This window comes from Triturus cristatus, chromosome 8 (genome assembly GCF_964204655.1).
Source record: "Triturus cristatus chromosome 8, aTriCri1.1, whole genome shotgun sequence".
Classification (NCBI taxonomy): Eukaryota; Metazoa; Chordata; class Amphibia; order Caudata; family Salamandridae; genus Triturus; species Triturus cristatus.
Genome location: NC_140591.1, coordinates 15,490,372 through 15,634,550, shown reverse-complemented (window position 1 = coordinate 15,634,550; position 144,179 = coordinate 15,490,372). Strand labels below are relative to the sequence as shown.

At 47.7% G+C, this 144,179-nt stretch overlaps 1 protein-coding gene across 1 annotated transcript; it reads left to right on the top strand.

The window, feature by feature from the left end:
* Positions 1–35,625: 35,625 nt before the first annotated feature.
* On the top strand, positions 35,626–116,486 carry NHLH2 (nescient helix-loop-helix 2). Its single transcript, XM_085620739.1, has 2 exons — positions 35,626–37,036; positions 109,468–116,486. The coding sequence occupies exon 2, from the start codon at positions 109,472–109,474 to the stop codon at positions 109,841–109,843; it is 372 nt and encodes a 123-aa protein (XP_085476865.1). The 5' UTR covers positions 35,626–37,036; positions 109,468–109,471; the 3' UTR covers positions 109,844–116,486.
* Positions 116,487–144,179: the final 27,693 nt, after the last annotated feature.

The window sequence follows — 144,179 nt, the reverse complement described above, 5'->3', positions numbered from 1 at the left end:
AGGATGCCAGAGTGTTGCCTAAGATATCAGGAATGGACAAAGCTGTCAGACATGAGGTATGGCCACTGTGAATAACTGACCATTACAGATAGATTAGGAGGCCCAGTGCCTGCTTCAGAGACCTGCAGCACACTGCACGTAGATAGTGTATCTGCTGCACTCATGGGTTCCTGATGAAAAGACAGTTGTTATTTTATGTTAGAAATTGACATGATGTGAGCCTAACCTTGAGGAGCAGCAGAGCACTTTAAAACATCTCAGATGCTGCATCTAGAACATCAGTAACTGGACCATCTCAGGTGTAAGACGCTGCAAGTAGAACATCACTAACTGGACCATCTCAGGTGTAAGACGCTGCAAGTAGAACATCACTAACTGGACCATCTCAGGTGTAAGACGCTGCAAATAGAACATCACTAACTGGACCAACTCAGGTGTGAGACGCTGCAAGTAGAACATCACTAACTGGAACGTCTTTGGTGTGAGACGCTGCACCGAGAACAACAGGACTGAACCATCTCAGGTTTGAGGCGCTGCAGGTAGAACATCAGTAACTGTGTACATTCTACATTCCAATGACATAGCACCATGTCATTGGAATGCATGCCAGATCACCACAAACTGGTCATCTGATATGTGAGATACTGCATATGGAACATCAGTAACTTTATCATCTCAGGTGTGAAACGCTGCACGTAGAACATCAGGACTAGACCATCTCAGGTGTGAGATGCTGCAAATAGAACAGCAGTAACTGGATCACCTCAGGTGTGAGACGCTGCACGTAGAACATCAGGACTAGACCATCTCAGGTGTGAGAGCACATAGAACAGCAGTAACTGGACCATCTCAGGTGTGAGGCGCTGCAGGTAGAACATCAGTAACTGGAACCTCGCAGGTGTAGATGCAACATCTACATGGCCCCCCTCACCGCCATCGTCAGACAGCATGGACTCAGCACGGTATCCCACGCTGATGACAGCCAGGTCATCCTCTCCCTCACTAAGGACCCCCTCACCACCGGACTCGGCTTCCAGGAAGGAATGAAGGATGTCGCATCCTGGATGAGCAGCAGCTGTCTAAACCTCAATTCGGAAAAGACAGAAGTCATTGTCCTCTGACCCTCCCCCTCTGCATGGGACAACACCTGTTGGCTCACCTCCCTCGGAAGCCCCCCCAACCTCGCGGACCACGCCCGGAACCTCAGCATCATACGCGACTCCTCCCTCTCCATAACCTGACAGATCAACGCCGTCACCCCCACCTGCTTCAATACCCTCCGCATCCTTCACAAAACCTACAAATGGATTCCCCCCGAATCAAGAAAGACCGTCACCCGCGCACTCTTCACCATCAGATTGGACTACAGAAACGCGCTCTATGCAGGATCAACAATTCTCTGCTCTGCAAGCTCCAGACCATACAGAACACCACAGACAGACTCATCCTCGGCATCCATCGACACAAACACATCACCCAACACCTGCGAGACCTACAATGGCTCAGCCAAGAAGAGAGTAACCTACAAGATACTCACCCACGCATTCAAATGCCTCCACAACACCGGATTCCAATATCTCAACGAAAGAATCGCCTTCCACGTGCATAAGAGAAACCTTCGATCCACCAACCTCGCCCTTGCCGAAACCTCGCACATTCGCAGAGCCAGAACAGGTGGAAGAGGCTTCTCCTACGTCGTGGCAAAGACCTTGAACGAGCTCCGGATCAATATCAGAGGAGCCCCTACACTGCACATCTTCAGGAAGACCCTCAAGACCTGGCTCTTTGAATGACCGGAGCTGCTCCCCCCGTGCCTTGAGACCCTTACAGGTGAGAAAGGCGTTTCACAATTCCGTCATTGAGTGATAGATTGATTGATTGATTGATTGGGATACTACATGTAGAACATCAGGAACTGGCCATATCAGGTGTGAGACGCTGCCCTTAAAACATTAGTAGCGGGACCATCTCAGGTGTGAGATTCTGCATGTAGAACAGTAACTGGAACATCTCAGGTGTGAGACGCTGTACGTAGAACATCAGTAACTGGACCATCTCAGGTTTGAGACACTGCACGTAGAACATCAGTAACGGACCACCACAGGTGTGAGATGCTGCATCCAGAACATCAGTAACTGCACCATCGCCGGTGTGAGACGCTGCACGTAGAACATCAATACCTGGACCATCTGAGGTGTGAGACACTGCATGTAGAACATTAGTAACTGGACCATCTGAGGTGTGAGATGCTGCATGTAAAACATCAGGAACTGAACCATCTCAGGTGTGAGATGCTGCATGTAGAATATCAATAACTGGACTTTCTCAGGTGTGATATGCTGTACCTGGAACATCAGTAACTGGAATATCTCAGGTGTGAGATGCTGCACCTGGAACATCAGTAACTGGAGCATGTCAAGTGTGAGATACTGCATGTAGAATATCAGTAACTGCCCATCTGAGGTGGGAGATGCTGCACGTTCAACATCAATAACTGGACTATCTCAGGTGTGAGATGATGCACATAGAACAGGAGTAATTGGACCATCTCAGGTGTGAGACGCTGCACATAGAAAAGGAGTAATTGGACCATCTCAGGTGTGAGATGCTGCACGTTCAACATCAATAACTGTACTATCTAAGCTGTGCGATGCTGAACCTAGAACATCAGTAACTGGACTATCTCAGGTGTGAGACGATGCACGTAGAACATCAATAACTGGACCATCTCAGGCGTGAGACGCTGCAATTAGAACATCAATAACTGTATTATCTAAGGTGTGAGATGCTGCACGTATAGCATCAGTAACAGGTCATCTCCGGTGTGAGATACTGCATGTAGAATATCAGTAACTGCCCATCTGATTAATTATTAATTAACAATAAATTAATTAACAATGACAATAAATCAAAATTAATATTAAAGTAATTATAACTAATATAAAGAGACTAGAGGGGTGTGTTTTATCTTAAATACATATATTTTAAATATATACCTGGTGTGGTTGTCCTTTCATTTGGTCATTCAAGAGATTGTAGACTGGTAAAACAAGCTGCTTTACATTCCTTCAAGACTTAGCCTGAAGGCTGCTCTCCATAGCTACCACTAGGATAGCTTTCAATAAAGGTTGTCTTTAACCTATCACCATAAGGGGGTGTTTGGGCTGATACAGGGTGCCCACTATAACTAGTGGTCAGCATATATCAAGCCAACTTCTGACTCTCCTTGACCCCAAGGGAGATTTCTTCCGTCTTCTAGTTGAAATAGAATGTCGAAGGTCCAGGATATATGTTGCAGAGTTTCGTCCAGGGTAATCTAAAGTCTCAAGGACTGGGTTCCCATACTTATACTAAGTTTGGGGGTTGGACATACTCTAGGGGCCCACCTATGGGGGGGTTTGGAAAAAGGGGTGGTTACACCCATTTCCTTTGTCCAGTTTCGCACCAGAGCAGGGGCACGTAGGCCCTGCAACCGGTTAGAACTGGACTATGCACAGGGACACCAAGTGTGCCCCCAGTGCAGGACTTCAAAGCACCAGAGAGTGCTCCCGCCCAGCCCCAATACACATCTGCGTGTCTGGGGAGGTGCTTACACCTCCCTGGGACAGGAAACCTATTGTCCAGGCCTCCCCTGCCGGAGTTTCGGTCAGCAGCAGAAGGCCAGACCCATGTCTGTGGCAGTGGCATCCATTTTGTGATGCCAGGGCTTTAGAAAGTCCAGTCCAGTTTTGCACCAGAGCAGGGGCAGGTAGGCCCTGCAACCGGTTAGAACTGGGCTATGCACAGGGACACCAAGTGTGCCCCCAGTGCAGGACTTCAAAGCACCAGAGAGTGCTCCCGCCCAGCCCCAATACACATCTGCCTGTCTGGGGAGGTGCTTACACCTCCCTGGGACAGGAAACCTATTGTCCAGGCCTCCCCTGCCGGAGTTTCGGTCAGCAGCAGGAGGCCAGACCCATGTCTGTGGCAGTGGCATCCATTTTGTGATGCCAGGGCTTTAGAAAGTCTTAACCGGGTAGACCAGTGTGATCATGTCTCTCCCTCTAGAAGGATGGAATGCTACCCCCGCTGCCAGAACTGGCGGGGGGTAGTATTCCAAAGCGCTTGACAGCAAACACGACATGTTTCCGTGCAGTCAGTCCAAAATTAGCATTTACCGCTAGGTTATAATGCACTTAAGAGTATATGGTCAGGCTGCACCACAAACAGCATCAGAAGAGGTACTCCGAATGCTGCAGAGGGGCTCTGCTCATGCAGGGGCACCCTCTCACATCAAAACCAAGCACTCTTCCTTCAGGATTGTTAAGGCCTGCCATAGGAGTGACTTATAGGTTTTATATGTGTGTGCAATGGTAGTGATATAGGTAGCCTATACCACTGTAAGGGGTGCATGCACCACCTTACCCAGGCTGCAGTTGCAGACCTGTGGTGTCATTTTGGAGTGCTTCCCAGGGGTGGCATAAGACATGCTTCAGCCCCTGGTAGGCCTCTGAGGTACCTATGCCCTAGGTACATAGTATACCATATACTAGGGGCTTATAAGGCACTCCAGAATCCAATTAGAAATGTACCTAATGTACATAGAAACCATTTTAGAGAGGAAGCAGCTAGGCTGGGGTCCTAATTAGCAGGGCCAGAGCCAGACTAATGTCGAAAAACAGTGAAACACAAGCAAAAAGTGGGGGTACCCATGTGAAGCAGATCCTACTCTCCTACACTGGCCATCTGAGTTGTGAAATGCTGCACGGAGAACATCAGTATCTGGCCATCTGAGGTGTAAGATGTTGCATGTAGAACTGGAGTAACTGGTCCATCTCAGGAGTGAGACGCTGCACGTAGAAGATCAATAACTGTACTATCTCAGGTGTGAGATGCTGTCCGTAGAACATTAGTAACTAAACCATCTCAGGTGTGAGACGCTGCACATAGAATATCAATAAGTGGACCATCTTATGTGTGAGATACTGTACCTAGAACATCAGTAATTGGACTATCTCAGGTGTGAGACGCTGCACATAGAATATCAATAACTGGACTATCTCAGGTGTGAGACGCTGCACGTAGAACATCAGTAACTGGGCCACCTTAGATGTGAGACGCTGCAAGTAGAACATGAGTAATTGGCCATCTGAGGTGTGAGATGCTGCAACTAGAACAGCAGTAATTGGACCATCTCAGGTGTGAGACGCTGCACATAAAACATCACTAACTGGACCGTCTCATGTGTGAGATGCTGCACGTAGAACTTCAGTAACTGGGCTATCTCAGGTGTGAGATTCTGTGTGTAGAACATTAGTAACTGGACAATCTCAGGGGTGAGACGCTGCACCTATAACATCACTAACTGGACCACCTCAGATGTGATACGCTGCACGTAGAACATGAGTAACTGGACCATCTCTGGTGTGAGACGCTGCATGTAGAATATCAGTATATAGACCATCTCAGGTGTGGACTCTGCACCTTGAGCATCAATAACTGGACTATCTCAGGAGTGACATGCAGCACCTAGAACATCAGCAACTTTCCTATCTCAGTGGTGAGATATTGCACCTAGAGCATCATTAATGGACCATCTCAAGTGTGAGATCCTGCACGTAGAACATTAATACCTGGACCATCCAGGTGTGAGATGCTGCACGTAGAACATCAGTAACTGGCCATCTGAGGTGTGAGAAACTGCACCTAGACCATCAGTAACTGGACCATCTGAGTTTTGAGATGCTGCACGTTGAACATCAGTAACTGGCCATCTGTGGTGTGACACGCTGCACGTAGAATATCAATAACTGGACCATCTCAGGTGTGAGATGCTGCACCTAGATTATCAGTTACTGGATCATCTCAGGTGTGAGATGCTGTATGTAGAACATCAGTAACTGGACCCTCTCAGGTGTGAGATCCTGCACGTACAACATGAGTAACTGAACCATCTCAGGTGTGAGATGTTGCACATAGAATACCAGTAACTGGACCATCTCAAGTGTGAGACGCTGCACGTAGAACATCAATAACTGGACTAACTCAAATGTGAGATGCGGCTTGTAGAATATCAGTAACTGGACCATCTCAGGTGTGAGACGCTGCACGTAGACTATCAGTAACTGGCCATCTGAGGTGTGAGATGCTGCTCCTACAACATCAGTTAATGGAACATCTGAGGTGTGAGATGCTGCATGTAGAACATCAGTAACTGGACTATCTCAGGTGTGAGACGCTGCACGTAGAACATCAGTAAATGGACCGTCTCAGGTGTGAGACGCTGCACATAGAACATCAGTAACTGCCTATCTGAGGTGTGAGATGCTGCAGGTTCAACATCAATAACTGGACTATCTGAGGTGTGAGATGATGCACATAGAACATCAGTAAAAGGACCCTCTCAGGTGTGAGATGCTGCACCTGGAGCATCAGTAACTGCCCTAACTCAAGTGTGAGATGCTGCATGTAGAACATTAGTAAATGGACCATCACAGGTGTGAGATGCTGCATGCAGAATATCAGTAACTGAACCACCTGAGGTGTGAGAAACTACACCTAGAACATCAGTAATTGGACCATCTCAGGTGTGAGATGCTGCATGCAGAACATCGGTAAATGGCCATCTGAGGTGTGAGATGCTGCACCTAGAAAATCAGTGACTGGGCATCTCAGGTGTGAGAAGCTGCTCCTAGAACATCAGTAACTGAACCATCTCAGGTGTGAGACGCTGCACGTGGAACATCAGTAACTGGACCATCTCAATTGTGAGACGCTGCACGTAGAATTTTAGTAATTGGACCATCTCAGGTGTAAGACACTGCACATAGAACATCATTAACTGGCCATCCGAGGTGTGAGATGCTGCACCTAGAACATCAGTAACTGGACCATCTCAGGTGTGAGACACTGCATGTAGACCATCAGTAACTGGACCATCTCAGGTATGTGACGCTGTACGTAGCAAATCAGTAATTTGACTATCTCAGGTGTGAGATGCTGCACGTAGAACATCAGTAACTGGACCATCTCAGGTGTGAGACACTGCACTTAAAACATCAATAACTGGACTATCTCAGGTGTGAGACCTTGCACGTAAAACATCAGTAACTGGACTACCTCAGGTGTAAGTTGCTGCACGTAGAACATTAGTAACTGGACCATCTCAGATGTGAGACATTGCATGTAGAACTGGAGTAACTGGACCATCTCAGGTGTGAGACACTGCACATAGAATATCTCAGGTGTGAGATGCTGCACCTGGAACATCAGTAACTTGACCATCTCAAGGGTGAGACGCTGCCCGTAGAACATCAGCAACTGGACCGTCTCAGGTGTGAGATGCTACACGTAGAACATCAATGACTGGACTTTCTCAGGTGTGAGACGCTGCACCTAGAACATCAATAATTGGACTAACTCAAGTGTGAGATGCTGCATGTAGAATATCAGTAACTGGCTATCTGAGTAGTGAGATGCTGCACCTAGAACATCAGTAACTGGACCATCTCAGGTGTGAGAAGCTGCACATAGACCATCAGTAACTGGCCATCTGAGGTGTGAGATGCTGCACCTAGAACATCAGTTAATGGACCATCTGAGGTGTGAGATGCTGCATGTAGAACATCAATAGCAGGACTCTCTCAGGTGAGAGATGCTGCACATAGAACATCATTAAGTGGACCATCTCAGGAGTGAGATGCTGCAAATGGAGCATCAGTAACTGGACTAACTCAAGTGTGAGATGCTGCACGTAGCACATCAGTAACTGGACCATCTCAGGTGTGAGATGCTGCACATAGAAAATTAGTAACTGGGCATCTGAGATGTGAGAAGCTGCACCTAGAACATCAGTAACTGGACCATCTGAGTTGTGAGATGCTGCACGTAGAACATCAGTAACTGGACTATCTCAGGTGTGAGATGCTTCACGTAGAACAACAGTAACTAGACCCTCTCAGGTGTGAGATTCTGCATGTACAACATCAGTAACTGGACCATCTCAGTTGTGAGACGCTGCACATAGAATATCAGTAACTGGACCATCTCAGGTGTGAGACGCTGCACGTAGAACATCAGTAACTGGACAATCTCAGGTGTGAGATGTTGCGCATAGAATATCAGTAACTGGACCATCTCAGGTGTGAGACGCTGCACATAGAATTTTAGTAATTGGACCATCTCAGGTGTGAGACACTGCACATAGAACATCATTAACTGGCCATCCGAGGTGTGAGATGATGCATGTAGAACTTCAGTAAATGGACCATCTCAGGTGTGAGATGCTGCACCTAGAACATCAGTAACTGGACCATCTCAGGTGTGAGACACTGCATGTAGACCATCAGTAACTGGCCATTTGAGGTGTGAGATGCTGTTCGTAGAACATCAGTAAATGGACCATCTCAGGTATGAGACGCTGTACGTAGCAAATGAGTAATTTGACTATCTCAGGTGTGAGATGCTGTATGAAGAATATCAGTAACTGAACCATCTCAGGTGTGAAACATTGCACGTAGAACATCAGTAACTGGACCATCTCAGGTGTGAGACACTGCACTTAGAACATCAATAACTGGACTATCTCAGGTGTGAGACGCTGCACGTAAAACATCAGTAACTGGACTACCTCAGGTGTAAGACGCTGCACGTAGAACATTAGTAACTGGACCATCTCAGATGTGAGACATTGCATGTAGAACTGGAGTAACTGGACGATCTCAGGTGTGAGACGCTGCATGTAGAATATCAATAAGTGGACCATCTCATGTGTGAGATGCTGCACCTGGAACATCAGTAACTGGACAATCTCAGGTGTGACACGCTGCCCGTAGAACATCAGCAACTGGACCGTCTCAGGTGTGAGGTGCTACATGTAGAGCATCAATGACTGGACTTTCTCAGGAGTGACATACTGCACCTGGAACATCAGTAACTGGACTATCCCAGGTTTGAGACGCTGCACCTAGAACATCAATAATTGGACTAACGCAAGTGTGAGATGCTGCATGTAGAATATCAGTAACTGGCTATCTGAGTAGTGAGATGCTGCACCTAGAACATCAGTAACTGGATCATCTCAGGTGTGAGACAGTGCACATAGACCATCAGTAACTGGCCATCTCAGGTGTGAGATGTTGCACCTAGAACATAAGTTAATGGACCATCTGAGGTGTGAGATTCTGCATACAGAACATCAATAACTGGACCATCTCAGGTGTGAGACGCTGCACATAGAACATCATTAAATGGACCATCTCAGGAGTGAGATGCTGCACGTAGAACATCAGTAAATGGAACATCTCAGGTGTGAGACGCTGCACCTAGAGCATCAGTAAGTTGACCATCTCAGGTGTGAGGTGCTGCATGTAGAAAATCAGTAACAGGACCATCTCAGGTGTCAGACGCTGCACATAGAACATCAGTAACTGCCCATCTGAGGTGTGAGATGCTGCAGGTTCAACATCAGTAACTGGACTATCTCAGGTGTGAGAAGATGCACGTAGAACATCAGTACCTGGACCATCTCAGGTGTGAGATGCTGCACATAGACCATGAGTATTTGGCCATCTGAGGTGTGAGACACTGCATGTAGAACATCATTAACTGGATTATCTCAGGTGTGAGACGGTGCACTTAGAACAGGAGTAACTGGACCATCTCAGGTGTGAGATGCAGGACGTAGAACACCAGTAACTGGCCATCTGAGGTGCGAGATGCTGCACTGAGAATATCAGTAACTGGACAACCTCAGGTGTCAGATGCTGTATGTCGAATATCAGTAGCTGGACCATCTCAGGTGTGAGATGCTACACGTAGAACATCAATGACTGGACTTTCTCAGGAGTGAGATACTGCACCTGGAACATCAGTAACTGGACTATCTCAGGTGTGAGACGCTGCACCTAGAACATTAATAATTGGACTAACTCAAGTGTGAGATGCTGCATGTAGAAAATCAGTAACTGGCTATCTGAGTAGTGAAATGCTGCACATAGACCATCAGTAACTGGCCATCTGAGGTGTGAGATGCTGCACCTAGAACATCAGTTAATGGACCATCTGAGGTGTGAGATGCTGCATGTAGAACATCAATAACTGGGCTATCTCAGGTGAGAGATGCTGCACATAGAACATCATTAAATGGACCATCTCAGGAGTGAGATTCTGCAAATGGAGCATCAGTAACTGGACTAAATCAAGTGTGAGGTGCTGCATGCAAACCATCAGTAACTGGCCATCTGAGGTGTGAGATGTTGCACCTAGAACATCAGTAAATAGACCATCTCAGGTATAAGACGCAGTACGTAGCACATCAGTAACTTGAATATCTCAGGTGTGAGATGCTGCATGTAGAATATCAGTACCTGGACCATCTGAGGTGTGTGACGCTGCATGTTGAACATTACTAACTGAACCATCTCAGGTGTGAGATGCAGCATGTAGAACATCAGTAACTTGACCATATCAGGTGTGAGATGCTGCACGTAGCACATCAGTAACTGGACCATCTCAGGTGTGAGATGCTGCACATAGAAAATTTGTAACTGGGCATCTGAGATGTGAGAAGCTGCACCTAGAACATCAGTAGCTGGACCATCTGAGTTGTGAGATGCTGCACGTAGAACATCAGTAACTGGACTATCTCAGGTGTGAGATGCTTCACGAAGAACAACAGTAACTAGACCCTCCCAGGTGTGAGATTCTGCATGTACAACATCAGTAACTGGACCATCTCAGGTGTGAGATGCTGCACGTAGAATATCATTAACTGGACCATCTCAGGTGTGAGACGCTGCACGTAGAACATCAGTAACTGGACAATCTCAGGTGTGAGATGTTGCGCATAGAATATCAGTAACTGGACCATCTCAGGTGTGAGACGCTGCACATAGAATTTTAGTAATTGGACCATCTCAGGTGTGAGACACTGCACATAGAACATCATTAACTGGCCATCCGAGGTGTGAGATGATGCATGTAGAACTTCAGTAAATGGACCATCTCAGGTGTGAGATGCTGCACCTAGAACATCAGTAACTGGACCATCTCAGGTGTGAGACACTGCACATAGAACATCATTAACTGGCCATCCGAGGTGTGAGATGCTGCTCCTAGAACATCAGTAAACGGGCCATTTCAGGTATGTGACGCTGTACGTAGCAAATCAGTAATTTGACTATCTCAGGTGTGAGATGCTGCACGTAGAACATCAGTAACTGGACCATCTCAGGCGTGAAACATTGCACGTAGAACATCAGTAACTGGACCATCTCAAATGTGAGACACTGCAATTAAAACATCAATAACTGGACTATCTCAGGTGCGAGACGCTGCACGTAAAACATCAGTAACTGGACTACCTCAGGTGTAAGATGCTGCACGTAGAACATTAGTAACTGGACCATCTCAGATGTGAGACATTGCATGTAGAACTGGAGTAACTGGACCATCTCAGGTGTGAGACGCTGCACGTAGAATATCAACAAGTGGACCATCTCAGGTGTGAGATGCTGCACCTGGAACTTCAGTAACTGGACCATCTCAAGGGTGAGACGCTGCCCGTAGAACATCAGCAACTGGACCGTCTCAGGTGTGAGATGCTACACGTAGAACATCAATGACTGGACTTTCTCAGGAGTAAGATACTGCACCTGGAACATCAGTAACTGGACTTTCTCAGGTGTGAGACGCTGCACCTAGAACATCAATAATTGGACTAACTCAAGTGTGAGATGCTGCATGTAGAATATCAGTAACTGGCTATCTGAGGAGTGAAATGCTGCACCTAGAACATCAGTAACTGGACCATCTCAGGTGTGAGATGCTGCACATAGACCATCAGTAACTGGCCATCTGAGGTGTGAGATGCTGCACCTAGAACATCAGTTAATGGACCATCTGAGGTGTGAGATGCTGCATGTAGAACATCAATAACTGGGCTATCTCAGGTGAGAGATGCTGCACATAGAACATCATTAAATGGACCATCTCAGGAGTGAGATTCTGCAAATGGAGCATCAGTAACTGGACTAACTCAAGTGTGAGGTGCTGCATGCAGACCATCAGTAACTGGCCATCTGAGGTGTGAGATGTTGCACCTAGAACATCAGTAAATGGACCATCTCAGGTATAAGACGCAGTACGTAGCACATCAGTAACTTGAATATCTCAGGTGTGAGATGCTGCATGTAGAATATCAGTACCTGGACCATCTGAGGTGTGTGACGCTGCATGTTGAACATCACTAACTGAACCATCACAGGTGTGAGATGCAGCATGTAGAACATCAGTAACTTGACCATATCAGGTGTGAGATGCTGCACGTAGCACATCAGTAACTGGACCATCTCAGGTGTGAGATGCTGCACATAGAAAATTAGTAACTGGGCATCTGAGATGTGAGAAGCTGCACCTAGAACATCAGTAACTGGACCATCTGAGTTGTGAGATGCTGCATGTACAACATCAGTAACTGGACCATCTCAGGTGTGAGATGCTGCACGTAGAATATCAGTAACTGGACCATCTCAGGTGTGAGATGCTGCACGTAGAACATCAGTAACTGGACAATCTCAGGTGTGAGATGTTGCGCATAGAATATCAGTAACTCGACCATCTCAGGTGTGAGACGCTGCACATAGAATTTTAGTAATTGGACCATCTCAGGTGTGAGACACTGCACATAGAACATCATTAACTGGCCATCCGAGGTGTGAGATGATGTATGTAGAACTTCAGTAAATGGACCATCTCCGGTGTGAGATGCTGCACCTAGAACATCAGTAACTGGACCATCTCAGGTGTGAGACACTGCATCTAGACCATCAGAAACTGGACCGTCTCAGGTGTGAGGTGCTACATGTAGAGCATCAATGACTGGACTTTCTCAGGAGTGAGATACTGCACCTGGAACATCAGTAACTGGACTATCCCAGGTGTGAGACGCTGAATGAAGAATATCAGTAACTGAACCATCTCAGGTGTGAAACATTGCACGTAGAACATCAGTAACTGGACCATCTCAGGTGTGAGACACTGCACTTAGAACATCAATAACTGGACTATCTCAGGTGTGAGACGCTGCACGTAAAACATCAGTATCAGTAACTGGACTACCTCAGGTGTAAGACGCTGCACGTAGAACATTAGTAACTGGACCATCTCAGATGTGAGACATTGCATGTAGAACTGGAGTAACTGGACGATCTCAGGTGTGAGACGCTGCACGTAGAATATCAATAAGTGGACCATCTCATGTGTGAGATGCTGCACCTGGAACATCAGTAACTGGACCATCTCAGGTGTGACACGCTGCCCGTAGAACATCAGCAACTGGGCCGTCTCAGGTGTGAGGTGCTACATGTAGAGCATCAATGACTGGACTTTCTCAGGAGTGAGATACTGCACCTGGAACATCAGTAACTGGACTATCCCAGGTGTGAGACGCTGCACCTAGAACATCAATAATTGGACTAACGCAAGTGTGAGATGCTGCATGTAGAATATCAGTAACTGGCTATCTGAGTAGTGAGATGCTGCACCTAGAACATCAGTAACTGGACCATCTCAGGTGTGAGACAGTGCACATAGACCATCAGTAACTGGCCATCTCAGGTGTGAGATGTTGCACCTAGAACATAAGTTAATGGACCATCTGAGGTGTGAGATTCTGCATACAGAACATCAATAACTGGACCATCTCAGGTGTGAGACGCTGCACAGAGATTATCATTAAATGGACCATCTCAGGAGTGAGATGCTGCACGTAGAACATCAGTAAATGGAACGTCTCAGGTGTGAGACACTGCACCTAGAGCATCAGTAAGTTGACCATCCCTGGTGTGAGATGCTGCACGAAGAAAATCAGTAACAGGACCATCTCAGGTGTCAGACGCTGCACATAGAACATCAGTAACTGCCCATCTGAGGTGTGAGATGCTGCAGGTTCAACATCAGTAACTGGACTATCTCAGGTGTGAGATGATGCACATAGACCATCAGTACCTGGACCATCTCAGGTGTGAGATGCTGCACATAGACCATGAGTATTTGGCCATCTGAGGTGTGAGACACTGCATGTAGAACATCATTAACTGGATTATCTCAGGTGTGAGACGGTGCACTTAGAACAGGAGTAACTGGACCATCTCAGGTGTGAGATGCAGGACGTAGAACATCAGTAACTGGACAACCTCAGGTGTCAGATGCTGTATGTCGAATATCAGTAGCTGGACCATCTCAGGTGTGAGACGCTGCACGTAGAACATCAGTAACTGGACCATCTGAGTTGTGAGATGCTGCACGTTTAACATCAGTAACTGGACTATCAAAGGTGTGAGACGCTGCACGTAGAATATCAATAACTGGAATATATCAGGTGTGAGATGCTGCACGTAGAACTTCAGTAACTGGACCATCTCAGGTGTGAGATGCTGCACGTGGAATATCAGTGACTGGACCATCTCAGGTGTGAGACGCTGCACGTAGAACATCAGTAACTGGACCATCTCAGGTGTGAGATGCTGCACGTAGAACATCAGTAACCGGACCATCTCAGGTGTGAGACGCTATATGTCAATAACTGAACTTTCTCAGGAGTGAGATGCTGCACCTGAAACATCAGTAACTGGACTATCTCAGGTGTGAAACGCTGCACGGAGAACATTAGTAACTGGACCATCTCAGATGTGAGACATTGCATGTTGAACTGGAGTAACTGGACCATCTCAGGTGTGAGATGCTGCAGGGAGAATATCAATAAGTGGACCATCTCAGGTGTGAGATGCTGCACCTGGAACATCAGAAACTGGACTATCTTAGGTCTGAGACGCTGCACGTAGAATATCAATAACTGGATGATTTCAGGTGTGAGACATTGCATGTAGAAAATCAGTAACTGGACCATCTCAGGTGTGAAATGCTGCACGTAGAACATTAGTAACTGGACAATATCAGGACGCTGGACCATTTTAGGTGCAGCGTCTTGCTGTACCTAACACATCAGTAACTAGACCATCTCTGGTGTGAGACGCTGCACGTAGAACATCAATACCTGGACCCTCTCAGGTGTAACATGCTGCATGTGGAACATTTATAACTGGACCATATCAGGTGTGAGACGCTGCACCTAAAACATCAGTATCTGGACCATTTCAGGTGTGAGATGCTGCACCTAAAACATCAGTAACTGGGCCATCTCAGTTGTGAGACTCTGCACGTAGAACATCAATAACTCGATATCTCAGGTGTGAGATGCTGCACGTATAACATTAGTAACTGGCCATCTCCGATGTGTGACGCTGCACGTAGAACATCAGTAATTGGCCATCTGAGGTGTGAGACGCTGCACGTAGAACATCAGTAACTAGACCATCTCAGGTGTGAGACGCTGCACATAGAACATCATTAACTGAACCCTCTCAGGTGTGAGACGTTGCACATAGAACATCAGTAACTTGAACGTCTCTGGTGTGAGATGCTGCACGTAGAACATTATTACCTGGACCATCACAGGTGTGAGATGCTGCATGTAGTATATCAGTAACTGGACCATCTCAGGTGTGAGACGCTGCAAGTAGAACATCATTAAGTGGACCATCTCAGGTGTGTAACGCTGCACGTAGAACATCAGTCACTGCACCATCTGATATGTGAGATGCTGCACGTTGAACATCAGTAACTGGACCATCTCAGGTGTGAGACGCTGCACGTAGAACATCAGTATATGGACCATCTCAGGTATGAGATGGTTTATGTGGCACATCAGTAACTGAACCATCTCAGGTGTGAGAAGCTGCATGTAGAACTGTAACTGGACCATCTCAGGTGTGAGACGCTGCACATAGAACATTAGGAACTGGACTATCTCAGGTGTGAGATACTGCACGTAGAACATTAGTAACTAGACCATCTCAGATGTGAGACATTGCATGTTGAACTGGAGTAACTGGACCATCTCAGGTGTGAGACGCTGCACGTAGAATATCAACAAGTGGACCATCTCAGGTGTGAGATGCTGCACCTGGAACATCAGAAACTGGACTATCTCAGGTCTGATACGCTGCATGTAGAATATCAATAACTGGACTATCTCAGATGTGAGACATTGCATGTAGAACATCAGTAACTGGACCATCTCAGGTGTGAGATGCTGCATGTGGAACATCAGTAACTGGACCATCTCAGGTGTGAGATGCTGCATGTGGAACATTTATAACTGGACCACATCAGGTGTGAGACGCTGCACCTCAAACATCAGTATCTGGACCATTTCAGGTGTGAGTTGCTGCACCTAAACCTTAAGTAACTGGGCCATCTCAGTTGTGAGACTCTGCACGTAGAACATCAATAACTCGATATCTCAGGTATGAGATGCTGCACGTATAACATTAGTAACTGGCCATCTCCGGTGTGTGACGCTGCACGTAGAATATCAGTAATTGGACCATCTCAGGTGTGAGATGCTGCATGTAGTATATCAGTAACTGGACCATCTCAGGTGTGTAACGCTGCACGTAGAACATCAGTCACTGCACCATCTGATATGTGAGATGCTGCACGTTGAACATCAGTAACTGGACCATCTCAGGTGTGAGACGCTGCACGTAGAACATCAGTATATGGACCATCTCAGGTATGAGATGGTTTATGTGGCACATCAGTAACTGAACCATCTCAGGTGTGAGAAGCTGCATGTAGAACTGTAACTGGACCATCTCAGGTGTGAGACGCTGCATGTAGAAAATCATTAACTGGACCATCTCATGTGTGAGATGCTGCACATAGAACATTAGGAACTGGACTATCTCAGGTGTGAGATACTGCACGTAGAACATCAGTAACTGGACCATCTCAGGTGTGAGATGCTGCATGTGGAACATTTATAACTGGACCACATCAGGTGTGAGACGCTGCACCTCAAACATCAGTATCTGGACCATTTCAGGTGTGAGTTGCTGCACCTAAACCTTAAGTAACTGGGCCATCTCAGTTGTGAGACTCTGCACGTAGAACATCAATAACTCGATATCTCAGGTATGAGATGCTGCACGTATAACATTAGTAACTGGCCATCTCCGGTGTGTGACGCTGCACGTAGAATATCAGTAATTGGACCATCTCAGGTGTGAGACGCTGCACAGAGAACATCATTAACTGAACCCTCTCAGGTGTGAGACGTTGCACATAGAACATCAGTAACTTGAACGTCTCAGGTGTGAGATGCTGCACGTAGAACATTATTAACTGGACCATCACAGGTGTGTGACGCTGCACGTAGAACATCAGTCACTGCACCATCTGAGATGTGAGATGCTGCATGTTGAACATCAGTAACTGGGCCATCTTAGGTGTGAGACGCTGCGCGTAGAACATCAGTATATGGACCATCTAAGGTATGAGATGGTGTATGTGGCACATCAGTAACTGAACCATCTCACGTGTGAGAAGCTGCATGTAGAACTGCAACTGAACCATCTCAGGTGTGAGACGCTGCACGTAGAACATCATTAACTGGACCATCTCATGTGTGAGATGCTGCACATAGAACATTAGGAACTGGACTATCTCAGGTGTGAGATACTGCACGTAGAACATTAGTAACTAGACCATCTCAGATGTGAGACATTGCATGTTGAACTGGAGTAACTGGACCATCTCAGGTGTGAGATGCTGCACGTAGAATATCAACAAGTGGACCATCTCAGGTGTGAGATGCTGCACCTGGAACTTCAGTAACTGGACCATCTCAAGGGTGACACGCTGCCCGTAGAACATCAGCAACTGGACCGTCTCAGGTGTGAGATGCTACACGTAGAACATCAGTCACTGGACCATCTGAGGTGTGAGATGCTGCACGTTGAATATCAGTACCTGGACCATCTCAGGTGTGAGATGCTGCACTTAGAAAATCATTGACTGGACCATCTCAGGTGTGAGGTGCTGCACATAGAACATCAGTAAATGGACCATCTCAGGTATGAGAAGGTGTATGTGGCACATCAGTAACTTGACTATCTCAGGTGTGAGATGCTGCATGTAGAATATCAGTAACTGGACCATCTCAGGTGTGAGACATTGCACCTAGAACATCAGTAACTGGACCATCTGAGGTGTGAGATGCTGCACGTAGAACATCATTAGCTGAACCATCTCAGGTGTGAGACGCTGCATGTAGAACTGTAACTGGACCACCTCAGGTGTGAGACACTGCATGTAGAACATCATTAACTGGACCATCTCATGTGTGAGATGCTGCACGTAGAACATCAGGAAGTGTAACATCTCAAGTGTGAGTCGCTGCATGTAGAACATTAGTAACTGGACCATCTCAGATGTTAGATGCTGAGAACATCAGTAAGTGTACAATCTCACGTGTGAGATGCTGCACATAGAACATTAGTAACTGGACCATATCAGGTGTGAGACGCTGCACCTAAAACATCAGTAACTGGGCCATCTCAGGAGTGAGATGCTTCACGTTGAACATTAGTAACTGGACCATATCAGGTGTGAGGTGCTGCACCTAAAACATCAGTAAGTGGCCCAGACGGGATTCCCTTATCATTTTTCAGAATGTTCCGGCAAGCGCTTGGTCCTGAGCTGCTATCTCTATTTCACCTTGCTCAACTGGGTCCGACCCCTAAGTCATGGCAGAAGCCTACTATTGTTGTGTTTAAAAAAAAAGGCATACCTGAACTCCATCCGGATCATACAGACCAATCTCACTCATCACTGCAGATAGCAAGATTTACTCGAAAATATTCGCTTCTAGGCTGGGCGCAGTCATAATTCCACTGGTATCGATCCGCCAACACGGGTTTATCCCTGGTCGGGGTACAATGGATCATGTCAAGCGAGCTATTGCTCTTTTTGACTGGGCACAGGCCACTAAGTCACCACTCGGGATGATCCTGTTAGACGCTGAGAAAGCGTTTGGCCGGGTCTCCTGGCGGTTTCTGTGGTCTGTTTTACAGTGGAAGGGATTTGCCACAGAATTCGTCCAAGCAGCGCAAGCACGATATATAACAGCAACAGCTCATATCCGTGAATCTGGACAAGTATCGCAAGAATCCAGTATCAGTAGAGGGACGAGGCAGGGCTGCCACCGCTCCCCACTGCTATTCTCATCATATAGTGACCCCTTTCTAAATAAATTGGAAGCGGATTCGAACATTGTACCAATCAAGGTCAACGATATCAGCTGTAAATCACTGGCTTATGCCGACGACATTGCGATTCTCACAAGCAATCGAAGGATAGCTCTCCCAGCCGTGGAAGATCTGGCGAGACAGTTTGGGGGCAGTCTCAGGCTATAAATGAGATGAGGACAAGACTCAATGCTTGCACTCAGATACCCTCCCTCCGGCAGACATCCCAATAGTATCAGAAACCACTTATCTGGGGGTCAGGATTACAGCAGCAGCGGAACGTATACTGGAACTTAATATTTCTCCAGTGATTCATACAGTTAATAAGACCTTAGAGAGACTGGATCATTTATCATTACATGGTCACTGCAATGTTATTAAAATGTCAATTTTCCCCAAATTTCTATATTTCTTCCGGACAATCCCTCTGGCATTTCCGACATTTTGTATCACTAAAGCTGAAAGGGTCTGTTTTAGATTTGTATGGGGATATCGCCGGCCCAGGAGGGCAATTAAGTGGAGGACCCTTCCGAGGCTCAGGGGCGGATGGGGGGGTGCCCAGTCTTGTCCTATACCATTGGGCAGCATTATTGCAACATATGGGAATACTTGTGGTTGGAGATAGGGCTGAAATACTGGTGGCCACTAGCCCTACTATATTTGAGCTGCTGCTAGGGGACGAAGCCAGGCAGAGGCTGGTTAAAACTCTGGAACCTAGTTACTATAAGAAGACTACATTCAAAATAGTTCAATCCGCTTGTTATGTCTGGAGGAAGATTCGCCGAAGACTTGTGATTTCCAACATCAATGCATATACACCCTTTCCGGCGTGTGGTCTTTTACCAACTATATTTCAGGATAAAATTTCATTCAGGTGGGGTAAGGCTGGGGTTACGGTTTGAGGAGATTTATGGACTGACGGCCAACTAGCCCCTTTTTTGGCTCTGCAAGAAAAGTTTGGCCTCTCTAGGAGAGATTTTTTTAACGTTTTTACAGATTGTGATCTTTTTAGGTACAAACTCACAAGGGGCGAATAGTAATTTGGGAATAATTGGCCCGATAGAACTGATGCGGAAACGATCAGGGATTGGGAACATCTATCAGTCATTACTGCAGGCGTCCCATGATGACTTAACTGCTCAAAAGGCTAGTTGGGAGAGAAAGCTAGGAAAAGTAGGGATACATTTGGAAGCATCGTTGGAATTAGCTGATCAGGTGCTAATCTGGTAGCTTAAAGTCTCAGCATTTTATGTCAGCTTTTGACCTATATTTTACCCCAGCAAAGACCTCCACATGGGCCAGCTCACGGGGCAGCTCATGCGGAACATGCGGGCTTTGGGCCGCAGACACAGCACGTATGTTTTTTGCCTACACTTTTAGAGGGATGTGAATTTTTTTCTGAATTTGATCCTTGTCACTCCCGTAACTCTCACTTCAGATTTGATCATTTTGGGGGTAAAACAGAATGAGGAGGGAGACTCCCGTAGTAGGTCTGAGCCTGGCTTTCTCTTTGTTGCTATGGCCGTCTTGAGGTTATGCGTCACATCTCAGTGGATTCGCTCGGAAGCTCCAAAATGTATCACCTGGCGGTCTCGGATACTAGCATTATACAATAGCGAATCCTCTGTCTATAAATTGAAGGAGCGAAGGGGGCGAGGTTGGGGTCTAAACATCTGGTCTCCTATCACCAGGTGGTTAGAATAGACTGTTTAGTATCTTAAGGCTTCTCTTGTCACCCATTCCTTTATTTCCTCTATTATTTCTTCCTCCTAGATTTATTCTCTGGGGCGACTGCGGGCACTTTCAATTCTGTTCTTAATTTTAACCCATTTGAATCTGTGATCTCCTTTTTCCTTTTAAAGTGTTATGATTGAACTGTCATTCTTTTTATTTAATAATGAAGTGTCAAGACAATACGATATGTTAAAGCTTGAAATATATGTCAGTTCTGTGTATGAAGATGTCCTTACTGTGACCAACTAATTTTGATGAAAAAATTAATAAAAACAAAAAAAGAAAAAAGTGGACCATTTCAGATGTGAGACGCTACACCTAAAACATCAGTAACTGGACCATCTCAGGTGTAAGATGCTGCACGTAGAACATTAGTAACTGGACCATCCCTGGTGTGAGACGCTGCACGTAGAACATTAGTAACTGGACCATCTCAGATGTGAGACGCTACACCTAAAACATCAGTAACTGGACCATCCCTGGTGTGAGACGCTGCACGTAGAACATTAGTAACTGGACCATCTCAGATGTGAGACGCTACACCTAAAACATCAGTAACTGGACCATCTCAGGTGTGAGACGCTGCACGTAGAACATTAGTAACTGGACCATCTCAGGTGTGAGACGCTGCACGTAGAACATTAGTAACTGGACCATCCCTGGTGTGAGATGCTGCACGTAGAACATTAGTAACTGGACCATCCCTGGTGTGAGACGCTGCACGTAGAACATTAGTAACTGGACCATCTCAGATGTGAGACGCTACACCTAAAACATCAGTAACTGGACCATCTCAGGTGTGAGACGCTGCACGTAGAATGTTAGTAACTGGACCATCCCTAGTATGAGATGCTGCACGTAGAACATTAGTAACTGGACCATCCCTGGTGTGAGATGCTGCACGTAGAACATTAGTAACTGGACCATCCCTGGTGTGAGACGCTGCACGTAGAACATTAGTAACTGGACCATCTCAGATGTGAGACGCTACACCTAAAACATCAGTAACTGGACCATCTCAGGTGTGAGACGCTGCACGTAGAATGTTAGTAACTGGACCATCCCTGGTGTGAGATGCTGCACGTAGAACATTAGTAACTGGACCATCCCTGGTGTGAGATGCTGCATGTAGAACATTAGTAACTGGACCATCTCAGATGTGAGACGCTACACCTAAAACATCAGTAACTGGACCATCTCAGGTGTGAGACGCTGCACGTAGAACATTAGTAACTGGACCATCTCAGGTGTGAGACGCTGCACGTAGAACGTTAGTAACTGGACCATCCCTGGTGTGAGATGCTGCACATAGAAAATTAGTAACTGGACCATCCCCGGTGTGAGACGCTGCACGTAGAACATTAGTAACTGGACCATCTCAGATGTGAGACGCTACACCTAAAACATCAGTAACTGGACGCTCTCAGGTGTGAGACGCTGCACGTAGAACATTAGTAACTGGACCATCTCAGATGTGAAACGCTACACCTAAAACATCAGTAACTGGACCATCTCAGGTGCGAGACGCTGCACGTAGAACATTAGTAACTGGACCACATCAGGTGTGTGATGCTGCACACAGAACATTAGTATCTGGACTACATCAGGTGTGAGACGCTGCACGTAGAACATTAGTAACTGGACCATATCAGGTGCGAGACGCTGCACGTAGAACATTAGTAACTGGACCATATCAGGTGCGAGATGCTGCACGTAGAACATTAGTAACTGGACCATCTCAGGTGTGAGACGCTGCACGTAGAACATTAGTAACTGGACCATCCCTGGAGTGAGATGCTGCACGTAGAACATTAGTAACTGGACCATCCCTGGTGTGAGACGCTGCACGTAGAACATTAGTAACTGGACCATCTCAGATGTGAGAAGCTGCACCTAAAACATCAGTAACTGGACCATCTCAGGTGTGAGACGCTGCCTGTAGAACATTAGTAACTGGACCACATCAGGTGTGAAATGCTGCACATAGAACATTAGTATCTGGACCACATCAGGTGTGAGACACTGCACATAGAATATTAGTAACTGGACCATATGAGGTGTGAGATGCTGCACATAGAACATTAGTAACTGGACCACATCAGGTGTGAGACGCTGCCCGTAGAACATTAGTAACTGGACCATATCAGGAGTGAGACGCTGCACGTAGAACATTAGTAACTGGACCATATCAGGAGTGAGACGCTGCACGTAGAACATTAGTAACTGGACAATATCAGGTGTGAGATGCTGCACGTAGAACATTAGTAACTGGACCATATCAGGAGTGAGACGCTGCACGTAGAACATTAGTAACTGGACCATATCAGGAGTGAGACGCTGCACGTAGAACATTAGTAACTGGACCATATCAGGTGTGAGACGCTGCACGTAGAACATTAGTAACTAGACCATATCAGGAGTGAGACGCTGCACATAGAACATTAGTAACTGGACCATATCAGGTGTGAGACGCTGCATGTAGAACATTAGTAACTGGACCATATCAGGAGTGAGACGCTGCACGTAGAACATTAGTAACTGGACCATATCAGGAGTGAGACGCTGCACGTAGAACATTAGTAACTGGACCATCCCTGGTGTGAGATGGTGCACGTAGAACATTAGTAACTGGACCATATCAGGAGTGAGACGCAGCACGTAGAAAATTAGTAACAGGACCATATCAGGAGTGAGACGCTGCACGTAGAACATTAGTAACTGGACCATCTCAGATGTGAGATGCTACACCTAAAACATCAGTAACTGGACCATCTCAGGTGTGAGACACTGCACGTAGAACATTAGTAACTGGACCACATCAGGTGTGAGATGCTGCACATAGAACATTAGTAACTGGACCATATCAGGAGTGAGACGCTGCATGTAGAACATTAGTATCTGGACCACATCAGGTGTGAGACGCTGCACATAGAACATTAGTAACTGGACCGCATCAGGTGTGAGATGCTGCACATAGAACATTAGTATCTGGACCACATCAGGTGTGAAACGCTACACCTAAAACATCAGTAACTGGACCATCTCAGGTGCGAGACGCTGCACGTAGAACATTAGTAACTGGACCACATCAGGTGTGTGATGCTGCACATAGAACATTAGTATCTGGATTACAGCAGGTGTGAGACGCTGCACGTAGAACATTAGTAACTGGACCATATCAGGTGCGAGATGCTGCACGTAGAACATTAGTAACTGGACCATATCAGGAGTGAGACGCTGCACGTAGAATATTAGTAACTGGACCATATCAGGAGTGAGACGCTGCACGTAGAACATTAGTAACTGGACAATATCAGGTGTGAGACGCTGCACGTAGAACATTAGTAACTGGACCATATCAGGAGTGAGATGCTGCATGTAGAACATTAGTAACTGGACCATATCAGGAGTGAGACGCTGCACGTAGAACATTAGTAACTGGACCATATCAGGTGTGAGACGCTGCACGTAGAAAATTAGTAACTGGACCATTTCAGGAGTGAGACGCTGCACGTAGAACATTAGTAACTGGACCATATCAGGAGTGAGACGCTGCACGTAGAACATTAGTATCTGGACCATTTCAGGAGTGAGATGCTGCACGTAGAACATTAGTAACAGGACCATATCAGGAGTGAGACGCTGTACGTAGAACATTAGTAACTGGACCATCCCTGGTGTGAGACGCTGCACCTAGAACATTAGTAACTGGACCATCCCTGGTGTGAGACGCTACACCTAAAACATCGGTAACTGGACCATGTCAGGTGTGAGACGCTGCACGTAGAACATTAGTAACTGGACCATATCAGGAGTGAGATGCTGCATGTAGAACATTAGTAACTGGACCATATCAGGAGTGAGACGCTGCACGTAGAACATTAGTAACTGGACCATATCAGGTGTGAGACGCTGCACGTAGAACATTAGTAACTGGACCATATCAGGAGTGAGACGCTGCACGTAGAACATTAGTATCTGGACCATTTCAGGAGTGAGATGCTGCACGTAGAACATTAGTAACAGGACCATATCAGGAGTGAGACGCTGTACGTAGAACATTAGTAACTGGACCATCCCTGGTGTGAGACGCTGCACCTAGAACATTAGTAACTGGACCATCCCTGGTGTGAGACGCTACACCTAAAACATCGGTAACTGGACCATGTCAGGTGTGAGACGCTGCACGTAGAACATTAGTAACTGGACCATATCAGGAGTGAGACGCTGCACGTAGAACATTAGTAACTGGACCATATCAGGATTGAGACGCTGCACGTAGAACCTTAGTAACTGGACCATATCAGGTGTGAGACGCTGCACGTAGAACATCAGTAACTGGACCATATCAGGAGTGAGACGCTGCAGTAGAACGCCAGTAACTGAAACTTCTGCCTTCTTCCTCTGTCTAGTAATGGAACTACTTGATGGCTTGCAGTATCCTCATAATGTAGAGCAAAGGGGTACTTATCTCATATATATCATGCCTAACTCTAACTTCAGTTTAACCTTTGCTTTTTTGCAACGAATTTCTAGTATTTTTTTTTTTTAAGTTAGATATTATTACCATACCTGACTATAAAGTTGCTTTAACTTTTGCTTTTTTCAGTGTAATTATAAGGGATTCATAATGTAAAAAAGGTTCTATTACCATAGCTAGCTATAGCGTCACCTTTAGGGGTGGGTGTAACTAACGGAATTTGCTGTATCTTAATTACACAAACCTACAGCACCTGGTCGTGCACCCAACCCACCATTGGCTGCCAGCCGCATGCGGGCGGCCACCACCCACATAGCCTCACCCCACATTTTTTTCTCTTTTTTCCTTTTTGTTTTTCTCTGGGTCCCGCTGTACTCCCACTGGCCCACCGTGGGGTCCTCACTTTATCCCGGCCGACCACGCAGGAGGTGTCACTGAGTCCCGCTTGATTACTGCAGGACCTGAGTCATTCATTTTTCGTTTTTTGGTTTGTGTCCCTGGAGGCGCCCAATCCTTCCACAAGGGCCAGGGTGCCAGAGTACATCTACCTGCCCCTTTCTATGCTTTTTTTATTTTAAGTCCAGGACTCCGTCTCTGTATCCTGTAGTGACAACCACAACATTCCGCCTCATGTTGCAGCCATCCCATCAGATTGCAGGTGATGTCCTGCTGGACTGAAGGGGCTGATGGGAAAAAAAGACCTCCCTGCCAATCAGATTGTCCTGTTTTTAATTTTTGGGACCAACTGTCAATATATCATTAACTTTTTGAACTTAATTTCTCCAAAACGACTGATCGGATTTACACCAAATTACAAAAAAAGCACGCATTCTGAATAAAGATGTAGGGGGGATATGTGCAAGAAAACGTTTGAGCGTGGTGTTACGCCAAAATTGGTAACGCTGCACTCCAACAGTTTTTAAAAGCAGGGATGTGCTCTACTTACAAAAATACAGTGCAGTCCTGCGTTTCCCCTTGCGCTGGCCCTAATAAAACTGCGTAGGACCAGCGAGGGTACTCTTACGCCATGTTGCATGGGTGCTGCGCTGCAGGGGTGATTGTTTATATGCAGGAAGGGACACCTTCCTGCTCATAAGCAATCTTGAAAGGCAGTTTACTCTTTCTATGTCAGCACACATGGAAAGAGCAAAAATAAGGAGAAAATAATAATTTCTCCTCATATCACCATCCTAAAACTAGGTTTTACCTGGCCTTAGTTTTTGGCGCTGTCCTGTTCTTGTAAATATGGGGAAGCGTCAAAAATCATTGGGTGTTGAAGCGGAACGCCCACTGCAACAACCATTGCACGCCCCTTTCACACTATGTGAAGCGTGAAAAGGAGCCTCATTTACAAGGCAGTGTTAAGGCATGTTAAGTAATTTAATGCCACTTTGTAAATAAGGAGGAGGGGATATCGACACAGCAACGTCGCTAAAAGTGACATTCCTGTGGTGATAGGGGCTTGTAAATATGGCTCTAGGTTTCTACCAAATTTAGTGTATTTCTGTGCAGTAGTTTCTTCTAAACACTTCCGAAAAGTCCTATGGGAAGTTGACCAGGAAAAACATGCCCCCCTCCCCCCACCACCTTTTTCCACACATCTGCATCATGGATCACCCCGAAACTTTCCAGGAAGGCACAGAGGGGAGTGAATTTTATTTTAAGCTTCATGAAGATTTGTCAAACGGGGCTAAGTTATTAGGAAAAAAGAAACTTCCTTGGAACAGCTGACCTAAATATATTTACAAGGTACGTGTACATCTCCCCTGTATCACTTGGCCCTCCCCGACCCAGTACTGCACAGCTCATGTGCCCTGTATCACAAAACTATTGCGCCCCATATCACTTGGCCCTCACTAACCCGGTACCCTGCACAGCTTATGTGCCCCGTATCACAGGAATATTGAGCCCTGTATCACTTAGCCCTCCCTGACCCAGTACCCAGTACTGCACAGCTCATGCGCCCTGTATCACAAAACTATTGCGCCCTCTATCACTTGGCCCTCGCTGACCCGGTACCCTGCACAGCTTATGCGCCCTGTATCACAGTACCATTGCACCCTGTATCACTTGGCCCTCGTTGACCCAGTACCCTGCACAGCTAATGCGCCCTGTATCACAGTACCATTGCGCCCTGTATCACTTGTCCCTCACTGACCCGGTACCATGCACAGCTTATACGCCCCCGTATCACAGGAACATTGAGCCCTGTATCACTTAGCCCTCCCTGACCCAGTACCCAGTACTGCACAGCACATGTGCCCTGTATAACAAAACTATTGCGCCCTCTATCACTTGGCCCTCGCTGACCCGGTACCCTGCACAGCTTATGCGCATCGTATCACAGTGCCATTGCGCCCTGTATCACTTGGTCCTCCCTGACCCAGTACCCAGTACTGCACAGCTCATGCGCCCTGTATCACAGTACCATTGCACCCTGTATCACTTGGCCCTCGCTGACCCGGTACCCTGAACTGCTTATGTGCCCCGTATCACAGGAATATTGAGCCCTGTATCACTTTGCCCTCCCTGACCCTGTACCCAGTACTGCACAGCTCATGTGCCCTGTATCACAAACCTATTGCACCCTCTATCACAGTACCATTACGCCCTGTATCACTTGGCCCTCCCTGACCCAGTACCCTGCACAGCTCATGCACCCTGTATCACAGTAGCATTGAGCCCTGTCTCACTTGGTCCTCCTTGACCCAGTACCCAGTACTGCACAGCTCATGTGCCCTGTATCACAGTACCATTGCACCCTGTATCACTTGACCCTCGTTGACCCAGTGCCCTGCACAGCTCATGCGCCCTGTATCACAGTACCATTGCGCCCTGTATCACTTGTCCCTCACTGACCCGGTACCATGCACAGCTCATGTGCCCTGTATCACAGTACCATTTCGCCCTGTGTCACTTGGCCCTCCCTGACCTAGTACCCTGCACAGCTCATGCACCCTGTATCACAGTACCAATGCACTCTGTATCACTTAGCACTCGCTGACCCAGTACCCTGCACAGCTCATGTGCCCTGTATCACAGTACCATTGCGCACTGTATCACTTGGCCCTCGCTGACCCGGTACACTGCACAGCTCATGTGCCCTGTATCACAGTACCATTGTGCTCTGTATCACATGGCCCTCGCTAACCAGGTACCCTGCACAGCTCAAACGCCCTGTATCACAGTGTGTTTGAGCCCTGAATCACTTGGCACTCGCTGACCAGCTACCTTGCACAGCTAATGTGCCCTGTATCACAATACCATAGCACACTGGATCACTTGGCCCTCGCTGACCCAGTACCCTGCACAGCTCATGCGCTCTGTATCACAGTGCCTTTGCGCCCTGTATCACTTGGCCCCCTCTGCCCAGTACCCTGCACAGCTCAGGCACCCTGTATCACAGTGCCTTTGCGCCCTGTATCACTTGACCCTCGCTGACCCAGTGCCCTGCACAGCTCAGGCACCCTGTATCACAGTACCATTGCACCCTGTATCACTAGGCCCTCGCAGACCCAGTACCCTTGCACAGCTCATGTGCCCTGTATCACAATACCACAGCACCCCGTATCACTTGACCCTCACTGACCCAGTACCCTGCACAGCTCATGCGCCCTGTACCATTGCGCCGTGTATCACTTGGCCCGCGCTTAACCGGTACCTTGCACAGCTCATGCGCCCTGTATTACAGTACCATTGCGCCCTGTATCACTTGGCCCTCGCCAACCCGGTACCCTGTACAGCTCATGCGCCCTGTATCACAGTACCATTGTGCCTTGTATGACTTGGCCCTCGCTGACCTGGTACCCTGCACAGCTCATGCGCCCTGTATCACAGTACCATTGCGCCCTGTAACACTTGGCCCTTGCTTACCCAGTACCCTGCACAGCTCTTGCACCCTTTATCACAATACCATCATGCCTTGTATCACTTGGCCCTCCCTGGCCCCTCTGCCAGTCTCTAGTGCCCTGTATCACTTGGCCCTTCCGGACACCTCTGCGAGTCTCTCGTGTCCTGTATCCCTTGGCCCTCCCTAGCCCCTCCGCCAGTCTCTTGTGCCCTGTATAATGAGGCTCTCCCTGGCCTCTCTGCCAGTCTCTCGTGCCTTGTATCCCTTCCCTCTCCCGGGGCCCTCTGTGAATCTCTTGTGCCCTGTATCCCTTGGCCCTCCCAGGACCCTCTGCCAGTCTCTCGTGCCCTGTATCACTTGGTCCTCCCTGGACCCTCTGCCAGTCTCTCATGCCCTGTATCACTTGGCCATCCCTGGACCCTCTGCCAGTCTCTCGTGCCCTGTATCACCTCGCCATCCCTGATCTCTCTTGAAGAAAAGTGGAGGCGGCAACAGGAATGAAGTTACATATCCAGACAAAATCTTTTATTCTTTGTTCATCTTCGTATAGTCGTAGATATATACAGGACAACAGCCAACGCGTTTCGTTCCAATGAATGGAACTTCATCATGGCTGGAAATGACATAGGACAATATATAAAAATTTACAAAAAAGACATATAAATAAAACAAAGACCATACAAAATAACATCACAGAACCAACATGGTAATCGGTCAATGGCTATACATCAAAAAAGAAGAAAGACATAAGGCTTACATAGCAATTAATAACTTAAAATCTCACCATGAGTTTGTAGAGATGTAACACACAAAACGTGTGAGTAAAATTTCAGTAATGATTATCTAAAAGTAATGATAAAATGAAATTAATTTCAACTTCGTCATCGTGATCTCATGGGTAACATAATAATAAGTTATCATAGTGCCCATTTGTAATACTATGATATCGTATATTTATATCGCATATACGTACACAAATAATTTAGGGAAGAATAGTAGACCCAAAAAACATGCCAAAAGTATATGCACCATAAGAATCATATCTCAAAGTGAGCAAACTTTCCACTCATTGCAAATCTATTTCTCAGCTTGGTGTAAATACCTACAATGTATAGCTTTAAATAGCCACGCCTCACTCACAGTGTCGGCTAAAATACGTCATGGACAAATGGGGCAAGATGCAAAGATTGATCACAATATCATGTGATGTGGGTACATTCCAGTATAAGAATGAGGCATCAACAAACCCAAGTAAGAACATGCAGAACGTGGTTGGCTCATAGAGAAGTACAAATATAAATCCTTCTATACTTCAGAGTGCGTGTCTCTAATAACAAATAAACATTAGGGGCCCGATTCACAGAACTAACTTAAGACAAAATCCTAAACTTACTACTTTTGGTATTCACAGAAGTTAGGATTTTGTCTTAAGTTTGTCTTAAGACAAACTTAAGACAGACTTAAGACTGTCTTAAGACAGACTTAAGACAGACTTAAGACAAACTTAAGACAGACTTAAGACAGACTTAAGACAGGATTAAGACAGACTTAAGTTAGGATTTTGTCTTAAATTTGTCTTAAGTCTGTCTTAAGTCTGTCTTAAGTCTGTCTTAAGTTTGTCTTAAGTCTGTCTTGAGACTGTCTTAAGTCTGTCTTAAGACTGTCTTAAGTCTGTCTTAAGTTTGTCTTAAGACAAACTTAAGACAAAATCCTAACTTCTGTGAATACCAAAAGTAGTAAGTTTAGGATTTTGTCTTCAACTAGTTCTGTGAATCGGCCCCACCCATTTTAAAGGTGTTATCCATAACTGATCAAAAACACTGGTTCAGGGGACTAACATATCAATAGTTGAATATAATATTGGCCTGTTCCTGCCTTAGATACGGTATGCTGCCTCCCCAACTAGAACATTGTGGTTCTATACCGAGGGAGATTTTTATCAAAATAAATATAAAACCTACAAACAAACCACCCAACGGTGGAGACGTGGTGAAGAGATAATATAGTCATATATCACCACCTTGACTATGTGAATTCTTGTTCCTATTACCGCAAAAATTATTTTATACAATGTGACTAATACCAATAATTAGAGCCATCAAAAATACCAAAATAACATTAAACTGAATCACGCAAATTGACAACAATTTACAAAAGTGCAACGCAAATTGTCAATAGTCACATTAAATATATTCCATATTTTATGCACCTAGGTTCATTAAACACGATGTAAAAGCTGTATACGCATAATACATACTCACTAAACATAGCGTTTCGATTGACGCTTCAGTCCCAAGGCGCCATACCCGTCGTCTGAGAGGAAAGGCAACCGTTTTCCATCAAGTTTGCTGTTTATAACACAAAAAAGCAAAACGGCGTCTAACGTCATCGGGACGTCGAAAACGTCTTGACAAGTATCACAAACGTCAACGCCATCTTAGAATATGAGGGAACTACACAGAATCCACAAATTATAAAATAAATAACCAAAACAAATGATCGAAACAAATAATAGAAAGAAAATAATCAAAAACACGAACAGGGCAGCGTCCCGCACTACAGAGATGTTAAAATAATCTCGACTAGAATCGTAAACGTCAGCGCCATCTAGTATAGATCAGAAGACAGAGCCCACAATATTATACTAAATATGAAAGCAAACAAGGACCTAAATAGAATTTGTAGGAAAATAGCAGCAAGAACTTATGCAAATGCCATCTTGCAGGAACAAATATGGGTTACGAAACCATATAATCAAACGAAGACACAGCAAAAAATGTACACCGGGCTCGGAACATGTTATGATAACATACATGTATGAATATCCAAAATCCTTAATGTTTCAAAGAGACAAATGGTATTCCAAACATAGAATGTGCATCAATCTAATAACACACAGCTTGTAGAAAGTGTGATCCAATCCAAAAAAGAGAAACACTGTAGCCGTCTCTAACCTCAGAAGGATAATAAACCATGCCGCATGCATATTACTCCCCAGAGTACAGATAAACAGTAAAACCCAAAACGGGCCAGGGAAATCAATGAGGGCAAAGACCGAAGACCTGAAATTTAATAGAACATCTCGGCCCATAGGTGTTAATATTAAAATGATTAGAATAGTCACAGTTGATCGTAAGCATATAGAGAGTGGGACCTCCTATAGGAAGTAATGCATTTCACTATCAGTGTTATGTCCAAACCGTATGGACTGCAAGCGACATATCCATTTCGCCTCTGCCCTCCTAAGAGTGAGTTCCCTATTTCCACCACTCCTGTTAATCGGGATGTGTTCAATAGCATGAAATCAAAATGTATCATCCCCTGGATGCATGCGATCGTAATGTTCAGTAATAGGGTATCTCGAATCTCTACCCCGAATAGCCCTCCGATGTTCCTGTATTCGGATTTTTAAAGGGTGAATAGAACTCCCCACATAGATTAAATCACATGGGCAACCCAAAGCATACACAATATGTGTAGTATTGCAATTAAAAAAAAGATTAACAGAGTAGCTATGGCTGGTGTTGTAAGAAAAGTTAGTTATCTTATTCTTACCCATGGGGCAGATGTTACACATCCCACATGTAAAAAAGGCTTTAGGTTTAGGAGGTAACCACGTTCCACTTTTGGATGTCGACGTTATGTAGCTAGGGCATAGATGATTGCGTATTGACATGCCCTTTCTATATGTGATAGAGGGCCGATTGCCCAAATGTTCCTTCAAACCAGGGATGGTCGTAAGTAAGTACCAATATTTTCTGAAAACATTGAAAATCCTGTCACTATGCATCGTATATTGTGTAATAAATCTTACACCAGAGCTATGTTTGCTTTTTCTAGGTTTAGCACACAGGGTGGCCTTTCTATCAGTTTTGATAATGTCATAACCTCGCTTGAGGAACCTTTGTTTAGTCTCGATAACATTAGTATGGAAGATCTCAGTATCACTGCAGTTTCTTCTCACGCGAGTCAGTTCCCCAAAGGGTATATTATTGATAACTGACCTCGCGTGAGCACTCGTTGCATGCAACAAAGAATTGCAGGATGTAGTTTTGCGGTACAGTTTACTGTGAATAGTCCCATCTTGGATATAAAATGTAATATCCAAAAAATCAATGGTTTCCCTATGATAAGACATAGTGATCTTGATGTTAAACATGTTCTCATTCAGGTAAAGACGGTATTGCTCAAGTTGCTCAACTGATCCTGACCATAAACAAATTACATCATCGATGTACCTCCCCCAGTACACAATGTACTGTGTCCAAGGGGAGGCACATCTGGCCCAGGCATGCTCCCTCTCGTACCACCCCATAAAAAGGCAGGCATAAGAAGGAGCAAGCCTGGACCCCATCGCGGTTCCGTTGATCTGCTGGAACCAATGGTCGTTGAAAAAAAAAAAATTGTTCAACACTATCAGTTCAATCATCTGTACAATCATCTCATTCTGTGCAAAGAATTCTGCCCCTTCTCTATCCAAAAAGGACTGTACTGCCAATGTGCCATATTTCCTGTCAATGCATGTATATAAACTTTCCACATCAAATGTGGCAAAGATAAGATCTTCCGACCATTCAAAATCATGAAGCTTGGCCAAGATATCCTTGCTATCCCTAATGTAAGAAGGCAAACCAAGGACATGTTTTTGAAGCTTCAGATCAACAAACTCAGCCAATTTCTCAGTGGGTGAACCGACCCCCGATATAATGGGTCTACCAGGTGGAAACTGCCCCCCTGATCTCTTTGCCAGTTTAGCATTCCCTGTATCACTAGACCCTCACTGACCCAGTACCTTGCTCAGCTCATGCGCCATGTATCACAGTACCATTGCGCCCTGGATCACTTGGCCCTCGCCGACCCGGTACCCTGCACAGCTCATGTGCCCTGTATCACAGTACCATTGCGCCCTGGATCACTTGGCCCTCGCCGACCCGGTACCCTGCACAGCTCATGCGCCCTGTATCACAGTACCAATTTGCCCTGTATCACTTGGCCCTCGCCGACCCAGTACCCTGCACAGCTCATGCGCCCTGTATCACAGTACCATTGTGCCCTGGATCACTTGTCTCTCGCTGAACCGGTACCTTGCACAGCTCATGCGCCCTGTATCACAGTACCATTGCGCCCTGTATCACTTGGCCCTCGCTGACCCGGTACCCTGCACATCTCATGCGCCCTGTATCACAGTACCATTGCGCCCTGTATCACTTGGCCCTCTTTGACCCGGTACCCTGCACAGCTCATGCGCCCTGTATGACAGTACCATTGCGCCCTGTATCACTTGGCCCTCTTTGACCCGGTACCCTGCACAGCTCATGCGCCCTGTATGACAGTACCATTGCGCCCTGTATCACTCGGCCCTGGATTACCCAGTACCCTGCACAGCTCTTACACCCTGTATCACAGTACCTTTGTGACATGTATCCCTTGGCCCTCCCTATCCTCTATGCCAGTCTCTCGTGCCCTGTATCCCTTGGCCCTCCCTGGCTCCTCTGCCAGTCTCTCGTGCCCTGTATCCCTTGGCCCTCCCAGGCCCCTCTGCCAGTCTCTCGTGCCCTGTATCTCTTTGACCTCCTGGGCCTATTTGCCAGTCTCTCGTGCCCTGTATCACTTGGTCCTTCCAGGCCCCTTTGCCAGTCTCTCTTGCCCTGTATCCCTTGGCCCTCCCTGGCCGCTCTGCCAGTCTCTCGTGCCCTGTATCCCTTGGCCCTCCCAGGCCCCTCTGCCAGTCTCTCGTGCCCTGTATCTCTTTGACCTCCTGGGCCTATTTGCCAGTCTGTCGTGCCCTGTATCACTTTGACCTCCTGGGCCTATTTGCCAGTCTGTCGTGCCCTGTATCACTTGGTCCTTCCAGGCCCCTTTGCCAGTCTCTCTTGCCCTGTATCCCTTGGACCTCCCGGGACCCTCTGCCAGTCTCTCTTGCTCTGTATCCGTTGGCCCTCCCTGGCCGCTCTGCCAGTCTCTCTTGCCCTGGCGGGCCCGTCTACTCCTCGGGTTCCAGCTGCACAGCTGACGCCCAGGCTCCTCTCAGACTCCGCGCCTCTGTGCCTCGAAGCCTCCATGCCTCACCTCCGCGCCCATCTTGCAGTGCCGCTGGCCCCTCCAGCCCTATGCCAGCCTGGACCCGCGCGCATCTCCCTGGACCTCTCCACAGCTGATACCCACCTCCGTCCCAGACTCCAGGCGCCTGTGCCCCCCCCCCCACCTCCACACGCCATGCCCCCTCCTCGGACTGGCTCGGGTGGCACCCCGTCTCCTCGAGGAGGTCCTGCCTGTGAAGCCCCCTCCCGGTGACAGATGTCAGGTCGAATTAGAGGCCCCAGCCCATCCTGCTGTCCAATCACCTTCCCCTCCCCCCTCCGCCCCCACCGGCCCTGGAGCGCGCTATCTCATCCCCATCTCTGCGGCCGTCCATTGGTACCCAGGGCCAGCCGAGGACGAGACAGCTCACCCGTTTGTGTTCAAGGGGTGCGAATCCCTGGGGGGCCGGAGCACCACCGATCCTGTGACACCCTGCCGATCAGGGGACGCCTCACCGCACCGATCCGGTGACACCCCTTCCCATCCCGCACCAGGGACCCTGCGCCAGGTGAGAGGGAGAGGCCGCCTCTCCGCAGGGAGGGGACATCCTCCGGACCCAAGCATCCTTCATACTGTCCTTCCTCCTCCTGGACCACAGCATCCTTCCTCCTCCTGGACCACAGCATCCTTCCTTCTGGACCACAGCATCCTTCCTCCTCCTGGACCACAGCATCCTTCCTCCTCCTGGACCACAGCATCCTTCCTTCTGGACCACAGCATCCTTCCTTCTGGACCATAGCATCCTTTCTCCTTCTGGACCATAGCATCCTTCTTTCTCCTGGACCACAGCGTCCGTCCTTCTCCTGGACCACAGAATCCATCCTTCTCATGGACCACAGCATCCTTTTTACTCCTGGACCAGAGCTTCCTCTTCCTCCTCGCCCAGGCTAGGGCACCCTTCCTCGCCTACTGGTCCACAACATCCTCCCGTGCCTGCTCCACGCAACATCCTTGTTTACTACTGAACAAAGCATCTCTGCTCCCCTTCAAGAATTGAGCATCTTTCCTGCCCTCCTGGATCACAGTATCCTTCTCCTCTGCTGGACCACAGCATCCTTCCTCAGTCTCCTGCTGGACCACAGCATCCTTCATCACTCTCCGATAGGCCAGCCCTACGGATTACCGGTCCAGGCCCGGCCGGCTCGGCCCGGCCCCCGGACGGAGGAGGCCCAGCTCTCCCGAGCCAGGAACACGCGGACATCTCTGAGGTCCTTGTATCCCTGGGGGCCACCTTGTCGTGCGTGGCCTCCCAGCCCCCACTGGATTCGTCGTCTCACCAAAGCAAGGCGGGCGCCGGCGACACCGGGGAGAAAAGTTCGAGTCAAAGTCGGCGAAACCCGTGCGGGCGGATACGTCGACGTAAGAAAACGCCGAATTTAGGACGACGCAGAAACAATACCAGCCTCACAGTGGAGGGAGTGAAACACTGAGGCGACGACAGCAAATGGGGAAATGTGGACCGTTCTAGGATGAAAGGCGGAGACTCGACTGCACGGCGAAGCGGCAGGCTCGGGACCATCTGACCACGATCGATGACAGCGGCCTTCCGTCGATGTAAGGAAAACACCACCTTCACGAAACCCCCGAGGCGAAATACCAACTGCCCCCAGCAGACATGGCCTTGTACCCCGCACCGCCCAGCACCACAGGGGTCCGGTAGCTCGGCCCGGAGCCCCCCAGCACCCCGTCCACCAGGCCTTCCCGCGTCTCCAGCTTGCACCCTCCGGAGGGGTCTGTGGGGTCGGTGGGAGACCACGCCAGGTGAGTCCTGCCCGTGATTTCGTTTCTTCCACCTGCGGATGGTGCAAACTCCTCCCAACTCCCCCCCCCCCCCCCTGTACCGTAATTCCCGTTTCAGTTCACTTTCCTTCTTGTCTGCATAAAATAAACCATTAAATATTTATTTTAACCGAAATCCACAAAATATTAAATCTGGCCTTTAACGGAATAAAGAACAACTCTTAAAACTAAAGAGACTAAAAGTTGTTTACTCCGATGATGATCCCATAAAAACGCGTTTGTATATTTTTTAAATAAGAAACGCCTAATCTGCGATAAAAAGAAAGGCTTGCCTTTGTGAAGGAAACCGCTTTGTCGGTGGTAGTAACCACTATATAAAATGCAATTTCAATGACAAAGAAATACACACAAGTTCCAGGGGAGAACGCCGTTCGCTGGAAACAAGAAAGACGCCCAGTTCTAATCTATTTTCAAATTAAAAAACAAAAATAACAAATACATAGATGTATATGTATTTGAAATGGGAATTCCAGTACCACCTGTTTCAAAATGAGCAGAAATGTCCCATTTTTTAATTCTTCACTTTATGTGACTATATTTGGCAATGTTGCCCCCTCTGTAACTATCCCTGTAACGACGCATGTCCACTGTAAGCGCTCGAGCTCCTGTGGGTAATGTCGGCGCTATGTACAAATGCATTCATATAGAAATAGCGCCTACATTAATATTCAACGAAATTATCTTAAAACGCCATAGCACGACATTCGGTTTGGACGGGGGAGTGCGGGGCAGGTGATATTGGGGCGTCAGGTGGAATAAAGGGGTCCGGAGATTAGAACATCTCCTCCGAAAAGACGTTATAACCGAAAAAAATTATCTTTCTCACTTGAAGAAAACTCCAGTGTTTTATAATTCTTTTAAACTCGTATTTTTTTTTTTTTTTTTACCTCACACAAGGGTGGGTTTTTTATTCATCGAACACGCGGCAGAGTCGGATTTCGCTGTCGCGCGAAGCGCACATTTCTTCTGACAGGTTCGCTCTGTCTTGCTTTAAACATATGTTTGGGGTGCGCACCTCGGAGCCTCCCGCCGCGTGTTGTCCTTCACAGACGAGGCTGCACTTTGCATGCACGCGCAGTGTGTGCGTTTGTTGACCCCGGGTCATGCATTGCGACTCTTTGTGGGACAAAGGGTGGTGGGTGGGGCCGGCCCCACCGCCGCCCCACGAGACACAGATTAATATTAACAATATCCATCATACAACCTTGGTGACGTTGCCGCTCCTATTAATTCGATTGTTTCCTTGTTCTTCTTATTTTATTGTTGCCCCTGAAGTTGTGATTCTCTTATTCTTGTTTTGAATCTCAAACCTACGACAATAATGATTTTATTTCTTCCGGCGATGTGTGACGCGCGGGCGGCCTCGAGTCTGCGATTTCTGACAGAGATAAGAACATCCGTGCAGTTCTCATCATATACATTATAATTATTACCGGTGACGGCGTCTGTCTGCAGCTCGGGGGGTGGGGTTCGCGCTGCGCAGGAGTTTCCGCACGGGTCGGTGAGTACACGCGCCCTCAGGGGACCCCCCACCGCCTCCCTCTGTCTGGGGTTATTGGAAATGAGGGGGGGGGGGGGTGCGGGTTCCACCCCTGATATTATATAACCCCCCCACCCTCCCCAGCCTGTAGCTCATCTGAAGCCCCCGGGCATAGGGCAGATGGGCTCGCGCAGCCCCCGCCCCACCCTCCATGGGCCACGCAAGGGATTCCTCACGTCTCATTTTTCATGCTTTAATTTTCCTTCATCCCATGTTCGTCTTCTGGAGAGAGACGGGCTGAACAGGACTGAGGCGCGGGGGCTTCTGGGAAATTCCCACCGCCTGCCGTGGTCCATGCCCCGCATCACGGGGAGAGGGCTAATTAGAGAGGTGTCAGTTCCCTATTAGAGAGGCCGCCCCCGGCCCTTCCGACTCCCCCGCCCCAGATCCCAGAGGAGGGAAGCACACACCGCCTGCCCGCCCGGCCGTCTGTCTCGACGCGTTTCCGTCTGTCAATAATTCAGATTTGTCTGTCTGTCCACACAGGGGCTGCCCAGTGAACCAGAGGCAGGGCCCCTCTTTCACTCAGTCCTTTAACTTTAATATTAATATCCCCCCCCCCCCCCACACTCAGCACTTTACAATGTTTGTTTCATGACGTCGCCGGGGGTTTCACCTCTTTAGGGACCCGCACGCGCACTTTAAGGATGTGACGTCCCACATTGCATCGTAGAGGCTGTCTATCGACACACAGAAATACACATATTATACAATAGACCCCAGCAGCTCGTTGTAAATATGGGATGGACTTGGGTAGGGGGGGTGGGGGGAATAAACATCGCCCTCTCAGTCCAAGTAGCCAAAGGCTCGCTGTTTGCTTTGTTGTAGGTGGGGGTGCGGTGTGGCACTCAGACACCCAAGCACCTCTGCTGCCCCTCCCCCGCGTGTGCTCAGACACCCAAGCACCACTGCTGCCCCTCCCCCGCGTGCACTCAGACACCACAAGCACCGCTGCTGCCCCCCTCTCCCGTGCACTCAGACACCACAAGCACCTCTGCTGCCCCTCGCCCTCGTGTGCACTCAGACACCACAAGCACCACTTGTGCCCCCCCTCCTGTGCACTAAGATACCCCAAGCACCACTGCTGCCCCCTCCCACTCGTGTGCACGCAGACACCACAAGCACCAGTGCTTTCCCTCCCTCGCCTGTGCACTTAGACACCACAAGCACCACTGCTGCCCCTCCCCCGCGTGCACTCAGACACCACAAGCACCACTGCTGCCCCTCCCCCCGCGTGTACTCAGGCACCACAAGCACCACTGCTGCCCCTCCCCCGCGTGTACTCAGACACCACAAGCACCACTGCTGCCCCTCCCCCGCGTGTACTCAGACACCACAAGCACCACTGCTGCCCCTCCCCCCGCGTGCACTCAGACATCATAAGCACCAGTGCTGCCCCTCCCCCGCGTGTGCTCAGACACCCAAGCACCTCTGATGCCCCTCCCCCTCGTGTGCACTCAGACACCACAAGCACCACTGCTGCCCCTCCCCCGCGTGTACTCAGACACCACAAGCACCACTGCTGCCCCTCCCCCGCGTGTACTCAGACACCACAAGCACCACTGCTGCCCCTCCCCCCGCGTGCACTCAGACATCATAAGCACCAGTGCTGCCCCTCCCCCGCGTGTGCTCAGACACCCAAGCACCTCTGATGCCCCTCCCCCTCGTGTGCACTCAGACATCACAAGCACCAGTGCTGCCCCTCCCCCTCGTGTGTACGCACACACCACAAGCACCATTGCTACCCGTCCCTCTCCTGCACACTCAGACACCACAGGCACCAGTTCTGCCCCTCCCCCTCCCGATCACACAGACACCCCAAACACCACTGCTGCCCCCCTCCTGCACACTCAGACACCCTAAGCATCGCTGCCGGCCCTCCCCCTCCTACGCACTCAGACACCACAAGCACCACTCCTGCCCCCCTCTCTTGTGTGCACGCAGACACCACAAGCACCACTGCTGCCCCTCCCCCTCCTGCGCACTCAGACACCCTGAGCATCATTGCTGCCCTTCCCCCTCCTGTGCACTCAGACACCAAAAGTACCGCTGCTGCCCCTCCCCCCGCGTGCACTCACACACCACAAGCACCACTGCTGTCCAACCCCCTCCTGTGCACTCAGACACCCCAATCACCGCTGCTGCACCTCCCCCTGCTGTGAACTCAGACACTCCAAGCGCCACTGCTGCCCCTCCCACTCCTGTGCACTCAGACACCACAATCCCCACTGCCACCACTCCCCTTCACGTGCACTCAGACACCACAAGCATCACTGCTGCCCCTCCCCATCCTGCACACTCAGACACCCCAAGCACCACTGCTGCCCCCCCCCCCCTCATGTGTACTCAGACAGCACAAGCACCAGGTCGGCCCCTCCCGCTCCTGCACACTCAGACACCACAAAAACACGGTTGCCCCTCATCCTCCAGTGCACTCAGACACCCCAAGCATCGCTGCCGCACCCCCCCTCGTGTGCACTCAGACACAACAAGCACCAATGCTGTCCCCTCTCCTGCACACACAGACACCCCAAGCACCGCTGATGCCCCTCCCGCGCACTCAGACACCACAAGCACCACTCCTGCCCCCTCTCCTGCACAGTCAGAAACCCCAAGCACTGCTGACGCCCCTCCCCCTCCTGCACACTCAGACACCCCAAGTACCATTGCTGCCCCTCCCTCTCGTGTGCACTCAGGCACCCCAAGCACACTGCAGCCCCTCCCCTTCGTGTGCACTCAGACACCACAAGCACCACTGCTGTCCCTCCCCCTTGTGTGCACTCAGACACCACAAGAACCAGTGCTGCCCCTCACCCTCCTGTGGACTCAGACACGACAATCACCGCTGCTGCCCCACCCCCTCCCGTGCACTCAGACACCCCAAGGACCACTGCTGCCCCTCCCCTCATGTGCACTCAGATGCCACAAGCACCGCTGCTGCCCCTCCCCCTCCTACGCACTCAGACACCACAAGCACACCTGCTGCCACCCCTCCTGCACACTCAGACACCCCAAGTACCGCTGCTGCCCCCCTCATGTGCACTCAGACACCACAAGCACCACTGCTGCCCCTCCCCCTCGTATACACTGAGACACCCCAAGCACCACTGCTGCCCCTCCCCGTGTGCACTTAGACATCACAAGCACTACTGTTGCCCCTCCCACGTGTGTGCACTCAGACACCACAAGTACCACTGCTGCCCCTCGCCCTCCTGTGCACTCGGACACCAAAAGCACCACTGCTGCCCTCCCCGTGCACTCAAACACCCTAAGCACCAGTGCTGACCCTCCCCATGTCCCCTCAGACACCCTAAGCACCACTGCATCCCCTCCCCCTCCTACGCACTCAGACACCACAAGCACAACTGCTGCCCCGCCCTGTGCACTCAGACACCCCAAGCACCACTGCTGCCCCTCCCCCTCCTACGCACTCAGACACCACAAGCACCGCTGCTGCCCACCCTGTGCACTCAGACACCCCAAGCACCACAGCTGCCCTCCCCCTCCTTTGCACTCAGACGGCCAAGCACCACTGCAGCCCCTCCCCGTTGTGTGCACTCAGACACCACAAGCACCACTGTTGCGCCTCCCCCTCGTGTGTACTCAGACAACACAGGCTCCACTGCTGTCTCGCCTTTCCTGTGAACGGATGCAGCCCACGCTCCACTACTGCCTCCCCTTGTGTACTCAGGAAGCCCAAATACCACCACTTTGGACCCCCCCTTGTACTGCTGCCCCCTCTTTGCACTGCTACACTTTCTTACCCCCTCGTAGCGCTGCTGCCTCCTCCTAAACCTGTTCCCCCTTCCTGGTACTTTTGCCCCCTCCCAGCACTGCTGGCTCTCCTAGTATTGCTGCCCCGTCCTTGCTCTAATGCCACTCCTAGCACTACAACCGCCTTGTACTATTACCCCTTCTTGCACTGCTGCCCTCTCCTAGTATTGCTGCCCCGTCCTTGCTCTAATGCCACTTCTAGCATTACACCCTCCTTGTACTATTACCCCTTCTTGCACTGCTGCTCTTTTCTAACACTGCTGCCCCGTCCTTGCACTTCTGCCCCTCCTAGCACTACACCCTCCTTGTACTATTACCCCTTCTTGCACTGCTGCCCTCTCCTAGTATTGCTGCCCCGTCCTTGCTCTAATGCCACTTCTAGCACTACACCCTCTTTGTACTATTACCCCTTCTTGCACTGCTGACCTCGCCGAGTATTGCTGCCCCCTCCTTGCACCTCTTCCCTCTCTTTGCACTACTGCTCATCCTAGTACGTCTGCCCTTCCTTGCGCTGTTGTCCTCTCCTTGCACTGTTTTCTCCTCCTTGCACTACTGCCCCTCCTTGCCCTGCTGTCCCCTCTTTGCACTGCTGCCTCCTCCTTGCACTACTGCCCCTCCTTGCCCTGCTGTCCCCTCTTTGCGCTGTTGTCCTCTCCTTGCACTACTGCCCCTCCTTTCCCTGCTGCCCACTCTTTGCACTGCTGCCTCCTCCTTGCACTACTGCCCCTCCTTGCCCTGCTGTCCCCTCTTTGCGCTGTTGTCCTCTCCTTGCACTACTGCCCCTCCTTGCCCTGCTGTCCCCTCTTTGCACTGCTGCCTCCTCCTTACACTACTGCCCCTCCTTGCCCTGCTGCCCCCTCCTTGCCCTGCTGTCCCCTCTTTGCACTGCTGCCTCCTCCTTGCACTACTGCCCCTCCTTGCCCTGCTGTCCCCTCTTTGCGCTGTTGTCCTCTCCTTGCACTACTGCCCCTCCTTGCCCTGCTGTCCCCTCTTTGCACTGCTGCCTCCTCCTTACACTACTGCCCCTCCTTGCCCTGCTGCCCCCTCTTTGCACTGCTGCCTCCTCCTTGCACTGCTGCCTCCTCCTTGCACTGCTGCCTCCTCCTTGCACTACTGCCCATCCTTGCCCTGCTGCCTCCTCCCCTCGATCTCAGTCAGCTCTTACAAATGCCGCTGCTGGTCCTTTCATTGTTCTCTTTCCCACAACAGTCTCTCGGGGAAGATTTCTCTTGTCTACAATGTATTTTTAGGGCGGGGGTTTTCCACCCTTGTTTCTTGCAGGTGTTTCCCACCCTTGTTTCCTGCCGGGTGTTTTCCACCCTTGTGTTTTGCCGGGTGTTTCCCACCCTTGTTTCTTGCCGGGCGTTTGTTTCTTGACGGGTGTTTCCCACCCTTGTTTCTTGCCTGGTGTTTGCTTCTTGCCGGGTGTTTCCCACCCTTGTTTCTTGCCGCATGTTTTCCACCCTTGTTTCTTGCCGGGTGTTTCCCACCCTTGTTTCTTGCCGGGTGTTTTCCACCCTTGTTTCTTGCCAGGTGTTTCCCACCCTTGTTTCTTGCCGGGTGTTTGTTTCTTGCCGGGTGTTTCCCACCCTTGTTTCTTTCCGAGTGTTTGTTTCTTGCCAGGTGTTTTCCACCCTTGTTTCTTGCCGGGTGTTTGTTTCTTGCCGGGTGTCTCCCACCCTTGTTTCTTGCCGGGTGTTTCCCACCCTTGTTTCTTGCCGGCTGTATGTTTCTTGTCAGGTGTTTTCCACCCTTGTTTCTTGCCGGGTGTTTCCCACCCCTGTTTCTTGCCGGGTGTTTGTTTATTGCCGGGTGTTTCCCACCCTTGTTTCTTGCCGGGTGTTTGTTTCTTGCCGGGTGTTTCCCACCCTTGTTTCTTGCCAGGTGTTTTCCACCCTTGTTTCTTGCCGGGTGTTTCCCACCCTTGTTTCTTGCCGGGTGTTTGTTTCTTGCCGGGTGTTTCCCACCTTTGTTTCTTGCCGTGTGTTTTCTACCCTTGTTTCTTGCAATGCTGTTTCCCCGCCCTTTCCAGGTGTCCTAATGTCTATTTTTCAGAGCACATACAGGAATCATCCTGTATGTGTAGGTCCAGCCCCTGTGGGGTTATTCTATAATTTCTCAGCACTGTGATCTTCCCTCCAGCGGCGTAGGTTCCATTGGTGCAGCAGGTGCATTGGCACCAGGGCCCAGAGGCATGAGGAGCTCACTGAACCCTGATTATTACTGTATTTCAAAGTTCAAACTTCAGCTAGGGGCCAATTTCCTTCTTGCACTGGGGCCCATGACACACTGGCCGTGCTACTGCTTTCTGCTCTAGCCTCCGAGGCTGCCCAGGATGTTTGCTGGGTCTGGTGGCTAGTGGACTAATGCGCCCACTGTAGGGGGCAGTGCTCGACCTCTCGGTCACAGGTTCAAATCCCAGAGGGCTCACTCAGCCTTTCATCCATCTGAGGTTGATAAAATGAGTGCCATTGAGATTTGTATTCCATGTTGTCACCACTTCACTCAGTGCTCCATTCTGTGTCCTCGCCCCTACTCCGGGTGTTTTATATTCTGCAAGTTTGTGGTGATTTTATTGTATATTCTCACCTCCTACTGTTTTTTTTACTCTATATTCCCATAATTTGCAGTTTTATTTTTATTATTCAAATATTGTCATCACTTCTTGCATTACTTCACTCTGTGTGTTTAACTCTATAGTCTCTTAGTTTGCTGTATTTTTATTCTACATTCTATTCACTTCTCTCGGGCCTTCATTCTGTGTCCTTGCCTCGTACTCTGGCTTTTTCATTCTACTTTCTCTGAGTTTGCAATGAATTTATATTCTATATTGTCAACGCTTCCTTCGGTGCTTCATTCAGTGTCCTTGCCCCTACATCGGGTGTTTTATACTCTTAGGGCCTCATGTAGGTAGCCAAATACCGGTCGGTAACGGCCGATTTTCGGTAATTATACCGTTACCGACTGGTATTTTGGCTTTTGGTATGTAGGGGGTGAATTTCTGTATTCGGAATTTACCGAATCGGTAAAATTACCGAATCGGTAATTTTACCGATTCGGTAATTTTACAGATTCGGTAAATTCCGAATACAGAAATCAGATGTAGGGGGACTGTGTGGGTGTTGTTTAGAGTCGGTATTTACCACCAACTAATAGTTGGTGGTAAATAAAGTATGGATGAGTAAAAGCATGTAAAAGCGCTTAGAAGTGTGCACATGTGGCAGACATACATGCCCTTAGGGCATGTATGTGTGCCACATGTGCACACATGGCCGAATCAGGGGTGCAACAGGGTGTCAATGTGACACCCTGCCACCCTTGCATGTGCTCCCCCATTACCGAATCGGTATTTACCGATTCGGTAATGAGGCATACCTTCCCCTCAATGGGAAGGTATGCCTCATTACCGAATCGGTAAATACCGATTCGGTAATTACCGACTGACTCCGATTCGGTAACATTTACCGAATTTTTACCTACATACACTTTACCGATTCTTAAATACCGAATCGGTATGATTCGGTATTTTAGAATCGGTAAAGTGTATGCCACCTACATGAGGCCCTTAGTTTGCTGTGTTTTTTGTTCTATATTGTCATCACGTATCTTGGGACTTATATCAGTGTCATCACCTCCTACTCTGGGTATTGTATTCTATAGTCTCTTAGTTTGTGGTCTCTTTTATTCTATATTGTTATCACATCTCTCAGTGCTTCATTCTGTGTCCTTGCCCCCTGCTCTGGGTGTTTTATTCTATAGACTCTTAGTTTGCTGTATTTGTATTCCCTGTTGTCATCACTTCTCTGAGTACTTCGTTTTGTGTCTTCGCCCCTACTCAGGGTGTTTTATTCTATATTCTCTTAGTTTGCTGTATTTGTATTCCCTGTTGTCATCACTTCTCTGAGTACTTCATTCTGTGTCCTCCCTTTACTCAGGGTGTTTTATTCTATATTCTCTTAGCTTGCAGTATTTGTATTCTCTTTTGTCATCACTTCTCTGAGTACTTCATTCTGTGTCCTCCCTTTACTCAAGGTGTTTTATTCTATATTCTCTTAGCTTGCAGTATTTGTATTCCCTGTTGTCATCACGTCTCTGAGTACTTCATTCTGTGTCCTCCCTTTACTCAGGGTGTTTTATTCTATATTCTCTTAGCTTGCAGTATTTGTATTCCCTGTTTTCATCACTTCTCTGAGTACTTCGTTTTGTGTCTTCGCCCCTACTCCGGGTGTTTTATTCTATATTCTCTTAGTTTGCTGTATTTGTATTCCCTGTTGTCATCACTTCTCTGAGTACTTCATTCTGTGTCCTCCCTTTACTCAGGGTGTTTTATTCTATATTCTCTTAGCTTGCAGTATTTGTATTCTCTTTTGTCATCACTTCTCTGAGTACTTCATTCTGTGTCCTCGCTTTACTCAGGGTGTTTTATTCTATATTCTCTTAGCTTGCAGTATTTGTATTCCCTGTTGTCATCACTTCTCTGAGTACTTCATTCTGTGCCTTCGCCCCTACTCAGGGTGTTTTATTCTATATTCTCTTAGTTTGCTGTATTTGTATTCCCTGTTGTCATCACTTCTCTGAGTACTTCATTCTGTGTCCTCCCTTTACTCAGGGTGTTTTATTCTATATTCTCTTAGCTTGCAGTATTTGTATTCTCTGTTGTCATCACTTCTCTGAGTACTTCATTCTGTGTCCTCCCTTTACTCAGGGTGTTTTATTCTATATTCTCTTAGCTTGCAGTATTTGTATTCCCTGTTCTCATCACTTCTTTTAGTACTTCATTCTGTGTCCTCCCTTTACTCAGGGTGTTTTATTCTATATTATCTTAGCTTGCTGTATTTGTATTCTCTGTTGTCATCACTTCTCTGAGTACTTCATTCTGTGTCCATGCCCCCTGCTCTGGGTGTTTTATTCTATATTCTCTTAGCTTGCTGTATTTGTATTTTCTGTTGTCATCACTTCTCTGAGTACTTCATTCTGTGCCTTCACCCCTACTCAGGGTGGTTTATTCTATATTCTCTTAGCTTGCTGTATTTGTATTCTCTGTTGTCATCACTTCTCTGAGTACTTCATTCTGTGCCTTCACCCCTACTCAGGGTGTTTTATTCTATATTCTCTTAGCTTGCAGTATTTGTATTCTTTGTTGTCATCACTTCTCTGAGTACTTCATTCTGTGCCTTCACCCTTACTCAGGGTGTTTTATTCTATATTCTCTTAGCTTGCAGTATTTGTATTCCCTGTTGTCATCACTTCTCTGAGTACTTCATTCTGTGCCTTCACCCCTACTCAGGGTGTTTTATTCTATATTCTCTTAGCTTGCTGTATTTGTATTCTCTGTTGTCAACACTTCTCTGAGTACTTCATTCGGTGTCTTCACCCCTACTCAGGGTGTTTTATTCTATATTCTCTTAGCTTGCAGTATTTGTATTCCCTGTTGTCATCACTTCTCTGAGTACTTCATTCTGTGCCTTCACCCCTACTCAGGGTGTTTTATTCTATATTCTCTTAGCTTGCTGTATTTGTATTCTCTGTTGTCAACACTTCTCTGAGTACTTCATTCGGTGTCTTCACCCCTACTCAGGGTGTTTTATTCTATATTCTCTTAGCTTGCAGTATTTGTATTCTCTGTTGTCATCACTTCTCTGAGTACTTCATTCTGTGTCCTCCCTTTACTCAGGGTGTTTTATTCTATATTCTCTTAGCTTGCTGTATTTGTATTCCCTGTTGTCATCACTTCTCTGAGTACTTCATTCTGTGTCCTCCCTTTACTCAGGGTGTTTTATTCTATTTTCTCTTAGCTTGCAGTATTTGTATTCTTTGTTGTCATCACTTCTCTGAGTACTTCATTCTGTGCCTTCACCCCTACTCAGGGTGTTTTATTCTATATTCTCTTAGCTTGCTGTATTTGTATTCTCTGTTGTCATCACTTCTCTGAGTACTTCACTCTGTGTCCCTACCACTACTCTGGGGGTTTTATTCTTGCAGCAGACTGGGCTTTTTTGCCAATGCTCCCCGACACCATTTGCCCCCATTAGAACTGCTACCTGCTGCTGGTTTTTGACTCTGCTAGGGACCTGGGACCTGCTCTCCAGGCCTCAGTGCAAGCGCTCTTTCCCCTACAAGTAGTGTGAATTGGTTCACCCAATTGGAAAGGAACTTTTCCCCTTATAAGTCCCTAGTATATGGTTCCAGTGATACCAAGGGCAAGTGTGGTAAAGGGATCGCCAGGGCTGCAGCACTGTTTGTGCCAACCTGTGTTCCCCGAGTAAAAGTGTGTCTGTATGTGGCAACCTGCACGAGCAGCCTGTCTGCTTGGGAGACCCTGCACACACCCTGTGCTGCTGTGGCCCTGCTACTGCCTTCATATAAGTAAGTCACCTCTTGGGTAGGCCTCCTGTAGCCCAGGAGGCAGGGTGCATTATATTATTGGTATAGATACAATGTTTTGACATATATATCTATACAGTAATACTGTAAAACAAGTTTTAGTGTGGGTAACCGGCGGTCCATAGGATAACGTGGGCGGGCTACTAAGCAAACTTGAGAGAGCCAGCTCGATTATGGAGCCACCAAATTGTGTCCTCTTTGGTGTCAAACACCGTGCTTTTTGCCCCCAACAAGATTCTTGCGTCTAGGGTGAATCGGCATGCACATCGGTGCCGCCCTGAGTGGGTGCCCACCGAAGGTTTAGTGCTCCAGTGTCTTGGCGGGCTTCCCGGAGCCGTTTGCCACAAAGACAAGAGTCTGCCCTTCTGGCGTGTTATGCCGACACTTACCCAGGACAGAGGCAAAGGCCTGCGCAGGAAGGAGGTCTCACCACCTTCCTCCCAGGATGGCTGGTGTTTACAGTAATCAAGGCGGTGAGCCTCAAAGGTACCATTGCCCTTGATATGTAATTTACCTGCCCCCCTCTCAAGGAGAAAGCCCTTCCTGTGCCTCACGCTGCATTAGCATGCAGACATGTGGGAACATTAGACGTTCAGGGGGTGTACACCCCCAAAAGGCTAGCCACACCTGAAATAGTGTGTTCTGGGTAGAAAGGTGACGTACTCTGACAGGATGTTGTCACCTCAGAGGTGGATTAGCCGCAGTGACTAGCAATCCATTGGTCACCGTCCCTCATATCCTTAACGCCTCCTAAACTAGGATTCAAGGGGCACCCCTGACACCAGAACCACAGTTACGACTTTGAATCCGAGAGGAGGCACAGAGAAGAATCCGTTACTGACAACAGGACATTGCAAAGATAAGACTCTCAAGTGCCCAGAAGAGACCATATACTGGAACTGGGTATTCGACGTGTGTCCGTGGCAAAAGTTGATTGCTCCCAGCAAGAGGGACTCCAGCGGACGCCAGAAACCGAGGCAGACTCCCCTGGACTGGTGGGACCTTTCCCCTGCAAACTGCAAGAAAATCGACGTGCTGCGTGACAAGTGGTAGCAAAGCTTTCATCATGTTTCAAGTCACACCTCCACTCCTGTCGACATCTACCCGCCAAAGTATCCGTGGACTACATTGCCACAGCCAAGGCTTGGTGATCGCCACTCGGGTGATCAACCCCTTGAGTGACATCTCTCGCCTGAGAGCACCTCACAGCGACCGATGTTGGCAATGAACCTGCTAGTGTTTTCCTGCATCCTAAAGGTGGGGTTGTTGAGTGTTTGATAAAGCATCTTTGGCGCGACCTGCCCTGGTGATTGACAGCTGCCAGCTAGCTCGGCATCCAGAACCGCAGAGCAAGGGAGAAGAAATCCAGCTGTTGAACCCGGGTCCTAGGACCCCAGAGCCCTCTAGTCCCCCGGATTAGAGTGAAACTCCAGCTCCAAGTTTGGATTCGTCAAGGGCAGCAAGTTTGACAGCTCCGCGGATCCCATTCAATACCAAGGACAGTCAAGTCACCTCTGCACCCGGACTCCCTGGGCAAGGTAACGGAGGACTGACTGCTGGGACTCAAGACCTTATCCACAACAGGGTTAATTTGAACTGCCCCCGCAAGTATACAAGTGTCACTAGTGTTTTTACCCCTTCATTTTAATAGGACCAGTTTGATAGCTTAAAGTGCATCTATTTTAGAACGCTTTAAATATCCACAACTCCGGTTGTATGTATGATACAAAGTGAAATTCGGTGTCTATATTTATTTAAAAATACACTCTGTTTTGGGAAATTGGTGTTGGATTTCTTTCAAGTCCTGTCAATTACTTGTGCACCATATGGTACTGTACCATGCTGAACACGCGCTCCTCCAGTAATGCCCGACTGCTCTTTGCCACACTACCAGGACTGAGCTAAGGATCATTGCGGTTGAACCCACGGATCATCCTTGGTGTGTTGTGGCCCCAGCCGTGCCACATGATGCCTCCACTTCGCAACAATTCTATATCTTCTTAGTTTGCGGTGTATTTTGTTCTATGTTGCAATCACTTTTCTCGGTGCCTCATTCTGTGTCCTTGTCGGCTACTCCGGGTGTTTATTTTATATTCTCTTAGTTTGCTGTTTATTTTATTCCATATTGTCATTGCTTGTCTTGCTGCTTCATGCTGTGTCCTCACTCCCTACTCTGGTTGTTCTATTATACAGTGTCTTAGTTTGCGTGTATTGTATATTGTCATCACTTCTCCATGTGCTTCCATCTGTGTTCTCTCCCCCTACTCCGGGTGTTTATTTTATATTCTCTTAGTTTGCTGTTTATTTTATTCTATGTTGTCATTGCTTGTCTTGCTGCTTCATGCTGTGTCCCCACTCCCTACTCTGGTTGTTCTATTGTATAGTGTCTTAGCTTGCGTGTATTGTATTGTATATTGTCATCACTTCTCTCTGTGCTTCCATCTGTGTTCTCTCCCCCTCCTCTGGGTGTTTATTTTATATTCTCTTAGTTTGCTGTGTATTTTATTCTATGTTGTCATTGCTTGTCTTGCTGCTTCATGCTGTGTCCTCACTCCCTACTCTGGTTGTTCTATTGTATAGTGTCTTAGTTTGCGTGTATTGTATTGTATTTTGTCATCACTTCTCTCTGTGCTTCCATCTGTGTTCTCTCCCCCTCCTCTGGGTGTTTATTTTATATTCTCTTACTTTGCTGTGTATGTTTATTCTAAATCATCATCACTTCTCAGTGCTTCATTCTGTGTCTTCACACCCTACGACGGGTGTTTATTTTGATATGCTCTTAGTTTGCTGTGTTTTTTATGTCATATTGTCACCTTTTCTCTCAGTGCATCATTCACTGTCCGAACCCCTACTCTGTGTGTTTTATTTTATATTCTCTTAGTTCGTGGTGTGTTTTACTCTGCATCGCCCGAACAGATGAGCCCAAAGCCACAGCTAAAGCAAGGCCAGGATATTAGATTTACACAAGTAAGGAATCTAGATAGGACAGAGGGCAATGCAACAGTGATGGATACATCTAAGGAGTGAAAAACCTTTGTAAACCTCGGACACGATAGCGAGGGAATAGCGAACACCCCTAGCACCCCCACCGTTAATAGAACTGTAAACAATGACAATAGCGAACACCCCCAGCACCCCCACCGTTAATAGAACTGTAAACAGTGGCAACAGCGACCACCCCCAGCACCCCCACCGTTAATAGAACTGTAAACAATGACAATAGCGAACACCCCCAGCACCCCCACCGTTAATAGAACTGTAAACAGTGGCAACAGCGACCACCCCCAGCACCCCCACCGTTAATAGAACTGTAAACAATGACAATAGCGAACATCCCCAGCACCCCCACCGTTAATAGAACTGTAAACAATGACAATGGTGAACACCCCAGCACCCCCACCATTAATAGAACTGTAAACAATGACAATAGCGAACACCCCGAGCACCCCCACCGTTAATAGAACTGTAAACAATGACAACAGCGAACAGCCCTAGCACCCCCACCGTTAATAGAACTGTAAACAGTGGCAATAGAGAACACCCCCAGCACCCCCACCATTAATAGAACTGTAAACAATGACAATAGCGAACAGCCCCAGCACCCCCACGGTTAATAGAACTGTAAACAATGACAATAGCGAACACCCCGAGCACCCCCACCGTTAATAGAACTGTAAACAATGACAATAGCGAACACCCCCAGCACCCCCACCGTTAATAGAACTGTAAACAATGACAATAGCGAACACCCCCAGCACCCCAACCGTTAATAGAACTGCAAACAAAGACAATAGCGAACATCCCCAGCACCCCCACCGTTAAAAGAACTGTAAACAATGACAATAGCGAACACCCCAGCACACCCATCGTTAATAGAACCGTAAACAATGACAATAGCGAACACCCCCAGCACCCCAACCGTTAATAGAACTGCAAACAAAGACAATAGAGAACATCCCCAGCACCCCCACCGTTAATAGAACTGTAAACAATGACAATAGCGAACACCCCCAGCACACCCACCGTTATTAGAACTGTAAACAATGACAATAGCGAACACCCCCAGCACCCCCACTGTTAATAGAACTGTAAACAATGACAACAGCGAACACCCCCAGCACCCCCACTGTTAATAGAACTGTAAACAATGACAACAGCGAACACCCCCAGCACCCCCACCGTTAATAGAACTGTAAACAGTGGCAACAGCGAACACCCCCAGCACCCCCACCATTAATAGAACTGTAAACAATGACAATAGCGAACACCCTCAGCACCCACCACCGTTAATAGAACTGTAAACAGTGGCAACAGCAAACACCCCCAGCACCCCCACCGTTAATAGAACTGTAAACAATGGCAACAGCGAACACCCCCACCACCATTAATAGAACTGTAAACAATGACAATAGCGAACACCCCCAGCACCCCCACCGTTAATAGAACTGTAAACAATGACAACAGCGAACACCCCCAGCACCCCCACCGTTAATAGAACTGTAAACAATGACAATAGCGAACACCCCCAGCACCCCCACCGTTAATAGAACTGTAAACAATGGCAACAGCGAACACCCCCACTACCATTAATAGAACTGTAAACAATGACAATAGCGAACACCCCCAGCACCCCCACTGTTAATAGAACTGTAAACAATGACAATAGCAAACACCCCCAGCCCCCCCACCGTTAATAGAACTGTAAACAATGACAATAGCGAACTCCCCCAGCACCCCCACCGTTAATAGAACTGTAAACAATGACAATAGCGAACACCCTGTGGAGGAGTGTGGCTCAATGGTTAGAGTGGCAGACCCTGAAGCAGAGTTCTGGCCAGGGACCAGGGTTCGATTCCCGCCTCGGCGGGGCTCAGGCTCAATTTCCTCGGACCTGTCTATTCTCGCCTCGGTGCCTATTCTAATCATGGGTCCCACGCTGCAACTCTGGGCAATAGCTTGCTTAGCCTCCACACCGGCCCCAACAGCGCTAAGGATGCCTGGCTTCACCCTGGGGGTGCCCAGGAGTGGACACTTCACAGGGAAAACCAGGAGGGGTTCCACAGCGGTATGAGTATCAGCGCCAGGAAACCGCAAAGGCGACACCGCAAGGTGGCCGTCTGGTGACAGTGCGCTCTATAAGTACCTTGACATTTACATTTACATTTACCCTCAGCACCCCCCACCGTTAATAGAACTGTAAACAGTGGCAACAGCGAACACCCCCACCACCCCCACCGTTAATAGAACTGTAAACAATGACAATAGCGAACACCCCCAGCACCCCCGCTGTTAATAGAACTGTAAACAATGACAATAGCGAACACCCCCAGCACCCCCACCGTTAATAGAACTGTAAACAATGGCAACAGCGAACACCCCCACCACCATTAATAGAACTGTAAACAATGACAATAGCGAACACCCCCAGCACCCCCACTTTTAATAGAACTGTAAACAATGACAATAGCAAACACCCCCAGCCCCCTCACCGTTAATAGAACTGTAAAACAATGACAATAGCGAACTCCCCTAGCACCCCCACCGTTAATAGAACTGTAAACAATGACAATAGCGAACACCCCCAGCACCCCCACCGTTAATAGAACTGTAAACAATGACAATAGTGAACACCCCCAGCACCCCCACCGTTAATAGAACTGTAAACAATGACAATAGCGAACACCCCCAGCACCCCCACCGTTATTAGAACTGTAAACAATGACAATAGCGAATACCCCCAGCACCCCAACCATTATTAGAACTGTAAACAGTGGCACTGTAGCAATGATTTTATGGAATGTAGCAGGATTACAAGACAGGCTACTAGATCCGGACTGGCACAAATATGTAGAAGATTATTGTCTCTTTCAGGAGACATGGTTACTAGAACCACCGACAAACAAGCATTTCTAACCTTTTTTTAAAATGCGACCCCCTCACGGCTTGGAAGAGCATCGGGAGGATTGGTCATATGGGTAACAAGCATTTGCAATGCATTAGGTCTCGCATTTACGCGAGTTTGAGCTATTGGCATTGTAAATGACAATGCCAATAGGCATTGTTATTTGCAATGTCAATAGCTCAAACTCGCGTAAATGCGAGACCTAATGCATTGCAAATGCTTGTTGGTTTGGCTTGTCAGCACAGCTGTCTGCCAGTCCTATTAGTGCCACTTCTTTCAAACATACAAACAGTGCACTATGGCTCCGCCCAGAGGACCAAGGATGTCTCTCTCCTCTCTGAGTGGTTGTTTGGTGTTTTCCAGCCTCCTATGGAGTGCTTGCATTCAATGCACGTTGGAATATTGCACATCCCAGAAGTGCACTAAATCGACACACATTAAATTCTTTGCCATGCATGCATTGTATAAAGGAATTTTTTTTAAATTTGATTTCTCACTTTTGTAATATTTGAGTTTGGATTAGCTCTTTTCCAGCAGGAGAGCGCCATACACTGATAAACAAGCATTGGCAAATCCAATAAGTCTGGACTTTAAGGTGCCAACACAGTCGTATGGAAAGGATGTTTACATACTTTAGCACATTGAAGCCAGAACCCTTGGCTCTGCTAATGCTTGCTATTAAATGACTGACTTAGAGGCCCACACTAAAAGCCTGGGCCTCCTCAGAGGTGATAAATCTCACACACAAATCTTTAGAGCTCCCACGTGTTTATTGGGGTTACTATAAGCGGCCCTTCCAAGGGCTGGAAGGAACTGGGGACTTGGGCGCCTCCCTTATCAGGGCCGGACTTTCAAAAGAGTCACACTAGGATGTGAAACCGGAAGAGGTAACCAGAGAGGAGGGGGGAGAGGGGGGAGGCAAGGATGACGCGCCAAGGATCGAAAGGCATATGTCTAACAGTGTGTCCCCCCCCCCCCAAACACCCGCATGGAAATGTGGATAACATGGGGTGGAGGAAAAGTAAAGAAGGAAGAACACGGGGAGAATAAAGGAGGAAAGGCGAGAGGAATGAAGGAAATGGAGGGAAGGATGAATATTGAAGGGGAGAAAAGGAAGGAGAGAGATAAGGAAGGAGGGGGATATAACGGGGAGCGAAGGCGGGACAAGGAGCAAGAGAAGAGAGGGGAGGGAGTAATAAAGGAAAATAGACATGGGGAGAAAGAAAAGGAGAAGAGGTGGAGAACAGACGATTGGGAAGAGGAGGAATGGAGGGGGAAGAGAGAAAGGGGAGATAAAGAAAATGGCAGAAGGATGAGAAATGGGAGGGGGAACTGGAGGAACAGGAAGGAATAAATGAAAGGCGAGGAAGGGGTGAATGCTGCACAGAGAGGAAAGACAGGAGGAGACACGAGGGAGAGGAAAGGAAGCAGCAGGGGCGTAAGAAGGAAAGGCTCTACGGACTTTGTGAGTGGGAAAGAAAAGAAGTGAGGAGAAGGGAAGGACAGGTGTAAGGAGGAACAAGAAAGACGAAAGTGAAAGTAGAAAATGAAGATGGTAAAGAACAAGGGTGAAAAGAAGAAAGGTGGGAAGGAAGCGGAGGGAATGTTGGGGAGAAGGAGGGACTAACGGCAAAGGCATGAAAAGCTATGAAGAGGGAATGGAAAAGATAATGTGCAAGATGGTGGCGGAATACACTAGGCGCCAGGGAGGATGGTCACATATAGGATTATAGCAGGAGAACTCAGTGGCGTAGCAGTAGCTGGGAGGGGGGGCACTCTTTTTGGGGGCAGAGGAGGTGAGCAAGTCGTTTCTGTGAACTACCACCGTACCCCCAGAACAAGTCGCCCGTAGCCCCCTGCCCTGGAACAAGTTGCCCCCACCTGCTCTTACCTGCACCAGACTGCAAACTCGGGGGCGCCGTGGGTGGCAGGAGGTCTGGTTACGTCACTTGGAGAACTGTGAATATCAGGAGGTTATTCATGGACAGGCTGTGAGTGACATCAAATGGCCGAGAGTAAAGCTTGCGCTGTCTATGACGTCACTTAGAACCACGAGCTGAATAACACCCCCATTATTCACAGTTGCTATCGGTAATTTTATTTTGTATATTGAAGCTAACGAGGAGGGAGTAGGAGGGGGGAGTGGGGGCGGGCACAGTGGTGCGGGCTGCAGTTGTAAAAGGCAGGGAGAGTGTGAGATTGAGAAAGGGAAAGATAGGGATCAAAGGAAACAAGGACGACACCTAGCTAGACAATAACAAGCAAGAAGGGGGTGGCAAATGGTGTGCACTTTGATGTCCTCAGTGGCCACGCGGCTCACTGAGGACATCAAAGCGGCCGTGAAAGTGATCAGGCAGTGCTTTTCAGGCTGCCAAATGGTGCCCGGCGCACATGCACTGTATTTGGAGGCCTGAAAAGCCACTGTTTGCACTTCCAAAACTCGCTTACTATAAGTCTCGCCAGAGCAGCGCTAAAGCGCTGGCTCAGACGAGACCTAAAAATCACCCCAGATACAACTATACAAGCTTACAATATTGACTCCCAGGATAGACTTGGAATCCGCATGCCCATGAATGAGGGAAAACCATGCCACCTTTTTATTATTTATATTAGACCGAAGAAAGCAAACACTGAATCGGAGATGGTTAAGCCCTTGGACAATAGTTTTAAAACTATCGATCCTGGTGCCACGATTGTCGTAGGAGGAGCAGCGGCGTAACAATGGTCCCCGCAGCCCCGGCAGTGATGGAGAGCCCAAGCTCCAGGGGGGCCCTCGGCAAAATATGCTGGCCTGGGAGCTTCTGAATGAGCCTGAAGGGGGCCCCTCCATGTACTTTGCAGGGGGCACCCCTCAGGTTTCGTTACGCCACTGAGGAGGAGACTTCAGTTGTACCTATGAGCCCCTTCTGGACTGGATGCAATCACCGATGAAGAGGATCTAGCGAAGGGAATCCCTCAACTACAAGCAGATAACCATGTACCATGGACGCCTGCAAGCAGCTCGGGGTATGCAACGGCAGGAATAAGAATGGAAATACCCGTAGAACCCCTTTATATACATTTAAATGGGGAACAGCTCACTCAAGAATTGGTTATATCTTGCACAGTATAGCAACATGGCAAAAATTGATCGTTTTAAAATAGAGAAAGAGAAGATAGTGATTACTGTCCCTTGTGCCTGGAATGGAGAGAAAGCAAGAGTGGAGTACAAACGGTTGGCACAGGCTCCCCGACTGATCAACCAATGATTAGGCCTGGGCTAAATTTCCGTTCCGCTCGCGGAAATTGCGATAATTTGACATTTTTTTGCGTTCAGCGGAGAGCGCGAAAATGTCAAAATTTCGGCATTCCGCAGCTTAGCGATAATTTGTTTCTTGCTCGCGCTGTAAAATAATACATTCTCGCGCGCGCACGATCGCCTTACCTGAATCCCCGCGTTCGCCGACAAGTTTTCCCTATCTGGTCGCATTCTCCACGAGATGTTGGCTTGTTGGTAGCCATTTGCGCTGTCTCGCGACAGTTCGCGCCCGCAGTAATGCCATTGGTCGCGTGATCACGTCTTTCTTCTCACGATCATGCACCGCGAGAAGAGTGAAAACAAGATGGCCGCGCCCGCGAGCAACCGCATGGGTAAGTTGGCGAGCCGCGACCACGCAGAAGATACCGCGAACGGGCGGGAAAATAACTTCCGCATCTTCGTGATATTTCCGCGTGTTTGCTAGGGGTGGGCGGAATTTGCGAAAGTGACTTTCGCAAATGATTGCGAAAATGTTAAAAATCTCCGCAAACACGCGGAAATATCGCGAAGATGCGGAAGTTTTTTTCCCGCCCGTTCGCGGTATTTTCTGCATGGTCGCGGCTCACCAACTTACCCATGCGGTTGCTCGCGGGCGCGGCCATCTTGTTTTCACTCTTCTCGCGGTGCATGATCGCGAGAAGAAAAACGTGATCGGGCGACCAATGGCATTACTGCGGGTGCGAACTGTCGCGAGAGAGCGCAAATGGCTACCAACAAGCCAACATCTCGTGGAGAACGCGACCGGATCGGGAAAACTTGTCGGCGAACGCGGGGATTCAGGTAAGGCGATCGCGCGCGCGCGCGAGAATGTATTATTTTACAGCGCGAACAAGAAACAAATTATTGCTAAGCTGCGGAATGCGGAAATTTTGACATTTTCGCGCTCTCCGCGGAACGCGAAAATGTCAAATTATTGCAATTTCCGCAAGCGGAACGGAAATTTAGCCCAGGCCTAGTGTTTGCGGAGATTTTTTACATTTTCGCGATAATTTGCGAAAGTCACTTTTTGCAAATTCCGCCCACCCCTACCAATGATAGAGAATAACTGTATATCCCTGAAACGGCCTTGTGTCGCGAACGACACAGATGCTATGATTAACATCAACAATACTTTCCCGGAGGTACTTGAGGAACACTACAAAAGTTGCCCTACACCAGCTTCGATTATCACTACCGACTAAACTCATATCAGAGCTAAGACCATTTCTAGCAAAAGCTCTGGCTGTAAAAATACATCTAGAATCGAGGAGAATAGGTCCATGCAGCCCATGGTACTCAGACAAATGCAAAGGAGCCGACGAGAATTATCGGAGCGCTAAGTGCGCTGAGCGATATTTATCGCAGGTTGTTGCTGAGATGCCCCTGTTACGTATGAAGCGCATATGGGACCGTTTTAGGCTTTTGTCTGTGTTTGTGTATTTGTACTACTTTCGTGTAATCGGACCCAGAGGTGTATTTCATATATATTTTGATGCAAGCTCACTGAATTGTCTACAAAACAATGTACTGTACTTTTAATTGGTGTCTGCTCCTTTAATGGCCTATGGCCGAAATCACGTATTTATGACTTACTCTGTGTGTTGTCATCAGTTCTCTCGGTGCTTCATTCTGCGTCCTCCCCCTGCTCTGTTTTTTGTTTATTGTATATTCTCTTAGTTTGCTGTATTTCTTATTCCATTTCATCCTCACTTCTCTGAGTGCTTTATTCTGTGTCCTGACCTCCTACTCCCGGTGCTTCTGTATTTCGTCTTAGTCTGCAGTGTATTTCATTCCACATTGTCATCAGTTCTCTCGGTGCTTTATTCTGCCTCCTTGCCTCCTACCCCGTCTGCTTTATTTTACATTCTTGTGGTTTGCTCTATTTTTTGTTTATATTGTCATCATGTCTCTCAGTGCTTCATTCTGTGTCCTCGCCTCTACTTTGTATGTTTCTATTTAGATTCTCTCAGGTTGCGTTGTATTTTTATTATTCTAAATTCTCATCACTTCTGTCAGTGCTCGAGTCTGTGTCCTCGCCTCCTACTCTGGGTGTTTTATTTTATATTCTCTGAGTTGTTGATGCTTTTTCATTTTAGATGATCATCACGTCTCGGGCCTTCAGTCTGTGTCCTCACTCGGAGACGTTTTATGGCATGGCTCTGGCCCGGACCCCATCCTTTTGGGGGCGATGGGGGGGGGGGGGGGGGGGGGGGAGTGATAGAGCCAGCTGGGTTCTGCAGAAAGTCTTGCCCTGATGACCTTGAATATTTCCTAAACAGGTTGCTTTAAATCCTGTTATCCTTTAATGTACTTTGAATGTGTGTGGTGTGTGAGAGTCTATTATAGACATTTTGCAGAGAAATGTTGTGCTTAGGTTTCATGCAACAGCCTTTAAAATAAATTCCTTTTTGATCAAAACATGAGCTTAGATATGAGAAAGGGGAGGGTGTGGCAGAGATTACACGCAGTAATGTTTGTGAGCTGCTGCTGGGGTACACTATTGAGAACACACATCACTGTCCATGAATAATGTATGTAAACACACGCAGAACGTGGACGCGCGTGCCTGTGCACTGCCAGGGACCTGGCCAAAGAGGGCATAAAAGATCTGAAATGGCACCCTAAATACAAAGCTGTTCTGAACAAGGGCCCCAAAAAGACGTTTGGCCCTAGGCCCCCAAAATACATTTGGACCGGGGCCCCCAACATTCTTAACAAGTCCCTGCCCTCACACACTAAGGGTTTTTTATTCTATATGTTCTTCGTTTACATTAATTTTTATTCTATGCTGCCATCACTTCTCTCAGTGCTTGAGTCTGTGTCCTCGCCTCCTACTCCAGGTGTTTTCTGTTATTTTCTTTTAGTTTGTTATATTTTTATTCTATATTGCCATCACTTCTCTCGTGGCTTGAGTCTGTCCCCTCGCCTCCTACTCCAGGTATTTTCTGTTATTTTCTTTTAGTTTGTTATATTTTTATTCTATATTGTCATCTTGTCTCTATGACCTTCAGTCTGTGCCCTCACCTCCCACTCCTGCTGTTCTTTCTATATTCTCTTAGTTTGCTGTGTATTTTATTCGATATTGTCACCATTTGTCTCGGTGCTCAATTCTGTGTCTTCACCGGCTACTCTAGGTGTTGTATTCTATATTCTTTCAGTTTGTGGTGTTTCTTACTATATTCTCTTATGTGTTTTTTAATTTCATGTTGTCATCACGTCTCTCAGTGCATCATTCAGTGTCCTCATCCCTACTCCGTGTGTTTTATTTTATATTCACTTAGCTTGTAGTTTTTTTTACTCTGTATTCTCATCAGTTCTCTCGGTTCTTCATTCTGTGTCCTCACCACATCTACGGGTTTTTTAATTGCATATTCTCTTAGTCTGCTGCTTCATTTTCTATATTGTCATCACTTCTCTCAGTGCTCCTTTCTGTGACCTCACCTTCTCCTCTGGGAGTTTTATTCTATGTCCTCTTAGCTTGCAGTGTATTATATTCTATATTGTTATCGAATCTCCTGGGGCTTCAATCTGTGTCCTCATCCTCTGCTCCGATATTCACATAGTTTGCGGCTTATTTTATTTTATATTGTTATCACTTTACTCAGTGCTTCATTCTGTGTCCTCACCTCCTACTCTGAGGGGCCAATTCACAGAACTAATCTGAGACAAAATCCTAAACTTACTCCTTATGGTATTCACAGAATTCACTGACGACTACTAACTTTACGTCCGCACTCGGACCGAAATTTCCGCACCCGGAGCGGAAATTCCACACGTGGAGCGGAAATTACGCATCCTGTGCAGAACTCCCACATTCTGGCCAGTTGAGCATTTCCTCAATGCTAATCAACTGTCCAAGTGCCTACCACCCCCACCATGCATCAGATATAGTCAATTAACACCAGATTGTGGGAATTCCGGCCTGGAAGCAGAGATTCCCGGCGTACTGCGGAAATTCCGGCACAATTGCAGGATTTCAGCTCCGATTGCGGAATTCTCGCTCCGAGTGCAGAATTTCCGCTCCAGGTGCAGAAATTACGGCCCGAGTGCGGACGTAAAGTCAGTGGTCATAAGGACAGTCGTAAGTGCATTCTGTAAATACCATAAGTAGTAAGTTTAGGATTTTGTCTCAGATTATTTCTGTGAATCAGCACCTGGGTGTTTTATTCTATATTCTCTTAGTTTGTGGTGTATTTTATTCCACATTGTCATCACTTCTCTGAGGGCTTCATTCTGTGTCCCTGACCTCTGCTCCGGGTGTTTTAGTTCATATTCTCTTAGCTTCCTGTCTTTTTGCTCTATATTGTCAACATTTCTCTCAGTACTTCATTCTGTGTCCTCGACTCTGACTCTGGGCTTTTTTGTTCTTTATTCTCTGAGTGTGTAGTGTTTTTTAATCTACATTGCCATTATGTCTCTTGGGTCTTCAGTCTGTGTCCTCGCCTCCTATTCCGTGTGTTTTAGTCTACAGTCTCCTAGTTTGCTTTGTTTTTTATTCTATATTGTTATCACTTCTCTCAGTATTTCTTGCCAGGTCCTCACCCCTACTCCGGGTGTTTTATTCTACAATCTCCTAGTTTGTGATATCTTTTATTCTATATTGTTATCACTTCTCTCAGTATTTCTTTCTAAATCCTCACCCCTACTCCGGGTGTTTTATTCTACAGTCTCCTTCTTTGCTTTGTTCTTTATTCTATATTGTTATCACTTCTCTCAGTATTTCTTTCTAAATCCTCACCCCTAAACTGGGTGTTTTATTCTACAGTCTCCTAGTTTGCTTTGTTTTTTATTCTATATTGTTATCACTTCTCACAGTATTTCTTTCTAGGTCCTCACTCCTACTCCGGGGGTTTTATTCTACAGTCTCCTAGTTTGCGATATATTTTATTCTATATTGTTATCACTTCTCTTTCTACTTCATTCTGTGTCCTCACCCCTACTCTGGGTGTTTTATTCTACAGTCTCCTATTTTGCTTTGTTTTTTATTCTATAATATTATCACTTCTCTCAGTATTTCTTTCTAGGTCCCCACCCCTACTCAGATGTTTTATTCTACAGTCTCCTAGTTTGCTTTGTTTTTTATTCTATATTGTTATCACTTCTCTCATTATTTATTTCTAAATCCTCACCCCTACTCCGGTTGTTTTATTCTACAGTCTCCTACTTTGCTTTGTTTTTTATTCTATATTGTTATCACTTCTCTCGGTGCTTCATTCTGTGTCCTCACCTCCTACTCTGAGTGTTTTATTCCATATTCTCTTAGTTTGTTGTGTATTTTATGCCATATTGTCTTCACTTATCTGAGTGCTTCATTCTGTGCTCTCACTCCTACTCCGGCTGTTTTATTCAGCAGTCTCCAAGTTAGCTTTGTTTTTTATTCTATATTGTTATCACTTTTCTCAGTATTTCTGTCTAGGTCCTCACCCCTACTCCAGGTGTTTTATTCTACAGTCTCCTAGCTTGCTTTGTTTTTTATTCTATATTGTTATCACTTCTCTCAGTATTTCTTTCTAAATCCTCACCCCTACTCTAGGTGTTTTATTCTACAGTCCCCTACTTTGCTTTGTTTTTTATTCTATATTGTTATCACTTCTCTCAGTATTTCTTTCCAAATCCTCACCCCTACTCTGGGTGTTTATTTCTACAGTCTCCTACTTTGCTTTGTTTTTTATTCTATATTGTTATCACTTCTCTCAGTATTTGTTTCTAAATCCTCACCCCTACTCTAGGTGTTTTATTCTACAGTCTCCTAGCTTGCTTTGTTTTTTATTCTATATTGTTATCACTTCTCTCAGTATTTCTTTCCAAATCCTCACCCCTACTCTGGGTGTTTATTTCTACAGTCTCCTACTTTGCTTTGTTTTTTATTCTATATTGTTATCACTTCTCTCAGTATTTGTTTCTAAATCCTCACCCCTACTCCGGGTGTTTTATTCTACAGTCTCCTAGTTTACTTTGTTTTTTATTCTATATTGTTATCACTTCTCAAAGTATTTCTTTCTAGGTCCTCTTCACCCCTACTCTGGGTGTTTTATTTCACAGTCCCCTACTTTGCTTTGTTTTTTATTCTATATTGTTTGTCATCACTTCTCTCAGTATTTCTTTCTAGGTCCCCACCCCTACTGTTTTATTCTACAGTCTCCTAGTATGTGATGTCTTTTATTCTATATTGTTATCACTTCTCTCAGTATTTCTTTCTAGGTCCTCCTCACCCCTACTCCGGTTGTTTTATTAAACAGTCTCCTAGTTGGCTTTGTTTTTTATTCTATATTGTTATCACTTCTCTCAGTATTTCTTTCTAGGTCCTCACCCCTACTCTGGGTGTTTTCTTCTACAGTCTCCTAGTTTACTTTGTTTTTTATTCTATATTGTTATCACTTCTCTCAATATTTCTTTCTAGGTCCTCACCCCTAATCTGGGTGTTTTATCCTTCAGTCTCCTAGTTGGCTTTGTTTTTTATTCTATATTGTTATCACTTCTCTCAGTATTTCTTTCTAGGTCCTCACCCCTAGTCTGGGTGTTTTCTTCTATGTTTCAAACCCCTTTAGCACTCTTTCAGTCTGTGTTCTCAGGGCCGCTGTATGCGTTTTATACTCTATTGACACAGTCAGAGCTCATGATTTCTTCTGTATTCTTGAGCCTAGACAGTATGTTTTTATTCTAAATCTCTCAGCCTGCTCTGAGTGGAAAGTTTTGTATTCCCACTGTTTCCTCTTGGTGTTCTCTTCTGTGGCGTGCAGTCTCATCTGAGTACTTCACTGAGTTTTTCATTATATATGTTTCACACTGTACTCTGGGTGCTTTATGCAAACATTTTCAAAATCTTCTCAGGGGGTATTTTCTTGTTAGTTCAACTGTCTGCTCTGGGTGTTTTAGTACATATCCTCATACCATTTATGAATGAGTTAGGACCTTATTATGAGTTTGGCTGTGTTGGAACGCCCACCACACCAGCTCCGCACCCCAAGACCGCCAAAGCCCTAATGAGAAGGCCTGCCGGATTCCAACTGGAATCCAGTTTGGGCTGTCCTACGACGGCTGGGCTATGATGGTGCCGTGCTAAGGCACCGCAATGGGAACGACATTGCACTTTCCTGCACGGCATGGACTGTGAAGTTCATGCCATGCAGGAACTTGGGGTGCATGCAGACAGGGGGCACACCATGTGCCCCCCGCATGCATCCCCTGTTGCAGAGGCAACACGGGCCATGTAGGGCCTCCTTAGTTTTGTTTCCCCACCGCCACACTTTTCATGGCAGGCAGAGTGTAATGAAAACTGTGGCAGTGAGGAAACTTGTAACATGCCTGGTGGTGCCGCAGCAGCACCGCCAGCATACTGCGGCCTCAGACCGCTGCCCCACTGCCGAAAGATCACAGATCCCCAGTGGTAGCAGTGGTCCAGTGGCGGTCTATCCGCCATAGTCAGAATATGGTGGGTGGACCGCCACCACAACTACGCTGGTCCACGGCTACATAGTCGTAATAAGGCCCTAAGTCTCTTCGTTAGACCCAGTTCTAAAAGTTTTTCTCTCTTCTATCTCCACCTACTCTGGTGATTTCTACTCCATATATCTAAATAGTCTTTGGGTCTTTAGTTCTTTATCCTCACAACAAACTCTGTGTCCTCTATTATATATGTGTGTTTATTCTATAATCTCACAGCGTGTTGTGAGCATTTTTATTTTATTTCTAATATTGCTTGATCTGTATGTTTTTTCTACTTTCTCATAGTATTTTATGCTATTTGTTCACAGTCTGCTGTAGGTGTTTAGATTCTCATGGCATTCTCGATATCTTTTATTCTAGATTCTCATGGCCTGCTCTGTTGCTTTTACTCTATATGATTTTAGCCTTCTCTGTATCATTTATTCTAGATTTGCATGGCCTGCTCTGTATCTTTTATTCATATCTTTATTTTAGATTCTTCTGGCCTGCTTTGTATCTTATATTCTAGATTCTCATAGCCTGCTCTGTGCTGCCCACTTTCTATTTTCAGTTTGTTTCGTCTTTTATTATGTGCTCCTATAACCAACTCTGGTGCCGATCACAATCCGGTAAAAAATTCCCCCGTGCGACTCGTATCGGGTCTTTTTACCGTACGAATCGTACAAGTGCCGTACGAACTGGCAATCACGATTCGCATGGTAAAAAGTCCATACGAACCGCACTGGGAATCATTCCCCATACGTCCTCGGGTCGGAAAATGTGTCCGACACGTCCTCGGACGATTTACCTTACAAACGTGAAAAGCCAAGTCCGACCGAGGAATCACGATCCATCCCGTGCGTCCGACCGTACAACCGTATGGAAAAAACACCGTCCGCACCGAACACCCATAGCAACCATGGAGACATGTGCCCGCATACGCGCCCAACACTCCCCCCAGCCCCCGTACGTCCGACACGTACCCCCCGTGTATGTATACCCCCACCCGTCTAGGTACACCCCAGTACGTTCCAGTCGAACCCCCACCCCAGTACGTGTCATACCCCCGTCAATGTACACCCCCCCACCCCTGTACGTGTCGTACCCCCGTGTACCCCCACCCCAGTACGTTCCAGTCGTACCCCCACCCCTGGACGTGTCGTACCCCCCGTGTACCTACACCCAAGTACGTTCCAGTCGTACCCCCACCCCAGGACGTGTCGTACCACCGTCAATGTACACCCCCCCACCCCTGTACGTGTCGTACCACCGTCTATGTACACCCCAGTACATTCCAGTCGTACCCCCACCCCAGTACGTGTCATACCCCCCGTGTACCTACACCCCAGTACGTTCCAGTCGTACCCCCACCCCAGTACGTGTCGTACCACCGTCAATGTACACCCCCCACCCCTGTACGTGTCGTACCCCCCCGTGTACCTACACCCCAGTACGTTCCAGTCGTACCCCCACCCCAGTACGTGTCGTACCCCCCGTGTACCTACACCCCAGTACGTTCCAGTCGTACCCCCACCCCAGTACGTGTCGTACCACCGTCAATGTACACCCCCCCACCCCTGTACGTGTCGTACCCCCGTGTACCCCCACCCCAGTACGTTCCAGTCGTACCCCCACCCCTGGACGTGTCGTACCCCCCGTGTACCTACACCCAAGTACGTTCCAGTCGTACCCCCACCCCAGGACGTGTCGTACCACCGTCAATGTACACCCCCCCACCCCTGTACGTGTCGTACCACCGTCTATGTACACCCCAGTACGTTCGAGTCGTACCCCCACCCCAGGACGTGTCGTACCCCCCGTGTACCTACACCCCAGTACGTTCCAGTCGTACCCCCACCCCAGTACGTGTCGTACCACCGTCAATGTACACCCCCCCACCCCAGTACGTGTCGTACCCCCCGTGTACCTACACCCAAGTACGTTCGAGTCGTACCCCCACCCCAGGACGTGTCGTACCCCCCCGTGTACCTACACCCAAGTACGTTCCAGTCGTACCCCCACCCCAGTACGTGTCGTACCCCCCATGTACCTACACCCCAGTACGTTCCAGTCGTACCCCCACCCCAGTACGTGTCGTACCACCGTCAATGTACACCCCCCCACCCCTGTACGTGTCGTACCCCCGTGTACCCCCACCCCAGTACGTTCCAGTCGTACCCCCACCCCTGGACGTGTCGTACCCCCCGTGTACCTACACCCAAGTACGTTCCAGTCGTACCCCCACCCCAGTACGTGTCGTACCACCGTCAATGTACACCTCCCACCCCTGCACGTGTCGTACCCCCCGTGTACCTACACCCCAGTACGTTCCAGTCGTACTCCCACCCCAGTACGTGTCGTACCACCGTCAATGTACACCCCCCACCCCTGTACGTGTCGTACCCCCCGTGTACCTACACCCCAGTACGTTCCAGTCGTACCCCCACCCCAGTACGTTCCTGGCGCACCCCCAACACAACCTCCTAAGTACGGAGCGCACCCCATGCCCCAACATCACAACCGCATGTACGAGTCTTACAAAGCCACACACAAGGACAAAATCGTACAACCAAATGGCCCATGTACACACCGTACACACGCTCAAAACGCACGTACACAACCAGGACAAAATAAAACAACACAAGAATACACCAGTCGAAAGGCACACAGCCACTAAACATGGCCAACAACCACTTAAATAACACAACACTGACCTGCAACTGCCAAAAACAAACAGAGGCCCAATACACCACCACTCCTTATAACACACCCACCCAAAATTCAAAAACTGCCACACCCACCCATGGACCAATAAAAAGGGCCCACACACACAAACCATGAGCCTTTCCAACAGACTCACTGCTGCCAGACACCACAGAACCAGACTACAAGCTACACCACACCTTACACTTGCACACCTTCAAACGACCACCCTCACAAACACCCTCTCATCACATTCACACACACACACAACCATCCACACCCCCCCCCAACATCCACACCCCCCCCCCACACCCACACCATCCCCACCCACACCCCTCACCATGCCCACTACCAAGAATCCAAAGTTCAGTCACCGAGAGTTGGAGGTCCTTGTTGATCAAATCCTCAGAGTCGAGCCACAGATCTTTGGAACATTGGTCAGAAGCACCAGCCAGGCAGCCAAAACAGCCATGTGGCAGACCATCGTCGATGCTGTGAATGCTGTTGCGGACACCAGGAGGACCAAGCAGGATTGCCAGAACAGGTGGTACGATCTGCGGAGGAGGGTCAGAGCCAAGAGGCAGGAGGAACACGACCAGGCCAACGCCACAGGAGGAGGGCCCTCCCGCAGAGCCGTACAGTACCATCCCTGGGAGGAGAGGGTGATGGCCATACTGCCGGTGGAGGCAGTTGAAGGAGTAGAAGGACTCCGAGACCCGGGTGAGTACACAAACAACGCACCTCACATGGGGGGAACTGCAACCACAACCAAAATCAATAACAGGCACGCAACCACCACAAGCCATCGCATTACTCAACCACACTCCATGAGCAGGCACATGCCACTGCTGCCACCATGCCCCATGCACCCAGCTGGACAATGTCAAGTCACAGGCCACAGAAGACAACAACACATGACACGGTAACCCGGATGGCGGGAGGCTGGGCACCAAGAATCACATAGTGCGACTCCAAAGCAGACAACAATGCCCTCTGCCCATATGGCCTAGGTCACAGCCAGACAAACACTGTGTCCCAACACAGGAATGACTTGCCAGCAAATGGCGGACGCCTTGCATCAACACATGGGGGTGAAGGCACTGTTTTGCACATGCCAGCAGCTAATGAACAGCCAACAGTGTGAAAGAGTGGCAGCACACACCACCACAGCAGCAGCGCACAGACACACAGCAGACAAAATGGGTGCCTGGAGATCAGAAACAAACTCACATCAACAGGCCAAGGGCCACTCAAAGATCTGCTAACAGTGTGTGCCCAGGAAGCTGGGCCAAGGTGACAGAGGGTGACACACGGAGGGAGGGAGAGGGGGACACAGAGGGAGGGAGAGGGGGACAGAGAGGGAGGGAGAGGGGGACTGAGAGGGAGGGAGAGGGGGACAGAGGGAGGAGGCTGACACACGGAGGGAGGGAGAGGGGGACACAGAGGGAGGGAGAGGGGGACAGAGAGGGAGGGAGAGGGGGACTGAGAGGGAGGGAGACGGACAGAGGGAGGAGGCTGACACACGGAGGGAGGGAGAGGGGGACACAGAGGGAGGGAGAGGGGGACAGAGAGGGAGGGAGAGGGGGACAGAGAGGGAGGGAGACGGACAGAGGGAGGAGGCTGACACACGGAGGGAGGGAGAGGGGGACAGAGAGGGAGGGAGAGGGGGACAGAGAAGGAGGGAGACACAGGGAGAGCAAATCAGTCCTTTGGTGTGTGGGAATGTCTGCTCGTCAGCAGGTGGACTGCGTGCATGTAGACAAGGGTGCCCAGTGCCAGAACCCCCCCTCTTCATCATGGCAAAACGCAGGGCCATGTTACAACCTGTACACGAGCACAAGGACAGCCACCTGCATCATATGAGTGTGTGGATCCACTCCATGTGCACATGTACAGTGCTACAAGGAAGGCGCAAACGCATAGCTCGGCACACATGCACACTCCACTGCTGACTGCAGTCACACTTGACGCAGCAAGTAAGACTGTGCCACACATAGTTAAAGGGGCCAAATTGGTGCCCAAGGGACACACACATGCACAAGTGCACTGTGAGTGGAATGCAAGACAGATCCTAATTCCAAGAGGAAATGTGCCAACTTTGTAACGGATGAAACATGGATGTTGCATGGATCAAAATTAACATTGTCTCTCTCACACACAGGTCAACGTCGTGCTGCACCCCCCAACACTGGGGGGGAACACTCACAGTACCCGGATCTGCAGGAGACCGATCCCACCGGCAGCGACCACTCTCACCACTCTGCGGACGACCCCGACCGACCTGGCCCCTCTGGTGTCCAACCACCTGCAGCACCTGCGTCAGGTACAACCGTGCCAACCACCACCCCCACTCCTGCCACATCCCAGGAGACACCCAGGATCCCTGCCCCAACACCACAATGCAGCCAGGCTCGCCAGGAGGGACACGGTGTCCCGGGCACCCAGGAGGAGGCAGGCGACAACGCCAATGCCACCCCTCAGGGGTCCCGGAGACCCCATGTGCCCACAAGTGCAGGCCAGACGCAAGTGGGCAGGGGTGGTGGGAGTGGAGAGCGGCGGAGGCGCGAGCCTGACCAGTTGGCTGGGGATCCGGTATTTTCCCATGTCCGTAACATCCTGGACTCATACCGGCAGGACACCACGGGCATGGCCCAGGTTGTGTCCGTCCTCGAGGGGATCAAGGTCCAGCAGGCCCAGCAACATGCGGAGCTAATAGCCTGTCTACAGCTACACCAACGGAGGATGGAGGACAGACAGGCTGAGCAAGTGACGGCGTCCCAGGGGATTCACGCTGAACTCCGTCGGATGGCCGACACCATGGCCGACCCTCCCTGTGCCAGAAGGCGGAGAACATCACCACCCACAGGGAGGGATCATGAGGAGGAGGAGGAAACATCCGACGGAGCATCCCAGACGCCGTCACGGCCTGCTGCTGAGGTTCCCCGCAGGAAGCCGGGTCGTCCACGGAAAGGACCGTGAGGGTGGCTGCTACATCACCATCTCCCAGGACACCTGGCCTGGCACCTGGCCTACTGGAGCAACAGCATCACAGCATCAAGAGACATTCTCTGCCACATGGCCCTGCTGGTCACTGGCTGACCAATGTTAACAAAGACTGTGGCATGGACTCTGAGGATTTCCAATGGCAAGGACACCAACTCCCCTACTGAACTTTGGATTCCCTAATCCCGGAAAGGCCCTCACTTGGCCCCCCCCCCAATAATAAATCACACTATTAAGAGTAGATGCCTGCTGGTAGCATTATTACCTAACATGTGTCTTGTACAGTCTAAACATGCCTGAGTCATCTGTTCACTTCAACCATCCACACCCTGGGGCCTGAGTCTGGCACAGGACACATGGGTCACAGTTTTCTAGGCAAGACAGACATGGAGCACCATACACACCCGTGATGGTCAGAACCAGCTGAGGGGGTGGCCGAACAACCGTGCTGACAGACACATTGAGTACAGCAACAGTCATGCGCAGAGGTCAGGGATCCTGGCCCGTGTCCTGGGGGGCACCCAGGTACGTGTAGACAGGTGGCAGAACCATGTCCTGCAAGCTTGAGTCCGGTGGATGCAGAGAATGGGGTCATGGACAACGTTGGATGCATGGGGATGGCACATGTCACAATACCCACACAGTCATGGACATCATGCCCATTACACAGTCTCAGCACACACACACAGCTTGCATCTTGCCACTCGACACATTGACACATAGCCACAATCAGGGAATACCATGCCAGACATGCAGGATGCACCGTGCCAACACACCAGCATTGACTGAGAAGAGGCACCTTGGAGGCATAGGGACACCTTTAATAGTCATGTGTTTGGGATTGCAGAGGCAACTTGAAGTACACATGAACACATCATGTGGAGTAACATGTGGCTCCAACACTGGCACCCCCCTTCTGCAGCACAAATGCGTGATAGCCATGGAACTGGCACACAAGTGTCGGATAATAGCTAAATACCCACAGCTGCTCACGGAGAGCCTGCCATACACCATACATCCGCTGATGTGGAAGTCCCACGCCATGTCAAGACAATGTTAACCGTATGTGTCCGAGGGCAGTGTCACACACATTGATGCCTTCATCACAATCCACCATCCCATCACTGATGACTGACAACCAGGCAGCCCATCTATTCAGGTGTACCCAGCTGCATGTCGTGTCCCATGGGGATGCCACATGTCTGCAGAGGACCCAAACCCCGACCGGGGCAGTGTGCACACATCGTGAACAACTGCCACACCCAATACACCCCAGATGCATCCCTTACCCCATGGAGACTTCCAAACGTGTCCGTGCCTGTAACGCTGAGTCTGCCCACGATGCCATGTCCATGAGGAATAGCAGTGCCACAACAATGCAACCAGCAAACGGCATGCGCAGGTACCTGGGGAAGAGAGACACACAAGAAGTCAGCCACAAGAAGCACAGCCACTTGCATGTGCATTTACTCGACACATGTATGTATGACAACATGCTAGGTCACAATTATGCCTGGGGAAATACTACCATCACTGCCACCATCACTCCAGTGACACACCCACACACACCTCTGACCCACGTGCCATACATGCAGGTGGAGACACACATCACAACGCATGCCACACGGGGACCAATGCGTGCACACTCAGACCCTGGTACTCACCACTAAGCAAAGAAGTCGCGTATGAGCCGAGTCCGGATGTCCTCTTGCGGCTCCACATCCTCCACATCACTAGCCCCATTGCCAAGCCCTTCGTCCTCCACGGGTGGATGGTCCTCGTCATCTTGATCCAGGATGAGGGGCACAGCTCTTTCAACTGCCATGTTGTGCAGCATGCAGCAGACCATGAAGATCTTGCAGACCTTCGCCGGGGCATATGGGAGTGCGCCGCCGGTCTTGTGGAGGCACCGGAATCGGCTCTTCAGCATGCCAAACGTCCTCTCTATCACTCGCCTTGTCCGGCCATGGGCGGTGTTGTAGCGGAGCTGGGCCGGCGTGATGGGGTTGCGGAGAGGTGTCAGCAGCCAAGGCATGTTGGGATAGCCAGCGTCCCCTAAATGGAAAGCACATGGATATCGTTAGAACAGGCGAAGCGGTAGTGCTGCTCGGCCAAACAGAATACAGGACAGACAGACTGTACCCACCAACAACACATGCACGTTCGTTGCGCAGCTGCATCATCATATCAGGCATCCCGCTACGCCTCATGATGTAGGCATCGTGTGCTGATCCTGGAAAACAAGCACAGACATGTGAAATCACCATGTTGGACAGACACACCACAAGGGCATTGATGGAGTGGTAGTGCTTCCGATTGCGGTACGCCACCTCCCGTGCGTGTGGTGGTACCAAACCTACATGTGTCCCATCTATGGACCCAATGACATGGGGCATCCCTCCCAGGGCATAGAAACCACGTTTGACCTCAGTCATCTGTTCAGGGGTTGGGAACTTGATGAAGTCATCCAGGTGAATCAACATGGCCTCCAAGAAATCATGCAGCACACCGCTGAACATGCTCTGGGACATGCCACCAACATGAGCTATGGTATATTGGAAGGTACCCGTGGCAAGGAAATGTAGGGCAGCCATTACCTTCAGCTGGGGTGTCAGTGCCGTAGGATACCTGTGCTGCGGTTGCAGGTGTGGTGCCAGTCTCGCCGTCAGCTCCAGAATCAACGGTTGGGTGAAGCGGTAGAGCCGGATCCTGTCATTCTCCTGCATGGTGGCCAAGTCTGGAATTCTTCGGGCAACAGGAGGCGCTCTGCAGTAATTTGGAAGTGACAAGGAAGAGTGAGTGCACTACGAGAACAACTCATGTCTACTGAGCACATGTAAATCTGCCAATACACACATGCCACATAGGGAGTCAGGCATGTGCTACATGCCCAGGACACGTATGGATGCAAGGTGACACTCCTTCCAAGACCCAGCTACACACGGTGATTGAGAACCTCCCCATGCCACGCCATGGGAATAGCTGTGTCCCAGTGCAAGTGCACTGCCCGACGCAAGACAGGAGTGACATACACCCACACATCAGCAGAAGTGTGATGCTGATTGCAGAGACTGGCAGCGGAACACTTGAGCCACAGGTCACATGACATTACACTAGTCCAGCCCACACACCTTGCCATGAAGGTGCACATGTCATGACTCCCCACACATTCCTTGTGAGTTTGCTGACATGGCCTTGTCACGCTACTCCGTGTCCCTTGCATACATGTGCACCTCACATCCGGTAACACATGTGGCATGGTGTTGGGAACAGTGTGCAATGACAATCTACACACAGCCACATGTTGGTTGCTGCAACGGCTGCAGCTTTTGAGGGTGCAACAACATCAACCCGATGTAAATCCCGGACACATATATGGCATAGTCACATTGTGCACTGTGGGTAGTGATGAGTCATGTGTCATGACCCCTGTACCGGGCATCATGGGACACTTCCGTGTGTTGGTGTCCGTGCCATGCCAGTGACGCTCACCCCAAGTGCGCAGTCCCACATGCACACATGTCAAAGGAGTCAAGGGCATGCCTGGCACACATTGCACCCTCACACAGTACACATGTACACATCTCATCATACATCTGGTGCCTTCTCCACTCAGGAGGCATGTTCCACATCACAGCCTGTGACACCTGTGCCCAACACATGTGGTAATGCACAGACGATGCCTTGGTGTCCATTCCTGGACAAGTATGTCCATCCATGGACAAGTATGTCCGCCCTATTCCGACATGTGTGTCGCCTATCACCACAGTGATGTGTAAAATCCGCCGTACTGCTGCTGAGAGGGCCTGTGCATGTTCCCAAATCACTGTGGGAGTGCTGCCGTATGTGTACCCATCGTGATGGCGAGCGTAGATGCGAGTGTACGGTCCGTACCACTACGGGTACGCATACGCGTGCAGACCCATCGTGATGGCGAGCGTAGATGCGAGTGTACGGTCCGTACCACTACGGGTACGCATACGCGTGTAGACCCATAGTGATAGTGAGCGTAGATGCGAGTGTACGGTCCGTACCACTACGGGTACGCATACGCGTGCAGACCCATAGTGATAGTGAGCGTAGATGCGAGTGTACGGTCCGTACCACTACGGGTACGCATACGCGTGCAGACCCATAGTGATAGTGAGCGTAGATGCGAGTGTACGGTCCTTACCACTATGGGTCTGCACGCGTATGCGTACCCGTAGTGGTACGGACCGTACACTCGCATCTACGCTCACTATCACTATGGGTCTGCACGCGTATGCGTACCCGTAGTGGTACGGACCGTACACTCGCATCTACGCTCACTATCACAATGGGTCTGCACGCGTATGCGTACCCGTAGTGATAGTGAGCGTAGATGCGAGTGTTCGGTCCGTACCACTACGAGTACGCATACGCGTGCAGACCAAAAGTGATGGAGATCGTAGGCATGCATGTACGGGCCGTTGCCATGCATTTGGGGTGCCCTAGGGCCCCCACACGCACCGTACCTGTGTGTGATGCTCCAAATTACATGGGGGACAAGTATTAAGGCCTACATGCATGCTGGTTGTCATGGAGACCAAGTTCAAAATTGGAAATTGTTCTGGAAGGTGCACAGCAGAAGTCAGTTGGGATTTGTCTACTTTGTTGCAATGTGTTTGTGGGGCTGACATCATGCAGGAGAATGAAACCGATAGAGAACCCACAGACTGCTAGGTTTGAAGGGATTGGTGGAAACATAGGATGCAAATGTGAGTGACCAATCTCTCTGTACTCCTGTGCATGAGACTGGGCAGAAGGGCACATATAAGGCAGCCAGGTCCCATGAGGGAGCACTTGCCTGCACATCTTTGCATTCGTCGACCCAGCTGCTGCTACTGATTCCCTGGAACCATGTCAAGGGCTGTGGAGAGGACACAGCCATTCACCCTGGAGGAGAACATGGCTCTGCTGGATGTGATCCTCCCACAGTACTCCATGCTGTATGGGCGACCAGGTTATCAGGTGAGTGCATAGGCCACTGCCACAGACTGTCCCTATGTGGTGACTGTGACTTCTGCCATTGCGTCCAGGTGTAACACACATGCCATGTACTGTCGGGGGGGTCCCAGGGGGGGGGGGGTGCCTGATGTCTCCCAGCAGTGCCCTGAGACAGGAGGGGTGGGGGCCTATCACTCACAGCAGTGCCCTGAGACAGGAGGGGTGTGTGCAGAGTCCTCCCAGCAGTGCCCTGAGACAGGAGGGGTGGGTGTGGAGTCCTCACAGCAGTGCCCTGAGCCAGGAGGGGTGGGTGTGATGCACAGTGTGAGCCTAGATCATTGATTGTGACATTGCCATCATTCCACCTGTGTACCCACTGTGGCACGTACTGCTTTTTCCCTCACCAGGGGATGATGTCCCTATGACAAAGGTGCAATGCGTTGGCTGCATGACATGCCTTGTTGTTACCAGCTAATTTGTACCCATATGTCTCTCTGTGACATGTGGCTGGTGTATTGATGTGGTGTCACTTGTTCCTCCTCACAGGTAGGCGCCACTGCCAAGGAGCAGATCTGGCTGACCGCCGTCAGTGCCGTGAGGGGTGTGGATGGTCGGAGGCGGCGCCTGGCCCAGGTGAGGAAACGCTGGCAGGATATCCGGTGCTGGACGCGGAGGATTGCACGGCTCCTGCTGGGGGACTCACCTGAGAGCCACAAGAACCGCGGCCGCCGCCGTCTGAGCCACCTCCACAGGCGTGTGCTGCCGGTGGTCTTTCCAGACCTGGAGAGGCGCTTACAGGCGATGCAGCAGCCGGAAGGGGGTAGGTACATGTGTGTTTGTTGTGTGTCACCGGCATTTGTAAGGGCACAGTAGCATGAATCCACTGGCAGGGTTTAAAGGTGCTGTGCAGATCCTGTTTGGCCCAGTATAGCGCTGTGCCCCTGCCACCCTTCCCCTCCTTGCAATGTGTTCCCTGGTCTGTGTGTAGTCACTCCTTCCCAGGGTAATGTAGGCTGGCGCTTTGTCCACGGGAACAATGTCTGTAGCATCATGTGTGGGGGTGGTGTGTAACAGGTTGTGGGACCTTGCCTGTGCACTGTCAAGTTCACTGCATGTGGGTTCCATGTCAGTTGGCACTGATGCTGACTCCAGACATGGGAGTTGGTCTCTCATGTGTCATGCCTTACAGCGCGCATGTCCTATGTAGTGGCCTGTGACATGATGTGCATGACTGTGCGATACACATAGTGCAGGGATGGTGACGTGTGTTGCTGTCATTACCATTCAGTAGCATGTAGTTGCGTGCCCACTACTGTCCCCTGGGGCACCTTTTCCTCAGTGGTGTATGTGTCATCATGAACGTGGCCACTGTCAGTGTCTACAGCGTAAGTTGTGCTCTGTGCCATTGTCCCCTGTCACCATGTATATAGACGTGCTAATTTGTACAGGTGTCCACTGTGCAGCCTGACCTGATTGTCCTTCTTCATACTCACAGTTGCCAGTGCCTGTGTGTCTTGTTATACTCATCTGAGGATGGGCACTGGTACCTCATTATTTGTACAGGCGCACCTTGGCTGTTTGGCGTCCAATCTTGCTTTTTGCCTGCCCCTGTGTGTATCACCCAGACCATGAGATGTTGGTGCCACCTGTGTCTCCACAATTTGCCTCGTGTAGGGTCTTGTTGGGGCGGGCAATGCCTATGTGTTAAATCCTGATTACCACTTGCTGGGTCTGGGCAGTGTGTGATGTGCCTGGACACACACGCAATGTGCAGTGACCGAGTCATGTTGTGCATGTTTTCAGCATTACCTATGCAGCATGTGTCTCAAGTTCATGGATATGGTCCCTGGTCATCGGTATTTTCGCAAACGCTGTGTGGTGCAGATGCAGTGCTGGATTGTCCCCAGGACCTGGGTGCTATGTCAGACTCCTTTTCCTGTGTTTAGCTATTGTCTCATGCTCTCCATGGTATTTCAGTGGCATGGTGGCTCAACCAACTGTGTGTTGCATGCCCTACATCGGTACCCTGTTCAGTAGATGTTAGGGATCTTCCTTTTCAGGCCATGCAATGTTACCTATGTAGATTGGACTCATGTGACAGATGTGTACAGGTGTCTGAATAATTTCTGTCTCTCCACCCTGCCCACAGCATCGTCGGGGGACACAGAGGGAGACATGGACACAGACCAGGCGGAGGGACCGAGCACCAGTGCCAGCCGTGACATCGGGGCTGGCACATCGAGTGGGACAGAGGCGGAGGAGAGTGTGGCCGAGGACCTGTCGACTGGCACATCAGACTACGAAGCTGACAGGTCCGGGGACGATGTCTCCGAGTGGGCGGAGGCTGCACCAGCAGCTGGAAGCGGAACAACACCTCGCACCGCCCCCTCAGTTTCCACCAGCCGCCTCCCACTTGCTCGTGTCCCTTCCCAGCGTGCCCGGTCACAGCATGTCTCCTTCCTGCCAGGCACCGCGCCCCCTGCCCCTGTCTCCACTGCTGCCGCCAATGCAGAGTCTGTGGACATCCAGCGGCAACTGCAGGTTGGTCAGGCTGCGATCCTTAATGTCCTCCATGCCCACGGCAAAACCCTCACCAACATCGAGGCTTTCTTGGAGGGCATTCATTCATCGCAGGCTGACCAACGCAACTTGCTGAGGTCCATCGACTCCACACTGACTGCAGCAGTGGGTCTCCTGCAGCGCGACCTCCCCCCACCTACCCCTGCCCCATCCACACTTCCCACTCCCATGCCTGTCACACGTACACCCAGACGTCGGCATGCACCCACATCAACGGACACGGGCACCACACCAGCAGGGAAGGTCCACCGCACTCCTCCTGACACGCACACACAGGGTGAGGTAGGCACACCCACTGGGTCGGGGGGCAAACGTGTGACACGCAGCCATAGTGGGAGTCCGCATTCCACCCAGTCCACTCCCTCCAAATCCCCTCCCCTCAGCTCTCCTGGCCACATCTCCCCCAAGGACTCCTTCATGGCCGCTCTGTCCCTGAGCCCCACAGTTACACCACCACGCAAGCGGTCACGGAGGTCCCCGGTCAGGGTGGTTGAGTCTCCCCCCCTGTCTCCACCCTCCCCCGGTGGCGCTGCGACCCATCCCTCTGACCCCCCCCCCTCCTTGGGGCCTGAGGTCCCTTCGGGTGCAGGGGACTCCCTGGATGACCTTGCAAAGGTGTGTAGTGCCATCCTGGCCTCCGCCTTTGGCACTGACCCACCCCCTGTGGTGGACTCCTCCATCCCTGCACCCACAACGCCGCCCCTTTGCCCTGATGTCCCTGCGGTGCCTGTTGCTCCCCCCCCCCTGATGCCCTCACCAGTGTGGAAGACGATGCCATTTGACTGTGCAGGCAAGGTAGGGGACACGCATCCCACTGTGTCCCCCATCCAGCTGAGAATCATTGACTGCCCTATGGGCTTTGTGAAGATTGAACTGCCTGCGATCCACGGACATTGTGCTCCTGCAGAATAAAGCTTAATTTTGTTTTCATTATCACACTACTGCTATGCTGGTATTGGTGTTGGTGGGGCTGCTCCATGGTTTTGGGTGGTGTGTAAGGGTTTGGGTGTGTGGGATATGTAGTAGTGTACTGCTCATTGGTGGGACCCTGTGATCTGTGTGCCATCACAAGGTGTTGGCTAACTTTCTTTGTTCATGTAGGCAGTTACTGCATGGTGCACTTGTCCAAGGGTGTATTCCTTCCTCTGTGTACCCAGCTTTCTTCCCTGCAGGGTGTTCCCAATGTTTAGCGCAGAGCTGTGTCTACATGAGCTGTGTGTGTGACGGAGCCCTTCTACTTTGGCCATGCATGCAGGGCCATGTCTCCACCTGCGACAATCGTGGCATCCTTGGTGATCACTGTACTTGTGTGTGGAGTCTGTTGACATGAGTTCATGGGGACATGTTCCCTTGTAGCCAGTATGCATGTGGATAATTCTGGCCTCACACACATGTGTTACACCCCTCCAGTCTCAGGGCACTGCTGGGAGTGATGGGCACCCACCCCTCCTGTCTCAGGGCACTGCTGGGAGGACTCCACACCCACCCCTCCTGTGTCTGGGCACTGCTGGGAGGACTCTGCACCCACCCCTCCTGTGTCAGGGCACTGCTGGGAGGACTCTGCACCCACCCCTCCTGTGTCAGGGCACTGCTGGGAGGACTCTGCACCCACCCCTCCTGTGTCAGGGCACTGCTGGGAGGACTCCACACCCACCCCTCCTGTCTCAGGGCACTGCTGGGAGGACTCCACACCCACCCCTCCTGTGTCTGGGCACTGCTGGGAGGACTCCACACCCACCCCTCCTGTGTCTGGGCACTGCTGGGAGGACTCTGCACCCACCCCTCCTGTGTCAGGGCACTGCTGGGAGGACTCTGCACCCACCCCTCCTGTCTCTGGGCACTGCTGGGAGGACTCTGCACACACCCCTCCTGTCTCTGGGCACTGCTGGGAGTGATGGGCACCCACCCCTCCTGTCTCAGGGCACTGCTGGGAGGACTCTGCACCCACCCCTCCTGTCTCTGGGCACTGCTGGGAGGACTCAGCACCCACCCCTCCCGTCTCAGGGCACTGCTGGGAGGACTCCACACCCAGCCCTCCTGTGTCTGGGCACTGCTGGGAGGACTCTGCACCCACCCCTCCTGTCTCAGGGCACTGCTGGGAGTGATGGGCACCCACCCCTCCTGTCTCAGGGCACTGCTGGGAGGACTCTGCACCCACCCCTCCTGTCTCTGGGCACTGCTGGGAGGACTCTGCACCCACCCCTCCTGTGTCAGGGCACTGCTGGGAGGACTCTGCACCCACCCCTCCTGTCTCTGGGCACTGCTGGGAGGACTCTGCACACACCCCTCCTGTCTCTGGGCACTGCTGGGAGTGATGGGCACCCACCCCTCCTGTCTCAGGGCACTGCTGGGAGGACTCTGCACCCACCCCTCCTGTCTCTGGGCACTGCTGGGAGGACTCAGCACCCACCCCTCCTGTCTCAGGGCACTGCTGGGAGGACTCCACACCCACCCCTCCTGTGTCTGGGCACTGCTGGGAGGACTCTGCACCCACCCCTCCTGTCTCAGGGCACTGCTGGGAGGACTCTGCACACACCCCTCCTGTCTCTGGGCACTGCTGGGAGTGATGGGCACCCACCCCTCCTGTCTCAGGGCACTGCTGGGAGGACTCTGCACCCACCCCTCCTGTCTCAGGGCACTGCTGGGAGGACTCTGCACACACCCCTCCTGTCTCTGGGCACTGCTGGGAGTGATGGGCACCCACCCCTCCTGTGTCAGGGCACTGCTGGGAGGACTCTGCACCCACCCCTCCTGTCTCAGGGCACTGCTGGGAGGACTCTGCACACACCCCTCCTGTCTCTGGGCACTGCTGGGAGTGATGGGCACCCACCCCTCCTGTCTCAGGGCACTGCTGGGAGGACTCCACACCCACCACTCCTGTCTCAGGGCACTGCTGGGTGGACTCTGCACACACACCTCCGATTTCTGGATATGTGCGCTTGGCACATACACGGTGGGGTTACGCACACTGCATTAGAGGTGAGGGTACGAGTCTACTGACACTGGTGTGGTGGGGGTACGCTCCGTACGTCCGCGGGTGTGGGTACGGGTCGTACTTACACTGTTGGGCAGGGGGGTACGCTCCTTGCATTCGTGGGTGGGGGTTCGAGTCGTACTTACACTGTTGGCATGGGGGGTACGCTCCATGCATACGCGGGTGGGGGTACGGGTCGTACTTACACTGTTGGGCAGGGGGGTACGCTCCTTGCATTCGCGGGTGGGGGTACGGGTCGTACTTACACTGTTGGGCTGGGGGTACGCTCCGTACGTCCGCGGGTGGGGGTACGGGTCGTACTTACACTGTTGGGCTGGGGGTACGCTCCGTGCGTCCGCGGGTGGGGGTACGGGTCGTACTTACACTGTTGGGCTGGGGGTACGCTCCGTACGTCCGCGGGTGGGGGTACGGGTCGTACTTACACTGTTGGGCTGGGGGTACGCTCCGTACGTCCGCGGGTGGGGGTACGGGTCGTACTTACACTGTTGGGCTGGGGGTACGCTCCGTACGTCCGCGGGTGGGGGTACGGGTCGTACTTACACTGTTGGGCTGGGGGTACGCTCCGTACATCCGCGGGTGGGGGTACGGGTCGTACTTGCACTGTTGGGCTGGGGGGTACGCTCCTTGCATACGGGGTGGGGGTAGGGTCCGTACATATCCGTCCCCACGCTATGTGATGTTTGTGCGGCCCGTACCCAGGCCTTTGCCACGTGGGTGCGATCCGTCCCGCCATTGTTGGGGTGACGTGTGTGGGCGTGGTCCGACTCGTACCCACGCTCTTCAGGCGTGGGTACGGGACGTACCTGTCTGGTTGTGTTGCCGGTTCGCGTGGTGACGGACTTCCGTTGTGGCGGTCGCTGGATTATCAGGACACGCCCCCACCCCCTCGTGGTGACCAGGGCATGGGAGTCAGGTATGTCCAGGCCATGTGTAGTGTGTCACTCATGTGGTTGTTTTGTGGCCTGCCCTGGTCGTGCCACCCCCACCCCACCCCACTTTCCCCCCTCCCTTAGTTATTCTGACCTTCTGCGGCGTCTGCGTCGTAACCTGTAGAGGAGGTGTACTGCTATGAGGGCAGGGATGACTCGTAGGTTCGGGTCCATGTCTGTCCGTCGCGTACTGGTACTCCTTGCTCGCGTCGTCCTGTCGCGTACGGGTCCTCCTTGATCGCGTCGTCCTGTCGCGTACGGGTCCTCCTTGGTGGCGTCGTCCTGTGTGTCCGTCACGTACTGGTCCTCCTTGTTCGCGTCGTCGTCTGTCCGTCGCGTACTGGTGGTCCTTGTTCGCGTCGTCCTGATTTCCCGGCAGTTTTTGGCTGCCGCAAAATATTCACCGTGCGGGGTGACGTCGGTGCGAATCGTGATTCCTGGGTCGTGAATGGCTGGCTGCGTGCGTCCCGACGTCAGGTCGGCGCTTTCCCGGATCGCATTGGTAGGTGTTTTTTGTTCGGTCGGTCTTTTTTACGATTCGTACGGTAATGGTGTACCCGTGCGAATCGTAATTCCATGTTTGTATATTTTGACGACCGGGTACGCGTCGGACGGAGAATATGCTCCGTCCGACGGTTCGTACCCGGTTTTTACCGGATTGTGATCGGCACCTCTGTGTTCTAGTCTGTGTTCTAGTCTAAAACCTCTAAACCTACTATATATATTTTATTTTACAATCTCATTGTCTCTTGTGGGTGTTTTCTATTTGTCACTGTCTGTACTGTGTTGTATTATATATTCTCATAGTGTGTTCTGTATGTTTTATTCTACATTCTCATCACATGCTGTGTGTTTTATTCCAAATTCTCATAGCCTGCCCTGTGGTTGTATTATTGCCTTATAGCCCACTGCCAAGAGCTGTACCGATTGGTAAAGGCTCTGAATCTTAGATATCTTGTAGGCCCAAGCCACAGGGGAGGGCCCATACCCAGGGAGAGGGCCGTTAACAACAGATATAGCCCGAGGCAGAAGGGCAGTTGGACTATTCAAACATTCTATCCACTGAAGGCAGAATTTTCTAAATTAAAAAGGGAGAAACAGAAAGACATACATTGGGATGTTGGAGCTCCGAGCTTCTGCCCGCCATTATAAGCCCGGAGCAGTTCCATCGTCTTCAACGGAGCTGCCGGCATTCCACTGATCTAATTTAGATTCTCATAGTCTATTCTGTGTGTTGTATTCTATATTCTACCAGCTCACCAGTGCTTTATTCTAGATTCTCACAATATTTTGTGTGTGCTTTAATATAGATTGTCGCCGCCTGCCCTGTGTGTTTCATTGCACAGCCACATAGCTTTCAATGTTTCATTCTAGATTCCCATAGCCTGCGGTGTGTGTTTTATTGTAGATTCTCATAGTCTGTTCTGTGTTTTTATTCTTGTTTCTCACAGTCTGCAGTGTTTTTTATTATAGATTCACACTGCCCACCCCAGGGGTTTTATTCTATATCTCCATTGACTGCAATATGTGTATTCTATATGTTCACAGCCTACCCTGGGCATTCCATTCTATATGCACAGAGCCTATGATGTGTTCTATTCTTGAGTCTCTAGTCTGCTCTCTCTGTTTGTTCTAGATTCTTCTAGTCTGCTCTGTATATTTTTTCTTGACACTCATATCCTGCCTTCTGTGTTTTATTTGATATCCCCGCAGCCTGCACTCGTCTATTCTAGAGCCTCCTAGTCTGCTCTGCATGCTTTATTCTAAAGTCTCTAGTCTGCTCTGTATGATTTATTCTAGATTTTCCTTGTCTGCTCTGTATATTGTTTCTGGATCCTCATAGCCTGTCCTGTGTGTCTTATTCCAGATTTTCCTAGTCTGCGCTATATGGTATTTTTAGGATAATCCATTGCCTGTCCTGTGTGTCTTATTCTAGATTTTCCTAGCCTGCTCTGTATGTGGTTTCTGGATACCCATAGCCTGTCCTGTGTGTCCTGTGTGTCTTATTCCAGAATTTCCTTGTCTGCTCTGTATATTGTTTCTGGATCCTCATAGCCTGTCCTGTGTGTCTTATTCCAGATTTTCCTTGTCTGCTCTGTATGTGGTTTCTGGATCCTCATAGCCTGTCCTGTGTGTCTTATTCCAGATTTTCCTAGTCTGCTCTGAATATTGTTTCTGGATCCTCATAGCCTGTCCTGTGTGTCTTATTCCAGATTTTCCTTGTCTGCTCTGTATGTGGTTTCTGGATCCTCATAGCCTGTCCTGTGTGTCTTATTCCAGATTTTCCTTGTCTGCTCTGTATATTGTTTCTGGATCCTCATAGCCTGTCCTGTGTGTCCTGTGTGTCTTATTCCAGATTTTCTTAGTCTGCTCTGTATGCGGTTTCTGGATACCCATGGCCTGTCCTGTGTGTCCTGTGTGTCTTATTCCAGATTTTCTTAGTCTGCTCTGTATGCGGTTTCTGGATACCCATGGCCTGTCCTGTGTGTCCTGTGTGTCTTATTCCAGATTTTCCTTGTCTGCTCTGTATATTGTTTCTGGATCCTCATAGCCTGTCCTGTGTGTCCTGTGTGTCTTATTCCAGATTTTCCTTGTCTGCTCTGTATATTGTTTCTGGATCCTCATAGCCTGCCCTGTGTGTCTTATTTCAGATTTTCCTAGTCTGCTCTGTATGTGGGATCCGGATACCCATAGCCTGCCCTGTGTGTCCTGTGTGTCTTATTCCAGATTGTCCTAGTCTTCTTTGTATGTTTTTTTCTGGATCCTCATAGCCTGTCCTGTGTTTCTTATTCCAGAGTTTCCTTGTCTGCTCTGTATATTGTTTCTGGATCCTCATAGCCTGTCCTGTGTGTCCTGTGTGTCTTATTCCAGATTTCCTTGTCTGCTCTGTATATTGTTTCTTGATCCTCGTAGCCTGCCCTGTGTGTTTCCTTCTATATCCGCGCTGCCTGCTCTGTGTCTTTGGTTGTGTGTCATATTTCCCTGTCGTTCCTAGGTTGTGCACAGGGCGGGCTCCTGCTGCTCTGGGTCTCAGATCCAGGGTGGGAGGTACCCCCACCCCCCACCCATCTGGTAGGATCCCCACAGTTCCTTATGGCTCCTTCCTGCAGTTAATTAAAGTCATCAAAAGACAATATTAATTAAGAGTTAAAACCTGGGATGGCATCAAATTACCAATGTGCAGGAGGCTGGGGCACAGATGCCTGTCTCAATGTACAGGGGGTAATAATGGGTGTTTGAGACAGGCAATTGTGCATATAGGTAGGCAGTCAGCCAGACATGCGGGCAAGTGGATGGACGGACTGACCGACCCACAGGTGGGCAGGCTGATGAACTGCAAATAGATCCCAGCTAAGCAGAGGTTCAAACAGATAAAGATGCACCCCAAAGAAAGAAGACATTGTGTGCGACCCACCTTTCACTGCCAGAACAGTGCTCGACAGGGCTAGGGTTTAATATCCCCTTGGAGATGGAGAGATAGACAGACAGACAGGAGAGCCGGCAGATAAAAAGACACGTAGATAGACAGAAAGACAGATAGACAGAAAGACAGATAGACAGAAAGACAGATAGATAGATAGATAGAGAGATAGATAGATAGATAGATAGATAGATAGATAGATAGATAGATAGATAGATAGATAGATAGATAGATAGATAGATAGATAGAGAGAGAGAGAGAGAGATAGATAGATAGATAGATAGATAGATAGATAGATAGATAGATAGATAGATAGATAGATAGATAGATAGATAGATAGATAGATAGATAGATAGATAGATGATAGATAGATAGATAGATAGATAGATAGATAGATAGATAGATAGATAGAGCGATAGATAGATAGATAGATAGATAGATAGATAGATAGATAGATAGATAGATAGATAGATAGATAGATAGACAGACAGACAGACAGACAGACAGACAGACAGATAGATAGATAGATAGATAGATAGATAGATAGATAGATAGATAGATAAATAGATAGATAGATAGATAGATAGATAGATAGATAGATAGATAGATAGATAGATAGATAGATAGATAGATAGATAGATAGATAGATAGATAGATAGATAGATAGATAGATAGATAGACAGACAGACAGACCCCAGTAAGCTTGCATGTGCATCCTTGCCACACACTGCGATGCTGCCACAGTTAGCCAGGCACATCTGTCTAAAAGGGGTGTCTTCTGCTGTGCTCAAAGGCTGGCCCACGTTTCTGAGACATGTTTCACTGTGCACCTCTGAGTGTGCATCGTCCACTGTGCACCTCAGACTGGGCACCTGACTGTGCATCTCCCACCGTGCTCCTCGGACTTTATATGTGCCTGTGCACATCTTGCGCTATACGTTTCACTGTCCACTTCTGTTGCCAGGTGAACGCATTATGTGGTATGGCAGGGTTGCCTTACCCTGTAATACTAGCACAATACTCAAAGATGGACCCCGGCTGCTCTCTCAGTCCTGCGAGACTGGCAAGGAGCAGACAGGCTGCTTAGATGAACGCGTGTTAAGCATTTCACATCACCAACATGGACGATAAGTAATTGACACGACCAACTTATAACAATTGCTCTGATTTGTATATATTTTTAGTCACCAAAACTAAATACATACAGTATAACCGGAGTTATCAATTTTAAAGCATTAAATAAATTGGTACTTTTCAATTTGAAAACATTATCATTGCGGTCAATGGGAAAAACTCATCTATGCAATCGGTTAGTTAGAGATTGATTTCAACCGAACACCCTCAGAGCGAAGGTTTCAGGAGTCTCTAGACCAGTGCCCTACAGCGAGCACCATTTTACCTGCTCAGGGGAGCGGGGTGCAGCAGACGTGCACTTTAGCTGTCAAATGAAGCTGCCAATCAGGCTTGTGGTATTGGAATGGTTACCTTAGCAAAAAGGTACTTGCGGATCAAGTAGAGCAAAACCCTTTGGAGAGAAAACAAGGAGCTGGCCCCGTCCAGGAGTCTCCAGGCAGATCCGATCTACCTGGCTCCGGGGACCTGGGTGCTGAGGGGCTTTTGGCTATCCGTGGTGCTGAACTGAATCCGTGGCCAGAGGAGCTCGCCCCGTCCAGGGGCCCGATTCACAGAACTAACTTAAGACAAAATCCTAAACTTACTACCATTTTGGTATTCACAGAAGGCACTTACTCATTTTGGTATTCACAGAAGGCACTTACTCATTTCGGTATTCACAGAAGTTAGGAGTCCTAACTTTAGGACTCCTAAATGCCTTCTGTGAATACCGAAAGTCTTAAAATTAGGATTTTTCGCAGTTTAGTAGTAGTATAGTTAGGACTCCTAACTTTAGTACTCCTAAATGCCTTCTGTGAATACCGAAAGCCTTAAAATTAGGATTTTTCTCAGTTTAGTAGTAGTAAAGTTAGGAGTCCTAACTTTATGACTCCTAAATTGAGAAAAATCCTAATTTTAAGACTTTCGGTATTTACAGGAGGCATTTAGGAGTCCTAAAGTTAGGACTCCTAACTTCTGTGAATACCGAAGTGAGTAAGTGTCTTCTGTGAATACCAAAATGAGTAAGTGCCTTCTGTGAATACGAAAATGGTAGTAAGTTTAGGATTTTGTCTTAAGTTAGTTTTGTGAATCGGGCCCCAGGAGTCTCCAGGCAGATCCGATCTACCTGCTCAGGGGACCTGGGTGCTGAGGGGCTTTTGGCTATCCGTGGTGCTGAACTGAATCCGTGGCCAGAGGAGCTGTCCCCGTCCAGGAGTCTCCAGGCAGATCCGATCTACCTGGCTCGGGGGACCTTGTTGCTGGCCTCTAGCAGCGGCACATGCTCCCCATCATGGGGTCAGACATCTGTCTTGGCAGCAAAGCTTCAAAAAAGCCCGTCAAGGCACAAGAACACTGGGTTAACTTGGTGTACACTTTCTAAATTGCTACCGGAGTACATGCTTGTTAAACCATTACACCATCATTGTGTTGGGGGTTAAAAAGCACAGTGTTTGATACCAAACCCAAAAGAAATCGGCCAGGCCATCATGGAGATGGACATATAGTTGATGCCCATATGCCAGCCCATGTTATCGATGGACCACCGGCCACTTCTGGTAGAATTAAGATTAGAATGCTACCACCGGGCAATATATGCTGGCACATATACTTCCACACATATAATATAAGGCATCCTGCCTCCTGGGCTATAAGAGGCCTACATTAGGGGTGAATGACATATATTAAATGCAGTGAGGTGACCCTATCACACATGGTGTGTGCAGGGTCGTGCTTGAGCAGGCAAGTTGCTTGTGCACGGCAGCCATGGTGGACCTGCAGACTTCGGTTTTACTCAGGTCACTCAGGGTGGCACAATAAGTGCTGCAGCCCTGGTACCCCTTTTACATCCCTGCATGGGTACCGCTGGTACCATATCCTAGGGCCTTTCAGGGGTGTAAAAGTACTTCCCAATTGGCTGTACCTATTCATGTTTACAGTTTGAGGGTTAGAGCACTGGGGCTGAGCCTGGTTAGCAGGACTTAGCACACATTCAGATCAGTTACCACAGCATCACACAGCAAAGAGTGGGGGGATGACCATCCAACAAGGACACTTTACAACATCCTCAGACTGTGCACCTCAGGTTGTGCATCTTCCGCTCGCTGTGCCTCTCACTGTGCAGATCTTTCTCTATACTTTTCACTGCACACTTCAGACTGTGCATATTCTACTGTGCACCTCCGATTGTGTACATTCCACTGTGCAACTCAGACTATGCATCTTCTGCTGTGCACCTCAGACTGTGCATCTTCCACTGTGCCTCTCACTGTGCACATCTTTCTCTTTACTTTTCACTGCACACCTCAAACTATGCATCTTCTGCTGTGCACCTCAGATTGTGCATCTACCACTGTGAATCAGACTGTGCCTGTTTGACAGGGCATCTGTACACAACTGTATACCTTTCACTGAAAACCTATGTCTGTTCACATCTGTGTGCCTTTTACTGAGAACTTAGGACTGTGCAAATCTGTGCGCCTTTCACTGAGAACTTCTAACTGTATAAATACGTGTACCTTTCAGTGAGAACCTATGACTGCGCACTTCTGTACACCTTTGACTGAGCACCTATGACTGTGCATATTTGGACACCTTTGACTGAGAACTTCTGACTGTGCACATCGGTACACCTATGAACTTGAGAGTCTATGTGTTAGAAAATGGGTTTCTGTTTGGCAGAGGTATGCACCCAGTCCAAGCAGGAACCACACTCCGAGTCTGGGTAAGTCAGATACACACCCTAAATGAACCTGTGCCCACCCTCTGGTACCTTGGCACAGAGCATTCAGGCTTAACTTAAGAGGCAATGTGTAAAGTATTTGTGCAACACTTCAAACAGTAAAACAATAAAAACAGCACACAAAAAGATCCTAGTTAGAATGAAGAGCTCAATTTATTGAACGAAACAAGACCAAAATGACAAAAAAACAATAAGTATAACCGAAGTATTGAATTTTTAAATATTATTCTGAAATGTGCTTAAAAGCATAAAGCACCAAATGGGGCTATCTGGTTGCGTTAGACTGGGTCACATACAAAAGTTCAGGCAGATCCTGGTGGGGGAGCAGGTCGGATACAGGGACCAGCCTTGGCCCAATTAAACAGTACCTTGGTTCATGGTTGCTTTGAGGATGAGATGTGCGGAGCAAAGGAGGCAACACGTCGGCGTCGATCCTTAGGATGTAGGCAGTGAGTTGGCTCCGAGCGGCGCAAAGTCGGAGATGTGTCTGGAATGGAAGTGATGGGCCGCGAGTATCTGCAGCCTTTTGTGGGGAGTCAGTACACAGCCTTTTCGGGTGTAAGTGGCAGCTCCTCACACCCATCCTTCTCAAGATGGCCCATCATTATGTGGATGGCCCAACAGTCATACCTAAACTCCCTTTATGTGTGCCTGTCTGGAGGGAATGCACAAAGCCCAGCTGTCACCCACCCCAGACGTGCATTCAGAGACGGCAGAAGGCTCCAAATGGCTAAAGTAAGAAAATACCACCCCTTTAAAAGTGGCATTTTCAGAATTACAATTTGAAATCTAACCATAAATTGGGATTTTAAATTGTGATTCCAGAGACACCAAACCTGGGGGACCCATCCCTTCCTAATTGGATATTACACTTATAAGCTGTAATAAGGTAATCCCAATGCTAACCTATGGGCGAGATAGGCCTTGCAGTAGTGATAAACGAATGTAACAGTTTCCATTGCTAGGGCATGTAAAATTTAAAAGTGCATGTCCAACTTTTTTTAATACACTGCAGCCTGCCCTTAGGCTGTCCAGAGCCTACGTTAGGGGTGATTTATATGTATTAAACAGGAACCTTTGGGCTTGGCAAGAGGGTTAACTTGCAGAATGATATTGCAGTTTACAACTGCATGTACAGGCTCTGCAGTGGCAGACCTGAGGAATGTTGAATGGGCTACTGCAGTGGGTGGCACAATCAGTGCTGGAGGCCCACTAGTGGCATTTAATTTACAGGCCCTGGGCACGTGTAGTACACTTTGCTAAGGACTTATAAGAAATTAAATATGCCAGTTGTGGATCAGACAGTGTTACTATATCTAAAGCAGAGAGCACATGCACTTTAGCACTTTTCAGCAGTGGTAAAGTGCACAGAGCCCTAAAGGCAGGAAAAATAAAGTAAGACAAATAGGCCAAGGATGCCAGGTCTAACACTACGATTGTGCACATCAATATGGCATTTACTGTGCACTTCTGACTTTGCACTTTTGTCTGCACACCTTTTACTCTGCACTTCTAGATGTGTAGCATTCACTGTGCACCTCTGACTATGCGCCTTTCATTTTGCCCCTCTTGCTGTGCTCATCTGTATGTACATGTTTTACTGCACATATCTGGCAGTGCACCTTTTATTGTGCATCTCTATCAGTGCACCTCTAAATGTGCACCATTCATTATGCACATTTCACTGTACACATGTCTGTACATCCTTCAATGCAAAAATCAAAAAGTGCACCTTTCAGTGAACACCTTTGTACACCTTTCACTAATAATCCCCAAATGTGCACATTTTGCTCTCAGTGCACAGGATGGTTTATGTTTAACGGTGCATCTCTAACTGTGCACCTTTCACTTTGCCTATATGCCTGTTCACCTCTGTACACCTTTCAGTGTGCACCTGTGTACATCTTTCACTGTTCCTCTTAGACAGTGCTCGTTTCACTCTATATCTAAGCCTGTGCATTTGACCCCCACCTTGTCTTTACACATTTAACATGCACCGCTGTTGGTGCATGTTTCACTGTGCATCTCTGTGTACTCTTCAGTGTGCATGTCTGCACGCCTCATAATGTGCATCTTTCCAAGTGCACCCAGGACTTTGCACTTGTCACAGTTCACCTCTGCGCACCTCTAAGATCGTATCTCTGACTCTACTCTGTACTGCACACATTCACCCAAAGATCCTTATGGACAGGGCTGGTGCTACAGTAAGTCAATTGTTGGCAGGTGGCTTATGGCAATACCACAAACGGCCAGCAGAAGGTCCTAGGGTGCAAAAACTACCTTGTTGCTAGGTAGTAGGGATTGTGTAAAGAACAACATATTATTATGCAGGCGACACCAGGTATACTTTGATAAATGCTACTGCCATATCTCAAAAGTTTACAATAAAGTGATGGGCGAAATGCTTGAATTAATCTCAGCAACTGACAGTCACACACCTGGCAGTTCAGGCTGGAAGCATTCCATCAATCACTTTTGCATACTTTTTCTGCCACATCCAGGCATGTGCATGAGAAAGTGACTGGTGCCCCCCTAGGAAAAATGCCAAATATAAAACCAGCAAAAGGGCTTGTCAAAGACAATCTCCTTATGTGCCAATCGAAGTCTGAAAGGATTTATTAACAAAAGTTAAAAAAATTGGTGTATCACAGAATTGGTCAGCCAAGATTCCCCTCAGCATGACTGGATAGAGCAAATTTGTGGAAGAACGAAAACCGCACATTTATTCACTAACCCTTGTAAGTTTGAAATATAGTCATATGACCGAGTCCTGAAAAAGAAAAAAAACAGGTGCCTAAACTGAGATCATGAGAACACGTGAAACAACCTTCAAATAGTAACAATAATATAAAAACATTTCTTCTGTGCATGCTTATCTGGGTTTCCTTGCCTCAGCTGCCAGAAGGTGGGCAGGACTCAGCGTGTCTCATGTGACTGAGTGCTGTGATATCGTAAGTGTGAGCAAATTATGGTAATGCTAATGCACTGATTTCTATTTATCATCTTATCGGATAATATTCGTCAAGGACGGAGGTGCAGGATTTAACAGGGGTTATTTCAGGTACAATCAAGATCTGAAAACCCACTCCAATTTACCTGGAAAGAAGGATTGTAAAAACCCAGGTCAGTGGTAGCTCCTTCCAAGGAGAAGAAAGTTGTTTAAAGACAGGATGAAAGCCCAACATTTTGTGAGTTGTTTTTTCACATGCAAAGAAATACATTTCTTTACATATAAAAACACTAAGCAACCTCTTTTCGACCCTGGAAAGGAATTTACTCATGGTTTTCACAGGAGTAAATCTCCATCCATTGCTAATTTGGGGAGAGAGCGGAAAATAGTTTCTGGGACCCCAGCAGAGGTGTAGGTTTGTGGGTGTTCACAATCTTGTAAGGCAATCCTGCCTGAGACTGCCTCTCCCTGCCCAGAGTGTGGCAAATACTTACTTCTACGAGCACCAAACTAACTTCTGCTAATTACAAACTCGTTGTGCACTCAATTAACACACCTGTCCAAAGGCACTTTCAAGCTCCACCTCCCCAGGAGCCATCGATGAACTGATGGCGCAGTGACTGGTGGCAGGTGCTTCTTCTAGGGAGCTTATTATTAGTAGTATATTACCTAATCTGATACTATCAGCATTATTATCATTAACTATCATTGTTAATGTTATTGGTTCTTATTCTTATTATTATAATTTACAACAGCAAAAAGAATAATAATGATAGTTCATTGTAATGCTAGTTATATTACATACCATCATATGCTGCTACTATTAGTACTAATAATATTATCACCAATAATAATATTACCAGTAATAATAATGACCCCCCTTATTATTCATAACAATAGCAATAACAATAACAACAACAATAATAATAATAATAATAATAATAATAATAATAATAATAATAATAATACTATTAATGACAACAACAATAATAATAATAACTATAACAATAATAATAACAATAACAATATTGATAGTTCATTGTAATGCTAGTAATATTATATAAGATTATATGCTCCTACTAATACTAATACTTATTATACCAATAATAGCTGTGCCCCCGCATTATTAATAACAACAATAATGATACTAATAATAACAACAAACCAACAATAACAATAATAGTAAGAACAATAGTAATAATAATAACACTAATGATAGTTCATTCTAATGCTAGTAATATTACATAACATCATATGCTGCTACTATTTGTACTGCTAACGATACCAGTAATAACTATGACACACCCTATTATTGAAAAGAATATTAGCAACAATAATGGTACTAATATTAACAACAAAACAACAATAATATTCTTATAAATAATCATAAAATACTAATAGTAACAGTAAAATAATAATGACATAATAATAAGATTAATTAAAATAATAATAACAAAGGAGCCTGTATTCCTAACAGGTAATTCAGATGGTCACCGACCCCTGTGCTTGTGTTTTACGGCAGGAGGTTGTAGAACTGAAGTGACATGCGCTCACCTGGAAGAGCATGGCTCATTTACAGGAGCCCGCGTGGGTTTGTGACAAATGCATCATGTCAGAGTAATCAGGTTTCTTCCTCCAGGAATATTATACATGCGTTGGGCTGGTGAGAGGGTGCGCTCGACCTCGCACACTAATGTGCGCACGAGGTGCCTGGATACACAGGGTGGTGAATGTACAGTGCTCTGTAATGCTGATGAGATGGTGGAGCTCTCAGTAACCCACTACACAAAGGCTTTCTATAGTGGAGTGAGTGTGAAGGCAGAGGTGGAGACCAGGGGCCAGATGTTCGACCCTTTCATTTAGCACCTCGCAATTTGTGACACATTGCGAGTCGCAAATTGCGAGGCGCTAGATGAAATGTACAACAGTGTGTTTACAGTGTTTTGCGATTCCCAATGAGGTTGCAAATTGCGAGGCTCATTAATATTAATGAGCCTCTCGCCAATTGCGAGCCCATTGGGAATGACAGGCCCTCCCAGGGATGGTGGCCTGCTGGTCTCAGCAGACCACCATGTCTGGGACTGCTTTTTACTAAAGCAGTTTTTTTTTTACATGCATCCTGTTTTCCTTAAAGGAAAACGAGATGCATTTAAAAAAAATTACAATGAAAAGTTTTTGTTTCAGTTTTTTAAGGGTAGGCAGTGGTCCCTGGGACCACTGCCTGCCCTTCAAAAAATATTTTGCATGCATGTGCAAAGGGGAAGGGTCCCCTGGGGACCCCTTTCCATTTGCAAATGCATTACCACCGACTTGAAATAGGTGGTAATTGCGAGAGTTTTGCGACCGCAATTGCGGTTGCAAAACATTAGTACATTGTTTTGAGACTCGCTATTTGGAAGGGAACGCCCCTTCCAAATAGCGAGTCGCAAAACCTATTTAACGAGTCGCAAAAAAATTGCGACTCTGTAAATAGGCTATGTACATGGCCCAATATGTTTTTGCATGCGCAAAAGGGTTTGCAAACCCATTTGTGCATGCAAAAACGGGTTGTACATCAGGCCCCTGGAGCAGAGGCTCAATAAAATCCAAAACAAGCACTTGTGTGCACAACAGTGGTGTAAAAGAGACACAAGGCACATAGGTTGTGATAACCGTGCAAAGAGTTGTGTGTAGGAGCCCATAATGACCTGATGTGATCAGTCAAGTGGACTGAGAAGACACACAGACAAACACTGCAGTAGGCAACATTATGCGAGGACACGGGGAGGAAAAAAACATGGCACCCTTGCGTCCACTCTTGTCTGGGAACTAATGCAGGGAGAAGCACCCAAAGTCATGAGATGGAAACGCTGTGTAGGCGTTAACTGTTACTTAAAGAATTTTATGAGAGAATACAGAGAGATAACACGTATCTTTCCCATGATATTGACTACCAAATATTGTGCATGTCAGTGAATATTTACTATTATTAACCCCACTGTGGTGATATCCTGGGAGTCGATATTATGATCACAATATATCTGTAGGTCGATGTTTCGACTACGATGTTATGGTAACACCTATGGCCAGTGGCCGCCTGGTAAAGCCAGCTGATGATCGTGCATCTTTCATGGTACCATCAGGGCTACCGCAGTGGAACCTTATGGGCTACAGCATGAAGTCAAACAAGGCACACTATAGGCCACTGCCCCAAAAGGCTAGTGAGATCCATGGTGTTCCAGATGATGGAACAAATTCTGTGAAGCCCATGTGGTTAGCAGTCTGTGGGGTCTATAGGGGCACCAGTTTATGGGGTCCGTGAAGCCCGTGTGGGTGCCGGTTTGTGGAGTCCGTGTATGTAGACCCCATGTCCATGAAGCTTGTGTGGGCACCAGTCTGTGGGGTCCATGAAACCCGTGTTCGTGGAGTCCGTGTGGGTACCAGAGTCCTCAGGTCCCTATGGCAGGGTTCTGGCCACTGGTTAAACAGCCCTAGCTAAATCTTAATTGTTCGAAATTGGATTACTGGTTAACTGGGGTATAAGGCCAAGAAGCAACCACAATCCTATTCAGGGTAGGGCACAAGCAACCCATAAATTAACCCGTGCTCACCCCCTAGGAGTTTGGCAGAGAGCAGTCAGGCTTGACCTAGAGGCAATGTGTAATGTATTTGTGAAACACTTCAAAGAGTAAAACCGTGAAAACACCGCACAGAAAAGATTAAAACAATAGAGCAAGATTTAGTAAATAAAACAAGACCAAAAATGACAAAAATTCCATAAGTAAAACTGAAGTTATGAATTTTTAAAGAATAAACAGTAAAATAGCACCTACATATCACCTAAAAGCAGGGCGGCAACCACGGCTATTTGGTTACGCTGGTTGCGCTGGACCAGGTCAAAGTCAAAAGTTCAGACCAACCGTGATGGAGCACAGGTAGGCTACAGTCCCAGATTAGTCCCACCACAGTTTTACCTTCTCAAGTTTTGTGCCAAGTGTCCGATTTGCATTGGAGAGGGTCACCAGGAGCATGGAGAGGGCCACGGGCGGTGGCCTGCATGGTACGAAGAGCAGACGGGCGTCATAGACGGGCGGGCTGGGGCTTCACGTTGGCGGTCATCCATTGGCAATCAATGCTTGCTGTGCAAAGAGACAGGCTGGCGGCGGCTTGCATTTAACTTGAGTGCCAGTGGTATGGTTCCGGTTTAAATGGGTCTGTTCACTGTTGCAAAGAACCCCAGAGCTCAATTTCAAGAGCCTGTGAGCCACACCAAGTCCCAGAACCTGAGAGGTACTTCTTGGGGGTCAGCAACTCGCTACAGCTGGACCCGGGAGCTGGTTGGGGAGCCTTTTATGTCCCTGAGGCTCAGATCAGGAGGCCAGTCAACTAGCCCTTTGAGTCACTCTGGGATCCTGGGTTCAGGATGAAGTTCCAGTTCCAGTTCTTCTTCACCAGGCAAGAGGGCAGCAGGTCAGCACATCAGGGCAACAGTTCCTTTAGTGCAGCAGTCCAGCAGAGTGGCAGTCCTTGTAGCAACACAACAGTCCTTCGTCCTGGTAAAGTATCAAAGGTTCAGAAGTGTACAGAAGAGGTGGTGTCTGAGGTCTTGCATTTATACACAGTTGGTCCTTTGAAGTGGGGAGAATCTTCTAGAGGCATGCCTTTGATGTGCACTGATGCCCTGCCTTCCTGGCCCTGGCTCCAGACTAATTACAAGGGGTATGCAGTTGTTTGTATGGAGGCTGGACACATCCTAGTCAAGTGTAAGTGGGGCTGTGCCCAGCTCCTCCCTCCTGTCTTGCCAGTAATAGCCCATTGAGTCACACCTAAGCTTCCATTGTGTGTGGTTGTCTAGGAGGAATGCACAAAGCCCAACTGTCATCCAGACCGAGAGACAGGCTGCAGGATAAAATGGCTAAGGCAAGACATTGCAAACTTTTTAAATGTGGCAGTTTCAGAATTTTAATTTAAAATCTGACTTCACCATAATTCAGGTTATTAAATTAGGATTCCAGAGACATCAAACATGAACAAGTGACCTTTTACCATTTGGAAATACACTGATAAACTGTAATAAGGTAATTCCAATGTTAGCCTAAGGGAGAGGTAATCCTTGAAGTAGAGAAAAACACATTTAAGAGTTTTCCACTACCAGCACATGGAAAACTTAAAAGTACAGCTTTTTAAATACACTGCACCCTGCCCCTGGGTCTATCCAGGGCCTACATTAGGGGTGACTTAAATGTGTTTAAAAAGGAAGGTTGGGACAGGCAAAAGGTTTACTTTGCCAGGTCAAAACAACATCCCTTTGTTGAGCATTTTGTTTTCCATAAGTCAACCATCAAATATAGATATGTACACAATTACTTTTGGGAAAACAATAAACAATTTGTCTTATGAGGGCACAATAAAAATCCCAGCAGTGCAGATGTTCTCACTCAATGGTTTGTCAGAGCGGGTAACCAACACGAAAACCCTGGCCTGCTAAGTTGAATTGTGGGACTCTGTGTAACAAAATCTGTTTCTTTTGGCTTAGACATAATGTAATAACAACCCACCTTTGTTGGCCTATTGGCTTTAACATGTGGCTTTCACATAAATATGGTGCCCTTGTCTTAGCTTTTCATAAAAACAGATAAGACCGATTGAACCTGACACAAGTTTTCACAATGAACCAACCAGGTCTGTAGCCATTCACATTGGCTCCTCACCTTGACTAGCCCAGGTCCACTGTATTGCGCTTTAGATTTACCATACGGCAAACATCCGGCATACAGTCATAAATCTCAAATATAGAAAATGAATGCTGGCAAAACCATACGTTACTCCTTTTAAGAGGCCCTAAAAAAGATTATCAAACAGCAAATCCTCTACCCTCAGGGTCTGACAGAGGGGGCGATTAAATTCCTTACCTTCTATGGTAATCCGTGAAACTCCATGCAACAAAGCACCTGTATACAAGCATTATTATTGCATAATAACAATCCACCCTCATATACCCATTGACTTTGTCATATGCTTTTCACTTTAAATATGTCAGGCCTTCTGCTTTGTAGCAACGTGTCTTAATAAACAGATCAATCCGAGGGCACCTGACATACCTTTTCCTAATGAACCAATCACGTCTGTAGCCTTTATCTTTGGATTGTCACCATCACCAACTCAGGCCTCAGATACCTCGCTTACGCTTTCCCAGACAGGAATAATCAGGCACAGAGTCACAAGGTTGCAAATATGCACAAAGTTAGATGTGGCAGAACAATATACACACACACTTCTAAGAAGGGTTAATAAAGATAATTAATGTGCAAATTTTGTACCCCGTAGGTTTGTCAGAGGGTTTGATGAACCCCAAAATACTCGCCTACTATTCTGATCTTTGAGATTCCAACGCAAACTTGTCTATAGGGTTTGACACACTTGAATGCATGCTGGCTTTAAAAGATATGATTTTTCTTTACACAATAAATCTGCCAGGCCTACTCTCTTGGTCATAACATTTTATAAGAAGCAGATCAGGACCACAGCCTTAGTCATTGTCTTCGCACCTCAACCACATCACTCCTGCAATATTTACCATAAAGACACCCGAGAGACGCCTCTGTGCCTCTACCTCGCTGCCAGGGCAGAAGCCCACGTGCCAGGCACCCAGCAGTCTACCATCCGCCATGGCTGGTGAGAGCTGATTAGCCACCGGCTTTTCTGACATTTCAACAAGCGTTGGGAGGAGCAATATAGGGCGATAGTTCTCAACATCAGTCGGGTCCGGGTTGGATTAGTTTAGTAGTGGAGAGACTACACTACATCAAGAGTGTCCAGAACTATGTCTCAGAGCAAAGAGAGAGAGAGAGAGAGAGAGAGAGAGAGAGAGAGAGAAAGATTGAGATATTCTGTAATTGTTCTTACTAATACCATGCCTTGGAGCACGAATGTGGGCGGAGGTGATCCGGTGAGTGTAGGCCGCGCTTGTGATGGCTTTGCCAGGGAACGGTCTATTGGAGGGTGGTCAGTGCCTGCCACGTCCTCTGAGTCAAGGTGCTGTTTCTTTGTGGTCAGCTCCATGTATGAGGTCTTGAAGTCACTGGAAGGATACCTGAGGCTACACAATTGTGCACGGCTCTGGCTGTGATGACGCCCTGTGATGGAGATTAGGGGGAAGCGTCCGCCAAAGACCCAGCTGAGCCGCCGCCATTGACCAGTTCCTTGGATTACTATATGGTGCTGTCTACGCTATGTCATGTTTTGTTGTTAGATTACAGTGCATAAAGTGTTGCACAAATGAATTTACTAACTGGCAAACCTGGTTTTTCTAAACTATTAGCCACAATGGCAAGCAGGGCTGAGAAGCAAAAGCCTCTCTTCAAAATACTGTGATATGGGCCCCAGCTTGTACTGGGCAAACAACTGCCAGAAATCTGCCTCTCCGCAGGGCAGTTCGCGGTATGGTTAATCCCACAGGCATAGTTTGGAAATGTGGGACTCAAGAGGCTGTATTTTCACTTCCTCCTCTACCACAGGGCCCAGTGTATTGACGCAGCCTCTTGCTGCTAATAATAAAAAGGGAGTGTTTCCCTTTAAGGCCACGTGTTGTAGAATTGTTCACTCATGGACGCTGAGCGGCTGGTTCCCGCCCTCCCGCCACTCGATGAACCTGGCTCTCTGCCACGCTCTGGAGCAGTGGGACTCAGATCGCTGTGTGTTGCGTTTGTTCCCAGTGGCACTGAGCAGTTTTCCTGGCATTGGTCCAAGTCCAAGTGTCAGACATAACAACTGGTGGCGCGGTGTAGCTGCCTGCCAACGCGGCCTTACGCTGCGCTGCTGTCCTTCACAGCGACAGGGTGTGCACCAGAGCAGTGCAAGCATTGTGTCTCTGAAGCACTCCTAGACACTAAGAAACACCAATAAAAGTCCATTTATCTGCCTTTTGTTATAACATGTCGCCATCGATGGCTGGTGCCCCACGGCTGCTGCCTTACCTTGATGTATAGAAGCACTGGCGTTGTGCTGGGGGTAGTAGTGAGGAGTCATGCGGGCCCTCTGCTCTGGCGTGCGGGACCGGTTCCACACATTTACTGTTGACAAGATGTCCCGATCTAAGGAGCCCAGATGCTCCTTCTGGCTCAAAAGGTTGGAAAAGCTCTATGTGTCAAATAAGGCAGTCGACCAAACTGCAAACCGATCTGTCCAGGACAGGAATTGTGTATCTGGCATCATCTCACTAATGCTGGTGATACCGCAGGTCACTCTAGTGAAACCACGACCGTCAGGGTTTACTATAGATCAAAGGCTAAACGCTGACTCTGAGAGATTTAACTTAAGAAGAATCAGTCACATGATGAATTCATCAATACCTCTCATCTAAGGCTCCATAGCTGTGCCTTGGCAGATATATATATATGTTAAGCTCATAAAGCGTGCAAATGCCTGAAGGCATCCTGTTATGGGCAAAGAGATGGAGAACCTGTTATCTAAAGAGTGCCCAATGGGAAGCATGCAGTGCCCGATCCTTGCGAGCTCCCTACGTCCCTTGCTATGACCCATCAACTCAGGAGATAGCTCGCTGTTGCACCCAGAGTTCCATAGTGGGGGTGTCTTTCACGCTGACATCTACCTGGAAAAAAGTCCTCTCCTTCCTCAAATATAGCTGGGTGTGCTGGTCTCATGACAAGATGCTGATAAACGGTTAGGAAACTTCACAAGATTAAATGTGGACGCGCAGAAATATGCAGGGAGCTGAATCGAATTTCACCAATGAAAATAATGCTTTCTTGTCGCTTCGGTTCAATCTGATGTTCCCATACCGGCTATACCCTCCAACTATGAGATTGAAGTTCTAACGCTCGTGCTGTCTTCTAGAATTGGCACTGTAGTTCTGTGAACATTTTACTATAGTCGCCGTTAGCTTGTAGCCCATTGCATTGCTGAACATGCTCTTGGCTTTTGTACATGGTTCTGGTATTAAGATTCAGACTGTTTTTTTGGTGCTGTTGTTGGCACAGTCTGTCCCAGGCTTGGCACAGTTTTCCCATTGTCAGGACCATCAAGTTGATATTGGTGAGACAATGAAGCTTGAAGGATTTGAACATTCTGCAGAAGGCAGGAGTTTAAGCATAAACAGTCTCTTCAACTGGCTCTCTCCTATCATCCTTAGTCTCAAAACAAAGGAATTGGGTGAAGTCCAAATATGTGTGGACATAACTCTCCTTCCCAACGAGGCCATTATAGGGGAAAGTAACCCATGACTCTGTTTGATGTTATGGCAGAAATGAAGTTGATGATGAAGTTTCTATGAGGGTCATGGCTCAGTCAGTGTTATTATTATTATTATTATTATTATTATTATTATTATTATTGTTATTATTGGCCTAAACATGTTTAGTAAAGTGCAAACTGCAAACGACTTAAGAAAGCTTCAGCTGACTACAATTTGAATAGGTACACTGAGGTGCTAGTATTTCGTGCTTAATCTTGGGTACACATACTCTGTGAAATTTTAATAAGTACAAAGTGGGATTAATCCATAAAAATATGTCATTAAAAACAGTAGTTCTATATATTGAATTTAAGCACGGTAACAGAAGTAGGAGTGGAGCGTATATTGTGAGCTTTACAAGGGCGGCTTGATTTCAGACATTGTGCTACTGAGTGTAGAAACAATGGAAATCAAGTAGGACCAGGAATGGAGAGGAGAGTGTCTTAAAGGCACAGAGACCAACTTAGAAGATGGATGATGTTAACTGTAGTATAAACACTAGGGGGATTTCAAAAGGCCGTACAGCATGGCTGAAGAGGGAGAGTATTGAGTCCACTGCTGCTGTTTAAGAATTGAAGATAGGTATTTGAACCAAAATAGTATGTAAGGACGAGGGGAAGAGTAAGCAGATTAGATGGTATTAGGTGTTTGAAATGATGACGCAAGTGCTGCTACTGGTCCTGGGCTGGCATCCTCAACAGGGAGACCTAAGTCTCTCAGTAGTAGTAACCTACCCTTGTATCCTATCATGTGAATGGTTCACCTATTACTGCACTACACTGCTCCCATGGATGCTTTTATCATGCCCTTCCATGGACCCTCCATGATAGCTTCGCTTTCAATGAGATAATAATAATAATAATAATAAACAAATTTATAAAGCGCATGGCTACACTCAATTAGTGTGTCCCCGCGCTCCGGCATCAAAACCTCGTCAGTAGCAGTACTGTGATTCAGCTAGTGGAGAAAACCTAAGGACGGAAGAGCCAAGTTTTGAGTTTTTCCTGAAAGAGTGTCTCCGATGGCTCCATCTGGAGACCAAGGGGGAGGTCATTCCAATGCTTCACCGCCAGGTAACGGAAGGATTGACCACCCATTCTTGCTCTTTTGATGGTCGGAGTACTGAACTTTCCCGTCCCACATGATCTCAGAAGGTGGGTCGGAGTGTAGGGGGTTACTAGATCATGTAGATAGGTTGGCCCTTTTCTCTGTAGGATGCGTTGACTGACACACAGGGCTTTGAAGAGTATTCTCTCCTTCACCGGAAGCCAGTGAAGGGATGCCAGGGCCTTGTTAGAGGACGCTCTTCTGGGCAGCATCAGAACGAGGCGGGCTGCTGCGTTCTGAATGCATTGCAGTCTTTTCATACACTTGCTACTTGCTCCCAGATAAAGGCCGTTACCGTAGTCCAAGTGGGAGGTTACCAGAGCATGGACCATGGTTTTTCGAGCTGCCATGGGAAGTACATCTAGGGTCTTCCGAAGTCCTCTCATTACCCCAAAATACTTCCCCGCCACCAGTCTGGTGTGGCTCTCAAAGGAGAGCTTGGTGTAAAGCCACATCCCTAGGTTCTTAACCTGTTCGCTGGGGGATGGAGTAGGGCCCAGAGTCTGAGGCCACCATGATGAGAACCAAATCGAGGGGGCTTTGCCCATCACTAAAACCTACGTCTTATTGAAATTTAGTTTTAAACAGTTGTTCGACATCCAAGACGCCAGTTCTTGTAGGCAAGTAGAGGAATTGATGGCTGCCTCATCATGGGATTGTGCTAATGACACCACCAGTTGCGTGTCATCCGCATATGACACAACACTGATGCCATACTTCCCAATAATGTCTGCCAATGGGGCGATATAGAGATTAAAGAGAGTGGGGCTAAGTATGGAGCCCTGAGGGACCCCTTGGGCCAGTGCAATGCTCTTAGAACAGTAAGGTTGCTGAGACACCTGAAAGCTACGATCCTGTAAAAAGGACCTCAGCCAGTCTAGGGCTCGATCCGCCAGTCCTCCTTTCCTGAGGCGCTGTAGAAGTAGTGGGTGGGCTACAGTGTCAAATGCGGCACTAAGGTCTAAGAGGACCAGAGCGACTGTCTGGCCCTCATCTACATGTTTGCGGATGGTTTCTGTAGATAGGAGCAGTGCAGATTAGGTAGAGTAGGTCGCTCGAAAGCCCGATTGTGTGGGGTGAATTGGTTGTGTTGATTAATGTGGGCCATCAGTTGAGTATTGTCTACTTTTTGTGCTATTTTGGCAAAATATGGCAAAAGTGAAATTAGACGCAGGTTCTCCAATTGACTCATGCTTACATTCGGCTTCTTTTTTATGGGGAGGACAATCGCTTCTTTCCACCTTTTAGGGACCATTCCCGAAGCGAATGAGAGTCCAAGGAGGTGGCTGATGTAGGGTGCTATGACCTCTAGGCTCTCTCTCAACACTTTGGGAGTAGCGGGGTCCCTGGGTGAGCCGGATTTAATGCTTGAGGCTATGTCTTTGAGGTTGTCACAGGAGGGGAGAACAAAACCACAAAGGCAGTCTGCCTCCGCTATGTCAGACGTCTCTTCTCTATCAGAGCACCCATTACGTGCTTCATCTGGGAAGGTAGAATAAATCCTTGCTACCTTCTCCCCAAAGAAGTCTGCCACCCGGTTGCAAGAGTCCACGGAGCTATTGCTCGAAGCTGTAGTCCTTGCTAGCGATGAGATCTCTTTGAAAATAGTGGAGAGTTGCTTAGAAGAATTCTCAGCTATCTCGATCCTATCACTGTAGTAGGCGGCCCAGGTTTTTCTCATGAGGGAGTGATAGTGTTTAAGGCTGGTTTTATATTCAGTCTTCTTGTAATCTGAGAAGTCTTTCCTCCATGTCCTTTCTAAACACTTACAGGAGGACTTAGCTATCCTGAGTTCTTCATTAAACCAAGGGGCCATTTTTAATTCTCTCCCCGGCGCACTCAGGGAACATGGGGAAATTCTGTCTAATGCCTCCGTAATCCGTTTATCTAGTGCAATGCAGGTTGAGTCAATGTCCTTGCCTCCAGGTGGTCCACCCTGCTGGAGGGCCTGATTAAAATTTGCTGCAGAGAACCTAGCTCACTTCCTATGTGGTTTTCCGGCGCCTGACGTCTTTGGAATAAGGGTATTTGGTACCAGGGTGCTAAAGGGAACCACAAAGTGATCTGTCCAGGGAACTGCAATCGGGCGTTCGATTCTTAGGGCCCATTGGCAAAAACCGGGTCTAATAGGTGGCCTAATTGATGAGTCAGGAGCGGAGATTGTAGTATCAGTTGCAAGGCGGCCAATTCCTGACACAGCTCTTGCACTCCGGTATTAGTCAACTCATCAAAGTGTAGGTTCAACTCCCCCAGCACAAGCATTTTGTCATATCGCAGAGCAGGTTGAATCACCTGATCCATTAGGCTCGGTGCAAACCGGGTGGAGGGCCCTGGTGGTCTGTAAATTAAAAATCCCTTTATAATATAGTTTGTTGCTGCTATTATTGAAAAAAAGCCTGCTTCGCTATCATCGATATTTGCCGGCTCTAAAGTGCATTGAATCGTTAACTTATGAATAATGGCGATTCCTCCCCCCTGTTATTCGGCCGATCCATTCTGGTAATTCCATAGTTATGTGGAAGAGCCTTGAGGATCTCTGGAGCAGAGTCCTCGTTCAGCCAGGTTTCAGTAAGAAACATAACATCTGGCTGCATGTCTAATAGATGGTCGTGGATTTTGTGTTTGTGCTTCTTAAGGGATCTGCAGTTGATCATGGTTAGATTAAACTTCTGAGCTGTCCCTATGTGTTTCTTGTTTGTCTTCATAGTAAAGGGGCAGTGTCTACAGTTATGGTGCATGAATCCTGTTGTTATATTGTGCCTACATAGCTTTGAAATGGGGGGGCATAGTGCATATAGCTGCTCTGCAGTATACCTAAATGGGCAGTGGTTCTGGCCCCAGGCCCATACCAGCCTGGGGCCCGTTGCGCGCGTCCGCTGAACGTCCGCTCAGGCATGCGCATTAAAAAGGTTCTTCCTTCCCCAAGCAAGACCGCTAACCGCAGTTCAGCCACCCCCGGAAGCGGAAGTGCTTGACCCCTCCTTCCTCACCCTCCGCACAATCGGTACTAACTGCCGCGTCGGGCCGAGTGGGAAGAGTGCTTGGCTCCAACAAGTTCCAGCAGGTTCCAGGTAAGCTAAAACAGTGCTAAGATACAGTGGGCTAAAAAGTTTTAAAAGCGTTAAAAAACGTTTGCTTAAAACAATTTTCCAATTCAAAAAAGTGCTTCAGCAGTCCAGGTAAAAGCAAATATCAAAGAATTATGGGCCTGATCGAGTGTGGCATAGAGGGTCCTGCCCTGTCTTCCAAAATGATAGCCCGGTCACTCAGCTGAGAGTTGGGCAGCCCCCACTGACTCCGCCCCTGGCAACCCTACACCGATGGCCCAATGAAGGGCCGTCAGGTAGGTACATCAGACCCTCCACTCTATTTTCAGTTTGGTGAACATTTTTGTTTTTGGGACCATCAAAACAGAAAAAACAAAATTCACCCCCATGCCCTGGAGAAAACCCCAGGGTGTCAGGGTCATTAGTTTTCCTCTTTCAAAAAAACCTGCCACTCTGGGAGTTTATGTTTGGAAAACAAACAAGTTTGCTAATCGGATGCCTGAAACCTGTGTTGTGTTTCGATTTAGATACCCGTATATAGGTTTCCCTGAATCATGTCCTTGTATAGGCACAATTCGCATTGCCCTTATTTAGGCATAGAATCCCAGTCCTTATTTAGGCATTAGCCATGCTAACCAAATACAGGCATGGTCACCTACATCCGTCCAGCCCACGTCACAACGAGTTCTTAGAAACCAGACCCTTAAGCCGAACAGGACTTTCCCTGGCTAGGATTATTGATTTCTCCAAGAACTCATATATTATGCATGAACTACTATGCCTTAGGTATTCATCCATGACGTCTTCCTCTGCCCAATGTTACGTCAATGCTAGCATTCTTAAGCACCTTCCAGGTACAAATATGCCTTCCCTAACCATGGCAAACCACAGCACGACTCAGCACGACTTGAATGCACGGTTCGCCACTGCAAGTTCGGAAGAGACCATATCCCGGCCTGGCGCACTTACCAGACGCTGTCATCCCTGCTCGCAAAGAATCCAGCTCCCAGTGTTCTGACTCCCTTCACAGGGTGTTAGAGTTTGGGACCCGGATAGAGATTCCCACCTCGCTCATTCTAAAGGTATGGAGCCGACTAGAACCTAGAGGGACTCTTGGCATACTAAACTTAGTATATACCATACTATAGAAAACAGCACCTATTTTTACCTCGCACCACACTTAGGTTAGGTACACCGGGGAAGGACTATTTTAGAAGCATCAGACGAGTATTCACTTTTTAGCCTGTGTTATTTATGTATGTATATATGAATATATGTCATCGCTAAAAAAAATGCTATTGCAGTATTATTTCTTCCTACTGCTTACGCTGTGCATATTATATCTTGTTTACTGTCTAATGATTGTAACAGCTCATATCTCTTACACGAGAAACAAGACTGTTCAATAAATCCTTTTATTGAAACGCCGTCTGTCTATTTCTGTGTAACTCTGGAGAAACTAAGCATGCACGATTGACTGAGTGAAACTGTTATCTATCGTTTCCACGATTCTGAGACGCGTTCCGATTCTAAGGGAAACAAAGTTGTCATGTTTATGCGGTTGTCAGAAACGAATCCCTTCTTGTTTATTCGAGAAGTTTCTAGTGACCTCTGAGTTAGCTGGCACATAAAAGTAATTAATTTACTGTACTTGATAGGAGCATACTGACCGTATTCCTATGCAAAAACTATAGTGTATATTATTCCAATGCGCAGAGCCTATAAGGGAAATAGGAACTACAATACACCTGATGGCTGCGCTCCAAACGCCCAGGGCCTTCAGAGGAGCCGCCTCTTTCAAAGGTGCAGAGATCTCCGTGGGGCTGGCAGTTCGCCAGGATGGCGGAGGTGAGGATCTTTGCCCTCCTGACGTACGACGGGCCACCTGCTGTACTCTGGATTAGACCCTCTGTTCTGAATCTAGACCCCTTCTTCTGAAGACATCAATGTCTAGAGCAGCAGGTTAAGGCAGACATCTTTTCTTTTCAGTCCTTCCTCTGTCTTGAATATGTTACACTTTGACACTCGGACTTACAAGGAGAGATGTGTTAAAGAAGACTAACGCCCGCCACTTCTTTCAGAACTAGAAGATTCAACAATGGTCATAGATTAGATCACTCAACCTTTAAATATATATAAATATATATGCCTCAAAAACGGAAGCAAAACAAAAGGAGTTAAGAAATAAAGATCTTGGGCCTGATTCATAAAGGTAAACTCGCACTTTAGTGTAAATTTACGAATTTCTGCTATTCACAAATAAATTTTACGAGTTGTATCTTTATGACAGCGAAGTATGTGCACTTGTGGCTTGTTTCGAGGATACAAAGATAGGCGTGTCCTACCTTTTTATGGGTGGAGTCTCAGCCATGGAGTAGCAAAAACAATAAACTTACACGTCAGTGTAAGTTTACCTTTGTAAATCTGGCACCTAGGGTAAAAAAAAACAATATCGAGAGTGCCTCCAAACTCAATGTGTTATATATTCTATTTTTTGTTTTTTTCTAAAGAACCGAATTGAAGAAAAAGCTACAGGCCTCGTGAACTGCAAATGGTGCATTAATAAACGTTGCTGTTCAGATTTCTGCTGCAAACCGGAGTTTAATGCGGCAAATATCCGTTATGTTACCAAGCGGTATTTAAGTAAATGTCGTGGCACGGTGTGTATATATGAGCCAACCTTTGACATCCGCGAAAGGTTTGTTAAGGAGGAAGTAGAAATGTTACAAAAGGTCACGCGCATGCGCAAGAGCGAGAGGTCAAAGGCGTCTCACGCGGGAACGGCTGCGTCTTTTCACACCATGCCATCTCATGGCAGTATACGATTCTGCCTCCTGGTGGTCTTTGCTATTGATTGGTGCAGACACTTTTATTTCACAAAGTGTGTGGAAAGCATTGCCTCTAGCAACTTTGTGAAGATATTTTTTTTTTTTTTTACTTGCCAATCCTCATGAAGTTCCTGGAAAAATGCCTTGTTATAACTTTTTTCAGTCGGATCTTTGCTAAGTTGTGGAAAGTTGGACAATTTACAACTTTACAAAGATGCAGATGTCAATTACCATGCAAAACTTGCCCTATATACTTTTACTTTCACACCTCCTTTAAAGAAGTGCAAAGTGTTTCTCTAAATTACACATCCGAAAGGCCAAATTATGCCTCCTATGTTTCCAGACGCAAATCGACCAGGTGTCAAACTTAGTGATGAAATAAAAAAATTGCGAAAGTGTAATACAGCCAAAAAATGTATGTCATATGAAATGCATGTTTTATTCGCTTCTAATGCATGTTTATTTCCCCTATAGGAAAATGATGCTTAGCCCGGACCAAGGAAACTCCGACGACCCGTCGGCCCAGTCGGACACTGAGTCCATGGTGAGCGACCTGAAGGTTGGCTGCATGTCTGACCTGGAGCCCATGGAGGGGGACGGCAAGGGCCGCTCCATTCACCCTCAGCAGCTAAGCCGTGAGGAGAAGCGACGACGGCGGCGTGCCACCGCCAAGTACAGATCGGCCCACGCCACCCGCGAACGCATCAGGGTGGAAGCTTTCAACGTGGCCTTCGCAGAACTGAGGAAGCTGCTACCCACCCTCCCACCAGACAAGAAGCTCTCCAAAATCGAGATCCTACGCCTGGCGATCTGCTACATCTCCTACTTGAACCACGTGCTGGATGTCTAGGGAGCACGCGGACATTGTGGGCGGGACAAAGCCCGTCAGGGCAGGAAATGAGCATGGCAGGAGGCGGGACTATTGAATCAGATGAACGCAGGGGACACTGAGAATCAGACCTTTGAGTGTTCCACAAATGGGTGGTGCCGTGATGGCTTCACAACAACATTCCATGTCCTTCTGAAGAAGACATTTCAAGAATATGCGGGCAAGGTGGTCCTACTGAGCCACGAAACTGCTGCAGCTGAATTCCTCCCAGCTGGTGTTGTGCTCTAGGGGGTAATAGCTGTGTACTCCCCAACACTGGTTAGCAGCATTCTTGGGGTCCATCATTGGGAAAGCCTTCTGCAGGTGTGTTAGACATGAATGTGATGTCACAGCTGGGCGATAAATGCGTCACAAAACATGTGATGACCTGCGTCTGGGCTAGCCGAGCCCTCCCTGGCTGCTCAACACAAAAGCCTTTTAATGCATAGAATTTATTATCATTCATAGTAATGTATAACTCTATTCCAAATGACAGCACCTTCACAGATGTTCAGAGGATGAGGGGACACTCTTAGAGGGGAAGGTGCTTGTGCTTACAAAGAGTGAGTGCTTGGAGAATTCACCTTTTCCATGGTAAACTAACCTTCCTGCTAGACTAACAAAGTTTCTCATTGTGGAAAACAGGCGGTCCTAAGCTCCAGCACCCTGAGGCATCTGTAGTGGAATAGTGGCACTATATGAATCTCACAGTTAAAGGTAGTGAGAAATAGCACTGCTGCCCCCTTAGTCACCTTCTGGTGAAAAGCACTAGTGTGAAAGATTGGAAACTTTGATTCAGTGTCACTCCAACCTTTCTGTTTTCTTTGCCCTGGAAAGGGTGGATCTACCTGTGGAAAAGGGAGGAAGAGGAGTGAGTGGACAGGCACAAGGAGGTCCCCACCAAATATTTCTGTGAAGATCTCCCTACTCAGTCCTCTGCATGTGCCTCAGCATAGACAGGTACTATGATGGCAGTTATCAAGGTGTAACGTGGCCTCCATGTGCCTCAGCGTAGACAAGTACTATGATAGCAGTTATCAAGGTGTAACACTGCCTCCATGTGCCTCAGCATAAGTTGGTTGCCTGTCCGCAGTTTGCTTGCTTTTCCCTACCTCAATGTGCCTCGTTATCGAGCCCTGGCCTCTGAATCCCTCTGAGGCCAAAGGTTTGTACTGTAGGAATTGAATTAGACTGTACTAGCTCAATAGGAATTGCAGATCTGACAGCTTCAATACATTCTTTATTGTGTAAGAAGAGGGGGCAGGACATTAGAGGGGTGGGGTATTGGGCCGAGCACACTTGGTAGGCACTTCTCCCCACCCACAGAAAAAAAGGTTCTTAGTCTGCCACTTATGTCCTAGGGTATTTTCGCACTCCTTAAAGTACGCCGGCTATGCCAAGGCGCCAACACTACTTGGAAACCCACTCGATGCAGGGGTTTCTAGCCCACCTTTTGATTCACTGTGTGATATCGGCTATTGTTCGAGTGACCATCTACAGGGAGCTGATATCACGTGACACTGTGGCACCATGTGTGTCGGTAGGTCTTGGATTGGTTTAGGTTGGACCAGGTGCCTACACTCCCTCCACACCAGTCTATAGGCCAAGAGACCCTCTCTCATAGCCTTCAGACATGGAGGGGAACAGCAGGAGGCGGAGTCTTGGGAAAGGACACAGGTAGACTGCCCAGCGGACCTTTGTCTTAGCAGCTGTGGGATGAGGGAATTACACTGACACTCTTCTGTCAAGTTGTGAAGTTTGTCACCTTTGCAAAACTTTGACAGAAGATTTAGAATCTCACACACCTTTGTTTGTCATACTGCCGGAGGCTCACTCTCTATCAGCTAAATCCCTCCCCCCAGTCTAACCAACCCCACTGAGCAAACGATATTTGAACTCTGCAATGAGAACAATATGAATTAAGATTTCCTACTATACTGCAGAGTCCAAATGTCACTCCATACAGGTGGTGAGGAGGATGATTGATAGAAACGTAAATAATATTTTTGCACATGTGACATTCCAGATATAATAAAAGCACTAATTTAGCTTATAGCCCGCCATAGCCAGCTAAAATGGCTATGAAGGGCCCGCTCCAGCGTTAAAGGCGGAACTGAAGGCAAAGGCCTTTAACAAAGGAGCGGGCCTTTAATGGCCGGTATAGCCTATATAGGTTTTAAGGCTATTAGAACATTCAGTCACTAGAAGGAAGAATGTTTAAACAAATAAACAAAGGCCTCAGGCAGCCCGAGGGGGGTGAAATCCCTTCGGGCTCCGTGAGGCCTTTGCTCACAGCAACGTCTGTGAACCACAAACATTGGAATGTTGGAGCTCCGGGCTTTTACCGGCCATTAGAAGCCCGGAGCACTCCATTGCCTTCAATGGAGCTCCCAACATTCCAGTGTTGTAATATTTATTAAAATAGCCCAAAATTATTGAATCTATACTGTGTAATGTACATACTCGGGAGGACTGAAGCAGGTGTAGTCAGACTTAAGTCCTTTACATGAGTCCTTTATGTTTATTGCATTATTGGTCTTTGTTGCTATTCCTGGCGGCTCGATGCCACCAGAGCGAGGGCAGTGGAGTTCTAAAGAACAATAGTTAAGTAAAGTAAAGAGCAGCTCAAGGCCAGATGGATGGGAAAGGAGAACTATCCTTTTAGATGCAATATTGCATGAAGTTCTTCACCAGATCCAAGACTAAACAAATTACCAGTTTTCTTGATTACCAAATGAGAAGATCCCCCTCCCCCTTGCTGCTTCAATCCCCAACCGAACCCCACTCAATACTTCTAGAGTTCAAACATAGTTTCAGAAAACCGTGATGGGGGTTTAAAACGTAAATGCCCAAACAGTGACCTTGTAGACATCCCAGTTCTTGCATTCAGAAACAGAATGAAGAATTCTGCAAATAGACAGAAGGAGGGACGGCAGAAACTATGTTCTCAGACTGCAGGCCACATGTGGGTCTACTTTTAGCACTGTGGTCCACTGTGGTATACCATCTCCACCCTGCACTTGGGGCATCTCTAGGTCTCTTCAGACTTAGATCTCTCCGTATCCTTCCCACTCTGTCGGCTTGGTCTCTTAGCCTGGCAATCCCTCACGTCCTACCCATTATTAGAGTGGTCACCAAAGAGTCTGTCCCCTCTGTCTACGCATCTCCTCCTTTTGCTACTTTCTCCTCTTTGGAGCTATTGCTAAAATGTAAATGACAATGCCAAGCCCTTATCTATGTCTGCTACTTCTCAATGAGTTCACAGCAACTGTGCGGGCAATGACCGGCTTTCTGCTTAGTTTCACACTCCCCTGCAATTGTTTAATCCTCTCCCTAACACTTTTTACTTCTCACCCCTACTCCCCATTATCTTGAATTCATAGTTGAGTCTTCACTTTTTTGACTTCCCTATATCAGGTCTACCCTGCACCTTCTTTGATCAGCTTCCCAATATCACACAGAAGCTCCTCTCATATTTTCCCCGCTGCCACATTCCTGTTTCTCACCCTTATGATCTGGAATCTGAGTACTGCTTCCCTGGTAGGACACTCATGTTTGAGGTGTTTCTAAATTTCAGTTGCCATTAGATTCTACTGTAAAAAAAGTGGGGTCTTGTAAGTATGTTGGCAACAATGGAAATATGAGCCCTGAGTTGGACTACCAAGTTCCCCCTTTAACCAAAGCTTGTGATCCAGCCCTCTCTGCTCCCCAAGTTCTCATGCTGTCCTAGACTGGGAGCTCTTTGAATTAGGCAAGCCCGTGTTTGGTGTTTACATTCTTTCTTGATGGAGCAAGAAGGTTGACTCGGGCCGGGCCAAGGAACCTATTGGATCTACTGAAAACATGGCTGGCGCGAAACTCGGCTACAGCAGGTTTCCAGATATACTTCAGGAAACATTTGTGATTTTCTTAAAGTTGTAGATCTGCACCCATGCAAAGTCATAGACACAAGAGAACAGATCTATAACAGAAAAGAACTTTATTAGAAACATGGGCTTAATCCATAAGGAAAACTGTACATTTATGTCCGCAGGTCTTTCAGAATGAGTCACAGGTTTCCAGTCCTGGTCATTTCTATTTCAAATCAATGTTATCGGGTGTGTCAGCCAACTGGTCCAATGTAATCGAGCCATGACTGCATCTCCCAGATTACCTCACACTCTTTGAGAAATCTCAGAAAATGAAGCCCCGTGTCCCGACAACATAGACTGAGGAGGTACCATACTCATAACCATACACAGCACACCAGTAATGGTTGACCATGCTTCAATTTATCCGAGCCACTGGTAATTACTCTTGGATCATTCAATTCCATTGTTCTGTATCCTCAAATTTTATTACAGTCACCTCATGTGCTTCCTGCTGTCAACTAGAGCTCTGGAGAAGTGACTCCTCCTCATGAACTCTCATACTCTTTAGTTTCTGCCTCAGATCACCTCTTCCATGGCCAGGATCTGCAAAGCCCCATCTTGAAACAATCACCATCTTGTGTGCAATAGTTCTTTCATTAGTTTACATTTTAAAACTCTGTGCTACCTAATAATTTGTGAAACAGGTCTGATTTGTCAACCTCCTGACTGGATAGTCAGAAATATCCCTTGTAGGCTCATGTTGAGGATTTGTGCAAATTTCCAGAAAGCCCGATTCCTCAAAGAATTCTAGGACCACTATTGGGAAGTGGCAAGGGTCACAGATTCCCAGAAGCCCTTACATGCTGAAATGTCAGTCTCCAGAGCAACTATCTATTTATTTATTTATTTATTGTTTTATTTATGTATTTATTTATGTTTTTATTGATTGTTTTCTGCACCAGCAGAATATCTATTTATGTGAAGAACTCCCTTAACTTAAACCCCTACTAGTAGTGTATTCTCTCTTAGCTACAATGGATACAGACATGCTCCTACCCTTGACAGGACTATATATTTCCAACCATATACCGGGTAAGATTGAGCCAGTCAAAGGTGTGTGTGAACCAGCATATTCACAAGTTTGTGTGCATTCACCTACTTTTGCAGGTACCCTGGGAGACCTCTGTCAGAAGGTTTACCTAAACATACAGTTTCTGCATACTTGCAGTATTGTTAGTGTGAGTAAGCAATCACAGGTGCAGCTTTACATTTTGTGGCTCAGTGACCTCACACACACACCCTTACAGCCCTGTTCTTAGCACAAACGTCCTACCAACATACCTTCAAGTATAGATTATGGCTTTTAGTTGCACAATATTCTAACATCTACAATTTCAATGCCCAGAAGAAGAGATCAGGGCATCTCTTAACTAGCGGCAGATGTTTAGTAGCCAGGGTCCACCCAAGATGTCATAAAGTACCAGCCAATCTCTACTCCTGGCTAGGGGTCGAAGGATAATAGTCGAGTCTGTTTACTCACTGCACCTATGGCAGAAAGCTGACCCCTCCCTCTCTCAGGCATGAGTGGGAGCACACACAGGGGCAGGTATTTTGTTACGACAGCTGTAACCTCTTTTTTGGCACTGAGATATGGTCAGCACAAGGACAGTTAGCACAATTCAGGGGTGGTGGGGACATATAAGCTCATGATCAGGAGACAACCTGTGGAGCTGGTACCCAAAGGTCTCAGTGAAAAGGCTGAGCTACAAACGTCAGTGCACAGTAACGGGTGCACAGTGGCTGGCACCTGTTTGCACCTGGTGCCCAAAGGCCAGTTTTGGGCAAATTCATAATTTTTATCAGCAATTCCTGCCCCAGAATCTGGGAGGGCCTTACAAGTTGGACGCCACAAGAGGATCAAACAAAGTCAATGTTTTATTCCTTCTTAGTGTTAGGGGGCTTGCATTGAAGCCAGTGTCAACCAGGTTGTGTCTTTTGTCGGGCGTTTACAGTTCATACAGTGGTGTGGATTTGTCAAAATTCAGTGTCAGTTTGTTGAACGTCTTCTAAGTGCGGTGTTTGTATTTTTTCCTGGTTGTTTGAGTTTTTTGTGCCTCTCTTTTTTGCACTTATACATGAGGGAAACTAAGGATTCAAAGGACCCCCCTCATCTATTTTCTCGTTACTGAGAATATTTTATAAATATAAATATATCTATATATTCTGGCGTTTGTTCTTAACTGTTTTGTGTTCTGTCAAATCTTAGCACTTAGAGAGTTTCTTTTGATAAAGCTGAATCTTCTTTCTCGCAATTTCATGTGCCCGAGAAAGACAAGATAGAAACCGCTAGCGAGGGCGTGTTTCCACGAATGTTGAGGAAGGGACAGGCGTCTCCTTTTTATGTGAAAATGTTTGAGCAGGAAAACAGACACTCCGCATTTTTCAGAGATGAAGGTAATGCTTGAAACCACCTCCCTTTGTGACAACCAAAAAATTGACAACTACTTATATCTTTAAATATAAATATATATATATTCGTAAACTGAAATGTCTCTTGTTCTCTGCTGTGAGACTCCTGAACAAGGAGTTCGTTTTTAGAGGACAAGCCTAAAAAAAAAGAAAACAGAAAAAATAAGGCATCTGCTATCCAAAGAATCTAGTCTCTTTCAGGGTAACTTGTCTTTCTTGCTTTCTATGATGCAATATTTTGTAGTGAAAAATAGCGATAACTTGGTTTCTATTTGAGGCGTTTTTCATATCTCTCATAGGTTGTAACCCTGTTTTTCGATATAAATAAAGATGTAAAATAAACTGGTCTCATGTGGTGCTTTGAATAATTTATTGAGAAGCAGGTTTTCATTTTTCACACCTCCACCTCACTTGCGGGAGCTTTGAAAGCATCCCATTTGAGCTGACATTTGCCATGGTTCCCTTCCTATCCTGTCTGTATGTGGGGACGTTTTGTGTCTTACCTTAATATGTCTTTTTCCATCACCTTCTACAGAAAATGTAAAAGATTAAAGTGACGTTATAATTAGGAATTGTAATCATATTTTACTTTCCATTTTTTTTTAAACTTAGAAATTGACTGAAAATGACAAAGGATAAAGGGACGTTACAGGTAGGTGAAAAAGTCAGTTAAAACATAATATTTTAAATGAACAAAATCACTGAAACACACCAGTTGTAATTGTTTCAAGTAGTTATAATTTATGCCCTAAAGTAACTATAACTCGTGCCCACGCCATGCACAGTGTTGTTATGAATAAGGTCATTTCAAATGGTATTAGGAATTCTATCAATACATTTATTGAACATGTCATGAGTAATGTAATATGTGAGAGTACATGAAAGGCATGGCCAAGGGCGTGAGATACTGTTACTGTGGCCAGGCCCTGCTCCCACCCCCCACTGGTTCCCACACCCCAACCCCAACCCCCCACATATGGCCACACCCTCGCCGGCACAGCCGAGTGTCATGTAAGAATGTAAAGGGTGCCATTTATGGTAGGCAGACGTAGTGGCTTTGTCAAAAGGTCAGAACATCAAAATATAAAAAGCGGGCCCAGTGGCTTTATCAAGATGTCAGCACATTAACATATATAAAGCTGACTTATTTGCTTTGTCAATAAATCAACACAATATTCTATCAATAACTATAATCCAATCTCCTTCCATGTATGTATGCATGGCAATTATTAATAAGACATCCTATCAAATGATAAAGCATTTTTCTTCCAAACAACCATAAACCTGTGTTGAGCTTTTATTTAACATTCTCTTCAAATACAAAATACAAAATGCAGCAACAGTATTAACCACAAAGGGTCCCAAGACTCTTGCTGAAGAGCATGGAGTTCCAGCTCAGAGTGCTTAAAGAAATATAGTAATCCCTTGTGGGTTCATTGATTCGATGACCCTGGAGACTTACTGCAACTATTATTTAAATGTCCCTGGGGTGCTGCTGCACTCCCTGCAGCTCCCCACAACAAAAAAACACTTGGTGGTGCCCCTTCTAGTGACACTGAGAGCATCAAAATCAAAACTTCTTTAGGAAAAGCCCTCAAAGGGCATTATGGGACGCTCCCAATTTGGATCCGTGAATGTGAAATGAGGTACTACTCCAGTCATTTCACAATCACTGCTTCATATATACATTTTTTAATATTGCAGGGGTGTGCAGACCCATACTCAAGCTTTTTCAAGGCCCCAGGTACGCCATCCTCTGGGCCAATCATTTTTTATTGGAAGGGAGCATGCGGCCCCCTCCCCAAGCCTTTTCAAGACCTTTAGACCTCTTCCCCAGGATATACTTTTGCACCACCCCCCTTAACTCTTTTCCCCTTGGATGGATCTTCACAAGATGTGGTGTGCCAGAATTTAACAGGCCGTGGGAGTAGACTGCCAACTTCAGTGCAAATAGTCTTTTAAATGAAACCACCATCACAAACATAAGTACACAATGTAATATATATTTATATTATCAGTATATATATCACATATTTATTTAATACAGTTTATTATAATTTTAACAGTACATTACATGTACGGATGTGAAAAAAAGTAAAACTTAGATTATCATTTGGAATAATGATATCAAGCGGCGTAAACAACCAAGAAAGGGGCCTTTGTTGCACATTAATAATTTTCACAATATCTCCTCAACCCCTGAACAGAGAAAGCCATAATCTCCTATGCATACACATTGCATGATATACCTGTTTAATTTATTTTGTCTTGCATTTTAATATTATGAGTGCTTCATTTTTTCGGACACCAACTGAACCTTTATCAGCTGCCAATATCTCTCACAGACCCCGTCTCCTCTCCAGAGAATACAACATTCACAGTTGAAGCAGTACATGGAAAAATCCCCCAAATAATGTCCATTGTGATCGAAGCATATAGGCAATCACCAGACACGTCCCAGTGAAACGTAGAGTGTCAGTATGTGTTGTATTCCAGTGGTTCACCAGAGACTAAACAGTAATCCTGTTGGCATTATCCCCATACCTACCTGCAGTCCTTTCTTCAATTACACCAGGATATTGCACATGATCAGCAAACTGATCTACAAATTCTATTCTGTGTAGTTCTTGCTCACATTCCACTAAATAGCAGTTGTGATTTAGTAGATGTGGGGTATTACTAATCCAGGCCCCTAATGTTCTGCTAGGTCATATCCCACACTCATTAATGGGATGAAGCAGTTTGCAGAACTCAGGATGGCCCAATATGGATTTACCTCTTTTCGAACTCTTAACTCAAAAAATCTTGTACACTTATTGAAAGACCCTCATGCGTAGATCCATATCCCCAGCATTGGCAATAGTTTCATTCTGGAAGTTATCAATGGTGGTTTTGCCTTTTATCATCTGCACCTTACGCTATGAGATATTGAAAGGGCTGACATGGGACCAGTCAGCATTTGAAAAACTGGTAGGGTCTCTCATGGACAGTGAATACAGTCAGTGGCAGGGGTTCAAATCTATGAATTAGTATGGTGAAATATGAGAGTAATTTGAGTGGTGGATAGGTTAGTCAGTTATTTGGATTCAGAAGGATAATGGAGGGATAGAAGAGGGAAAGGTTCTCATTTATATAGCGCTTGCTACCCCTGACGAGGCGTTGAAGGTCTTTTTCGGCAAGTAGCACGTTACAGCGCCTTGAGACCCTCACGGGTGAGTAGCGGGCTTTTTAAACTCCTGAATGATTGATTGATTGACTCTGAAACCCATAAAGGATTAGTGGTGAATTAGTATAGTAAATATGTAATTTGAAAAGTGGACATGTTAGTCTGTTATCTTGATTGAAAATGATAATGGAGGGATAAAAGAGTGTAGGATTAAGACTTTTTTTTGTTTTGGAGGTCCTAGCAGTAGGAGGAGGCCTGGGATGAGTAAATCTGGAAGTGGAATGGAAGAGTCAGAGGGAAGAGTTTAGAAATGCTTGTTTTGGGGGATCGGTATAGTAGAAGAGGTGTCAAGGAGTGGCAGCGTAGGGGAGAGTCTAGAAAGGGTTATTTTGGGGATCATAGCAGTCGTATGGGGTTTGGGATAAATGAGAGAGTGGGTGTAGGGGATATAATGATAGATGTATAGGGTGAGAAATAGGGTAGTGTATTGGAAATAGTAGTAGAAAGAGGTTAGAGATGAGTCAGAGAGTTGAGGTAGAAGATATATTGAGAGAGGTATAGGGTGAAAAAAAGGGTAGTACATTGGATATGCTGAATTAGAAGAAAGTAATAAATATATAGATCCATAATTACATAGAAAGTATATAGATGCATACATATGGTAAGTGTATGAAGATTAAAGATATTGATAGAGGTATAGGATGAGAAATAGGGCAGTGCATTGAATGTGCTTTTTTAGGAGAAAAGTAATAAATATATAGATCCAAGTACATGGAAAGTATATTATTGATGCATAAAGGAAGTAAGTATATGCAGATTAAGGATATTAATAGAGGTATGGGATGAGAAATAGGGCAGTGCATTGAATATGCTTTTTGGGAGAAAAGTAATAAATATATATATCCGAGTGCATGGAAGGTATATAGATGCATAAAGGAAGGAAGTATATGTAGATGAAAGATGCATTAGATAAACTCAGGTTTTCAAGTGTTGTTGTACCTAAAAAAATATTTTATATATTTGCTAAAAACATAATTATTCTACATGTTTATACAAAGCAATACATATATATAGGTACATATCTATAGTACAAATAATACTTATATACAAAGGGATATGCTGTACATTTATGTATGCGTATGGTGCTTATGTGGGGAAGAGCCAATTCTTGAGTAGTTTTCTGAAGATAAGGTGGTTGTCGGTGGATCTTATGTTGGGGGGTAGAGAGTTTCATAGTTTGGCTGCTTGAACAGAGAAGAATGTGCCACCCATGTTTTATTTCTTTTATGTTGGGATTTTGAGGCAAGTAATAATATTATTATAGTATGAATGGACTAATAATAATAATGATAATGATAACAATAATAATAATAATGATAACACAGTATTGGTACTATTTTTGTAATAATAACATATTGATATTATCACAAGTGTATTATTATTATTATTATTATTATTATTGATAATAATAATAATAATAATAATAATAATAATATTATTGTTATTATTATTAGTTGTGTTACAAGTAATCTAACAGGAGATTTGAATTTGTGAGTTAATACATATTGTATTATTAATATAATATTAAGTACATAATAATAATAATAATAATAATAATAATAATAATAATAATAATAAGACAAATAATAATATAATAATAATTTACAACATCACAACTAGTGATCATAATAGTAATCACATCTGTTTAATTTACTGATACCACAAGTGATGATAAACATTAATGAACAAAATAATAATAATAATAATAATAATGATAATAATGCATTATTATTGTTGTTACTATTATTAATTATAACAATACAATACTTATATACTATATTATTATTTTTATTATCATCACTAGTTGTGTTACCAGTAACCTAAACGGAGATTTGAAGTTGTATCCTAATAATACTAATACCAATAATAATATTAATAATAATAATAATAATAAGCATCATTATCATTATTATTTTTGTTATCATTATTATTATTATTATTATTATTATTATTATTATTATTATGTTCATTAATGTTTCTCATCACTTGTGGTATCAGTAAATTAAGCAGAGATTTGAGGTTGTGTGTTGACCTAGGGTCTATGGAAACATCAAACCATTAGTAATAATAACTATAACAAAAACAATAATAATGAATATTCTGAAATAATAAAAACAACAATATTTATTTCATTATATTTATAGTGTTTTTCTTTAGCACTTCTGCACCCAGTGATATGAGAGTGCTGTACATTATAACATAATATAACAGTAATTACATATAAGATAAGATAATATGCGTACACGTAGCTAAATATAAATGAGGCTCCCTGTTTTCCGTTTTTACTGATTTTTACAGATAAATACAGACAAAAAACATTAATTTTCTTATCTGCATTTATTTTTAAATGTGGATGAAAACGGAAGTTGTGTTGCTTTTTGAGTCATTTTAAATACTGTCTGCCATGACTGCCAATAATTTTAGCAAAGAGGCTATAACAGCAGTACATATGCACAAGGTTGATACTGAAATTTGCATATTTTCATATAAGTGCACTGATTTATCTTCAGCATGTGTTCACAGCACTGAAACTTGGTAGACATTCAAGCATAAATGCATATTTATAAATTAAATAAATGGGGAAAAATACTAATTTCAGCTTGATATTTCCACAAAATCCAAAATAAATATGGATAAATAGAGATAAAATTAGCAAAAAATAAATATGGATACATACAGATGGAAATGGCAAAAAATAAATACCATAAAACCGGGAGCCCTAAATAAAAACAGCAGAATAACCATTTAGTATTTCTTCGGTTCATCTTAATTATTGACAAATTATTGACAAACACGTTATTTTTTAATAAGAAAGTCTTGAGATGCTTTATGATGGAGAGGATGTCAGGGGAATTCATAATTGTTTGGGAAAAAAGAGTTCCAGATCGTTCAAACAGAGGCTGAACGTAATTGCTTTTGAGCTGGTGCTGTTTTAAATTTCAGAAATTCTAACAGGAGGAAGTCCTTGCTGTAGGACCTTCTGGTCCCACCAGAATTTTTCAGCAGGTCAATGAGATAGGTAGTAAAAATAATAATAAGAATAGGACATTTATTCAGCAAGTGGCTACCTCTAACGGAGGTGTCCCGTCGCTAGGCGGAATAGGAAGAGAGAAGAGGGGAGGAGGACTACACGAGGCTAAAAAGCCAGGTTTTCAGCACCTTCCTAAAAGCCTGTTCTGACTCTAACTTGTGAAGATGGAAAGGCATAGAGTTTCAAAGAGAAGCAGTTCTCACTGAGAAAGCACGTCCGCCTAACCTAGCCTTGGAGAAACGAGGAATCCTTAGCAGATTCTGATGATTAGATATATGAGCCCTGTCAAGGTGATAGTGCTGGAGCCTCTGTTTCAAATAGCCTGGGCCCGATTGCTGGTGGCTCTGTAGGCAGACAGTGCCTTAAACTCAATTCTCCTTCTTAACAGGCAACCAATGGAGGCTCCGCAGGTGGGGGGAAATGTGGTGATAGAACAGCACATTCCTAATAAGTCTGGCCGCTGCATTCTGGATAATTTGCAGTCTTTGGATCAAGTATACCGGTAGTCCAATATAGAGACTATTGGAGTAGTCTGGCTGGGACGTGATCAATGCATGGACCACTCTCTTCCTACAGTCCATAGGCAGGAGATGAAGAAATCTCCGCAAGGCTCTCAACTTCCAGAAACGTGTCAAGAAGACTTGACAGATCTGGGCCTTGCAAGAGAGGGTCGTATCAAATTTAAAACCCAAGTTCCTGGCTGAGTCTACTGGAATTGGTGGAGGGTTTAGCTCTGACGACCACCATAGCTCGGATAGCAAAGGAGATGATTGATTGAAAAACAATACCTCAGTTTTGTCGGCATTTAACTTCAAGCAGCTATTCGTCATCCAAGCCGAGATGTTGATCAGGCACTGCTTAAATTTAATAAAAGCTGCCTCAGATTGTTCTCTAAAAGAGAAAATCAATTGGGTATCATCAGCGTAGGATACAACTTTTAATTCCCATTGCTAAATCAAAGTCACGAGGGGGGCAAGATAGACATTGAATAATGTAGGGCTCAGAGCCAAACCCTGGGGGACCCCACGCACAAGGGGTTTCCCTGAGGAGACGTGGGGACGGAGAAGGACCTGCTGTGACCCGCCCTCCAAAAAATGAATGGAACCAAGCCAGTGTGGTTTCACTAACACCCAAGTGCTTAAGTCTCTCCAACAGAATCCGATGAGAGACTGTATCGAAAGCTGTGGATAAGTTTAACAGCACAAGAATTGCTGAGCTGCCCTGGTCTAATGCTACTCGTACAGTATCCACAACTTCCAACAGAGCTGTCTTTGTACTATAACCCGATCTAAAGCCAGATTGGGAGTCGTCGAGGCAGTTGATAGAATCCAAGAAATTGGATAGTTGCTTCTGGACATCTTTCTCTAGAATTTTGTCAGGGGCTGGTAAGAGGGAGATAGGCCTAAAATTCTGGAGTTCTGCTGGATCGGCGTCAGGTTTCTTAAGAAGAGGAGGTAAATGAGCGAATTTCCAGGTGGCGGGATAGATACCCATTGTCAGGGAGGAGTTCCGAATTAGATTCAGCTGCGAGCTGAAGGTAGCTCTGCCTGTGTAAAGCACTTTGTAGTTGTTCCAATTGATTTTGAATTTGATTTGGGTTTCTATGTGGCACCAGTGTAGGTTTGCCAATATGGGAGTAATGTGATCAAACTTTCTTTTGCCCGAGATAAGACGAGTGGTGGAGTGGGGTTTCACTTTAAGGACAAGCAGAGCACAAGCAGGTAGCTCTGAGAGTGTGGCATTCTCGCCATCAGTTCTGGAAATAACTAAAGCTTGGGCTGCAATTTGAAGTTGTTCACTAGTTGCCGTTGTGAGAAGGTGGCCTGATATATGCTGTCCACTAGTTAAAGTGGGTACCTTGCACCAGTCCAAACGCCCCTTATGGTGAGTAGGTCAAAGATAACCTTTATTGAAAGCTATCCTGGTGGTAGCTATGGAGAGCAGCCTTCAGGCTAAGTCTTGAAGGAATGTAAAGCAGCTAGTTTTACCAGAAAAGAACCTCCTGAGGGATAAAATGAAATGAGAGCTACACAAGTGTTATATAAAAAATATGTGTTTATTACTGAACACTCTCTACTAATCTCTATATGAGATAAGAGCACAAACCACACAATACTTAATCAATAGAACAACAGTAAATAGCACAATAAACAGTGGGCTCCAGGGGGAGACCGAACCATACACAACAAACAAATGGTATAACAACAACGACTTCAATAGACACAGTGCCTAGAGCACGTAGAATCGCTGGGACCCCAAGGAACCATCCAAACGAGTGACACAGGGAGCCCACGGAGGACGGGTGCAGTGTGAGAACACAGACACGTGCTCCATAAAACTCTATGGGAAAGTCACGGTTGGAAAATTACAGTTTAAGGACACTTCGGAGAGGACTTCAAGCAAACCCGTTGGAACATAGAAGGTTCCAAGCCAGCACCCTTGGGAGTACCGAGGTACCTGTGTTACCTATCCCAGAAGAGCTGGGTGCACAGGGGTAAAGTGGTGTCGGAAACCCTCGTCATTTTCAATGGCGTGATGCGAAGAATGGCTGCTGATGGGAAGATTAAAAATGTCAGGTGGAATCCATGCCTGGATCCGAGGTGAGAAGAACCCGAAAGGAAAGGGAACAGAGTCTAGATCACTTCAGGGTGACCAGGGTCTCGATAGACGAATGCCCACCGATTTCGGGTGCTTCAGGTGTGAAGATAGGATGCTTGACTCTGCAGCCACGGGGATCAGGAGACGTTGACGATGACCAAACTCCAGAGGTGAGCTGTCCCACGAAGGATGTCAAATGCTGAGTGGTCAGTATTGAACACCAACCAGCCTTGGCCAAGGCAACCCACGCGGGCAGAGGAAACAGGTTACGGTGTGGACCAGCCTGGTACAGGAGGCTCTCCAAGCTATGGGGAGTCAGGGCATGTCTGGAGCAACCAGGGAAGCCCAAGGAAAATCCAAGTGACCCTCGCCAGGACCCACAGGCCAACTGACCAGGGATCACAAGGGGACCTCGAGCGGAATCACAAAGCACCAGCCCACAGAGCACTCGTGGAGTGAAGGCCGGAGAACTTCGGTGGAAATGCTGCTCAGCTTCGGGACTACACATAGTCCAAAGCACAGCCTCAAGTATCGCCAAAAAGCATATGCTACTGCAAAAGTACACGGTGCACAGGGGTTCGGGTTGCACGGTCCCCACAAGCGATACTGGTCTCAGGATTGTTGAGAGAGCAGATCTACCTCAGGGATGCTCGGCAACCCACCTACTGTGTTGTAGAAATCTTTGGAGTCCCCAGGAGCTCGGGAGATGCAAACCGGTCAGATGCGTTTAGGTGCCTGCTGCTGCAGGGGCGTAACTCTTTTACTCCAAGGGAGATTCTTCTGTCGTCCAGCGAAGTGTAGACTGTCGAAGTACTTGGTTTCTGTTGCAGAGTTTAGTCCAGGTAAAATCCAAAGTCCTGTAATCAGGTTTCCCACTTTATACCCAAGGAAGGAATTGCATTGACTCTGGAGACCCTCCTAGAGGAGGGGCAGGACAGAGGGGTGTCTACGCCCATGTCCTTTGTCCAGTTTCACACCATAGCAGGAGCAAATGGCTCCTGCAACTGGTTTGAGCTGGACTATGCATGGGGACACCAAATGTGCCCCCAGTGCAGACTTTCTGGCACTCTCAGAGTGCACCCACCGAACCCCAATACACTAAAGCCTGTCTGGGAGGTGGTCACACCTCCCTGTGACAGGAAACCTATTGTCAGGCCTTCCTCTGCTCAAGCTTGGCTCAGCAGCAGGAGGGCAGACTCGTGTCTGTGGCTGGCAGCATCCATTTTGTGATGTCCAGGTCGAGAAAGCTGGTACCAGGTATACCTGTGATCCACATAAGTCCCTCTAGGAGAGTGGAATCATACCTTCTCACCAGTTACTGGCGGGGAGGTATAATTCCAAGGTGTTTGACACCAAACAGGACAAGTTTCAAAGCAGCCGTTTTAAAGTTAGCATTTACCGCAAGGTTATAATGACACGCATGGTTTAGGCATGCATAGTTCTGTTATACAACCGATTTTAAACCAAGCAAGAAGTACTATGCTGGCCTGCTGTAGACCCAGGGACCGGGAAGTGGGGGAAGAAAGAGGAACAGAGACAATGAATAGCTTCACTCTCTCCTTACCGTCTGGGCTGAACTTGATCTACAGAAGTGTTCATATCAAAAACAAGAAATAACAACAAGTGCAGCACCTACTGAGCTACATTTCACTAACCCTAATATGTCATATGATCTTTTTTGAGACACTCTCTGTATTTCTGACTTTCTGTTGAAGGTTGGGGCTCTGTAAATGGAGCCTCTATTACAGATGCAAGAAAACGCTTGTTTCCACTTTAACTACCTTTAGGGATTTGTAAATGGAATCTGTGCTCGGAAGGGTTCCTAATGTAACCCGTTCATGAACTTTAACGTAAGGCATATACATTCGCTTTGAACCTTCCGCTGTGACAATGAGCCATCACTTCCCCACCATTATGAATACCATAATACTATATTGTGACTAAAAAGCATAAACAGGTTTCTAGAAATAAGTCTCCTTCTTTCTCCTCTCTTGAATAAAATAATGCTCCTGAACACACTGTTCAAATAACAAAGCCTAACTCCTTTATGCAATTCTATCCTACAATACTTCTCTGAAAGCGTTCCAAAACACATTCCTTTTTCCTTTAAGGAAAACAGGCAGCATTTCGAAGAATAAAATGCTGCTTTATTTAAAAGCAATCACAGACATGGTGGTCTGCTGACCCCAGCAGGCCACCGTCCCTGTGACGTTCTTTCATTCCTAATGGGTTGTAAACAGAAACTTACCTCATTAATATTCATGAGGTAGCTCAATTTGCAACCTGCTAGAAATCACTATTTTAAAATATAAAGTTTAGTACATTAAGGATAGTGATCACTAGATAGCGATTCAGGAAACATTGCTATTTGAGATCGATATTCACAATATTCAGACATCTGGCCCTAGGTGTTTCATTTGCACTGCAAAGAATGTCCTGAAACACAAGGAACTTGTACTCTGCAAACCCAAGATGGCCGCCACCCTTGCAAGACGTGTGAGACCACTTTAGTGCCCTGGGAGTAGTTGTCTGTTCTAGCTCTATCCAGTGAAGCGCAAGCATTGCGGACGTGAGGCCTCACACCAAGAGGCTCTCATGCTCTGCCGCACAGTTGAATTCTCCTGTCTCAGACGAACCGCACATCCATGAAGATTGTTATATAATTTTAATGTTAATTGGCATTTGTATATAGCACATAATCACCAACGGTCTCTTAGCGCTTATGAGAGAATAGCTAAACCCTACCAGCCGTTACCTGTCAGTGCGCTTACCTGGTCAGAGCACATCTTGTCCCCAAGCCTGTCTGAGCAACAGAGTCTTAAGCTTTGAATGGAAGGAGAGGGGCTTCCCTACGGAGACTCTCGGTAGCTTGTTCCATTGTTGTGGGATCAGAACTGAGAAGGCTCATCCGCCCATAGTCGCTTTCTCAAACCGTGGGTAGGACAACAGGCCTGCCACGGACGAGTGGAGGTCATGTCCTCGCACGTAACTCCTTAGGTGATCCTTGATGTTTCCGGTGCCTACACAAAGAGAGCTTTATGTGCAATGCAAAGGCCCTTAAACCTGGCCCGCTGCTTAATTGGGAGCCAGTGCAGCTGCTGCAGAAGTGGTGTGGCTTGGGAACGTCTCATCGCCTGTTCTGTTACCACAGGTGATCATGGTCTGCGAAACATGACACAAATTTCCAGAGGTCTATTAGTGATTAAGGATTAAAAATCACTGGAGTACAACATCCCCAATTTTAGTGGCATGCACACAGTCCAATAGCATCCCCAAGTCAATGGTAGGATGCTGTAGAAATATCTAACGCACCTAGGAAACTAACCTGCCCGCGATTGAGGGCCCAGCGCATGTCATCCAGTGCTGACACCATCCCTTGTTCTGTGGCGACCAGGAAACCTTCTGTAATGTCACTGTCTACCGGGTAAGATGTTAGCTGAGTTGCCTCGCGAGTTGTCAGTGTTTTGAGGCTGTCAGAAGGCAGGACTATAAGATCTGATGTGGACTTTTTCCATAGTGGGCCTACAGAGGTGACCTTAAAGTCTCAGGACCAGCTCTAGTTCTTATGAGGGGTTAAAGACAGTCAGCAGCTGTAGGACAGTAGATTTGGTTATCTATTGCCGGGCCCTAAGTGGCAGAGATCCCAAAGCAATCAGAATCCTGAAGATTTCAGATGGCTGTGGAAGCAAGTTTCAATCATCAGGGCAAAGGTGGAGCATTGAGAGGCATCCAGTTTACTAGGCCGAGACACAGGAGAGAGAGATGTACTATCAGTGTATGTATTTAAAATAATGAATCATAGCATAGCCGAAGTATCTGCTACCACGACAACGTAAAGGTTCGTATGTATAGGAAAGCCTAAATGTACTACTCCCAATGCCACATCCATGCCCCTTGAAGATATATATATTATGAAGGTAAATGCATATAGGCATTTTTAACTCCACGTATCTTGTCAAAAAAGGTATTTTGTTTATTGTAATTGTTTATTGAATGTTTGAAGTCATTGAATACAACAGCTGTGGAAACCAAACCATAATTACTATGGTCGGTGACCAAACATATGATACGTGGGGTAAACACACAATGTATGCAATTAATTATCACAATAACAAGTATGAGACATAAGAACCAAGGGGCATATTATCAAGCCAGGCGATAAAATTATTGCCGCTTTAGCGGCTGAAAACTGCAGCTAAAACGGCGATGATGGACTTGATAATATGCTCTATGGAATTTCAATTGAAGCCCATTTTAGATGTGAAGGACATCTAACATGGGCTTCAATTGGAATTCTCACGGGCATATTATGAAGCCCATTATCGCTGGTTTACCGGCAGTTTTCCGCCGCTAAAGCGGGATAATTTTATCGCCTGTCTTGATAATATGCCCCCAAAAGAGAAGAGATAGAGGTAAAAGAAAGATATGGGGGGAGGAGAAATAGGCGAGGCACGAGAGCCATTCAGCGTTTCCAAGATCAGCAGAAAAGGACAGGGTGAGGGGCAGGAGGAATTCCGCACACCGTCTCCCGTCTGAGAAGAAAGGTCTGCCTGGGTAAGGCCGGACGCAGGGGCGTCGCCCCACTGCTTTCTCGCAGTGCGAGAAGCAGAAACATAAAATGGTATTATAAATACAATTTTATGTTTCTGCTTCTCGCACTGCGAGAAAGCAGGAGAAGACTTTGGTTGGGGAAGGGTGGGAGGTCCTGCAACAGGGCAGGGTAGAAGTGGGTAGCCCAATGTTGCAGCCCCTGACTGTTTGGTCGGCCCTCTAGGGCCGACCAAAACCAGTCATGTACACTCTCCATTTTCTCCATGCAGGCTGCATGCAGCCTTCATGGAGAAAATGGCCTCCCCATAGACGCCTGTGCGATCAGCATCCCAGCCAATCACAATGCTTCCATTGCAGCGTTGTGATTGGCCTAGCGGAGGGGAGGGAGGCTGCCTTCTTCCTGTTCCTGCAGAGGCAGGAAAGCAGGAGCAAGCGCCAGAGCCTGGAAAACATGTGACTCGGGAAAGGTACGTTTTTTCTTATTATTTAACTCCCCGCAAGATCCCCCCACCCCACGTGACCAATCGCCTGTACTCCCTGCGCCCGCCTCCCCCACCCGTGAGCCATTCTGGTCGCTACTGGCCGGACACGCTAGCTGTGTTATTCCAGACGCGGGGTACTTTGGTAGAGAGGACTGGGAGGATTCACTTACAAGAATCAACATGAGAGTGGGGCCGATGGATTATAATGACTCTAATGGGTTGGCTGGTGATCGGGATAGCGAGAGGGCAGTCGAGCTATCCTCGTGCATCAATCATCGTCTAGGAAGCGAGACCACACTGGAAGGAACACCTCAGTTTTTTCCTGTAAATTGTAGATGAGCTTCTAATAGGTAGTCATCTTAAACATTTCTGTGATCCATTCCTCATGTGTGGGTGGGAGTGAGGATTGACTATGGCATACAATGCAGCTTGACCAGCGTGAGGGAGGTGTAAAGCTGGCAGCATTTGTTGTTGAACAATGAGGTGCATTCCTCAGTGTCATGCAGCACTACCAGGTGGCTTGATAGCGGAGTCAGAAACCACTGTGCTATTTAACTCCTGTTCCACAGTATCCCAGAATGCGCTACAGCGGGGCAGTCAAAGAGTACATGCACAATGTGACAGTGTGTGTGTAATGGCAGCGTCAGCAGTCAGAATGATCCAAGAGCTTCGCAGTTTTGAGTTTCACCAGTGTCCAGTGCCAGTCTTTAATTATTTTTCAGAGGCAGTGTTTCATTCTGGAATCCCTAGCCCCATGGTCCAGATTGTTCAGTATCTCGACCCAGTCATCACTCTCATATACCACCAGTCCTGCCAGACGGTGCATAGCTGCTCTACTTGTGGCTGGGAATATAGGTGTTGCACAAGATTACAGAGGCCGACATCACTCCTTTGAATTGCCCCCACATATCAAAATAAGTTACCACTCGGAATTTTGAGAGGGATCAGGGCGTAGCCCCAGTCTACTGGACAGGCAATGTTGGAATTGTACATTTATCGCTAGGTCTGGAGTAGGCAAAGTTCCTTGTGGAGTGTCTCAAAGGGTTTCAGGGCCTTCTGTGCTATGATGTGGTGCAAGGACAAAATTGCAGCTGAGCGCCACTGTTTCCAGTTGAGTGTATCACCTCTGGTGCGTAGTTTGTCATTATGCCAGTGTAGCAGGGACTCTGTTTGGAAACAGATCCATGCCTGGGATCACAGAACGTCAGTATGTAGGGACTAAATCACCATAGCACATCTGTACCGATGGGCTAGCCTGTCTAGCTCATAGTGCCTTACCTGCCCTCCTAACCTTCACAGAGTAAAAGGCAAGTTGTCACCTCAGAACACAACATTCTAGTGCCCTTATGCAACTGTAGTGACAGATCATCACCTTTCCTTCTCTCACTTATTCATGTCCACAATAAACAGAAAAGAGACATGAGAATAGCTTACAATTTGTATTGAAACTATCATGCCCTATTATGAAGCAACTGTGCTGCAATTAGAAAACATGTACAACTTATCAGTGTCATTAGCATTACTAATAAACCATATACAATGAAAAGCCCTATAATGGCGAATTATATATCTGCCTAAGCCTGGCCTCACCACGTGAGTGCAATGATATATCAGTGGTCTCTGGGATTAGTACCGAGCCCCATACCTGACACTAGCCATTAGCTGGTCGCATCTCAGATTGCACATAGTTGGCGCACTCGTCCTGGGACCTTTCCTGTGCTACATTCAACTCTATGTGGGTTGGCATCGAGAGTGCTTTCATGGACTGCCCATGTCCCCGTTGAGGAGGGAAATAGGCCAGAAGCTGCCGCAGAGGAATTGACAATGGCTTTGTTGGAAAGAGCTCCCAGGGTCCCTGAGATTTCGGCCTATTCATCATATAGGAGTCCTATAGCAGTGGCTGTCATACCCGTGGTCCCTTCCCAGGGCCTCTGGCAGCCCGGTTTTTCTTTGGGTGGGTGCCCACTATGCAGTGAATTTCTTCCGTTATGGAAGCAGCAGCAGTTTTTCAATGGTTGCCCTTTGCCAAGAATTACATCCAGTATACCAACATGGGTGTCCCAGACGCTAAAAATTACCTCTAGTGTGCCAGTGCCAGCATTTGCCATGGGTATCTCTATAACGTAAGAATTACCTTCACTGTGTCAAGACTCATGGCAGAATCGCATGCATAACACTACAGTGTCACTCACGCTCACTAACATTCACTCACTCACACTCATTCTCAATTACTCATTCATTCTTACTAACTTTCACTCATTCATTATTACTCTTTTGCACTGACTCACTCACCGATTCACACTCATGCTCACTCTGATTCACTCATACTCACTCATGCTCATTTGCACTCACTCTTGCTCCCACTCATTCTCACTCACTCTCACTCATTCTCACTTTGACTAACTCATATTAAGCCATTAATTTCCACTCGCTCACTCTCACTTATGTTTACTCTTCTCGCTCATACTTCCACCTGCTTGCACTTTCCTTTACTCTTAATCGGTTATTGTAATTTATTATCTCTGAGTCACTATTTCTCATCCACTGGTGCACTCACTCATCGTCATTCACTCTCACTTATTCTCACTCACACTCATTCCAGCTCAAACACCCTCACACCCTCTACCATTACTTTCCATTCATTCTCACTCATTCTTCTAACCTAGTCACTGTTAGGTAATTCAGTCACTCGGATCCCGACTAGCTGAGTACAGTGCATCATGAGCTGGTGTGATTCAGGGTTCTCCTTTGCTCTGTATGAATGCCATGCTGGGTGCGGCACACTCAGGGCACTGTGTGGTGCGGTCACAGTCCTGGTGCTCCAGTGGTGCAGTGGACTCGAGCTGCCCTCCACTTCCTTCCTTGCTCCCTCAGCAGTATTTGATGCAGTAGCGCTGCATGAATCGAGGATGCCTTGTTTCCTTCCTGCCCTTTTTTAGGTCTCGCCTAGCGTTGCTGCGCACATGCGCAGTCCGCTCGGGGAGATTTATTGCAATGAGTACTTTCTGAAAAGGGCTTGAAGCCCCGCCCCTTATTCCCATTGGCTTGAGTCACCGTTTATGTTAAACGGTGCGCTGCCATTGGAAATAAGGTTTCCAGGGTGCCTCCTTTTCGCTTTTTGGAAAGGTCCACCCGGACTGGCTCGCCTGCTTCGCGGCTGTCGTGAAGACTTTTCTTATCTGCTTGTTTATTTAACAAGCAGATAAGAAAAGTCTTCACAACAGCTGTGAAGCAGACGAGCCGCGGTGCACAGGCATTCTGAGGGCGCCTGTTCCGAGCACTTTTCCCTCCTCTCCCACTTGTTATTGCTCTGAGCCCACATTCCTGGGGCCTTACATTAAGCCCTTTTTGAGTGACTAATAGTATCTGTTTACAGCGCTGAGACGCTGTCAATTAGAATATATACTACAACATGCGTCTGGTATGTTTCTCTTTAACAAGCTCCTCCACAGCTCTCGACTGAGACCGGGAGCCAGTGTGCCGAGGCCTGCAGGGTAGCCACTGCACCAAGCAGAAGATAATATACTGCACTGCAACGTCCTGAAGGATATTGCGGACAGGCCGTTCCACAGCCTGCAGTGACCCTGTGGCTGACCCCTTCATTCCGCTGTCTAGTTTTTTATCTGCTCGTTGATGTGGCCTATCTCCCGCACCTCATTACTGTCCCTGTTACGCAATGCACTGGGCCGCTATCCGTGCTGGCTGCTTCCTAGGACCCAGATTGGTGCAGCAGGCCCCGGTAGAGGTGCATTCACAGAGCCGCGTGTAGAGTTAAGTACTAGAACAGACAGCTTGTTGCTGTAGGTTAGAGCTGTTTTAGTAATCAAACAGTTGGGGTGTAGGTTTCAGATCAGAAATAGCAGAAGCAAAAGCGGATTGAGGTGTCTTGGAAGAGCAGCGTTCAGGTGTCAAAATGCTGGAATTCATGTGTGTTCGATCGGCACCTCTGTGCTCCAATTACGAGGTAGGAAGACATGCCAATAGATCTGCTTCAGCTGGAGACTCGCAGGTTTTTAGGAAAGGATGTGGCTTAATGGATAGACCATGAAGCTGGGAAATCCGGTTCGAGTCTCAAGCATTCTGTGATTCTGGGCAAATCACTTAATCTTTTCGTGCCTAAAAAACAAATGTGTCCCTCTGCAATGTAACTGGTGCTCATGTAAAGCACTCTGATACCTTCGGATCAAGTTGGCGCTATATAAAACTGCAAAAAAAATGGCTTCATTTTAGCTGTCTCCCATCTCAAATGGCCTCTGCTTCAATAGAAGTCAACAGGGGAAATATATTTTCCCCAATTACTTTTCAAAATCTCCCACCTTCCTGTTCTTAAATGCTGGCATATATAGGAATAGCAAAAGTCTTGTAAGACCTAATCAAGGTGCCTTGGCAGAGCTATGAGAAGAACACACAGCTGTTTACAGAAAAATGAACCATACAAAGAAGAAATGATAATCTGCAACAGATGCCCAGGACTCGAACCTGCGCTCCTCCAGCTCTCCTCCTGCGCTCCCCCTGCTGTCCTCCTGCTCTCCTCCTGCTGTCCTCCTGCGCTCCTCCAGCGCTTCTCCTGCTCTCCTTCTGCTGTCCTCCTTCTCTCCTCCTGCTCTCCTCCTGCTGTCCTCCCACTCTCCTCCTGCTCTCCTCCTGCTCTTTTTCTGCTGTCCTCCTGCTGTCCTCCTGCTCTCCTCCTGCTCTTCTCCTGCTCTCCTCCCGCTCATCTCCTGCTCTCCTTCAGCTGTACTCCTGCTCTCCTCCTGCTCTCCTCCTGCTCTTTTTCTGCTGTCCTCCTGCTGTCCTCCTGCTCTCCTCCTGCTCTTCTCCTGCTCTCCTCCCGCTCTTCTCCTGCTCTCCTTCAGCTGTACTCCTGCTCTCCTCCTGCTCTCCCCCTGTTGTCCTCCTGCTGTCCCCCTGCTGCCCCAGCTGTCCACCTCCTGTCCTCCTGCTCTCCTCCTGCTCTCCTCCTGCTGTCCTCCTGCTCTCCTCCTGCTCTCCTCCTGCTCTCCTCCTGCTGTCCTCCTCCTGTCCTCCTGCTGTCCTCCTCCTGTCCTCCTGCTGTCCTCCTTCTGTCCTCCTGCTGTCCTCCTCCTGTCCTCCTGCTCCCTCCAGCTTTTCTCCAGCTCTCCTCCTGCTGTCCTCCTGCTGTCCTCCTGCTATCCTCCCTCTCTCATCCTGCTGTCCTCCTGCTCTCCCCTTGCTCTCCTCCTGCTGTCCTCCTGCTGTCCTCCTGCTGTCCTCCTGCTGTCCTCCTCCTGTCCTCCTGCTGTCCTCCTTCTGTCCTCCTCCTGCCCCCCTCCTGTGCTCCTGCTGTCCTCTTCCTGTCCTCCTGCTGTCCTCCTGCTCTCCTTCTGCTGTCCTCCTGTCCTCCTCCTGTCCTCCTGCTGTCCTCGTCCTGTCCTCCTCCTGTCCTCCTGCTGTCCTCCAGCGCTACTCCTGTTGTCCTCCTGCTGTCCTCCCACTCTCCTCCTGCTCTCCTCCTACTCTCCTCCTGCTCTCCTCCTCCTGTCCTCCTCCTGTCTTCCTGCTGTCCTCCTCCTGTCCTCTGGCTGTCCGCCTCCTCTCCTCCTGCTCTCCTCCTGCTCTCCTCCTGCTGTCCTCCTGCTCTCCCCCAGCTCTCCTCCTGCGCTCCTCCAGCGCTCCTCCTGCTCTCCTCCTGCTGTCCTCCTGCTCTCCTCCTGCTGTCCTCCTGCTGTCCTCCTTCTCTCCTCCTGCTCTCCTCCCGCTCTCCTCCTGCTGTCCTCCTGCTGTCCTCCTGCTCTCCTCCTGCTCTCCTCCTGCTCTCCTCCTGCTGTCCTCCTCCTGTCCTCCTGCTGTCCTCCCACTCTCCCCCTCCTGTCCTCCTGCTGTCCTCCTGCTGTCCTCCTTCTCTCCTCCTGCTCTCCTCCCGCTCTCCTCCTGCTGTCCTCCTGCTGTCCTCCTGCTCTCCTCCTGCTGTCCTCCTCCTGTCCTCCTGCTGTCCTCCTCCTGTCCTCCTGCTATCCTCCTTCTGTCCTCTGGCTGTCCTCCTCCTGTCCTCTGGCTGTCCTGCTGTCCTTTTGCTGTTCTCCTGCTGTTCTCCTGCTGTCCTCCTGCTGTCCTCCTCCTGTCCTCCTCCTGTCTTCCTGCTATCCTCCTCCTGTCCTCCTTCTGTCCTCCTGCTGTCCTCCTCCTGTCCTCCTGCTGTCCTCCTCCTGTCCTCCTTCTGTCCTCCCACTCTCCTCCTCCTGTCCTCCTGCTGTCCTCCTCCTGTCCTCCTTCTCTCCTCCTGCTCTCTTCCCGCTCTCCTCCTGCTCTCCTCCTGCTCTCCTCCTCCTGTCCTCCTGCTGTCCTCCTCCTGTCCTCTGGCTGTCCTCATCCTGTCCTCCTGCTCTCCTCCTTCTCTCCTCCTGCTCTCCTCCTCTTGTCCTCTTGCTGTCCTCCTCCTGTCCTCCTCCTGTCCTCCTTCTATCCTCCTGCTGTCCTCCTCCTGTCCTCTGGCTGTCCTCCTCCTGTCCTCCTGCTGTCCTCCTGCTGTCCTCCTTCTGTCCTGTTTCTTTCCTCCTACTGTCCTCCTCCTGTCCTCTGGCTATCCTCCTGCTGTCCTCCTCCTGTCCTCCTGCTGTCCTCCTCCTGTCCTCCTGCTCTCCTCCTGCTGTCCTCCTGCTGTCCTCCTCTCCTGCTGTCCTCCTCCTGTCCTCCTGCTGTCCTCCTTCTGTCCTGTGGCTGTCCTCCTCCTGTCCTCTGGCTGTCCTGCTGTCCTCTTGCTGTTCTCCTGCTGTTCTCCTGCTGTCCTCCTGCTGTCCTCCTCCTGTCCTCCTCCTGTCCTCCTGCTATCCTCCTCCTGTCCTCCTTCTGTCCTCCTGCTATCCTCCTCCTGTCCTCCTGCTGTCCTCCTCCTGTCCTCCTGCTGTCCTCCCACTCTCCTCCTCCTGTCCTCCTGCTGTCCTCCTCCTGTCCTCCTTCTCTCCTCCTGCTCTCTTCCCGCTCTCCTCCTGCTCTCCTCCTGCTCTCCTCCTCCTGTCCTCCTCCTGTCCTCCTGCTGTCCTCCTCCTGTCCTCTGGCTGTCCTCCTCCTATCCTCCTGCTCTCCTCCTTCTCTCCTCCTGCTCTCCTCCTCTTGTCCTCTTGCTGTCCTCCTCCTGTCCTCCTCCTGTCCTCCTCCTGTCCTCCTTCTATCCTCCTGCTGTCCTCCTCCTGTCCTCTGGCTGTCCTCCTCCTGTCCTCCTGCTGTCCTCCTGCTGTCCTCCTGCTGTCCTCCTTCTGTCCTGTTTCTTTCCTCCTGCTGTCCTCCTCCTGTCCTCTGGCTCTCCTCCTGCTGTCCTCCTGCTGTCCTCCTGCTGTCCTCCTCCTATCCTCCTCCTGTCCTCCTGCTGTCCTCCTCCTGTCCTCCTGCTGTCCTCCTCCTGTCCTCCTCTTGTCCTCCTTCTGTCCTCCTCCAGTCCTCCTTCTGTCCTCCTGCTGTCCTCCTCCTGTCCTCCTGCTGTCCTCCTCCTGTCCTCCTGCTGTCCTCCCACTCTCCTCCTCCTATCCTCCTGCTGTCCTCCTCCTGTCCTCCTTCTCTCCTCCTGCTCTCTTCCCGCTCTCCTCCTGCTCTCCTCCTGCTCTCCTCCTCCTATCCTCCTCCTGTCCTCCTGCTGTCCTCCTCCTGTCCTCTGGCTGTCCTCCTCCTATCCTCCTGCTCTCCTCCTTCTCTCCTCCTGCTGTCCTCCTCCTGTCCTCCTCCTGTCCTCCTCCTGTCCTCCTCCTGTCCTCCTTCTCTCCTCCTGCTGTCCTCCTCCTGTCCTCCTCCTGTCCTCCTGATGTCCTCCTGCTGTCCTCCTCCTGTCCTCCCCCTGTCCTCCTGCTGTCCTCCTCCTGTCCTCCCACTCTCCCCCTCCTGTCCTCCTGCTATCCTCCTCCTGTCCTCCTTCTCTCCTCCTGCTCTCCTCCTCCTCTCCTCCTCCTGTCCTCCTGCTGTCCTCCTCCTGTCCTCTGGCTGTCCTCCTCCTGTTCTCCTGCTCTCCTCCTTCTCTCCTCCTATTCTCCTCCTCTTGTCCTCTTGCTCTCCTCCTCCTGTCCTCCTCCTGTCCTCCTTCTATCCTCCTGCTGTCCTCCTCCTGTCCTCTGGCTGTCCTCCTCCTGTCCTCCTGCTGTCCTCCTGCTGTCCTCCTTCTGTCCTGTTTCTTTCCTCCTGCTGTCCTCCTCCTGTCCTCTGGCTGTCCTCCTGCTGTCCTCCTTCTGTCCTCCTGCTGTCTTGTTATTGCACTAACAGAGAATAATGCACTATTCACTATGGGTGTACTAAGATATTGGCAGAAAACAAGGAGGGTGGAGCACCAGCTCTGGTAACCCCGCCCTGTTCTCTGTTGTTGGCACTCATTTTGCCACCTTTAAGGCAAGGGGTCGCAGAAGCGTTTCCAGAGGTGGCCAAGGCAGAGCTAGGGGTCGCAGCTGCAACTATTAAATGACGCCCATGTTGAATCCATATGTATTGATCCAGAGTCACACCAGTTCCAATTTGCGAGTGTTTCAGGCTTCGAAGCGTGACAGGCTCTCCGAGCAAACCTGCATTCTGTTTACAAACTATTTGAGAAACGTTTATTTATTGCTGCTAAATCTTGTCCGTGCCCGCAGCGCAAAATAGTCATTCAAATGCAACTATTTACTTATTCAGTTACTCAATATGCAGCTCTCTTTGCTTCACCAATGAGCCCCCGGGTACACCTCCTGCCAGACTGACCCAGCAGCATGCCTTGTCGAGTCAACTGCATATTCAGGCCTCACAAAAAGTCTCTCAGAGAGGCTTCACCATCAGGCCACTCAGAGGGGCTGGAACGTAAGGAAGTCTGACCGTGCCACATCAGCTCCGACAGCAATCCACTAGCTCCCAGCAGACTCTCGAGTCAAATTCAAGGCGCTGTGGGGCATATTTACTATGGAATGTTAGAGCGAGAAGCTGTGCCAAATTTGGCTCCACAATTTCCACAACGCAGGGATGCACCGTATTTACAATAATACGGTGCACCCCCGTGTTATCCCTAGCTCTGGTGCTGAAAATAGCTGCCTAGCACCAACGCAGGCACCCTTGCACCATAGCGCATTCTACAGCACACATAGAAGTAGCAAATCACCATTATTTAATGATTGCTTATGTGCAGGTCTGGGCACCTTCCTGCACATAAACAATCATTAATGCCGTTTTGAACTTTCAATGAGTGCTGCGGAATGCATCACACACAGAAAAAGCATAAACGAGGAAAAATCAAAGTATTTACCCTGCTTTCGCTATTTTAACGCCTCCTATTGCATGGCATTCGGGCACTGCCTCAGATGTACACATCTTTGTCAATCTGGGGCAGCGTCAAAAAGCAATGGGTGTTGCGGTGGAATGCCATCAGCAACACCCACTGCATGTCACTTTCATGCAAAGTGATTGATGCGTGTATAGGGCCCGTATTTACAAGGTGGCGTTCAGCCACAAAAAGTGGCATAATGCCACTTTGTAAATATGCATAAGGGCATAGCACCACCAAAACATCTCTTAAAGTGACCTTCCGGTGGCACCATACCCTTGTAAATATAGCCCTCTGTATTTTCCTCAAGGGCTACTGAACAAATGCAAGGCAAAGTCGCAAACCCAGGTCCTATACTACGGCTTCGATTTACAAAGAGTTTGTGTCAGGTTTATGTTACTTTTTTAATCCAATCTGATGCAAAGATTTCTGCTGCGTTTTACAAACCAACGCAAATCATGATTTGCGTTGGTTCGTAATCCACAGTAACACACAGCAGCCTTACATTACTTTGCATCAAGGGGGCTTTTCATGGCTAGTTCATGCATGTTCATATGCAGCCACCCATAGGTTTTGACTCAAATCCCTATCTACAAAGAACCAGATATAGGCATTTGTGCTAAAATCCTGCGCCTCCTTGAGGCCGGAGTAACAAGGAGAAATGATTTCATCTCTCCTTGTTACTCTTAGTATTTCTGATACTTTCTGCAAAATACATTTGGAGTTCCCGATTGAACCTAACAGTTGCATACATTTCTAAGACAGACAGGATTGTAATGATTTATGTTGCATTTAAGGCTAAAACAGTGGACTAGAAAACCTCTCAGCATGCGCTTTCCATCTGCGAGTGTTGCTTCGCAGCGCTGTTTCAGTACCTGTATCACAACAATGTGTTTTATTTAGAGCCCAGCACGGGTACAGATGCTGTGGTTCCTTTCTTTATTTAGACTCTTGGCAAGTGTTTCTCTTCAGGGACCCCTGGGAGGGTGAATCTTTCCACAAACCGACAGATCATCAATACAGTCCTTTGAGGTCTTGTCTTCTCCACTGTTAATGAGGAGAGTCCGCCAGGAGAGGCTTCGCTCCCAGATTTCGATCAATAGGGGAGTCAGATGGTTCTCCAGGTGGACGTCTGTCCTCCAGCATCAACCAGGTGTTGCACAAGGCCAGCGTATCCACCTGCAAACCCACCCTGCTCACGGCCCGTTGGGGTCTTCCTATCGTACAAGGCCAGCGTATCCACCTGCAAGCCCACGCTGCTCACGACCCGTTGGGGTCTTCCTATTGTACAAGGCCAGCGTATCCACCTGCAAGCCCACGCTGCTCACGACCCGTTGGGGTCTTCCTATTGTACAAGGCCAGCGTATCCACCTGCAAACCCACGCTGCTCACGACCCGTTGGGGTCTTCCTATTGTACAAGGCCAGCGTATCCACCTGCAAACCCACGCTGCTCACGAGCCGCTGGGGTCTTCCTATTGTACAAGGCCAGCGTATCCACCTGCAAGCCCACGCTGCTCATGACCCGTTGGGGTCTTCCTATTGTACAAGGCCAGAGTATCCACCTGCAAACCCACGCTGCTCATGAGCCGTTGGAGTCTTCCTATTGTACAAGGCCAGCATATCCACCTGCAAACCCACGCTGCTCACGAGCCATTGGAGTCTTCCTATTGTACAAGGCCAGTGAATCAACCTGCAAGCCCACGCTGCTCATGACCCGTTGGGGTCTTCCTATTGTACAAGGCCAGCATATCCACCTGCAAACCCACGCTCCTCACGACCCGTTGGAGTCTTCCTATTGTACAAGGCCAGCATATTCACCTGCAAGCCCACGCTCCTCACGACCCGTTGGAGTCTTCCTATTGTACAAGGCCAGCGTATCCACCTGCAAGCCCACGCTGCATACGACTGTTGGGGTCTTTCTATTGTACAAGGCCAGCGTATCCACCTGCAAACCCACGCTGCTCACGACCCGTTGGGTTCTTCCTATTGTACAAGGCCAGTGAATCAACCTGCAAGCTCACGCTGCTCATGACCCGTTGGAGTCTTCCTACTGTACAAGGCCAGCGTATCCACCTGCAAACCCACGCTGCTCACAACCCGTTGGGGTCTTCCCACTGTACAAGGCCAGCGTATCAACCTGCTAGTCCACGCTGTTCACAGCTTGTGTCATGACTCACGGACACTGCCCGTTGGGGTCTTCCTTTTGGACAAGGCCAGTGAATGCACCTTCAGGCTCACACTGCTCGCAGCCTGTTCCGCAACTGACTGATGCTTCCCATTGGCTTCTTTCTATTGTACAAGTGTGCTGAAGCTACAGCCCTACACTACTTACAGTTTGTATCACAGACGCAGCTGACTGACGCTGCCCATTGGCTTGTACATGGATAGCGTATGAACCTCCAAGCCCACACAGCTCATGGCTTGTGTCTTGACCCTTTCACCAGGGTCTTCCAAGGCTTTTGTGATGAAACTATAGTCCCAGGCTGCTCATGACCTGTGTCACAGCTGATCAGCGCTTCCCGTTGGGGCTTTTGTATCATAGATTGTGTGAGACAAGACTGGCTCTTGGGCAAAGCAACAGCGGTACAAAACAATTTCTTATCATTAGCAGCACGTGTGTTATGTATCTGTTGTTGCTTCAAATAAACTCAAAAAGTGGGGCATTGAGTGATTCAATGTTGCCACTTCTTGGGGATCCGCCGTCGTTACCGGAGATGGTATTGGCTCCTAAGAGACGTAAGAGCCATATGTGACTTCCACTTCTCCATGTACGCCCTCCATCCCCTCCTCCAAGGAAGTTCTTTATGGTAATAGCACTTATGGCAGGCTTGAGCGAATGTATGACGTTACAACGCAAACAATTACAACGCATGCCTTTACAACGCGGTTTTTACATCATAACTACCATTACAACTCATGATTTCATAACGCATGCCATTACAACGCATACCATTACAATTCATAATACTTTTGGGGCAACAGTGGGGTAAGTGTTGGATAGTGTAGGGGTAAAAATACTATCCCCATGTACCCCAAAACCCATATCCACCCTAAAACTAAAAAATCCCCATTACTTACCTTATAATGCGTTGTAAAGGCATGCGTTGTGATGGTATACATTGTAATGGCATGTGTTGTAGTGACAAGCGTTGTAATGGCATGTGTTGTAATGGCATGCGATGTAAAGGCAGTTGCATTGTAACAGCTGCATTGTAAAGGTAGTGTGTTGTAATGACTGCGTGGTAATGGTTGTTTGCCGGCTCGAGCTGTCAACAGCGCAAACACTACAAGAATGTCGCTCTTGTTGAAGTCTGAACCGTTGATGGCACCAGACGAGCTCCAGGTGGAAGATCAGACCTCACAAGACCTGAGTCGATAAATGACAAACACCTGCCTACATAATGTGGCAAAGAAAGTCACATTATGTGATATATATTGTCCAACAAGTCATGAGGAGTTCGATGTAGAAAACGTCAAAATGGGCACGGAACGACCCACCCCTGGCCAGCCCTTTTCTGGTGGTTCTTTGACTCCAATAAGTTATGACCGATTGGTTTTAGCCGAGAGAGCAGGAGAGACCAACTCTCAGGTATCGTGAGACTATGAACTCACGCGAGATGATGACGTGAGAAACACCACAGGCCTCGCCCGGGGATTGTTTGATGCCTGTACAGCTAACTCACTGCTCTTACAACTGCCCTAAAATATATGGGGTACGTGAAACGTTCTGAAAAATAGTCTAAAATCTTTCTTACTATACTAACTCCAGACCAGTAATATTTTGGAGAAAGTTATACATTGCATATATATTGCAATTTAGCCTCTGAGAGCCCCAGTGTCTGCTGCCCTCAAGGAAACAAACTAAGACTATCCAGACTGGGACCTTCTCCCGGGGGAGGACCACTCTCTTGTAGTTAGGTAGCATTTCCTGTTTAGTTTCCTGTCCTGGGATTGAGCAACTAAACCTCATAGGCAATGACTGGGTCGAGGACGAGAGACTTAGAGGTAATGAGGGAAGATACAAGGCTGAAGCACATGGGAGTGGAGCCAACCCTCCGAGATGATGGACCCGCAAGCAGGAAACCAGGAGGGAAGGAGCCATCGATGTGCGGGGTCAAAAGCCGCTTTTCTTTAATAGATCTACCAAGGTTACGCTGAACAAGGAAGAGAGCGGAGAGGCTGGTGGAGGAAGAGAGTAAACTGATATTTCTTAATCAGTTCTGGTCCCTGCTGAGATTTCCAGCTCTACCTATCATAGAATTTGCAGAGACTGTTAAAACTATGAGTTAAGATAAGCAGCAGAAGGGACTGTTAGAAGTGTCACCCTTCCATTACTCCTCGTTCCTCCTCCTTGGTACAGTCATCGCCTAGTGAGCCCGCCCTGGCCTCAGACAGTGTTCAACTCATTCAAGCTAAAACACAAAAGTTAAACATAAACTACAAATCCCTAAAGCTCCTGGGTGGCTCCAGCCATGACACAGGAAGTAAAAAGGGACAGAGCTCTGCCTGATTCTCCAGGCCTTCCAGCCATAATCCTCCAGGCCCTATGGCAAGAGCCGCTAGGGGAAGGATGTGCAGCAAGCCCTGTGACAAGTAGAACTAGGACTTAGAGTGATGATCAATACAAGTGAGTACCAGGAAAAAAAATTTATGTCGTCAGCTCCACAAGCTAGAGTTTGTTACTCAAAGGAAAGCATCCAAAGGTGACAAAAAGAGGCAAAGGATGCATCAGTGTAATAGGGGGAGGACTTGTACATATGTATGTAAGTATGTAGGTATGTATGTATGCATGCATGTATGTATGTAGGCATGCATGTATGTATGTATGCATGCATGTATGTATGTAGGCATGCATGTAGGTATGCATGCATGCATGCATGCAT

Bases quoted from the DNA above. Each gene is read 5' to 3' on its own strand.
- NHLH2 (XM_085620739.1), top strand. From the start codon at position 109,472: ATGATGCTTAGCCCGGACCAAGGAAACTCCGACGACCCGTCGGCCCAG.